At 46.8% G+C, this 128006-nt stretch overlaps 1 protein-coding gene across 1 annotated transcript; it reads right to left on the bottom strand.

Moving 5' to 3' along the window:
• Positions 1–35853: 35853 nt before the first annotated feature.
• Positions 35854–105117, bottom strand: LOC119402085 (metalloproteinase-like). Its single transcript, XM_049418274.1, has 14 exons — positions 104997–105117; positions 104380–104549; positions 93946–94038; positions 92298–92418; positions 90992–91060; positions 90779–90897; positions 90620–90691; positions 80195–80331; positions 65742–65794; positions 56717–56825; positions 48714–48884; positions 40891–41032; positions 40695–40823; positions 35854–35977 (listed from the first exon to the last, which is right to left on the bottom strand). Exons 1-14 carry the CDS (start codon positions 105115–105117, stop codon positions 35882–35884), a joined length of 1602 nt encoding a protein of 533 aa, XP_049274231.1. The 3' UTR covers positions 35854–35881.
• Positions 105118–128006: the final 22889 nt, after the last annotated feature.

Below are 128006 nucleotides of genomic sequence, written 5' to 3'. Positions count from 1 at the left end.
TAACGCTGTGTCGCGTGCTGATCTACCTCCGCTGTCACCGCTGATACTGTTTTGCCTACTGTAACTTCCAGGTTTGTAGCTTTTTCTTGCCCAGTTACACCAGATACATCGATGTTATTCATGCATTCACGTGCTTTTTGATCGCCGCATGCTTCTACAGCTACAATTTGCCTTTCTCGAGGTAGCTGCTTGTACCACAACCATCCTACTGCAAAATCTGTTTACGTGCTCGCTTACCCTTCTACTGAGCGAGACCGTTGGGTTAGTAGGACCCGCAAACATTCACTCATTTTTGGGAGCTCCTCGTTCCTTGCGCTCCTTCGCTAAACACCCTTCCATGTAAATGTCAACCACTGTCCGGCAAAGTATTCGATTTGTGCATCGACGCTGACTTTTCCTCAGAACAAAACGAACAAATGTCCGTACGCTCCAAGCAGACCATGAGGCGTACGGACAATGTTATGCACCACATCGCACCGGAACACACCCACCGCTTCCACAACGCCCCTATCGTGTTCCAGAGGAAGAATGGCGTGTTATGAACGACCAACTAGACGACATGCTGGCCCGCGGAGTTATACAACCATCACACAGTTCATAGTAGTCTCCGGTGGTCCTAAGATGATAAAGAGATGACTATTCCATTCTGTGCCGGTTATTCCGAGTCGATTCTGGGTCTATTTGATTCTCTATCGAAGGGAGGAAGAATATACAACTCTCGTTATGGCTGTGCTAGGACAACTAATTTGGTACGTCTCTTGCTGGTAATAAAGACCGGCACAACCTAAAGGGGTCCTCAACCACACTTCTAAGTAATCTTACAATGACCACACAATCGTAGTTGATTGTCTGCCAAATCGACTGCCGCTAAAATTCTCGAATCCATCAAGGAGTTACAGGGATTAGCGCTTTCCCTCTTAGCTGGACTTGACGCGCGCGCTGGAAGCTACAGAGGAATGCTTGATTAAGGGTAAAGAATTACGTCGGCGAGCGCCAATACCATGAGCGTGCGTGATGAAACGCGATCACCCTCTCCCCATGTGATTCGTGTGCGCGAGTGTGGCTATTGTGTAATCTTTGCACACTATATGGAGCACGGTGCCGGTACGGGGCGGCACCCCTTGAAAAGAAGCACATCTGATCTAAACGCCGCTGTTGATTGATGTCAGCAGCTGGCTAAGAGCCTGCTATCTGTTGTTCGACGTCACACAGCAGGCGCACCGCCCACCGAAGAGAGTGAGAATGGGCTTCCATGAGGGAGAGAGGTTAGGGCACAAGGCACTTCGGAGAGTACGCTTGAGAAAATGGTAACTTTACGCTCCCCGTCTGAGCTCTCCTCGCCGCGGGCGGCCACAAGATTTGGCTGAGCTGTTCATAGAAATGTCTTTTCCGCTCGATGTGTTTTCTCGCCAAGCGTGTGGAGTCGTTCTTGACGCCTTTAAGTACCTTGGATGATGTTTGGTCCTACCGTTTGGTGCACGGAGTATGGCGAGGAGGGCGCAAAGCGAGCGCCACCGCACGGAGAACACTGGTTCGCTGCCGAGGAACCACCGCGCAATGTGCTCCTTACCAAAGAGCAGCGCGAACTATTTGTACGCGGACTGTTTGTGCGCTCTGGTGAACACCTATTCCACGGGAAAATTATCAAGCGCATAACAATAAAATACATCTTGGTATTTAAAACAAAAAAGCACTTCGCCTTTGTCAAAAGCTTCACGTTGACTTTTACGGGTGCGTTTTATTCGCAGATGTTCACAACCGCAACTGACATACCCAATGGCCTCAATCTATTTACGACGTCATTCTGTGGGCATAACATGAAGACTGACGAAGACACTCTCGGAAAGTTCAATCATTGCTTTTTCTTCCCAGCCAAGAAAAAATGTCAGCTGACATTAGGCTGTGAAAAATGTATATACACAGCCAAGTGACAGACGCCCTCACGACCTTACTTATCTGTCCGGCACACGAAAGTTCATACGGACTATTGTTTGCTTGGAGCAAAGTTTAACATTCCCGACATCAACTGGTACAATAAGATATCTGTCTTCTCTTCTCACGCAACCTTATCTTGTGGCTTTGGCAATCTTTTAAACACCCACGGCCTCTTTCAGCTTCTCAGTGTCACCCGTATTTCTGCTCTGCAGATAGCATTCTCGACCTTACATTTACTAATTCATAGTGTATAATAGATTGCCTTATCCAAATACATGGCATAAGTGATCACGAATGTCTGGTCGAATACGCAATTGTCCATCGGCTGAATCTTTTACAATTCAATCCAGAAAAGTATATCGCTACAAAAGGGCCAACTGCGGCGGTAGAATGCAGGCCTTTCAAGACTTGCACAGCCACTGTTTGTACAGCCACTGTACAATATTTGCACAGCCACTGTATCACGAAAGGTTGCGGACTTAGTTGGCCTACATATTCCAAATAAGGTTCTTACCGGGAAAATCGTGATTCAACAACGACAGTAAATCTCCAATAAAAAGAGCGCATTTGCAGGCAATATGTCAAAGAAAATGAAGAATTTTTATGTTATGTGCTAGACAACGTAAGAAAAAAATTGAACTTTAACCCAAGGTGCCTAAGGAGGCGTTCTTTTTTTTCTTGCATCCAAAATTAGAAGCAAACCAAACTGAGTCTAAAATTTGTGATATCTAACCTCGAAGACGGTACTCGCACTGCGCCTCAAGAGCAGCCGGGTTACAGACAACCTGATCATAAATATATCACTGAGATAGCAGCAGACAGCTTTGGGACCCTCAAGCTGCAGCGAATTTTAGATACTAACTCAGATCCGGGCCCTGACGGCATACAAAACATAGTTCTGCGAGCTTGCGCCCCTGTGCAGGCCAAATATATAGCGTTATTGTATATTATGTGTTAACACGTCCTCCCCTCCCAAAGCATGAAAAATGGGCAATGTAGTTCGCATTCATATAAACTACAGACCAATATTTCTCACTAGTGCCAGTTGAAAAACTTTGAAACATATTGTTACGAGAAAACGTATATTTACAAATATATACAAGCAGAAATAGACGCTGAGACAATGGCGGACCGGAGCCTGTCCCTTCAGCACTTCGTCGTCGTCCCTCTTCCAGAGTGGGCCCCACTACTACCTTGTGCCACTGGCCCACTGCTACCATGTGACACTACCCCGCGGCGTAAAAGCGCCGACCCGCGCTGGTCACGGAAGTAGTGAGGTGGACGGCACATATGGTTTCAGTCTTACGACGTGCACAACAGTGGATGGCGTTGGCGTTGACTGCACGGAATCGGCGACTCGCTGTATTTCATACGTGAGGTCAGTGACCTTCCGCAGTACTGTGTATGGTCCGTCATAGCGAAATAGCAACTTTTCTGAGAGACCGATGCGACGACATGGGGTCCACAATAGGACAAGTGAACCGGGTTCGTAAGAGACATCTCGGTGTCGGCGATCATACAGGTCTTTTTGAGAGGCCTGAGATGCTGTGAGGCGCTCTCGGGCAATCTGTCGTGCTGTGTCGGCTCGGGCAATGGCATCGAGAACGTATGTGACAGGCGGGTTTGAGCCAGTGGGAAGCAGCGTGTCAAGAGGGAGGGACGGCTCACGTCCATACAGAAGATAAAACGGGCAATAACCTGTGGTGTCATGCCTGGAGGAGTTGTAAGCGAATGTGACGTAGGGTAACGTTGCGTCCCAGTCGCGGTGGTCGGCAGAAGCGTACATCGACAACATGTCGGTGAGAGTGCGGTTCAGGCGCTCCGTAAGCCCATTAGTTTGCGGGTGGTATGCCGTTGTGAACTTGTGGTTTATAGAACAGGAACGAACAATGTCCTGGATGACGCGGGACAAGAAGTATCGGCCTTGGTCGGTGAGAAGCTGGCGAGGAGCACCGTGATGCAAGATGATGTCATGCAGTAGAAAGTCGGCGACATCAGTTGCGCAGCTGGTGGGAAGAGCGCCGGTAATGGCGTAACGTGTGGCGTAGTCAGTCGCTACGGCGACCCACTTGTTCCCGGATGCAGAAGTGGGGAATGGTCCGAGGAGGTCGAGCCCGACGCGGTAGAATGGTTCGGCGGGGATGTCAATAGGCTGAAGGTGGCCGGCTGGAAGCATTGTTGGTCGTTTTGGACGTTGACATAGGTCGCAGCTGCTGACGTACTTTTGCACGGAGCGATAGAGGCCTGGCCAGAAGAAACGGCGCCGGACGCGATCGTAAGTGCGTGTAACTCCAAGGTGACCGGCGGTAGGTTCATCATGGAGCTGGCGAAGAACATTTGCCCGCAAGTGGGAAGGCACGACGAGAAGGCGTTCAGGGCCGTGGGGGCGCATATTGTGGCGGTATAGAACACCATCGTGAAGGCAGTACAAGTTTAGAGAACTGCTTGGAGTTCCGGAACTCAGACTGTCAATGATGGGACGTAAAACCGAGTCGCGGCGTTGCTCACAACCTATATCGAGGAAGTCTGATATTGAGAATACCCCAGACTCAGCGGGTCCCTCTGCGGTGTCGGGTGGATCCACTGGGTACCGTGACAGACAGTCGGCGTCCTGATGGAGTTGGCCGGATTTGTAAACCACCGAGAAGGTGTATTGTTGAAGGTGGAGAGACCAACGACCGAGGCGGCCCGTGGGATCTTTGAGCGAAGAGAGCCAGCACAGGGCGTGATGGTCAGTTACAACAGTAAAGCTGCGGCCGTACAGGTATGGGCGAAACTTAGCAATTGCCCAAACTAGAGCAAGGCACTCTCTTTCGGTGACTGAATAGTTCTTCTCCGCCGTGGACAACAGTCCGCTGGCGTAGGCGATGACGCAGTCTCGTTCGTATTGACGCTGAGCCAGAACAGCACCAATCCCATGGCCACTAGCGTCGGTGCGAACCTTTGTCGGGGCGGTGGGATCAAAGTGGGCTAATACTAGAGTAGTTGTGAAGGCTGTAACGAGCGCCGAAAACGCAGCAGCCTGAGGCGAACTCCAAGAAAAGCTGACGTCTTTCTTGAGTAGTTCTGTGAGAGGACGCGCAATATCGGCAATATTCCGGATGAAGCGGCGGAAATAGGAACACAACCCGAGAAAGCTGCGGACATCTTTAGCCGAACAGGGTACGGGAAATTGTGTCACTGCGCGAATTTTGTCGGGATCAGGCTGGGCGCCAGCTGCGTTAACGAGGTGACCCAGTACAGTTATTTCACGACGGCCAAAACGGCATTTGGAGGAGTTCAACTGTAGACCAGCGTTGCGGAATACCTCGAGAATAGTGGAGAGCCGCTCAAGATGGCTTGCGAATGTTGGTGAAAAAACGATGACATCGTCCAGGTAGCACAAGCATGTTGACCACTTGAAGCCGCGTAGAAGGGAATCCATCATCCACTCAAAGGTGGCGGGAGCATTGCAAAGCCCAAACGGCATGACCTTAAATTGGTACAGGCCATCTGGGGTTACAAATGCGGTTTTTTCTCGGTCTTGCGGATCAACAGTGATCTGCCAATAACCAGATCAAAGGTCAATGGATGAGAAGAACTTGGCGCCATGAAGGCAGTCGAGTGCGTCATCGATGCGTGGCAAGGGGTAAACGTCCTTCTTAGTCACCTTGCTGAGGTGCCTGTAGTCAACGCAAAATCGCCATGTATTGTCCTTCTTCTTTACAAGCACGACAGGAGATGCCCACGGACTAGCCGATTGTTCGACGACACGTTTGGCGAGCGTCTTTTCGACTTCTTTCTGGATGACAGCGCGTTCGGCAGCGGACACACGGTAAGGGCGCCGGTGAATTGGGTTGGCATCGCCGGTGTTGATGTGGTGGGTCACAACCGATGTCTGGCCTAAAGGGCGGTTGTCAAGATCGAAGATATCGGCATAGGATGTCAATAGACCACGCACGTCTTGTGCTTCAGTGGGCGGAAGATCGGGCGCTATCATTTTCTCAATGTCAGAGCGTGCAAGGTCGAGTGCAGTGAGCGAGTTGGCATGGTGACTAGGAACACCTGCTGATAACTGAGAGATATGGCAATCTTGCAGTGACGACACGACGCCGAGCGTAATACCTGCAGGCAGCCCAAGGCTGGTTAGACCGAAGTTCAAGAGAGGTAAACAAGTCTGGTTGCGGCATACTGTGACCACGGTGTGCGGTACGGCGACAGAATACTTCAAGACGACGTCGGTAATCGGTGAAACAACATATTCACCATCGCGCACAGGTGGATCAAGGATAAGCTGGACGTACGTCGCGGCTTGAGGCGGAAGGTGCACAAACTCCATCGCACATAAGCGACTGGGAGCGTCATGGTCAACGTAGGCGTCTAGAGGGAGTTCCAGCTGAAGAAGGCCCGTCGAGCAGTCGATAAGAGCGGAGTGCGTCGAAAGAAAGTCGAGACCGAGGATCACGTCATGTGGGCACTGCGCAAGCACGGTGAACAATACGGTGGTCTGACGGCCAGCAATACACACGCGAGAGGTGCACATACCAAGAACTGTAGATGTGCTCCCATCGGCAACTATTACTGCACACTGAACAGGAGACGTGAGCACTTTGCGCAGTTTTTCCCGGAGAGCAGCACTCATCACTGAAATCTGTGCACCAGTGTCTATTAGGGCTGTGACGGTAACGTTATCCACCAAGATTTCTAAAATGTTGCGGCGCGTAGGAATCGTCAACAGAGGATTTGAAGTCCGGGTCGTTGTTGCAGCCTCACCTCCGGGAGCTGCATGGACTAGTTTCCCGAGGTCGAGGGTTCAGGCCGTGTAGGGGACGTTGATCGACGAACAAGCGGCGATAGAGATCGACGGCCTTGGGGTGACGGGGATCGGCTGAACCTTCCGCTTGGAACATGGACATCAGTAGCCTGGAGATCGGAACGAGGAGAAAACCTGCGCGAGTTGCCTTCAAATCGACGCCATGTCCCGGTGTTCCAGGAAGTCGACGACCACCGATTGCGACAGTGGCGCGCAATGTGTCCTACGCGAGAGCAGTGAAAGCAGATTGGCCGATCATCAGTTGTCCTCCATTCATCAGGGTTTCGGTAGCGTGAAGGGTACACTGGGATCTGGTTTACGACGGCAGGAGTGCTCTCGGGGGTGCGAATAGAGCAAACAGGTGCTATGCCGAGATTCGCAATCTCTTGGCGTACGACTGCTTGTATGAGCGATACGGTGGACGCGTTAGCCTGTGGAACGTCAGCAGGAACCATTGCTTCCAGTTCACGGCGGACGATGCGGGTGACATTTTCGGACGACGTAGCCTGCGTGAGCGTGGGGGGGTCTTGGCAGGTCGATGTGGCTGCAGTATGAGGTAGTCGTACGAACTGGCGGCTGATGCGACGACTCTTGGCCTGCTCAAAACGCTGACATTCCTTGACCACCGCGTCGACGGTGGTGCAATCCTTCACGATCAGTAGATTGAACGCGTCGTCGGCAATCCCCTTCAAGATATGCGCAATCTTGTCAGCCTCCGTCATGTTCACGTCAGCCTTTCGACAAAGACCCAGTACGTCCTGTATGTAGCAGACGTAAGACTCTGTCGACGTCTGAACGCGGGACTCGAGATCTTTTCTTGCGGCCTGCTGGCGACCAAATGGCCTGCTGAACAACTCGATGAGCTTCGACTTGCAGGTGTCCCAGGTGGTTAATTCCGACTGGTGCGTCTCGTACCAAACGAGTGCGGTCTCCCTGAGGTAGAAGACCACGTTGGCGAGCATCAACGTGGGGTCCCACCTATAATACTCGCTGACGCGCTCGTACAATGCGACCCAGTCCTCCACATTCACCTTGTCTTTGTCAGTGCCCGAAAAGGTTCCTGGGTCTCGAGGACGCAGGAGAACCACATGGGGCTGCTGCTGTTGCTGCTGCTGCTGCTGCTGCGCCGGCGATCCTCGGTCAGTCATTGCAGGAAAAGGGAGGCGACGACCGCTCCGAAGTTCCGTGTTGGTTTTCCGAGAGGAATCGCAGGCAGGCAGGCTTACCCCGCACCTCCACCAATAATGTTACGAGAAAACGTATATTTACAAATATAAACAAGCAGAAATAGACGCTGAGACAATGGCGGACCGGAGCCTGTCCCTTCAGCACTTCGTCGTCGTCCCTCTCCTAGAGTGGGCCCCACTACTACCTTGTGCCACTGGCCCACTGCTACCATGTGACAATATATTCGAGTATTTTCCATCATGTTCAGCGAATAAATTTCGTTGTCAATTACCGACACGGCTTTAGGGCATGAGATTCCTGCAGCACAAAACTCGTTAAACTTAATTATGGTTTATGCAATTCGTTTAACCAGGGTTATGAATCCGATTATGCTTTACTGTGCCTTCAGAAGTGCTTCGATGAAGCCTCGCACGTTTGTTTACTGAATACAATCCATGCTTGGTTTACAAAAAAAAAATTCTTGCATGGCTCCACTGCTACCTCTGTCGACATCATCAGAAGATTGTGTTAAATGGAATGCAATCAGTGAAACGTCTTTCTTCTGGAGTCCCTGTTGGCACCATTGCTCTTCCTCATCTATAACAACGTTACATGCATCGGCATAACATGAGATAATAGATTTACACAGGTGACTCCATCCTATATAGCCATTAGCATTGATTCCGATAAAGGTGCCTTAAAAGGTGACCATAACAAAATGTACACTTGGTGCAACTAGTGGCCTATGTGCTTAAGCAGTGAAAAGTGCAAGTCACCAACGGTAGAAGCCAAAAGTGACTTCGAGCCTGCTACTACTTGAATGATCAACTCATTTCAAAGAAATGTGAAGCAAAACGTATAGGTGCAACCCTTTCACCCGACCTAACTTGGACCCGCTATATAAAAGTGGTAACATTGAAAGCTGTATGCACATTCAACGTTCGAAATTTTAGAAGTACCCTTCTAGAACTGAAGGAATGATTATGTTTATGAAACTTTAAGCACATTCTGAAATATGCCTGTATTGTACGGGACCCACATACCGAAAACCTTACTGACCGCCCACATTTGCTTAAACATCGCGTTGCTTGATTCGTGACCGGAAGTTTTATTATCTAGTAATATTACAGAAAAAAATACTCGCTCGGATGGAGAAATCTCTCAAGGCCGCAGAAGCTTGTCCGCATTACTTTCCTGCTTCATTTCTTTCTAGCGTATGTTCTTTTTCCTGTGTAAAATTTTGTCAGTTAATTTGTTTGCCCATCTTTGCATCACTGAAAGATTTCCCGTCTTATGCTGAGTCAGAAAGTGCTTTTTAAATGGGGCTTCACTAGAAGTTTCAGGAATGTATATTTAAGTACTCTCTTCGAGTAATTCGAAGGTTGCGGTATTAATCCCACTGATCGAGAGGGTTATTTTTCCCCGAAAGGGCAACTGCGTAAGCAGGCGTTCTGTGAGTGTTGTCAACACGGACCCGTGCCAACAGGCGTGCCTCCCCCCTGTTGGGAAACGGGTGTCTCAGCTTGCGACTGCTTCTGCGCAGAGCTGATGGAGCGATCAAGGCGACGGTGAGTTAAGGCAAATTTATATACATATATACAGAGGCGTTACATATTCGGCGCTGGGGCCGACAGCTTATTGGGCTCGCACAGCGGTGCGACGACGACCCGCGATTTTTTCGTTCGCTGTCTCGCTGTCTCTCTCTCTCTCCGCGCAGCTTCGTTTTTTTATAGCCCTGGGCGATCGCATGCATCAGCCAGGAGCGCGAAGCCTCCAATCAGGAACCGCCGTTGGTCGCTGGCTCGAACCGGATCCGCGGATGAGGGGGCTTGCCGCACGTTGCGGGAGAGATTTCCTTCGGTTGCGTCAGACGCAGCGCCGGAGTTGCCGGGGATTGCGTAAGGCTCCCGCCTCGTTGCATCAGCTGGTGTTGACGCTAGTTGCGTCAGACGCATCGCCGGAGTTACCGAGGATTGCGTAAGACTCCCGCCTCGTTGCATCAGCGGGTGTTGACGCTGGTTGCGTCAGACGTTTTACCAGCTTGAATGCCTTGTCGAAGCAAGGAAGTTTGGGTTGGGAGCCCTGGCATAACACCCCCATGCCTCGCCATGCGTGGCGTAACTGTGTCAGGGGAAAGGGGGATCCTAAAGGCTGAGCAGATGCTTGGTGCTTGGGCCTTTATTAAGCCCCCCCCCCCCGTGAGGCAACACACTTCTTTGGACCCTAGCTTCACGTAGACGGCACCATTGGGCTGACCCACCCAGGGAAAATCAGCAGTTACTTTTTCCTGTCCCTCTCTGTCACTTTTATTCTATCTCCTCCCTGCCTCCCATTTTCTTGTAATTTTCCTGGCAGCAAGGGTTAACCTTCTGTGGGTACCCAGTCTAGGTTATTTCATATTGCCTTACAGCAGCATTGTACAGTTGGCGTTGGTAGGATTTGCCCAACATTTCCAACCACGTCCCCTAGTAGGGCTCTGTGGTGGGCGACGGTGACCGCTGCCGAAACGCAAGGCACCTGCCATGCTAAGTGTATCCTCTCCTAAACCTGATCGAAACCTCTAAATGTTACGGGCCGAAGCAGGCATCAAACTTTTTGCCCGTGCGCACGAACATATTCTCAAATGCCATGCAGTGCATAGTGAACTGTTTGACAGAAAAGCCAGCATGGTCTCGCCATTTTCAGTAGCAAAAACCTTGACAGAAAAACTTGGATCAGGCTACAAGGACTCTAATATGGCTAGCAGCGACCTTCTCTCGAATCTCGAAGCTCCCGGATCTTACCATCTTTGGAAACATCGCTAACACATTCACTCCACATAAGTTCATGAAAACAATCGCCGGAGTTGTTTCTGACAATGACCTCCTGAACCTATCTGACACTGAGCTCTTGGACGGTTGAAAAAAACAAAACGTTGTAAACGTACAAAGAATAAAGATAAGGGACAATGCCGAAATTTCAACAAAGCACATAACACCTATATTTTGAAGAACTGCCAGAGTACATAGGAACAGGCTACACCAAACAACGAGTCCATTAATACATCGCAAAGGTGTTTTAAATGTCAAATATACGGTCACGGCTGATTTCATCGCAAAGGACAATCCCCATGTGTCAAATGAGTTTCGAAAGACCACATTTCTCAGAGCTGTAAATCTGCGTGTCATTGTGTCAGCTGCGGTGGTGACCATCCAGCAGATTCACGGTCTTGTGTTGCCTGGAATAGAGAGAAATACAATAGCTCACCGAAACTCCGAGAGCACATTTCTTTCGAGGAAGCGATGCAGAAGTGTTCGGCATTTAACGCCACGACTTATGTTGATGCGGCGCGTAAGGGGGAACGTCGTACGAGCCCCCGTCACTCTTCCGTCCTGCACAGAGAGGCATCGGCGGTGGCACCTGTCCCTATAGCGACCGTAGCTCTCTCTGCTCCACCAATTACGGACTATTCAAGGCAGAAATTTGGGCTAGTCGGTGATAGCTGAACTTGTGCATCCTAACAAGCGCCACGGAATAAGCACACAAGAAAGAGCCACGTAAACAGGATGGGCGCTAGACATCAGCTAAAGCTGTGCTGACGTAAAACGATGAAAATTTACAAAGATGCGCAGAAGCCACGCAGAGCTGCAGACGATGCTACTAAAGCAGGTACCTGCAATATCGCTTCCGATAAGTTTTATCCTTCGCAAGCAACGCCAGTGAAGGTGTACTCACACATTTATCTGCCTCTATACTGATGCAGCGTGCCTCAGAGATTTGGCGAGTTTGCGGAGCAGCAAATATATAATATCTGGCGTTTAACGTCCCAAAACCACGATATGATTATGAGAGACGCCGTAGTGGAGGGCTCCGGAAATTTCGACCACCTGGGGTTCTTTAACGTGCACCTAAATCTAAGTACACGGGCCTCAAACATTTTCGCCTCCATCGAAAATGCAGCCGCCGCGGCCGGGATTCGATCCCGCGACCATCGGGTCAGCAGTCGAGCGCCATAACTACTAGACGACCGTGGCGGGCTGTGGAGCAACAAAGCTACGCAATATACGGGTGCCCTTAAAGTCAGTCATGCAAGAACACCTGTGGCAGGACTTGCCAATTGACCCTCCCCCCCCCCACACCAGCAACACGTGGGCGCAATTGTTGCTGGTGGGGGGGGGGGGGGACAATGGCGGGGGGATATCCGTGGTGGGAGGATATCCACGTGTTGCTCGTGGGGGTGGACAATGGGGGGGGGGGAAGTGTTCTGGACGCGCACTTCGAACAGGTGTCGAGCTCGTCGCACTATTCCATGCCTTTGCTACGGTACAAATCAAGAACGAAAAAGCGGCAACTAGAATGCAAATGCACAAAATGCAAGGCTTACAACGAACCTCTCTGCTTAGCTGAGCTATAGGCATCGCTAAACTGTTGCAATTGATCCGGCCATGGCTCCCGCCGCGTAGTACATTATTAAATGGTGAAACACCTACTCTCTGAAACACACAAAGCTCTCCTCTCCCTCAACAATGCTGTATGATGTTCAAGCGAGATCGCCTCTGCCTCTAATGAAGTGATTATTATTCCCATTTTAAAACAGAGCAAGCACCCATCCTCAGTTCCCAGCTACAGGCCTATGACCATAGCAAGTTTTCTCTGCAAGGCATTCGGAAAGATGATGAACCGGCGGCGGCTACATTTCCTCGAAACAAACAAACTACTTGACCCGAACCAGTCCGGTATCTGAGAGGGTAGGTCCACCACTAATCGCTTGATACGTATCGAGGCACAAATTTGTGACGCTTTTGTCCATAAGCAATTATTTCCTTCTGTGTTCCTCGACATGAAAAAGGCCTATAATGCAACGTGGCGATTTGGAATTGTGAGGCAGTTCTCAACGTAGGCATACGCGGTAAAATGCTAAATATAACGCATAGCTATTTGTCGAATCGCACGTTTTGTGTTCGTGTTGGCCTTGTCCTATCACGACAGTTTGGCCAGAAACTGGAGCGCCACAGGATGACGTCCTAAAGTGAGCACATTTTATTGAAAAATATAATTTCTTGCGTATGTGTATCCCGCGTACTATGTTGTAATTCGCGTATGTGGGTGATGCGCAGATAGGCTATAAGTCTTAACACTCCCCTTGAGGGCTCTTTAAGGAAATAAAATGCAATGAAATGAAGTCTTCCAATTTTTCAATATGAGAGCGGCAAGTTTAGCATGGCTTGAAAATGTCTCTAAATGGGCTGGTTAGAACGGGTTTAAACTGAATCCACTAAAATGCACCTGCGTCTTATTCTTCAGTAGTAGAGGCCTTCGTCCCAACCCCGACGTTCACCTGCATGGTCAGCGCCTGTCTCTATAAACGGAGCATACATGTCAAGGCCTAATCCTAGATACGAAGCTATCCGTCATACTACACAATAATTAAATTAAAAAACAAGCGCATGAAAAGAATAAATATTCTAAAGATGTCGCGGCACTACATGGGGCAGTGACAAGAAGTGCCTGATGAATGTGTATAAAAGCCTAATGTGGACACGCCTCGATTACGGGGCCATAGATTATCAGCCTGCTGCACAAAGCCCCTCGAAGAGGCTTGTCCATGTTCCCCATCTAGGCATTAAAATTTCTACGGGTAATTTTCGAACGAGCCACGTAGAAAGCCGCTACGTTGAATCAATCAAGTGATCGCTCTACCCGCCGAGATTCTACATACATTTCGTATATTTTCTGTTCCGAACGTAACTAACGAACATCCCTCACACTCCACTGTGAATGATTTGCCCAGTTCAGCGCTCTTTCACAATCGTACTGCAATGATACGGCCCTGCTCACTTTGTGTGAGGAGCCTAGCTGTGGAAATGGATGTGCCACTTCTTGAACGTCGTTTGGTGGCTCCCGCTGTACATACCCCGCCATAGCAGTCGCAGGTCACAGACTGTGACGTATCCTTCATGGAAGTTACGAAGCACGCGCCTGCTGCACATATCCGTACGCACTTCCTCAAACTGTAGCTCTAACACACTTGCTCTGATTTTTTTACACATTTCAAGTGTCGCACTGGTGCATCTTACGCAGCAATCGGTCCACCTTTTGGGATGCCAGCGTTCTGCATCCTAAAACAAGCATCTTCACAGCAGAGACATATGTGGTACTTGCAGCCGTTAAATACAGTAAATAATAACAATTGTAAAGTGCAGTTATATGCACATATTATTTAATCGTGTTAAAGCGTTGAAAACTTAAAAAAAACGCGGCCGCTGCAGCGAGCGAAGTGACCTTTGTACGCTCTGTAACTTCAGCGCGGACATCACGGTGAAAGCACAAGACATAAAATCCCCACTGCTCCCTCCACGAGGCGCATGCAGGCGACCACGCCCCGTAGGGCGAAGTGCGCCTCGTCCCTCGCACACTGCCCGCCATCTCGCTGATGAGTAAGAAAGCACGCTGAAGTAAATGGTGTATATAAATAGCTCGCTGTTAGCATGCCGAAAGACGGTACTCTTCGTGGCATAGCCGTCTAACGCCACGCGCTGCGAAGCGAGAGGTGGGTTCGTTCGATTCCGCGCGTGGGAGAGTATTTCTGAATGATTTTTCTTTGCGGCTTTTATATATATATATATATATATATATATATATATATATATATATATATATATATATATATATATATATATATATATATATATATATATATATATATACGGTTCATGACGGCGGCGACGGCGACCGCAAACAAAACAGAAATAAAACAGAAATCCTGTCGTTGTCTCGCTCTACTCAGTCTTACGTTGGAATTACACGCTCAAACAGCATAACGCAGCATGTTGGGTGCCAGAACACCACGGGTTAGAAGGAAATGTGTTTTGGAGATAAGCTAGCTGCATCCGCATAAGCAAATGCTGCCGATAGACCCATATATGTCCTTGCACTAGACCTAAAACCCTTCTTAAGACTTAAGCTCACGGCTTACTGGCAGCGCCTACGGGACGCTGAAGCCCAAAATAAGTTATATGTTATCAGACCGTACCTTGGCAATTGGTTGTCGATATAAATCTCGACATGCACGAGTCGCAGACTTAGGATTTGACACACACATTCACCTTTTGTCTGGTAGTCATCAACCCAGCTGTAACACATGTGGTAAGCCCCTTACCCTGCCCCCCATACTTCTGGAATTCTGCAAAGTAGGCGCTTTTAGTAAGAAGCAATTTTCGTACCCATTCCGGCAACATATTCCCCTACATCCAGCGATGCTTGTTGTGAGGAAACCCGTTTTTAAGTAGGAGCTACTCATCGCATTTTGAAAAGGTATAAAGAATTTAACGTTTTTTTTTTTTCAGAGAGTTCGTAGCACGGACTCTGAAAAGCGGGTGCTGTGTTGGTAGTCGTAATAAAGAAAGCACCTGGCTTCCGGCCTTTTTCTTTCAAAAACCTCGAGGAGGCATTCGTGGTGTTTACCCTTTCTCCCTTGTTAGCATTAGGATCACCTGTCCTCCATTTAACACTGATATATCATTGTACGTTTCACTGCAATTATTAGATGCGAAGCATCTTTTAGCGGAGCTCAAACCGGTGGTGGTGTGCGGCGTGACCACCCTTACTAAGCATGCGCGAACCCTCTCCAGATACCTTCTCTCCACACACTTCTCCTCTCCCCCTTTCCGCCTCCTCCCTCCTTTTTTCTCCCTCTCTACTCCCCATCTCCCCTTTCCCTTCTCTACTACCCCTCTCCACTTTCCCTTACCACTTCCCCTCCCCCTCTACCCCTCTCCACTCCTACATTCCCTCTGAAACGCGGACTCGACATGCCGAAACGCTGCTTCGCATCGCCCCTCTCCTGCACAACGCCGCGATGAGCGCCAGCGTATGCGCGTCCCTTCCACCTCTCTCTCCTCTCCTACGCCCCCCCCCCTCGCGCACCTGACGACCGCGTTCCCCGCTCGCCCTGTGCGAACTAACGGCAAAGCTAGAGGGAACACACGACGCGCGTAGCGTTCCTCTTCGCGTTCCAAGACGCGAGGTCGGTAGCATGCCCAACGAAAGCCAACGGAACGCGATCGTGCAAGTGCTCCGGCTTCGCAACGCTTCATGGTCCCATTTAGCGGGAGATGGTGTAATTTTTTTGCGGTGCATATATGTTTTACGCTTCCGTATCAGGACTGTTTTAGACCACAATACAGCCGCGTTACATCGAATCATGCATGACAATCATTGGTCACAGGTAACGCCGGATAAAATGGCGTGGCGTTCTTTGGCCCAACCTGGCTCTTGCGCCACAAAAACACACTAATCATCAATCGTCCCTGTGGCGACCTACACATTGCTATGGGGAAGATGTGTTACGTTACAGACAGACAGACAGACCGACACATTTGCTGGGGAAGTATTCAAGAATGTATCGCATCGATACACATCAACATGTTATATAACACGATGTCTGCATCTGCACATGGTAAGAAACGGACAAGGAAATGCAACATGGGTAAATCTTCGAAGAGGTGCAGCAATAATGTAACCTGCCACAGTAACAGTGCCACTAAAGTGACAGATGAAAGATTATAGGCTTTACAGCCGCGGCCACGTCTTTAATGCAAGCATTCCCGCGTGAAGCGCGAGAAAGAAAAATTTTGATGGCGCACTTATTTGCATTTTAATGTGGTCTAAACGATAAGCATTCTTGCTTAGTCGATACGCTAGGCATATATGGCGATGCTGAGAGCAATAGCTACACTAGATCTTTGTACAAACGCGTCCACGACACAGAGCAGGACAGTTGTGCTGTAAAATGTTAATTTAGAATTACGATAGCTGACGTGACTTCGTGCTTAAAAGTACTGTGGGTTTCACATTTCACCATGCTCAAGAAACGATGCAGTGTGGCGTGTGTTCGAAAGTCTCAGATGTGGAACAGTGCCACAGAAAGAATCTCTCCGGTCTCGTAGAAACCAAAACGACAGTTTTCATGGAATGACGATACAAATAATGCAGGAGCTGCACATTGGATGCTTATACGCAGCATGGACATCAACTTTAGGGGTGGTACTCATTGCAGTCAACATTATATTGCTGAGTAAGCACGTGGGCTGCGGCGTGGCCTGGCCTGTATCAAGGTGGCCTATATGAATGACCTATATGACTCAATGACCAAGACAAGACGCGTGTGGAATGGTTTTGCTAATGGAAAGCTATTCTGCGCAGCACGTTAATGTGGTATAGCCTGTTTATACGTTCAGTGTTGCCACCCTGCAAAGCAGTACTTGAGGTTCGCGCGGCAACGCTGCTGCAACACCAGCCCAGCAGACTGGCAGGCGCAATATTCTGTCCGACAATCGCTTGTATGTCGATTGATCGCTGGAAAGAAATCGTGCTCTACGTTTTCAGCCTTCGTCACAACCACTCTTTCTTCTCATCGCTCCGCAGGTTGCTTACAAGATAGGACCCGCGAGGTTGCATCAAACGACGCACATCCGTGCCCTGAGCCCTTCGCGTCATCTCGGGGCAGTTAGTAAACAAGCTTCCGCGACGCGAAGCAGTTGAGGTAGTTCATGGATGCTGGCGCATCACCAAATGAAAAAAGAGCTCTATGAATAGCTTGCCATGTACATATTTGCGCATGTACGCGCCCGTGGTTGAGTTATCTATGGTGTCGCGCCAGGAAGCAAGTTGTGGGTGCTTGGATTCCAGGTCGCGTGCCTAAGACGATGTTGTCCTTAGGCTATAACGCTTTGTGATACATCACGGCGACGTCAGAAACTCGCAAGGAGCGTCTAGATAATGGCTATATTAATAAAGTACACCTTAATAATAATAATATATGGGGTTTAACGTGCCAAACCACGATATCATTATGAGAGACGCCGTAGTGGAGGACTCCGGAAATTTCGACCACTTGGTGTTCTTTTGCGTGCACCTAAATCTAAGTACATGGGCCTCAAACAATTTTGCCTCCATCGAAAGTGGAGCCGCCGCGGCTGGGATTCGATCTCGCGACCTTCGGGTCAGCAGTCGAGTGCCATAACCACTAGACAACCATGGCGGGGCTAAAGTACACCTTGAAACAAATTGTTTGAAAGAAATTGTTTGAAAACAAACGCCGTAGATCTAGCCATGCACTTTGCGCCTTATATCCATCAAGTTGGAAGGACCAGTGTGCAGTGCGTTCCCAAGCAGACCGTCAGGTGTAAATGCATTCTCTATGCAGCGCTTAAAGGCATAGACTAAGAAGGAACATTCACACAAGACGAGCGCTGACTCGCAACTGAAAAATTTATTTGAAAGATCATCCAAGAAAACAAGAAGAGCAATGAAAGAAAAGGAAGACCGTGTGCAAAAGCAAATAAGGGTGCAATATAGTCACTAACATAGAGCTGCATAAAGAATGTATTTGTACTAACTAGCCCAAGCTTCTATCCTGTCGCCAGATATAAGTCGCAAGCTCTATGAATGTCCGCCCCTCACCCCCCTTCACCAACACCCACACAACTCGACGCATACAGTAAACTAGAGCATAGGACTTTTGCAAGAAATAATAAGAAACTGAACACTGACAAGAATAGCTCCAGCTACCCTAGGTAAACACAACCTCGAGTACGCAATGACCCTGCCATGCTCATCAAACCGGTTAATAATAGTTGTGGATGAGCTCTGTGGCTCGAAAGCGCACGTAGTAGGGTACTGCGAAAGCAAGACGACACACGGCACTTTCACGGTACGGTACTTGCACGGCCGTTCAGTGTAATTTCACCGTGCGTGTTTGTGCCTTTAGTTGTTTGTTGTTCCTTTGCCTCTATGAAAAACACCCTTGGTAGTAGTCCCCTTAGTAGACACGTTTCAACATTCCCAAGGGCTGAGAATTTGATTTCTGCAACGTCTACCCTCTGGCATGCAATATTCTCTACTTCTCCTTAAAAACAAATGCGACAGAAACCTTATAGCCGTTTTCGCTTGCAAGGAAACTGTACAAAATGTATCGCTTTGAAAGAGCGATTCTGGGTGATCTGTTATGGTGCTCTGTGGACATATTTAGTGGAGCACAGAAGCAGCACACTAAGAAGCAGTCCCGGACGTTCTGAACATGCCGTGTGTAACCAAGTATATATAAACACTTCCGCTTTTAGGCTGTTCCTTGACTCACCACTACAACCTCATACTATGATTTACACAAAAATAAACACGTTTTACCACACCGCATCAAAGGTTATTTCCCTTTGTCAGCGTTAGGTTCGCAGTATAGGGTGCACATTTGTAGAAGGAGAACACAAAAATGAATCTTTCCTCTCATTCCCATAGAAAACATAGCATGCAGTATGAGTACCGCAGAAAGGTCGTTAAGATGTCGCGTGCTGGCGTGCCGACGCAGCGACAACAAGGCCGGCGTAGTCGGTAGGAGGCGAGCGCGTGGGCCATCAAATAAATCGTTTCGTTTTGGTAACGCATGTAGCAACATCCTTCCTCCTCTGCCTCTCCGCTACAGTGGTGTCACCGGACCATGGAACATTCCAGACAGACAGACAAAGAAGTTTATTTCGTTCTGAGAAGACGAATGCCCCGTCAGGGGGTAACGTCCGGGGGCCGCACCCACAATGGAGCCGGGAGGTTGAGACTCTCGGTGACCTCGCGGGCTCTCTTGATAGCTTTGAGGTGCTCTTCCTTGGTGGAGCTAATGAGAAGTCGGAGCCAGTCTTCCTCCGTGGAGGGAGAGCCTGAGCCACCGTGCAAGTCGTGGCACTGCCACAGCATGTGCTGAAGAGTGGACCTGGGGTGTCCACAACGCGGACAGCCCGGGCTGATGCCTTCTATTAATTAGTATTGTATAAACGGAGACGGATACGTCTCCGTCTGTTGCATTAGCGAGGTGATTGCCTGTGGTCTGTTTAGGTCTGGGTGTAGAAGCGGAAACTTGCGACGACCCAGTTGGTAGTGCTTACACACCTCGCTAAACGCGAGGAGAGGGTCCCGTTGCCACAGCCCTCCCTCGGCCTCCGAGTGCCCACTTTTGGCGCGGCGGGTGAGACCTCGTGCCAGGAAGTGTGCAAGTTCGTTGTCGTTAGGAATGGCTTCATGACCATCACTTCCCACGTTACCGGGGAACCAGATTAGGTTCTTTTTGCCTGTCCAAGGTGCAGCAGAGAGAACGCGAGCGGCTTCTTTGCATACCGAGCCTTTCATGAAGGCTCTGATGGCAGCTCCCAAGAATGTGAATATGGTGGAACGGTTCGTGGTGGCCATGGCGATGGCTACTGCGACTTGTTGGGCTTTATCGGCGTTCGTGTTTTTAATCGTTAGCGATGTCAGCAGCTGCCCCCGCAGCGACGTAGCCGCTGAAACAAAGTGATTTGAAGCTGCGTATTGTGCAGCGTCAACGAAGGCGACGTTGTCCTCAATGCGAGCCGCTCTGCCGAGAAGGGCCCTGGCCTTCGCTTTGCTTCTGCCGTAATTCTATTGGGGGTGCATGTTTCTGGGTATTTGAGATACCGAATACATTTCCCTAATTTTGACAAGAAGCGTGCAGTCCCTTTGTCTGGTGATGCTGGAACGGATACCAATATATGATAGTAACTGTCTGCCGGCCTCCGTGGAAGCCAGTCTTACAACTTGTGCCATCTGTTGCGTCTCTACTATTTCGCCAAAGGTGTTGTGAACGCAGAGTTCCAAGAGCCATTCGGTACTGGTGCTCTGTGAGAGACCCAGTACCTTTTTTATGCTTTTGCGAATGATTGATTCCAGTCGAGTCTCGTCCCTTCTGATCCGCCTATCCTCTGATCCGCCTATCACCATGGCGCGACTACCAGATGAAGCCGCGGTGCACTGCATCTTGTTACCGCCGCCATTCCCCGATTTTTGGCCAAGAAGTCCAGCTATATGGCTCATCAAGATGGAGGCTGGTTTCTACCTGCGTAACATCGTCTCGCAGCAGGACAAGTACACCATCACGGTAGCCATGCTTCCTCCTGCTCTGCGTTGCATTGTGCGTCCTCTTGAACCACAGTCACATGACCTACTTCGAGGTTTCTTGCTAGCACTACCCTAACCGGGAGTGTCACGTCACTTACTCCCTGCCGCGCTAACGTTGTTATCGAACCTCCGACTGTCCTGACCACGCTGCCCAAACAAGCCGACTCAAGTTGTCCGATTCTACCAGGTTTTGGTGCTGCGGCGTCAGTTCACAGGTAACCACGCAGTCATTGCACGACATAGTTTTCGACGCCGCGCCCAGGACAACACTGCGCACGTCATGTGCCACGACCGAATGTCGCCTGCCGCCATCTGTTTTGTCTACCACTACTGCCATCGCCGACGCCAGCGTTCATCTACCCGTGCAACTCAATCACTAGCACCGATATCATCATTTGATGTGCCAGCGCTAGCGGCCCCACGAGAACTCGCAGAAGCTACGGATACCTATCCGTAAAATGAACAAACAGGTCTGTCCTTAGACGCCGCCGGGCCACTCGAGCGTTCTCGACGCTCACAGCGTGCGCGCTCCAGCCAACGGGTGACACCTGCAACGCGTCTTTCGCGCTCCCAACCTGCTTCCCGTCCCAGCGCCGATGCTGCCGAGCTTCGAAGTTCATGCTCTTCAGTGGAACAAGCCAGTCGATACGTCTCTTGCGCCGCCGCTTCTCTTTACCAGAGTTTCTTGCTCAATTAGCAAGTAGCGTGTGACCTAAATGGAAACGTGAAGGCCATGTCATTTTCATGCAGACCACCAATTTCTCGAAATCGCAGCTACGCTACCTGTGTGGGAGCGCAAAGAAACAATCCCATAGCGACCGTATCCAGATGCACAACGAGGTACATTTGAAAGGACAGGCGACAGCTACCTCTCTCCCTCTCGAACGTACCGGCTTGAACAATTCACTCAGGATCTCAACCCGTCCTCTTCATTCTCAGCCCCGACCTACTGCACAAAACTGAGAACCCCTTCGCCACTCCGCTTTCTCGACCAGGACTGTTTAATAGGCACTTTTTGACTACTACTCCGTCTACACGGTGGGGACCATCTAATAAATCAGTTGGTTTTGGTAACGCATGTAGCAGCACCCTTCTTTCTCTACGTCTCCAGTACTAAGCTATGATTGCATATATGTACAAAACAAAAGCGGCATATGAAATGTTGCGATTGTTTATCGAGCCTATTATCTTCGTCGATTTCTTCATTACATTCCTACACCGTTCCACATATATGTACTGAATAGTGAAGTGAAATGTTGTGGATGCTAATGGCAGCATGGTGTTGAGCGCTTGAGCAGTAACACCCATGAACACCAAGTTGTATGACGTGAATCAATATATTGTTTTGTAGTACGCAAAATACGTGTACATATTTCTCGAATCATTGATATGCTTCTATCTCTCTCTCTCTCCACGGTGTGTGTGTGTGTGTGTGTGTGTGTGTGCGCGTGTGTGTGTGTGCCACGGCAGTTGAAAATGTTCTTTCCTTTCAAAAGCACATCAATATTTAAAAAAAATGAGCCCACAGATTTAACTTGTGTAGTAGAATATTACTGACAGCAAAACAAACGCCTATGTGTTGAAGAGTGACATGCATTAGCGCTGACCCAGGAAAAGCATTTTGCCATTGAACTGTGCAGCTGGCGTAGCAATGGTCATTGAAGGAAGTTTTCTCTTGGGATCCGCAGGCACAGAAAGCCTTTGAAACTATATGGGATCAGAAGCTCTACATCTCAGGAGCAAGCATTTGAACCGCACCTAAACCTAAAACTATAAATAAAACACAATATACTAAACTTAACCACTACGTTACCATTTCTTGGCTTGTAGTAAAAGCAAACGCAAAGTAATGACACTTCATTTTGATAACTTTAAAAGAACACAGGAAAAAATATTACCTCTATTACTGTTAGCGCCACCAACGCAGCACACGGCAGCCGTATAAGCATTCGCTTTAGCATTTTTTTCCTTTACATATGCCACACACTTTAAAGCTTTCTATCTACATGTTACTCACAGCCATGTATCAACCGCGCTATGGATATTAAGCATACCAGAACGACGCTACAAAGGAAACTTCTTCGACTGGTCGGTAACTAGCCAAAGTGCTAAACGGATGGAGAGAGAGGCACGAGACGAGCACTAACAACTAAACATTTATTGGACGAGGCAACAAGAATATACAAGCTGTTTCACGTAACTAGAAACAATTATTTAAAAATCTAATTCACTGCAGCTGAATTTAGCATAGAAGGATGCACATTTGGACGAGTTGGTGATGAGTCACTTCCTTAAGAATAGCGCTGAATTTTCAAAGAGGGCACCTTCTGCATGTTCGGTTACTAAGCATGCACTACGTTATTGTTCTCGTTTAAAATCCTGCGCTGTTCTTCACAAAACAATGACGTTCTTAATGGCTCCCTGTGACGACTGCCTCGCATTCCTATTTTCCTCTTCGCCGTTCCGTTCTAGAATATGACGCCTTTCTTTTGACGCACTGATATTTCTAACCATGACGTATCTAATAAATGTTGTTACACATCAACAGATATCACATGACTTTTAGATGCGAAGTATCTTAAGGCGGAGCTCAATCCGGTGGTGGTGGTGGTGGTGGTGTGCGGCGTGACCACCCTTATGCGCATGCGCATACCCTCTCCACACACCTCCTCTCCACTCACCATCTCCCCTTCCCCTCTCCACTTTCCCTCTCCCCCTGTCCCATACCACTCTCCCCTCCCCCTTTCCACTCTTCCTCTGAAACGCGGGCTAGACATGCCGAAATTCTCTCCTGCGCTACGCCGCGGTGAGCTCGAGCGCATGCGCGTCCCCTCCCCTTCTCTCTCCTCTCCTACGCTGCCCCCCTCTCGCCCGCCTGTCGACCGCGTTCCCCGCTCGCCCTGTGAGAATTAACGGCCAGGCTAGATGGAAGATACGGCGCGCGTAGCGTCCCTCTTCGGGTTCCACGACGCGAGGTCGGTAGCATGCCCAACGATCGCCAACGGAACGCGATCGTGCAAGTTCTCCGGCTTCGCATCGCCTCATGGTCCCCTTTAGCGGGAGATGGTGTAATTTTTATAACCTACAGGGCTCTAACCTTCGGATGAACTTATCTAGAACCACTACTAAACTTTTCTGCTAACATCAGCAGTTAAGTTCACAAATGTTGTACTTTGCATCGATGTTGTGCTATGTTTCAGTTTTCACACGAACGGAATTTTGTCCATTCAGCAGTGATCATCCAAGGAATGTTCTAACTCTTTGTCAGTTGGCGCACTTTTTACGGAATTTCCTTTCGTAAGCAGTATTAACCAATAGGGTTACTCAAAGGGCCATTTCGTTTCCATCGCGAGCAAACACCAAAGAAAAGACGTTACATTGACTCTTGTTTGGTAGTAACTCGTTATATTGAACTCATCAATAAAGGTTAGTATAAAGGATGTTTTAAAAAGTTGTACCAAAATCCTCCAAAAGTTACAGAAATGAGATATTTTCTCGCTGTCTTTACATATCTTTTTCTGTAGAGGCACACATCTTACCAAAAATATTGGCGGCTATAATTACAAAAATTCATTCACATTTAAGTTCAGGAGACAGGCGGTAGGCTCAAATGGTAGAAAAGTAGCGTTAACTCAGAACAGCCCCTTGGCGCTTTGAGATTTCAAAACAGGAGCCACTGGTCATTATTGCGGCTGATAAAATTCGTTAAAGGTGGTTGGCGAAGTCGAAATAGACGCACGCAGAGCGCAATTTGCATACACTTGAACTGGTCAAGATTGAGCGAGCGTCGATATATGAACCATCGATGTACTTCGCTTTGTGGGTCTGTGGGCTGCACTTGACATAATACTCAATTTTACGTAAGACACACGGGCGCCCTCACATTGGGCTGTTAAGGAAAGTTCACTTATTTTTGTATATCTTGACCTGAAATAATGAGGTCATGAAACGTCGAACCCAGCAACAAAACCGTTTCCATGTGTATTCGTCTGCAGCAACGCTCTTCGTTTTGTTTTTAAAGATACAAAACGGCAAGGTCAGCAGCCGAATATGGCGGCGCCGAACCCTATCCGCAATATAATCTATAGCACACACACCGCAAGTTGTTGCACTAGGGGTAGCACCACTGCAATCGTTCTCGCTAGCAGTGACGTCACGGCCGTCGTCTGTCGGTCGCGCTCATGAGCGCTTGGGTTTCGATTTGGCTGGTAAGCTTAGCCAAAGTTCAGCATTCCGCAATACTTAGCAACGGCCCTTTTTGTATATATCATAACTTCAATAAGCTCTTCCCAGGAAAGGCTTCAATTCTCTCATTCGGCCGGACCACCTTTATTCTTTATATAAAGGTTCATTATTTGAGTTGCTGCATATAGTGCTGAAATTACTGCCTTAAGTCATCTTATCAAGTCTGTCGCCACATTGTGGCGGCCGTACGTCGCTTCTTTCTCTTGTCCTCCTAAGAGATATAAAACCATCGACCGGCCTACGATTTCCTGTAGCGAGTTACGGGGAAATCCTTCCAATTTCTAAGATAACCGCTTACCCTCGGTCCCTCGCCTTAGGGTGATAGCTTGACCTTTTTTTATAACTAGGCAATGATCCCAACACGACACCCTGGGGCTTGTTCGGCGACGCAGTTCTTGCTTGGCAATAAAATGACAGCCGCCCTTCCATTCCAAGCTGTGAACACGAGCATTCCTAGCCTCGGCTAAGACGAACTCCCGACAAGCGGTGTACCAGAACATACATGTTTATTTTTGTCTATCACTAGCTGCGCGCGACGGTGCTCCGGCTAACAGAGACAATACCACAAATAATGTATCCCGTCATCGCCGTGGTACTTCAGCATCCCAACTTTCGGCCCAAGAATCTCCGAGCTTTCTTTACGTACGTAAGTAGAGGCCCTGTTCATATTCCAGCGCATCACTTCACAGACAGAAAGGTATCTGCACGTCGTCGCCGCGCTACCTTCTTAGATCACCGATGCTGTAGACGACATACTTGGCACAGCATACGACGACCTCGAACGGGTGGTCCTGTAGCGCCTCGAGTCATCGCAACATAACAGGTTTTTACAGACTCATTCTGAGCAAATATGTGACCAATGACCGTCCAAACTGCTGCACCAGATGCGACAGTGTCGATAGTGCATAAACACATTAAAGAGCAAGACTTGTTTAACGCTCAATCAAGACATGCCAGGTGACAGTTAACGAAGTGTACACTGTTTAAACGCCTACGGTATGCGGAAATGGTAACCATCGTACTGAAAGACTTGCTGGAAAAGTCCTCCAAAGTGGGAGTTTACGACATGTCAGCTCGCGCTAGCACCAAATACCACCGCTTAACCCGCATTTCAGGTCGCTTCACGTAGTCAGTGTTCAATGGCTAGAAAATAGTGAGATAAATTTATTTTGATGTAGACACTGTCGAAGGGTTCTTGCCGTCGCTGTCGGCGTCATGTTCGCTATAAAGTCCGAATCAATAACATGTTCTAGCCGCGGGGTAAAAGCGCGCGAACGGGGTCGATGGACGCGGCTGAAACAGGGATTAAACTGGCCGACCGTTTCCGTCTCACGGAGCGCGCTTGTGATGACATCTTCCCATGTGCGAGGCCTGCCGTCGGTCGCTCCTCAAGCAGAGAGGAAACGCCCCACCCATCCTTCCTCGGGTGAAGGAGCATGGACGCTGGAGGAATGGGGGAGTGGCTGCGTCGCTGGAACAGCAAATGTAAACTTTGAGCATATGGGCGCGCTTCAGAGCGCTTGTACGCACTGTCTCGGCACCAAACGGCCCGTACGTCATTCCAGTTTCTGTGCTCTCACCGCTTCGCCTTGAGAGAACACAGCTCGAAAACCGCTTCTCTCCCTAGAGTGGCCATATTACCTTACACCAGTGTTTTACAGGTGTGCTGTTAAATCCGCGCTCAAGCAGGTGAAGTATTGTCCATCAGACGAGTTTAAACTGCGGGAAGACAAAAGTAAGAACATGAAGACACGCATAGGCACGAACCGCGGGATTATAATATGTTCTTGACCTAGTTGATTGATACATTGAGCAGACAAGCTGAAACTGCGCGAAAAAGACAACACGTAAGAACACAGAAACAACTACTATGCTTACATTGCATAGTGCGCACGGTATAGTATAACAAGGGGTGGAAAAGGGAAGGGAGGGTGACGAGGAGGTAAATTTGGAGAGAAACTAATGCATAGTACACGAGGGCGAGACGAGGAGGGAGATGAGTTCGAGGTTGGACACATGCAGGTGGTCAAACGGACAGAAGGTTTCTCACTGCTAAACCATATCCATGTTCGCGTAGCTTTGAATCACTTTGCATTTCATCGCTCAGGCTTCCCCTCATCTCCGCTATGCATTGGTCTTTCCGATGTAAAGTCATTTAAAGCCACATATAATTGGAGTGTTACGCGAGACTGGATCGAAAAGAGTTAGCTGCTAGTTTCTCCTCGTATCACATCATAATTTGTTGCTGACGCATTCATTGCTTCGCCCTTGCGGCAAAACTGTGTTTTCTATAAGGCGGTAATAGTTCTCGGCCTTTCCTGAACTCAAGGTTCAAGACATCTAACACTGAAATTCTGCAGCAAATGTAGTATGTGGAGGTGAGTCACGTCGTGAGTCACGAGGAAGAGGTGAGTCACGAGGACGAGAGACAATGAAATGCACAACGCACGCGCTGGTACTGTGTCCCCATTGCTGACCTTCAGAATAAAGAGTACTGAAACGTAACACACATTATAGGGAGTCTTTCCACGCCGCCGCGACCGGGCGTTTTCTCTCGTTTCATCAATGAGCCCGGCGGCGCACTGGGAAAGCAAGCAAGACTTCTTGCACGCTGCCGACCCAAGAAATAGCTCAATGATATTAGGCAGTTTTAGAATATCGTACGCAAAGCTTTGCGTTAGCGTTTGTCGCCACTTCGCATGCGTCGTACGCTATCCGCTTGCGAAAAATAGGGAGCGTTAAACAGCGTACGCTAAGCTAGCATTCGCTGCGGTCGCCTGCTATTTCCATCACTTAATAGGATCCCGCAAGCGGCTAGCGTACGACACATGCGCAGTGACGTTAAAAGCTAACGCAAAGCTTTGCGCACGATATTCTAAAAAAAGTTCACTACTAGCGGGCGACCGCAACGACCGCTAACTTAGCGTACACCATTCTAAAGCCCTCTATTAGCACCCGCAAGGCAATTTTACAGCGAAACCTGTTATGAGATCATTTCACCGGCCGTTTTTGGTGCCGTAGTTGTCCACCGCTGCCGCCGCCGTCGGTGTCCGTAACCTCTATCGCTCGAAATAAGAAAAAAAAACGAAATAAGAAAAAAAATTCCAGGATGGAACGAGGTTCGAACCTGTGCCCTCTGCGTGGGAGCCCAGTATTCAACGTCTGAGCCATGCCGGTGCTTGAAACTGCCCTGCAAAAAGGTCCTATACAGGCTTCATGTCGGGAAGGAACCACATTAACATATGCAGTAAAGCGTAAATAAACACCAAGCGTCGCACAACGCCAATTCTGTAATCAGGCGTCACACAATGCGAATTGCTCAACGACAAGGTTGTTGAATGCTTTCAACCCATTACAAAGGGCTCCGCCATAATTCTTCATCGTCATCAGACACAGCATTGACAAAGTGCGCATAATGCTTTACATGCGTTTAGCAAATACCACAGCTCTTCGTAGAATGACGAAAAATGGCATAATGACTGCTTCCCTGCTTCTCAAAAATTACAATGATTTATAGCTTAGTGGGTTCCTCGCAAGTGCACTTGTATTAGTTGCCAAGGAAGCCCATAAGCGCATGATCCATTTCTTCGGGGTCTCAGTAAAGTTATTGGCCCCCCCTGACCTCTCTCTCCCACGTCAACGTATGTTATACAGCATGGCGGGAGAGCGACATAGCGACCGGGCGTCACCTAAGGCAAATTACATAACTGGTGGGCCGTTTAAAGCTTCCAACCCATTACAAAGGGTTGAGCCTTAATTCTTCATCGTCATCAGTCGTCGCGTCAACAAAGTGCACATAATGCTTACATACGTGTAGCTGGTGCCTCGCTTCTCCGCAGAATGACGGATAATGGCTTAGTAGGTGCTTCCGAACTTCACAAAAATTGTGATTTATGGCGTAGTGGGTACCTTGCTAGTGTACTTATATTAGTAGCCCCAAGAGAGCTTCCAACGGTGCTTTAGAAACGCCGCTCTTCCAGCTTTCGCTGTGACTGTGCTGCGGTTTCATCGCAGGCCTGGCGTTTTTTTTTCTTTTTCCGTTTGACCGCTGAGTAATAACTGAAAATGCTTCGTGCCTTACAAATAAACAAACCCCGTTATTTATGCAGTTGTAACTAGGTTCTGCATCGTTTTTAACGTCTGTCTTTTTGTAACGTGACCTCCATAATCAGTTGGGGCTGCGCGATAACGAAACAGATCTCGGAGACCACGCACGCGACGCCCGGACTTGGACGTGATGCTGACCTAACTCTGTGCATAGCTTCCACAGCGTTAATTGTACGAAACGAAGTATAAAACCCGCAGTGAGCGACTACGACAGTCGCTATATAGCAACGGCGCAACGTAGCAAGAATAAATTCTTTCATAAAGTCGTCGTGCACACCAGTTCGTTAAGCACATTCAATATATTACAGAAGAAACCGAAACGAGCCGAAAGCGAAACTGAGCTATTTTGAGGACGCAGCGGAGTGACACAACCTTCACATGCGGAGGCTTAACTTTCGCCGCTTAGCGCATGGCTTAGCGCACTTCACAAATTGTGCCATCAGTTGCGTAGCGTCCTCGTTCCCGGCTGTACTGAACAGGTTTCCTGCTGCCACTGCATGCTGTACGCGTTAAGCCTTCTTTTTTTTTTTTGCGGGGGCCATGTCTATCGTTCGGGCATCGGTTCGCAAACTTCGTGTCTGAAATTGTGCTGTGTTCGGAGTTAAGACTTCGGTATAATTCGACATTATGGAGCCCGCGTGCTGGTGGTGGTTGGTCACGTCAAGTTTGGTAATGTTAAAGGGACACTAAAGGCAAATATTAAGTGGACGTTGATTGTTGAAATAGCGGTCCAGAAACCTCGTAGTGCTACTTTTGTGCCAAGGAAGTGCTTATTTTGAAATAAAATCACGTTTTAGTGGTCCGCATCGCGTTAACGCACTTCAAATCACCCGCCTGAAATCAGACTTTCATACGTCACTGCTGCCGTGCCCAACGTTGTCCGCCATTACTGCGTGGCGGCGTGCACTGGTGGTGTGCACCATTCGGGCAGCCGGCAACATCACATGCATACGGCATTTTGTCCAACTTTCTGTCAGAGCGACTTTCACGAGCGTGCAAAACACACGCGACAGTACGCGATACCGAAACTACCACTGAGGCGCGACCACGAGAACGAAGCAGGGCGCCGGGCAAAGCGCAGTTCGGCGAAAACGGAACTTTTGAATCACGCGCGCCGTTCCCCATGGCAACACCAAGAGGTTCTTTTTTCCCTGAATCAAACAGAAACGAACAAGCAGCATTATTACGTCTCCTGATGCACGGAAGATTCCTTTTTATTGCAGCTAGTTTTATTACTAGTGATTAATTGCAGTCAGACGCTCATACGTCATCGGGATCACTTCCAAAATGTCCCACTCGTGGCGCTCATTGTGGGATACATTTAGCTTAATTTCTCGGTAAGTGGGGCACTGCTTTTTTTTTCATTTATTTACCCTAAGGGCCCGAAGTCGGCATTAGATAGGGGGGTGTAACAATTCATATGAACAACCAAAAAGTGTAAATAGAAAAACAAACAAAATAATAGAAGAACATCCTGTAGACAAAATTTGCTAGTAGTACGCACAGCAATTCCTATGTTATACAGAAAAATAAACCTACATAATATGTAAACAAAAGAAAAGAACAAAAGAGCATCCTGAAGAGAAAGTTTGCTAGTAGTACGCACAGCATTTCCTACGTTATACAAAAAATAAAACTTACATCATATGACTTGCATATTAAGGGATCGTAACAATATGGCAAGGAACTGTTTAGAGATTTTTAAGTTTTTGTTGCTCCAACGCCTCATTTAGAGCGACCTTGAATGCAGAGTGGTCAGTTATTCCGGCTATATTACTTGGGAGACTATTCTATTCTGAAATGGCTAGGTGCAGGCATGAAAACCGTAATAGGTTAGTTCGTGCAAAATGTTGTTGAACCTTAAATTTGTGATTGATGCGTGGAAAAATCTTTTTGGCGGGTAAGATGTGAGCTTGAGAGAATGTACTTGGTTGGTGGAAAAGCTGATGGAAAAAGGTTAACAGGCATATTTTCCTTCTAGTCTGCAATGGAATGAGACCGAGGTCACGCTTTATTTTTGTGATGCTTAATTGCTGCGAATAATTACCTGTAATAAAGCGTGCTGCCTTGTTCTGCAAAGATTCTGATTTGTTAATAAGATACGTCTGGTGCGCGTTCCATATAAATGAGGCGTACTCAAGTTCCGGGCGAAGTATGGTAGTGTATGCAAGAAGTTTAGTGCTACTGTCAGCCTGACGAAGCGTACGACGAAGGAAGCCAAGCGATTTACATGCTGCAGAAACAGCAAAATCTACGTGATTTTGCCAAGACAAATTTGGAGAAAGATGAATACCTAGATATTTAAACGAATGTGTACTTTCTAAGGCTTCACCATTAAGAATGTAAGTATGCTCTGTAATTTCTGCAGAGGTGGTAAATCTCATAAGCTTAGTTTTAGTAGTATTGGCGCTCATTTCCCACTGAAAGCACCATCTTTCAATCGCATACAAGTCTTCTTGTAACTTGGCACAGTCATCCTTACACCTTATCTGTCGGTACAAAACGCAGTCATCTGCTTATAGCCGGATTTGCGAGTGTATACCTTGATGAATGTCATTTATATAAATGAGAAATAGAGTGGGTCCTAAAACAGAACCCTGAGGAACTCCGGAGATAACAGGTTGAAATGATGAACGGACACTGTCAATCACAACGGCTTGCCGTCGGTTACTTAAATATTCTTTGACCCAGTTTACTACTTTTGCGTTAATATTAATCAGCTTCATCTTATATATTAAGCGGTTATGGGACACACGGTCAAATGCTTTGGTGAAATCAATAAAAATGGCATCGGTTTGTATAAGTTCGTGAAGGTAGAGGTTTATGTCTGTAGTTAGTTCAAATAGCTGAGTCCGCATGATAGGCCACGCTGAAAACCATGCTGATTGTGGAAAAGAATGGAATTGTTAGTAATGTACTGCATGATTTGAGAAGATAAGACATGTTCAAGTAGTTTACACACAACAGACGTTAAAGATATGGGTCTGTAATTGGTTAGTTTGTTTTTGTCACCACTTTTATATATTGGTATCACGTGTGCTAATTTCCAGTCGTCTGGAATTTCGCCAGTGCTAAGAGACTGCTGGAACAATAGTGTCAGTATAAGAGCAGAATTGTGTTCCGTCATTTTTAGTAGCTTAGTACAAATACCGTCAGGACCTGGACTAGAAAATGATTTTAAACGCTCGATAGCTTTAACAATACCATCACAGGTCACAGTAACAGATTCCATAACCGTTGAAATATCAGAAAACGTTTGTGACATGTTGAGGGGTTTTTCTTCATTAAATACACTACTAAAAAAGTCACTAAAGCGATCAGCAACATCACTTGCATCAATTTCACCACCAGACTCAGCGTCAAACAATGGTAATTCTTTAGGGGTAGGAGGAGAAATGACATTCCAAAATTTCTTCGGATCTGTTTTTAAAAATTGCGACATATTCTGGTTGAAAAACTTATATTTTGCAGCCTCAATCTGTTGTGCACATTCGTTAGAGAACGACAAGTATTGTGTTCTAGCTTCAACGGATTTTGTGCGCGTTGCTTTTCGAAACAAGCGCTTCTTTTTATTCAAGGATCGCTTAATCTCTCTGGTAAACCACGGCTTGTCGCCTGTGTCATAGATCCATCTTTTTGGAATGTATCTCTCCCGTAGCCTTAACAGTTCATCACGAAAACGGATCCAGTTATCATGCAACGAGCAAGTTTCATATGTTTCCAAAAATGATAAATAAAATTCAAACAGCTCCAATTTGAAGCCTTCGGCATCCGCTCTAAAATAATCATAAATCTCTTTTCTTTTTCGCAGTTTCTTCACAGTTTGCGTATTAAAGGTGCAATGTAGAATGCGATGGTCACTGATATGCTCTAGAATATCTACGGTTACACGTTCAGGATGTGTTGTTAGAAACAGGTCAATAATTGCATCGCCTCGTGTGGGTGTTTGAATAATTTGAAATAACTGAAAATATTCTAAAAGGTCGATGAAATCTGCACATTCGCCCGTGTGACGCGTGCCTGGTGCGGTCAAAGTAGACCACTCTATACCTGGAAAGTTAAAATCACCGGCTAAATTGACAGGAGAGTTATTATATGTGGATTGGACGGAGCCTAGGACACACTGCAGTTCCTCAAAGAAATTTTCTAGAAACTCGGGCGGCCTATAGCATGCTCCAATAACCAGAGTTAAAGCTGGCAAATAAAATGCAACCCAAACAATTTCAAGAATATTATCAGTAGTTATAACTTCCACCTTGATATGCTTTCTTATGGCTATTATGACACCGCCACCCTTTCTTTCCACGCGGTCTTTGCGAAAGATACTAAACAATATTGAAATTTGTAATTCGCAGTTGTTAACTTCGGGGGTTAACCATGTTTCGGTGCCGATTATAACGTCTGCATTACATGCGTGTATGAAGGAAGCCAGGTGATCTTGTTTGCTAAGAATGCTACGAAAGTTGGCCGAAATTATGGAAACATTAGGTGTTCCCGTGTCTTTTTGTCCATTGCGACTGCGTCAAGCGTTATCTTTTCGTTGCGTGCATTCCACGACGTTTTCCGCAGAATGTTGGTACCGGTATGTTTTCCTGCCTATCTTTAGTTTATCGAAAGATAGCTTGAACCATTCGCCGGGTTGACAATTCGCCCGACCAAAGTCGCGAAGCTGCTTGCGCGCGAACTGCACTCGAGGTGAAAAATCTTCATATATCCAAACCTTTAATGATTTCAAGTTTTTCAGCTTGTAGGAATTAGCCAGAATACTGACCTTTGTCTTGTAGTTAAGAAATTTTACTATTACTGATCGGTGCTGCCCTTGCCTGCGAGATCCAATCCGATGCGCACGTTCAATGTCATGAGCTCCTCGTTGAAGCGTTGCCGCCACAGGCAATGCCGAAATACGCGACATCCTCGTGGGCCCGCCTGGTGAGACTCCATGTACGGCATTCAAACAGGCTCTTCTTCACCTACTCGTTCCGCCTAAGCATCGGCGCATTCAGCAACTTCTGTGCAACAAGAGCTCGGGGACCGACGTCCCACACAGTTTCTACGTCATCTGCAACACTTGCTTGGGGACTAGCCGGACGGCTCGGAAACACCCATACTACGTGACTTGTTTCTACAGCGTCTTCCACCTACCGTGCGAATGGCTCTTGCCCCAGCTCAGGATAAGACTCTGGCGGAGCTGGCAGAAATAACCGATGACATGATGGACGTTGCTCCGGCAGTCATAAACGCTGCCCACACCTCTCCGATTCCGAAGCAGATTCCCTTCGAGAAACGGTAAAAGATCTCGCAGCTGAAGTCGCCAAATTGCGTCTGCAATTGCTGAGCATTCGCGACTTAAATGACCAGCCTCGTCCACACCGACCATCTCTCACGTCGCCTGCTCAGCAACGGCCCACTACTAGTTTATGTCCCAAGTGTATCGTGCCAGAAGAAGAAGAAAAGTATGCCACATATTCATTGCTTCACCCTTGCGGTGAAACTGTGACTATCTTTAAAAAATGCGAGCTAGAAATTCGATTCGGAACCCTCTAGCACTCACGAGCTCGAAAGGGCAGGGTCTTTTAAGGGGTATTTACCGCAGAGTGATTACAAGCCCGTATGTGCTGGTGGGAGGAATTACGACACAGTTCTTCTGAATAAAGACCCATGGAAAAAGTATACCTGCGGAAAAATTTCAATGTGGTCTCACTGTTCACGTGCTCTTTAACATACGCGAAGCACGGTAAATTACATATTGTTTCATATATCTATTTCTAGTGATTCCAGATCTTTTAGCCGCACACGTATAGTTATTACTAAGCATTGTTTTCATTACATGCCGTGCGACGCTTGAAACGAGCTATCAGCAGAGTTTCTGGAACAGGCGACGTCCGGCGATGAATCGCCGCCACACTTTCACGCTGCCAATCGGCCTAGACGTCACGAGCATCTGTGGAGAGCGTGTTTCGCTGTCGAGCCGACTTGCACAACAGAAGCTGCGTTGGCGCCGTGCATGGCGTCATGGCTTACTCAGCATGCATGCGCGAGCGCTGTTTATTCAGCGGAATAATTCTTGGTCCGTGGTTGTAACTTTGGCGGCCCTGAGACCAAGGTGCACATGTTCTGAGGCGCCGGCGGTGCAACTGCCGGTGATTGACGCCCTCGAAGCCGAGACTCTGGTACAGTTTGGCGCAATTTTCGTCGATATTATCAGGATGGCGCAGTAAATACAATTTGGCGTATTTTGGCGCAGTTGGCGCAGGAGTGGAATCACTGCGTAAGCACAAAACAGCAAGCGGGGCTTGTTTCGCGTTGCTATTGAACGCAACGGCGTTAACCGCACCTAACATCAAGCTACGCACCGGGAAGGAAACAGGAACAATACGCTCGACATGGCCACATTGGCGCTGCACGTTCGGAGAGTGGTTGTGCCCCTAACTGAACGCACTAGGCCTATTCTTACTTTTAACTGTTGGCACCATTTCTGTTGCTCTTTGATTATTTACATACCACGCGAGCCTACTGTTACGCCAAGACGATGTTGAGAACCGATATATAGGGCTAGTGAATACTATGGCTAACAATGAAACACATGTACAACAAACATATGGTGAAAATTTCTGTATTTCATAAAAAGTTATACTGACCAGGCCGCCCCTATATACAGCCTCTCTGGTCACGCACAACGGAAGGGTGGAATGGACCTTAAGGTTTTTTATTTACGTTCATTGTACGTTCATTGTAAGGGTTTTGCGGGCGTTTTACCCTCAAGTCTCGGCGACAGACTCCATTTATACATATCTGCGGGTAAGATACGAATGTCAATCAGAAACAATCTGTACATGAAAGCCATATTAAGTGAGAAACACTGGTTGCACATATAAGAACTAGCTGGCAACTACTGTGTTCCACATATGAAGTAGGGTGCTTAAATCACGGCTGTGTTTCCCTTGTCGTAGTAAACCCGCACATCGAGCGGTAATTGTTGTACATTCGTGCATGGCTGTAGAACTCATGGTGCCCAAAATATTGAGAAGCAATACATGGTAATAGGTCTAAAGCTCACATTCAGACATTTGAGTTTAAGCATCTATTGTTATTGCGATAGAAATTTTATGGAGCCTACCGGCGGGTTTTTGCTGTCGCCGTCACCGTCAGGCTTCGTATAAAGTCCTAATCGATAACATCGCCCCGCGCATATTATGTTCTACCCTCGAGTAAAAGCATGCAAGCGCTGGGGACAAATGGGGCTGAAGTAGAGATGAAACGAGCCGGCCATCTCCGTCGCATGAACGGCGCAATGACATCCCCCGCCTACGAGGCCTGCAATCGATGACCCAAGAGAAAAAACGCCCCGGCCGTCTTTCGCCAGGAGAGTGCGCGTTGGTGGAGGTGGGAGGAGGGGAGCGGGGACTGCGTCGCTCGAGCAGCAACATCCCATTTCACTCATCTGTGCGCAGACGCGATGCTTCGTGAACTTGCTTTGTGCTCAATGTTTCGAGTTTAAAGGACTGAAAGCACGAAAACTGGCTTAGTCCCTCGAACTGCCGTATTCTCTTAACCAGCGTTTTGCCGAGTTACGCGAGATGGAATCCGAAAGAGTCAGCTGCTAGCCTTAGTTCTTATATTGCTCCTGTTTATTGCTACCACATTGAATGGTGCGCCCTGCGGCGAATCTGTTATTTTTAAAAAGCCGATATATTTAAGCTCGGAGAGATAGAAACTCGGTAGGTATGCGCCGCAGTAAGCGGGTATGTGAGAGGCCCCAGCATAGCATCACCACGCATTGTATAGTAAAGCAAGGGGGTGGAAAGGGGAAATGATGGCAAGAGGAATGATGTGAATGGGAGGCGGAAAGAATGAATAATAATAATAATAATAATAATAATAATTGTTGGGGTTTAACGTCTCCAAATCACGATATGATCACGCAGTGTAAGGCTTCGGAAATTTGACCACCTGAGGTTCTTTAACATGCCACTAAAACTAAGTACACGGGCTTTAATATTTTCGCCGCCATCGTAATTGTGGCCACCACGGCCAGGATTCAATACTCCAACCTCCGGGTCAGCAGTCGAGTACCATAACCGCGACTGTCGTGGTGGGTTAGGAGGAAGGAAATGAGGAGGGGAGAAGCTAAAGCATGAAAAAGTCTGATGTATAATTTAGCAAGGAAATGGGAAAGGGAAGTGAGGGTCAAGCGGACTGATGTTTCGCTGAGGAAAAGGGAAAGGGGGAAGACAACGTGGCGTCCAGGGGGTAAACCACATCATAAACATGTACAGTATAGTATAGCAAGAGGTTAGAATGAGAAGCAAAGGTGAGAAGGAATGATGGGAGGATAGGATGAACTAAAGGAGAAAAGAGGGTAACGTAAAATGAGATAATGTAAGCACGAAAGAAAGAAAGAAGTCAATCTGCGCTCGCCAGGTGCAGGCGCTTGCTTATCAGCTCCGCTCTTAGATTTCCCAGGCTTAGAATTTTTTATGTTTATATTAAAACAGCGTGTAGAACAACGGCGTCAAGTAACAGCCGAGCGGCGCTACTGGAAGCAAAGCTTGGGAATACATATTGACCCCAGCACTTTTGAGCTGCCGCCAGTAATGTTTCAGTTAATGTCTTGTAAATATAATAGCGGCTGTAATTGCTTAAGTAATAACCTAGTTATAAAAACGTCAATCAGGAGTCTATGAATTCTTAAAAGGCATGTGACTGACCTATTTACAACAATGTACTAAATGCGCGCTAACTTTCTTTCTGGCTGGAGAAGAAAACGCGATAAATATTATATATACACATGACTACACTGCACATGCATCGCGAAGCAATGCATTGAAGGAGTCCAAATGTGAAGTATTTAGACTTGAAGAGATAGTGAAGAAAGAAAAGCTTGGTAGCGACCCAAAACCTTTTTAGGTGTCTGGTAGGAAACTCGCCCGTAGGCGTTCGTGTGCCCTGGTGCATGTCTTAGTGGCTGAAGAGACAACTGAGGCCTCACGCGTTCGACGCCAGTGAGAACTACCTCTATTCTAGTTCACTGCACCACAGCAGATCCAGTAGGGAAATTGGTGACGTTAGCGTGCTAACGGACACAGTCTGACAAATAGGAGCAGCGCGCGCACGGACACCACACTAAAGTCGAAGAAGGGTAGTGGAATGATTGTGCGGCCACAGCAACGGGGTAGGTAAGCCGTTGATGTTACCCGCGGTCACAGACGTTACATTGGTCTCGATGGTCGCGGCACCAGGTGGGGAGCAGTGATGAGGGTACACGCGACACAAAATAATGAAGGCGGCTTACACTGCTGCGAAAAGCGTGTAATGACCGTTGCGATGCATGTATACATAGAGTATGTGCCCAGTGCTTCAGCCCAAAGCCCGAGCGCCACCAGTTCGACTCCCTTGAGCCCACTACTCCTCTTCTAGTTCACTGCACCAAGGCACGCCAAGAGGAGCAACTGGTGCCGTAAGCAGCCTCGTGCTTTTATAGGGTGTAGAATAGGAGGAAGGGCCAGGCACGCCACGCATTGCAAGCGCCGAGCAAGTGCACCCTACGCGAGCGTTCTCCTGTGACCTACTACCGGCCTCAAATGAAACTCGAACAGCGGCAAGCATTCGCAAGGGTATAGTGCCCGCCGTCCAGTTATCACCATATACAGGCGAGGATATGTGCTGTGCTCCCAAACCGGATGCGCGCGCCTGTCAATGGTGGTGACTGGAGGGCGCCCACTATACCATTGCGAATACTTCCGCTGTTCGAGTTTCATTTGAGGCCGGTAGTACACTGGGCGAAGGCTTTGAAACCCGACGCACAGCTGGTGCGACGGGAGGATCGGGATGGCGAGTACTACGAGGAGGATCTGACGTCAAAACACCAGATATTCACGGCCTATTAGCACATTTTGAGTGATGTCGTATGTTACTGTCCCCGCTATCATACACCACCCTGAACTTATAAGCTATTCCATCCCTTTCATGTACATTATTGCATTCGTGTACCCTGGTGTACTCCTTGGGTAAACTTTGGAGCGAAGATGACTTTCAAGAGCTAGTTTTTTCATCGTTAGACACAGTAATAATGAGAACTAACAGACAATAATTCGAAGGAAAGTATAGCGGTTCAATTCTAGGTTTAAATGCACATATTTTAGGTTCAAATGCACATATATGCTCCATAAAGTGGACTGGAGGTTGTCGCCGCCGTAGCTCAGTGGTAGAGCATCGCACGCGTTATTCGAATGTTGCAGGTTCGGTCCCAGCGGGCGGCAAGTTATCCTTTCATCTACTTTACTTTCTTCTCATTTATATCCTAATTACTACAAAGCACATTCCCTACACTTTCCTTGGTATTATTATCTGTAAGGTCTCATTAATTGCGTGAACTTTGTGTTTCGCACGATGCTGAAGCCACGTATAAAGGGGATCATGGCTGAAATGCCGGCGAGGTATAGGCGTGATGATCTGCACAAATAATGCATGTCGTCGGCCGAAGTTTGAGGAGTCTCGAACCACACGTTAGTTGGTTCTTGTGCTATATAGAAGCCCCATTTCGCATAGACAGAAGAAACGGAAGGACGCAAGTTTTGAACTGTGCCCACGACTATGTGCTGCATCGTCTGCGGTGCTCCAAGGCGGTACCTGCATATTTCTGCCAAACCGGCATCTTCAGTGGAGGAGGGGGTTGCTGAATATTGTAAACTAGCTCTGCACCTCTCCTGTTCTTTTAGAAGTGGAGAACGCTATTCGCAAGATGCCATTTCTGCAGCTCTGAAACAAATGAAAGGGTGAATCCCCTTTTGAATTGGTTCAGGTTGCGCAGGGAAACGAACGGACCTATATCTCATGCTGACACAAAAGGTGCGTAGGCACGCCCAGGTTCGCAATTTTTATTTTAATCGAGGAAACAAGCGTTGGGATATGAGTAAAGCAGATTGAAAGTACGTGAATGGCTTTTAAGTGTGGTCGAAGGGTGGGCATAACGCAGGCTGCTCTTATATCTAGGGCACACCGGTCGCCTCAATGACGTCTCTGAAGTTTACCATTGAGGCGCAGATTGTCGTTTCTATGACGGCAAGAGAAGGCAATAACGCTCAGCGGAATGATGTGCCGGTGCATCACCATGCATTGAGACTTCTGAGTCCACACACGCCCCTCTAGATGCTGCAGCGTATTCACAATGGCAGCTCAATGCTTTAGCACTGTGAACCGCTAAAGTATCAGTGGCAGTGCGTAAACATGGGACTCAATCTTTGAGCACGCCGCGCTGCCAACCGACGTGGCATGTTGGAGAAGGCGTGAGGAAGTTAGCTGCAAATACACAGCTCATACCCGGCGTGTTACAACAGTCGATACACTTTCTCGCTTCACACCTTCACAGTGGAACAGCATTAACATCGACTGTCATCATCACACGCGTTTTGTGTAATTCTTGTGTTTCTGCTGAAAGGAAGGTGTTCCCACGTAAGCTTTCAACTTAGCACAGCATACACAACAAGAAAGACATAGAAACTTGTCGTACAGCCTTCGGTGTTTCCGAGCAAGTAGTGCCGTCTAGGAATAGAAGATCCCACTGGCCGTCAGACGCAGGCCCGTAATCTTCTCCAGGGACTAAGCAGTAACCTCTGCAGCTCCTCCGGCTGCTTCCTCTCTACAACGAAAACAAATCATAAGAGCGCTTCATATCATCCAAAAACCAAGGATGAATTCAAACTAACATCGATGAAGTGTGTTCTGCTAAGCTGGGGGTACATTATTCGGCACTGCTGATTTAGGTCCACAAATTCTCCTGGCAGTTCGTAACGAGTTATTGGAAATGTTACTGATATGTTTATGTGCAAGCAAGCTGCCTCAAAAGACCTGAAAGAGAAAATATTGTTACGTTAGTAAATAAGGCAGTGTTTCAAATGAACATTTAGTGCGGTATTTGCTTTAATAGTACTTCATATTTAACAGCAGCCCTCAGATATGATATTGATACGGGCTATGGCACACCGGCAAAGGACAGAATTTACATGATGTATTTACAAGCAGAGCCCGATCACTCATGAAAATAGCCGGCGAGCGCACACTCCGCAAACTTCACTTTCTTTCTCAACGAACTCTCTCTTAGATTTTCCTTTCATAAGCACAACATTGCCCCCGGTAGCCGAAGCACCATCTGGGTGTCATTATATATCCCTAGTGATCGTAGAGTTGCGCGATTTGAGCTGGAAACGTGCAAAATGTTCCTCGACGTCACAGCGGATGACATTTCGGGACATGCCGGAACATCGTGCATGATATCAGTCATGAGCCAAACTGCCCGGTATAGATTGTTTAAGGGGAAACGTGTTTGTACACGAGACCGCAACTAAAGCATAGCGTGCGCAACTGGTGAAAAGTGAACGTGGCGGTTATACTGGCACTTGCGCTCCTTTTAATTTTGTAAACGGGACAGTCATAGGTTGCAAGCTGTCGCGCGTGGTCAACGTGAGCACTGTTAGCACTAGCCTGCTCACTCGTCAAGGTCGCAGAGAAAGGTTACACGGTGTATACAGGAAGAGTTGGTTCCACCAGATATAAAGTGTGGAACGGTGAAGAGCTGGCAGTGTTAATACGGAAGAATTGTAGGTGATCGTAAAAATGCCAGATTAGGTTACCACTATCTGCGTTTGGTGGGAACTTATTATTCAAACGTGTTTGTCAAGGTCTTGTTGATTTTCCTGGTCTCTCCATTGGTTTACGAGTGGTGCGAAGTAGTAAGCTGCGGAATAGAGCTCACGCGTATTACGTTATTTCGCATCTTTTACAAAAACGTCCTGAAAAACACCTAGGTCAATAAGCACTCGGCGTGGACGATCGTGCATCACAACGACATCATGCAGGTGAAAACTTGCTAAATCGCCAGCATAACTAGTGAACATTCTGAGAGTAATAACGTATGTGGTAACACAGTAGGGACAGCAGCGCACTTCTTTCACGACCTAAACCGTCGGTCGTGATGTTATATCAATCGTGAGGTCAGATATGTGATGAGTCCACAGGCGGAACATTCTGCACAACCCCGCGGTCGAAGGGAAGGCCAACCGCGCGAAAAAAACAGAAAAAACTGACACAAGAAAACAGTAAAAAGGAACAGGAAGAATGCTGGTCCCTTTCTATTCAGGAGCAGGAAGGATGTGCAGATATGATGCAGCATCCTTCTTCTTTCTTCTCTGTTTTCTTGTATAGGTTTTTCCTGTTTGTTGTGCTGCTTGGATTCCCTTTACCAAAAACTATGTATGAACTTGCCCAACAAGCCACCATTTGAATCCAGTGGGTAGAGTGTGCCATTCTTCAAAAAGTCAATGAGAGGTTGAATAATAAACACAATATTTTGGACGAAGCGATGAATGTAGTTTAGGCCGTAAAGCTGCAAGCTCCTGTGGAAGAATTCGCCACATAAATTTTTGAACGGCACACATTCTGTCATGATAACTTGACGAGATGACCGAGGTTTATATTTCCCGGCTGCCCAAAGCACATTCATATGAGTTGAGCTGCTGCCTAGAATGAGGTGAAAGAAGAAACGTACCGAAGGACAAGAAGATTAGCCAGTTCTCAAGATGACTCGCTAGCCTGTGCTGGAGAAAGAGGTAATGGAGATAGAAGATGATAGAAAAGAGATGTTACAAATCAAAGAAAGAAGAGCTTTTAGGCCAGCTAGAGTCAGATTATGTATCGCGTAAAGAAGGGGATACGCCATCTTTAAGCAAAGGTTCAAATTTGAGGCGAAAATGTCTGAGGCCCGTGTACTTAGATTTAGGTGCACGTTAAAGAACCCCAGGTGGTCGAAATTTCCGGAGCCCTCCACTACGGCGTCTCTCATAATCATATCGTGGTTTTGGGACGTTAAACCCCAGATATTATTAAGGTTCAAATTTCACCGAGCAAAATTAATGCGAACCAATTTATTTAGTCAGGTATGCCAATGACAGGTAACTCTGGTTGGCCATAATAGTGAGAACTGTGTGATGTATGGTGACGTCATACAGAAGTAGGTAGCTGGGAAGCAGTGTTATTGGGCAATTTCCAGCATTTGTGGACGCGGAAGACCACTGTTGCGTATACATCATGGAATTGCATGACAGTCGAACAAAATTGCTTGGCCGATTTCGTTCGATTTTGCTATGTAGGACATGTGGTTGGCAGCCACCGCGGTATCACCAGTGTCCGAAGCAATAGGCACCTCAATGTTGTGAGTGCTGGCGATGTAGGTTACAGCCGAGTGTACTAAGAGAAAATAAACACTCAGGATTATGTGGGAAGCAAAATCGGCAATGAAGGGGAAGAATCAGGGTCCCAATTCAGGCTCTGACAGTGGTTGGACAGCGACGCTGTATCAAACACCACGCATGGTGATCGGGGGGGGGGGGGAGGGGTAAGCTTTAGTATTGCTTTAGTGTAATGCTTGTAGTAATCACTCTGGTCACCGTGGTAGACCGTGATTGGTTCCGCGACCATTTTAAGCAACACAAATTTGTTCCTTTCATCGAGCATTAGATCCACGGTGTTCTTCTGGTGTCCTTAATTGCCTGTGGTCTCCCCATGGCAGTATAAGCGGGAAACACACGCAGGGTGAAAGAAGGGCCGTTTGACGTCATTAGAAGCCCTCGTGTAAAGTTCAAAGCACCTGCATCCTAATCTTTTGCGAAAACACGTGGGAGGGTGCTCCCACTGATCACAGGTGCCTTATCAACCAGCATGTGGTTTTGATGCTTGTTTTGTGATGTTCTTTATTGAAACGAATATTGGGTTCTATGCTGTAAGCCAGATTGCAAAGAAAGATATGCCGTTTGCCGTCAATTGTAAAAGGGCCCCTAAGCCACCCAGAGGTCGGCGTTGCAGTTGCGCACGAGTCTACAACAAACGCATTCCTCGGCTCGTCTGTCTACCTCTCCGAACTCCCTTTCTTGGTATCCGAGGTGAAAACGCAAGGAGCGCGCGCATCTGCTAGCAGAGGAATACGTGAGTGCGAGCGCCTGTTTGTGGTTTAGGGGCCTTTCGTTTGTGCCCACGGACACGAAAGCGTTGCAGAGTAGAGGTATACAGCTTCTCTGTAAAACTTGAACTACGGTTGATTTTTGCCTCAAGTGTAGAACGCGATGGCTTCCCGGGCCCCTTCTTAATTGCTAGCCTGCATTGGGTTCTCGGTGGACGCCTTAACCCTGCTGCAAGGAAACAAACGTCTGTGCGCGTAAGATTTGCTATTTGAACTATTCTAGAATACCTGCTGCAAATACAGTTGCGAAGTGCCGATTACGCCGTAATTCTTACTTTTGCGCACAGGCGAAGTACTCAGTGCGCGTCCGTAAGCTGTCACACGCACCGGCGCTGCTGCACACTTTGTTGATTTTGTTGCTGACAATGATTAATAATTATGCCTTAGCGCTTTGTAATGGGTGGACCTTCAAAGCACCCACTCATTGCGCAATTCACATAATTTGACGCATGGCGCGATTCTATGCCTCTGTCACGCATTATAACATTAGTTAAGGAGATTCCTCTGACTACGTGACATTCACAGTGCTAATTTTTCCCAGCAACTTCAAGCAATTGAGTGACTTTTCCATTTACACACTGGAACGGCGGTAAGGAAAAACACCTCATCATTGCAGTATACCATTCTGGCTAAATTTCCATATGCTCGTATACACATTAGCTGAGTGGCCATACAAACGATGTGTGCTGGTGAAGAAACTACTGGCCCTGCGTTTCTCTTCAACGTGCGTGTCTTCCACAGGCTATGTATTTCAGTAAGCAGAAAGGCAACCTACTTCATGCAATCTTCTAGAGATGTAGACCACCCACCGACATCAAGGGCAGCAGAACTTGTCGCTCTTCGCGCTGTGCTTTGTGTAGTCAGCCGGGAACAGCCTCAATGATGGTCAATCTTCAGCGATTCGAAGGCAGCCAAATCTTTGCTATGAGCCGTGCGACACGGACCATACGAGCAGTTGATCTTCGAGGTTTTGTATCTCCTCTATCTTTCGTTAGAGAAAGGACACAACGTGATATTTCAGTGGCTGCTAAATCACTGCGGCATGATACGCAATAAACATGCGGACCATGCTCCTCGATCAGTTCTTCAAGGCGACAGGCTCGAAACAATACCCATATCAAGGACTGATGCTTCCAGCCAACTTCGAGTGGCCGCACAAGAATTCACTTCCTCCACTTCGAATGCAGCAAGCAGACTGCACAACCACCACAAACACTGCGAGACCACTTTACGTTTTCAAACAGCAACTGGGCTACGCCGAAATGGCGCCACTCGGCTTTGCCGTTTATGGCTAAGAGCGGATTACACGAATTCACTCTCCTTTCGAATCGAAATGGCTGAGAACCCGTTTTCTGACAGCTGTGTTAGCGAGGAGACACTACAGCACATGTTGAGCGACTGTTTTCGCTACAATGCGCAGAGAAAATCACTCGCAGTCGCTCTTGATCGCATATATCCCAGACCTATGGCGACAGAAACCATTCTGGAATGTCGACCTGAGAGGTCATCGCGGGTGAAGGCGACGAAGGCAGTGCTCAACGTCTCGAACACATCAGACTTGCACCAGCGGTTATAGACTAACGGCGTTATCATGAATGTTAGTTGTGTGTGACTGTGCGTGCGTGCTCTCCATCTTTCTCTCTTTATCTCTAAAGTTCCCCCATATATTGCCTAGGTGTAGGGTAGCATATCGGTTCTTCTAGACTGGTTAATATCCCTGCCTTTCCTCTCTGTCCTGTTCCTTCATTCCTTCCTATAGATGACTGCGAATTCTTTACTGGTATGTGCTCGTCATTGTGTCGTGATACAAGCGGAATGAACATATTAGTTCTCTTTCTGTACTTAAGTGCTTCCAAGTGCCACGTCTCTGTAGAATAAATACCATGAAAAAAAAAGAATGGTGTGGCTCTGTGTTACAACACCTGCTTGCGGCGCAGAAAGCCTGGGCTTGATTCTCACTTGAACGGATGACCTATATTGATTTTATTACATGCGAAGAATCTTATGAGCGAGCTTGATCCGGTAGCGTCCGCGCTCCACTGCGTATGCGCGTCACCTCCCCCTCTCTCTCCTCTCCTACGCTCCCCCTTCTCGCGCGCCTCATTCTCTCCTGCGCAACGCCGCGATGAGCGCCAGCGCATGCGCGTCCCTTCTCCCTCTCTCTCCTCTCCTACGCTCCCCCCCCCTCGCGCGCCTCAGCAGCAGCGACGCCTCCGGCGTCTTGACGTGGCACGAGTGGCCGGTGGCCGCCTCTGCTTCTGTGGCTCTAGACGCGGGGCGCTCGTGCTCTCCTTCCCTTGCTGAATAATCCGACGACGACACCAATGACATGGACTGCAGACAGGCAGACGCACATGATCTTGCTACTTTGCGAGAGTCGAATACCTCGGACGCCGGCAGTTTCACGCAGCGGGAGCTGCATGGAGACTGGAAGACAGTGCTGATTCTACGCCAGAGGAAGGCACAGGCTCGACAACGCAAGAAAATAAAATTACGCCATCTCCCCGCTCAAGATAACAATACCCCCGCTGCATCGCATCCACACATGGTTCCCTTTAGAGGAACATGATGTAAATTTCTTGCATCTTTATCGATGTTTCGTTCACAGACAAGCCACGGCGTTAAAACGAAACCAGCGAGGCGCCCGGCATTTGACACGTGTTGTAAACTTCCTCATGACAAGGAGAAGATTTGAAGGCATATTCATCGGACTAGCTTCAAGTATAGAAGCTGTCGTTTGTAGTCTTTGGGGCTATAGTGCGCAGAAATAGACATCAAAGATAATCGACTGAGGTGGGACAAACGACTCACGACGCCGGGCCAACAGCGATATGCCTTAGCGAATGTTCACGATAGGAGCACTAGCTCCTATATCTTAATGTTGAGCTGAAAATGATGCGGTATTCGCAAACGCACGAGAATGGGCCCTACTGGGTGTCGGTGACGTGGTTGACTATTGGTTGCGGAAGGATGTACCTAACACGGCAGAAACATTAAAATGCTGGCCTGCTGTCGGCGTACACCACACAGACATGTTGTAAAAATTGAAGAGAAAGGGCTCTTAGGGACGAGGGAGACGGTATGAAGGGCGTTTTAATATGGGGGCGTGGGCCGATAAACGCACATGGTTGCAACCCATACTCTCACATTCCGACGGGACAGCTGACCTCAATCTACCTGCCTTCGCGATTCTGAACGGTGTAAAGTCTGCGTGTCGCAGAGAAGCATGGTGAGTAGGTGGCCACTTTCCCGCGAATGATTATGCGCATTGCTTATTCAGAGCTGGTAGGTTGATGAAGATATCCGTCACAAGTGAACGTTGAGACTATGTTTTACAGTCGCACGATGGCGTGTGTAAACCGGTGGCTCTCAGGTGGCTTGAAGCGGCGCGTGTCTTTCGTGGTGGCTCAGAAGTAAATGCGTTACCAAAGACGAGCATGTTGAAAGCGTATTCTGATATTGTTTAAAACGTGGGCTAGTTGGTCGGTTGCTCAGAACTTGTCATCACTTTGGGTGGAAAGAGTTAGTACGTCTACACGTAAAAGACATGTGGTTGTGTGCGACCTCCAACGCGGGTTGGAAGAGCCTTTTTGCGGAAACGTTGCAGCTGAAGGGGTCGCTGAACAGCCCGTTAATTTCTATTGTCTGATAGTTGCCATACTTGGTATTTCAGCTTAGTGGCTATCAAAACCACCAAGCTAAAATGAATGTGATGCCACTCAAAGCAAATTTGATTACGAGCATAGCACTTGCTACGCCCCTGTTATCCGCTCTAACGCATTCACAAAGGTTCACACGGTCGTCGGCGTCGCTGATGCGTAGGCCAGATAGCTGAAGAGGATTGTGACGTGAAACGCAACTGCGGCAGCTTCAAAGCTAGCACCTTGAGCTTATAAGGCATCATCTTCGCAAGGTATTGTTGGATGTTCAATTTGACTACCGCTGCTAAGATTCTTGGCGTGGTGCGAATGGTGACTGCAAGCCTCCGCGTGTTCTGAAGCACTGCGAGAGAGAATATTTACCTCCTTTATTTACAAAATCAGCATGTTCGGTCATTAAAAAGGAGACCGCCTCGCACTCAGCCCACTTCATCATCTCCAACCTATTGGTTACCCATTAATTTTAGGCCATATTTCATTGTATCCCGATCACGCATGTGCACGAAATTCTTGTGTGACCTCTGTATTATTTTATTTTATCGTGTATCCGAAGACAATGTGGCTTCTTATGTCGATCTCTTCAACTCAGTTTGCCCTGAACACGCTTTAAACATCAGAAAGAATAATTGAATAAACGCACGCTGATGTGTTTTATTCCCTAGTGAATAGGTAATTATGGTGTCTCGGATGCGTAACTACGCATTGTGCTAATAATCAATCGACATTATAATCGTAAAACATTAACATTTTTACTTCAATTAAATATTTTAGTGGCTAAGTATACGGAAAGAGAAATGCGCACCCTCAAACAGACGTTCATTATGTAAGCTGCATAGGACTACCCTTTCTATGTACCTACCAGGACATTCGTTGAATATCATACTTGCAACAATGAGAAAACTGCATGCTTCTTATGTCTTCTTGCAAATAACTCATAATGTATCCATCGCCCCATGGACACTGTGTACTGTCCGGTATAAATGCCTTTACCACACCTGGAGCAGTCGTACCATCGTGCGAACAACCCAACCTGCGCATCGTAGAGTACAAAAGACACATGTAATGTAAACAGTTGTCTTTTCACACTGAGTAGCAAAGGGCCGCACAGACGAGAACAAACAGCAACATAAGGCGATTCTTCATGTGCATACATTCGACCTGATTTACATACTGAAAGCAAAGCCTAGAATCAGTTGAATTATGTGCATTTTAATTTGAACGAAAATCAGCATATGGTTACCACTAATGAGACCATCAACAGCATATTCTTTATTATCAGGGACCGTCCGAAAGGCGTTTTTATGTGCAGAGCGCTTTTTAGGGGCACGGGCTGTCGTATGCTGTCATCTCACGTGGTTGCTTGGCGTCACGGGGGCAAAACCATTTGTAGGATACGCATGGCGATAGCCATGTCCATTTGTACCATTACTATGTATATTAGGGTATAGAAAGCGGTTAGAATAGGAAGTTCGGACGAGGAGAAGGGTAAGCAAGAAGAGAGAAGGTATAGCGTAGCATTCCCATTCATGGTGTCACGCTGGCAAAACGATGTACAGTATAACATGTATGCTTAGGTATGGTAAAGGCACAGGAAAGGACAGTGAGGGTGAGGAGGATAAAAATATTAAGGGGAGGAGTTAAAACATAGCATAGGTGTCTATAGTACAGTAAAGCAAGGGGGTAGGCAAGAGGAGTAAGGGTGAGGACGAGAGATGTGACTGTGAAAAGAGAAAGGAGGAGGGGAGTGGGTAAAGCATAGCATAGCCTTGTATAGTATAGTATGGCAAGGGGTGGGAAAGGGAAGAGTAGAGAAGTAATACGTGGTGAGACGATGGGAAAACATTGTAGAAGGTAAAGCATAGCATAGCCATCTACAGTATGGTGTAGCAACCGGTGAGAAAGACAAGTGGGCGTGAGGAGAAGGGGAACATGGGGGGAGAGGTTAAAGCACAGCATAGACATGCTATGCTTTCGTATAGAATAGCAAAGGGTGAGAAAGACAAGTGGGCGTGAGGAGAAGGGGAACATGGGGGGAGAGGTTAAGGCACAGCATAGCCATGCTATGCTTTCGTATAGAATAGCAAAGGGTGGGAAAGAGAAGTGGGCGTGAGGAGAAGGGGAACATGGGGGAGAGGTTAAAGCACAGCATAGCCATGCTATGCTTTCGTATAGAATAGCAAAGGGTGAGAAAGACAAGTGGTCGTGAGGAGAAGGGGAACATGGGGGAGAGGTTAAAGCACAGCATAGCCATGCTATGCTTTCGTATAGAATAGCAAAGGGTGGGAAAGAGAAGTGGGCGTGAGGAGAAGGGAAACATGGGGGGAGAGGTTAAAGCACAGCATAGCTATGCTATGCTTTCGTATAGAATAGCAAAGGGTGAGAAAGACAAGTGGGCGTGAGGAGAAGGGGAACATGGGGGGAGAGGTTAAAGCACAGCATAGCCATGCTATGCTTTCGTATAGAATAGCAAAGGGTGAGAAAGACAAGTGGACGTGAGGAGAAGGGGCACATGGGGGGAGAGGTTAAAGCACAGCATAGCCATGCTATGCTTTCGTATAGAATAGCAAAGGGTGGGAAAGAGAAGTGGGCGTGAGGAGAAGGGGAACATGGGGGGAGAGGTTAAAGCACAGCATAGCCATGCTATGCTTTCGTATAGAATAGCTAAGGGTGGGAAAGACAAGTGGGCGTGAGGAGAAGGGGAACATGGGGGAGAGGTTAACGCACAGCCTAGCCATGCTATGCTTTCGTATAGAATAGCAAAGGGTGGGAAAGAGAAGTGGGCGTGAGGAGAAGGGGAACATGGGGGAGAGGTTAAAGCACAGCATAGCTATGCTATGCTTTCGTATAGAATAGCAAAGGGTGGGAAAGAGAAGTGGGCGTGAGGAGAAGGGGAACATGGGGGGAGAGGTTAACGCACAGCCTAGCCATGCTATGCTTTCGTATAGAATAGCAAAGGGTGGGAAAGAGAAGTGGGCGTGAGGAGAAGGGGAACATGGGGGGAGAGGTTAAAGCACAGCATAGCTATGCTATGCTTTCGTATAGAATAGCAAAGGGTGGGAAAGAGAAGTGGGCGTGAGGAGAAGGGGAACATGGGGGGAGAGGTAAAGCACAGCATAGCCATGCTATGCTTTCGTATAGAATAGCAAAGGGTGAGAAAGACAAGTGGTCGTGAGGAGAAGGGGAACATGGGGGAGAGGTTAAAGCACAGCATAGCCATGCTTTGCTTTCGTATAGAATAGCAAAGGGTGGGAAAGAGAAGTGGGCGTGAGGAGAAGGGGAACATGGGGGGAGAGGTTAAAGCACAGCATAGCCATGCTATGCTTTCGTATAGAATAGCTAAGGGTGGGAAAGACAAGTGGGCGTGAGGAGAAGGGGAACATGGGGGAGAGGTTAACGCACAGCCTAGCCATGCTATGCTTTCGTATAGAATAGCAAAGGGTGGGAAAGAGAAGTGGGCGTGAGGAGAAGGGGAACATGGGGGGAGAGGTTAAAGCACAGCATAGCTATGCTATGCTTTCGTATAGAATAGCAAAGGGTGGGAAAGAGAAGTGGGCGTGAGGAGAAGGGGAACATGGGGGGAGAGGTTAAAGCACAGCATAGCCATGCTATGCTTTCGTATAGAATAGCAAAGGGTGAGAAATACAAGTGGGCGTGAGGAGAAGGGGAACATGGGGGAGAGGTTAAAGCACAGCATAGCTATGCTATGCTTTCGTATAGAATAGCAAAGGGTGAGAAATACAAGTGGGCGTGAGGAGAAGGGGAACATGGGGGGAGAGGTTAAAGCACAGCATAGCCATGCTATGCTTTCGTATAGAATAGCAAAGGGTGAGAAAGACAAGTGGGCGTGAGGAGAAGGGGAACATGGGGGGAGAGGTTAAAGCACAGCATAGCCATGCTATGCTTTCGTATAGAATAGCAAAGGGTGGGAAAGAGAAGTGGACGTGAGGAGAAGGGGAACATGGGGGGAGAGGTTAAAGCACAGCATAGCCATGCTATGCTTTCGTATAGAATAGCTAAGGGTGGGAAAGACAAGTGGGCGTGAGGAGAAGGGGAACATGGGGGAGAGGTTAAAGCACAGCATAGCTATGCTATGCTTTCGTATAGAATAGCAAAGGGTGGGAAAGAGAAGTGGGCGTGAGGAGAAGGGGAACATGGGGGGAGAGGTTAACGCACAGCCTAGCCATGCTATGCTTTCGTATAGAATAGCAAAGGGTGGGAAAGAGAAGTGGGCGTGAGGAGAAGGGGAACATGGGGGGAGAGGTTAAAGCACAGCATAGCCATGCTATGCTTTCGTATAGAATAGCAAAGGGTGGGAAAGAGAAGTGGAAAGCTTGAGTTGAGAAGGCCACCAGCTCCGCTGTTAATCAGTCTTCACATCACTCTTGCGTAGCTGTCCCAAATGTCTTCTCAGGGATCATCTGGGGCCTGGATTATTCATTTAAGCGTATTGCTCTCAAGCGAATAATGGCCGATAGGCAAGGTGAAGGCGCCTCTTTTGAGATCAGAAATAACGTTATAGGCGAGTTCTGCAGCTAGAAGAAGTCGTGAACTTATATTCTCTAGACGTTTCTTAGACAACGGGTTCCCATGCAAAGCGCACCTACATCCCGAAAAACCGTACCATCTCCCTCAGACTTACCGAACTGACGCGAATGTGCACGTCAAAAACTGGTGAGTTTTTTTGTTTTTTTTATTTGACAAAACATTTTTTCGGGATATATGTAAAAAACTCAAAATTTACTAAAAAATTAAAAGGAGCTAGAAAAAAAATCGCCACATACCACACTCGTGATAATCGGTTTCATGCGAAGCAGTCAGCGAGTACTACTATGCTGCATTTATTTTTTTATTTGCGCCAAGCGGTACGATGTCGATAAACGTGTTTCAGTAAGTGTAGTAGTCTGTGTGCACATCGTGGGCTTACGAGGCACGTCGACAACACTGGCGTTTAGAAGGTAACTTATGATCTGACGTAACATCAGCACTCACGTAAGAGCAGATATGTCAGTATTATCGAAACGAACTGCGCTTTATGGCGCGATGGTGTGAATATCGTACGTAACATTCGTTACGGTATTCATCCGGGGTCGAGCGACGCTTGATTATAACTTGCTGTATTATAGGAATACAAGTGTAATGTTTATTAGACTGCTAAAAAAGTGGAGCCAACAATGGAACCACAGCTGTTAACCTGACGTGACGCCTGCACCTAGGAACACATATGTAGCGTTGTTGCTTTGTTATAAAATTAGGTAGCCAGTGCACTTTAACCACAATCGACGTTGCACCGATATTACGCTTGCAAAGGATGTTTTCTCCGAGCAGTTTCCTAGCCTGGCGTGTCTCTGCGGTAGAATACCTGACTGCCTGAATACCACACCCTTGATGCAAAGGATTCTACCACTACACCTTCCCTCTGTCTTTTTTGACACAGTTGCCCCAACATGTTGCACGTCTTTAAAAAAGAGTATGCCCGGATGCTTCGCATGAGCGTAGGTAGCTTTTCAAATTAATATTATTTGTAGCGTAACAAAGAATTTTGTTTGGTAAAGTGTCATTTCGCGATTATTTCCACTGGATGATTCTGTTCCACGCTTACTTGAAGAAACGCTCGATTTGAAGAATATCCAGGTTTGCGGGCAACATGGAGCACAGTCAGAGCGAAAGCAGGAAAAGCGGCCTTTCTAGAGCCCATTGTAAACTCGCGTGGGGTAACTAAGGCAAAATAAACATGCAATGTACGCACTATGCCATTAGTCACCTTAATTTTCATGAAGTAGAAAAACATCCACAATACTGTTACTTGTCATTCTGCAGAGAAGCGATGCACCCGCTACACATTTGAAAGGCATTATGGGCACTTTGTGGAAGCTGTGGCTGATGACAATGAGGAATAATGGCGAAACCTTTTGTACTGAAATGGAAGCATTCAACGACCCCCTCCCCCCCATTGCGCAATTCGTATTGTGTGACTCCTCGTTAGTACGGCACTCTTTTACCACGCCATGTTACAAGCGGTGACGCAGTTCTTTGCCAGACATGACGCCTGCATAGGATCTTTTTGCGAAGAATTTCGAGCTGGCCTGGCTCTGTGGTAGTGTACTCGTCTGCCACGCAGAGGAACCAGGTTCGAGTCCCATCTGATACTGGGTGTTCTGATGTACTGGGGGTACTGGATGTCTTCGCTCGATAGTGGTTACGGACACCGGCAGCGGCGGCGGACAACTACGGCGCCAAAATCAGCTGTTGTGATTTCATAACTGCTTTCGCTGCAAAATCAAAGTATTAACTTAGAAGCTTTTCTTTGACCACACATTGACCGCTTAAGTCTCGGCGCTTTCGCGGTCGTCTCCTTAACTTGACACATACCAAAATTGGCATTGGCGTGGGAACCTGTTCATCGTGTATGACGAACATGATGAACAGGTTATTAGATGAATAGCGTGAGACACTTGCCGCGTAAGTCATGAAGCCCTTTCTTTCAGTCACGTGTGGCACATAGCCGTATACCACGGCCCATGGAATGCGGGTATGAGGCACTGGTGATTCATAGTTCCTTTCAATCCAGGAAAAGCGATAATAACATATTTTTTTTAAATTTTGCGTGGTCCTCTTATAAATTGCTTGTCGCAGAATGTGGGCCAGACGTCGGCAGAGCTGTTGGTGATGGAAATATATGAGGGACGGAAAGATAGAAAATCATGGTTAGAGCCGCTCTCAAACTCAGGCATTCTACGTGGCAGCCAAGTGGAAGCTGCTTGAAAAGCTGCTTACGAAAAAACATGTAATGGTGTCATATCGCAGCAACGTCCACTGTGGATGCAGCATTCCCAATCGACGTTTGCAAGAACGTAATAAACATTACATGTCTATGACTCGTCAAGCTGTGTTCAACGATTGCTCAACCCGGAAGAGTACGGCAAAAACCGCTTCTTAGGATGTGCACATCATCGTAGCGCAGGGTGCAATTCACTTTGATAACACTAACATCTGTGCTCTAAGGTGAATACCAACGTCACGTGAGGCCATAGGATACCCTTTGGGCGTCAGTGTAGTCGACGTGCGTGGTATGCCCACGATGAACCCTTCTGTAGCCTGGGGGGAAATGGGAGGCTAGAAGCTGCCCCTTCCAAAAAAATTGTTGCTTCCTCAAATAGGTACTTTCCTCAAAATAGGTGCTCATCTCAAATAGTTAAGGCCTTCAGCAAATACTCCCCTCCCCCCCCCCCACTACACAACCCCGAAAAAAATTCCTCGCTACGAGCCTGCCCACGATATGTCCATAACAACTCAAAATGCACAAAGCAGTCGGTCCAACCCGCAATGGTTCACTCAAAGCAATGAACCAAATGGTATAGGCCACTATATTTCCCTACTCCTTCGCATGACATCGAGTCCCGCAATTCCCGGGATCTGCCAAATTTTGCCTATCATCTTGTGAAGTGTTGTATTTGCTATTTGTTAGTATGCTTGAGCAACGAGTACCAGCAAGGCATTGTTTCTTTGTATCCACAGTTTTGAAAACATGTTTGAAGCATCAGTATCAAGAATACGAGCTGGTAATGTTTTAGTGGTAGAAACTCCAGCCAGGTAGTCACTGGCTTATGACAAGCGATATGCACGTCAGAAAGACTCAAGTCAGCTTAAGTAAAAATAACAAGCAGTAAATGACCAAGTGGACATTCGCAACGTACAATGCGGTAACTATTCAAACCTCTTTCGCATCAGTCATATTATTCACGAATGCTTTATGGAGGGCTTCATGCTAGGTATGCAGAAACTTGTTATGGAAGCTTAGGCTGTTCTTGAGACACCGATTACAGTGCATAAAATAGAAAGCTGTTTTAAAGGTATAACAGGTTCGAAGCACTCATACACCGGTGGCTTGCTAGTTGTCTTGCGCATCACGTTATTTATTTCTTAGAATAATAATAATAATACTAATAATAATAATAATAATAATAATAATAATAATAATAATAGTATCTGTGGTGTAACGTCCCAAAACCACGATATGATTATGAGGACGCCGCATTGGAGGCCTCCGGAAATTTCGACAGCCTGGGGTTCTTAACGTGCACCTTAATATAAGTACACGGGCCTCAAGCATTTTCACCTCCATACAGAGGCACCACATAGTGTTCAAACCGCAGACTGTCTAATTTATGCACACTGGGTTATTAACAGGTATGAACAAAAGAAGCTGCCACATTCTTTGAAGAGGCTGCGTATTGTACTGACTGCCAAAACTAATGAGGCTAGCAAACTGCGCGGAGTGATCAATATTGTATTTATAGCAGTCACGGTTCTCACTTTGGAAATGCGTGGTCTGACGCATGTGCACATTGGCTTTGCCAGAATAAAACATTAGCAGGTAGCGCTTTGATACTGTACTCCCTGTGTAGTTTTCTGATATGCTGAGTGTAAAACTGTAAAACACCACAACATAATCATAAAGGAAGGTTGGACAAACATAAATTGAGTATCTGCCCGCTAGCATAAAAACAAAGGAAACCCTACTAGATGGTTATACAACTATTGCTCTGTAAAATAAGGAGCTGCTTGCTGTAATGAATCTACTGACCATCTGACGGAATGTGTCCTTTCATTGGAATAATTATTTTTATACATTACAAAGAGAGGCTATTATAGCTTTTGTTATTGAAGAATCACTGATAACTGCTTCTCGAAATAAGAAAGACGTCCTTGCCTGATACAAAAAAACCTGAATCACCTATTAGTAACAATTTGTGAAAACTTTATAGCGCATTACAATGCTTTGATTATACGTATGACTTATTCAAGCACATCTATATTTTATAAAGTAAAATGAAATAAACCATTTTTAATGAAAGAACTTACGTATGAGCAATTTCGTGGGTCATAACGCGAATTCCTTGGTAACTGTACGCTTGGTCCTCACCGAGCTGTTGCCGGTTTGTAGTACAAGCAGACGCGACAAAGGCGTAGCCTGCATGCAGAAAAACAGGAGAAGTTGAAACCAGCACCACAATGTCACGTTGCATATTACACGCAATAAACTGAGTATTTTAGTCTTTTCAGGCACTGTCACGATATAAAAAAGAACACTAGAAACATCAGAACCTCTATTCACGAAGCATTTCACGCACTTATTCGGTTTCGCCCACTAATGTGAATTGTCGGTGATAGCGTAGGCCTGGACATGTTGGTAATCCATTTTACTCATTTATCACACTCTTAAACAAGACAGAGGACATAAGGACGACACGGACACGTGTGGTGTGTTTGTGTCGTTCTTCTGTCCTCTGTAATTTTTAACAATGCGCTAAAATAGCAAAAAAAATGTCGGTGATTTGCTAGCGAACAATTGTTTTGCTTTAAAGATCTATAGGAAATTTCACCTTCAGCAGGTAATCTAAGCCAATATTTGTCTTTGTAGCGCTGCTCCCCTACCCTGAATATACAATTCTCAGTGCGGAGCATTTAGGTGTCCGGGCTGTAGTATGATGTCGCATGCTATCATCATGTCATGTTGCTTGGCGTAACGCAGGTAAAACCACGTATAGCATAGCCATGTGTAGCAAGGGGACGTCAAAGGGAAGTGAGGCTGAAGAGAAGCGATGCGAGGGTGAGGAGGAGAAAAAGGGAGAAACGAGGGGTGAAGATGAAGTGAATATGCGATCACCGTATGCTGTCATGTTACTTCGCTGCTTGGCGTCACGCTTGCAAAAGCGCGTATAGCACAGCCATGTGTAGCGGTATTGCGGGATAGGGAAGTGAGGATGAGGAGGAGTGATATGAGGACGAGGACGATGAAAAGAAACGAGGGGTATACCATAGCCTTGTATGGTGTTAGGTAGCCAAAATCATGTAAAGCATAGCCATGTGTAGCCATGCAAGGGGCGGAAAATGAAACTGAAAATAGAAAATGAAAATAAAAAGGATAGAAAGGGGGAAGGGAATAGAGCACTGCACGGGCCGGGATTCTCGGCCCGGCCCGGGTCCGGGACTCGTTCAAATTTACCCGCCCGAGCCCGGCCCGGCGTCTCAAAGCGAGACCCGGGCCCGGCCCGAACCCGACAAAAAATTTCGCCTACCCGGCCCGGCCCGGCCCCACCACAGATAGGGCCCGACAGGAGCCCGAGCCAATAATCTAGGTGGTGCAGCCCGAAGATAGAATCGGCCGCAAGGGTGTTTTAAGTGGAAAATATTGAAAATAGCGGACATACTGGGTACGATAAACGTTTGTTCGGCAGTGGTATACTGTACCTAGTTTTCTAGGACTACAATCGGGATCATCAAGAGCGTTTTCTAGCAGACATTGCAGGAAGAAAAGTGATTTGCAGCATGATTCCCGTTTTGATAAGGATGGCAATAAAAACAGAGGGGACAGAGAACGGAACGCTATCTTCCCTTTGTTTTATAGCGCTCTCTTTATTTGAAATTTAAATGGACATGAAAGTGAAACAATTAATCGGCTTAGATGGATAGATTGTGCTCTGAGAAGTCTAATGTCGTTAGTTTTACCAACGCAGGTGCACTAATAAAGGAGAAAATCAAGGTCAGGGTTTCATTTGTAAATTTTCTGCCAAAATCTCCACTCGGCGCCGTTCTTGTGCAGATGACTGACGGACTGGAAAGGGTCATCAGTTTTGCTAGCCAGTCGCTATCAAAGACGAAAACCAACTATTCTACAACAAAAACGGTGTACCTCGCCATCATCTAGGCTAAATCAAAGTTTCGCCCTTACATTTACGGCAGGCCCTTAGAGTTGTGAGCGACCACCACGCGTTGTATTGGCTACCTAACTTGAAAGATTCTCCGGGACGCCTGGCACGGTAGGACGTGAGACTTCAAGAATTCGACATTACCATTGTTCACAAGCCCGGAAGAAAACACTGCGACGCCGACAGCCTGTCTCGTGCCCCATCTATGCACCGCCGCAGCATGACCAGGATGATGACTGCTTCTTGAGAACCATAAATGCCGACGACTCCGATGAACGACAACGAGCCGTTCCGGAACTCAGGGGACTTATGAGAAACCTCGAGGGCGGCACTGCCGTTGCGCCGAAGGTATTTAGGCGAGCAGTGGCGTCGCTTTTTAGGGGCGAAGCTCCTTATGCCGTGGGTCTGTCCGTCCTCCGTTTGTTTGTAGCGTTGTAGTAGCCACCTCTAGCTCGTGAGAAGCGCGCGTTCTGGTATGCAGTAGAAGAAGCAGACGACGTTGACGAGTGAGACTCTCGTGCGTGTTCGCCTTTGTGGCATTCTTTCTTCTTTACTGCGCGCCTTCTAGTAGGCAGTAGAAGAAGAAGACGACGTTGACGAGTGACACTCTCGTGCGTGTTCGCCTGTGTGGCGTCCTTTAATCTTTACTACGTCTGGTGTTTTCAACGACACCCGAAGACAACATTTCAGAAGTAACGCGCCATGAGGCTCCCTCTTGGCACGCTTTCCCTTTAGCTCAGGGTGGCCAGATGGAAGACAAGGCTGCGGAACGGAGGGCACGGAAGGCGGCGGCAGCGCGCTCGCAGACAGAATCCTGAGGTGAGAGCCCGCGAGGCCGAAGCTGCACGTCGACGCCGCGAGACAGATTCCGCCGTTCGAGCCCGCAAAGCCGAAGCTGCTCGACAAGCTGCACGGCTGCGGCACGAAGACCCCGCCGTTCGAGCCCGCGAGGCCGAAGCTGCTCGACAAGCTGCACGGCTGCGGCACGAAGACCCCGCCGTTCGAGCCCGCGAGGCCGAAGCTGCACGGCTGCGGCGCGGATCGGATCTTTAAAATGTGAAGGACCGTGAAGAGGCGAGAAAGCGCGCGTACCGGCAGGCAGAGCCCGAGGCTGTGCGAGCACGCGAAGTGGCTGCAAAACGCATCAGGCGGGCTCTGCCCGAAGGCGCCGACGCGCGCTTCCAGCGGGACTTCCTTGATAACAGTTTCGGCCATAGTTGCGGTGTGTGCAACAAATTGTGGTTCTCAAACAATTTAGTCACAATATCTTCCATCAAGAAGGACAACGCTCGCGCCGATATGCCATCGCCGTGCTGCAGCACCAGTTCGCTTCGCCCCACTCATCATCATTCACCACGTGGATATGCTGTGGTTTTTTGTGAAACGGCGTTCTCCAAAAGAACTTCTCGGCACTTCGAGCCAAGTACCTTTCCGTGGTGCCTTCAGCATTGCGGCCAGAACTCCTCCAGGCCCTGCACGACGACCCGATGGCAGGACACCTGGGTGTCTCCCGCATGCTCTCAAGAATACAATAAACTACTGCTGGCAGCGCCTAGCCGCCCACGTCGCTCGTTACGAAAGACTTGCCGAGATTGGCAGGGACGGAAGACACCGCCGACTAGGCCGGCCGGACTTCTACAGCCCGTGGAGCCACCTCGCCAGCCATTCCAGCAAATCGGGATGGATTTACTGGGGCCGTTCAACATCTTGACTTCCGGAAACAAATGGATCATCGAGGCTACCGACTACCTCACCCGCTACGCCGAGACAAGGGCCCTGCCCGCAGGCAGTACGTCCGAGGTGGCCAAGTTCATTGAAAACATCGTCCTGCGTCATGGCGCCCCAGAGGTCCTCATCTCCCACAGAAGTACGTCATTTACTGCTGACCTAACTCACTCAATATTGAGATACAGCCAAACGAACCACCGCCGGACCACAGCGTACCACACACAGACTAATGGCCTGACCACGTGGCTAAACAAGACCATCGCCGACATCCTGGCCGTAGGTCAACGTCGAACACGAAACGTGGGATGGCATCCTTTTACGTGACCTTCGCATTCAATACGGCCATGCAATAAACGGCGCAAATGACGCCGTATAAGTTGGTCTAGGGGAAGAACCCTGCAACGACGCTCGACGCCATGTTACCCAAGGTCACCGACAAAGAAAACGTCGACGACACCGTCTACTTTCAGCACGCCGAAGAAGCCATCCAACTCGCCCGCCTGCGGATCCAGCGCCAGCAAAAGACCGACGACTGTCGTTACAACCTTAGACGACGACACGTAGAATGCCAGCCTGGCGACCGTGTCTGGGTATGGACGTCAATACGCTTACGCGGGCTTAGCCAGAAGCTCCTTCGACGATACTTCGGACCATGCAGGGTACTTCGACGTCTCGGCGAACTCGACTACGAGGTTATCCCCGACGGCATGACGAACTCTCAGCGGGGCCATGCACGCCCAGAGGTCGTGCATGTGGTGCACCTGAGGCCTTTCTGTGCACGTTAAGGAACTTGTGGACTCCAGTTTTTGCTTGATTTAATATGTTTCTTTTGTATTGCATGCTTGTTTTCATTTTTATGTTGTTAAGGCCCGCCACGGTGGCCTAGTGGTTATGGCACTCGACTGCTGACCCGAAGGTCGCGGGGTCGAGTCCCGGACGCAGCGGCTGCATTTTCGATGGAGGCGAAAATATTTGAAGCCCGTGTACTTAGATTTAGGTGCACGTTAAAGCACCGCAGGTGGTCGAAATTTCCGGAGCTGTCCACTACGGCGTCTCCCATAATCATATCGTCGTTTTGGGACGTTAAAGCCCACATAAAAATGTCCTGCTTTAAGCATCGGGGCGATCCGCCACGCGTGTTATTTTGATTTATTCGGGCTTCACCCTCAAAGACTCTTTGCAACGCTCCGCGCAGACCGCACCACGATGCTTCAGAAGCTTCACGATTGTTTAGATGAGTCCGTTAAGAATGCGCGTAGAACGCGGATAGTCTAGTTTCCGTGAGAGATTACGCGGCCACCAGCGATTACGCTGGAATATTCGATAGCACACGCATAAAAGCCGACACGCTTCAGCGCTTGTCAGATTATCGAGACCCGAAGCTCTGTTCGTCGTTGTCAGTACACCGTGTGTATTGTAGTTTGCCTTTCCATTTCCCAGCCACAAGTTCGGCCAAATAAAGAGTTTCATCATGGACCCGCACTGACTGCTTCCTTCGTCAACGTCACGACCCCGTGCCAATAAACACGGTTATGCTAAAAAACGTTGCATACCGTATCCAAGACAAAAATAGACAATATTCACATAACTATGTGACGTGAAAATAAAGGAAAGCGTAAACGCACTAGCAAGGCTAAAAATGCTACTAACTTCAAGAAAAATGTTCAATGCCTTTGTAGCGCACTTCTCCATTTTCGTTTGTGGTTTGCTATATGATAAACACACTGAGCTGTACGAAGATTTATTATTCAAGATAAATGCTTTTTTTTGAAAATTAATAAATAATGCCACGCGCTTCTTTTTCTAGCATCAATAAGCAGTACCCCCTGCATTTTCTGAAACAGAGGTGTTCAAGTAATTGTACACTCCAGAAACCTCGTGACGAATATCACCAGCCTGTTCGAAAGGAAATGCTCCTATCGTTATCATAATTCTGAAGAACTGTATAACAATCCTCATCACGACAGTGGCACTATCTGTTGCGACAAATGTTTAATGTTCTTGTAGCACACTCGGCTGAAGGTTCATCAGTGCAAAAATTTCGGCTGCGTAGTACATTGCGAATTTCAATCGCTGTGCGTTCTTTGTAAATACTGCGCTGTCGTTGGTACTTGGACAAAGTCGTGCACCATCACGATCAGGTTGTTATTAGGCTGTTACGTGCTAACAGCGCGGGTATTTTGCAATTGATCAGGAGGCATCATAGGTGCAATAAACAGATATAATACCCTGCCCTGAACTGATAGCCACCATCATTTGCTAATGAGCTGTAGTTTCATACCACGGTCAACTAGCATTTATATTAAAATCACCCTGTGCATTACATACAGACGTTGAAGTATCAACCAGCTTTGTACATTCTTACAGTGCTAGGAAGCAAGGAAAATGTCCAGGCCCTAGGCAGGACACAACGTCGGGCCGATAATTGCTTTACGGCGGCTACGCGAGGCCCAATATTGCCGACTCAATCACGGCTCATTGTAATCACGGCCAGTAATGGCTCACTGCAGTGAGCCATTACTGGCCGAGCCATTGAATTTCGCTGGCAATACTGGGTCGCTTTTGTCGCCCTTCATCGGATATTGGGTTTTCACTGGCAATATTGTGCCTGCTTTGCCGCCGTCCCACCGATATCGGCTGTGTCAATAGATTTCATCGGCAAATACTGGGCCGGTTTTGCCGTTCTTCAGAATATGTCGGCTGAGCCGTTGGCTTTCATCGGGTAATATTGGGCCACTTTTGCCTTCTTCAGCCGACGTTGGCTCTCAGCGGCTAATATTGTGCCCAAAAAATTGGCGAAATTCGCACTAAGCCAAGCAAGGCTTGAAACAGCGAAACCTAAATATTCTGAAGACAAATGAGGTTGCATCTAGCTTGCTTCTGGTCCTTAGCTGGGTAATGCAGGTTCTTTCTAGGTTGCTTCTACGTCATTCCTAGGGTTTAGCTAGGTGATGCTAGCTAGTTTTAGGGGCGAAGCTCCTTAAGGCGGCACCCGTTCGTCCCTCGTAGTAGTCGTAGTAGTCGTAGTGCGTAACCAGTCTTACGCTTCGACCTCCAAGGTGGTGCCGGTGGGAGATTTTTCCTGTGCGTTGTTGAACAATAAAAAATTCGCAGCGTGCGCGTTAACTAAAAGCCGTCTTCTGTCTCTCATTCCCCATTAGCAGCCATTGCCATGTTCCAGTAGGAAACGTTAGTAGAAGTAGAAGTGTAAGTGTTAGCTAAAAGCCGACTTCTTCTGTCTCTCATTCCCATTAGCAGCCATTGTTTACCTCCAAGGTAGTGCCTGGTGAGATTTCTCCTGTGCGTGATTAAACAATAAAAATTTTGTTCAAAACGCCGTTGATTGATGAAATAAACCAACGAAAGACGCCAGATGTTTTGTAAAAGCAGAACGAAAGAACGCCAGATGTTTCTAAAGCAAAACGAAAAGACGCCAGCTGCTTAACGAAAGACGCGAGATGTTTTCTAAAGCAATGGTTTTCTAAACAATGAAAATTCACAGCGTACATGTAAAATTAAAGTGAGCTGCAAGTCGTCATAACTCATCGAACCTTTAGTATAAACGCGCCCGATCTCACGTCGGTGATGATGTACTGGGCAGAATTCACGGAAGATTCACGGTTTACCGACGAACCTCCGCAGCTTCGCCCACTCATCATCATTCACTCCGTGGATATGCTGTGATTTTTATGTTGATTCTCAGCGCAGAGAAGTTCAAGTTAAACCACAGACAATCAGACACCCGACAAAGATGTCCAAATTCCAGAGACAGAAACTCGCACTGAAACCAAGCGTTCGCATCTCTCGTAGACCTACGGCCACGTCGTCGTTGGCATCGGCCTTCCATCGCTTCGGTGTTTTCTCGCAGCCGCCGTTGCCTTTCCCGTTATCCAGTATTCTCTCGTTGAACGTACTCGGGGTCTTCGGCTCGCCGCCGTCGCTTCCCAGCCAAATTGTTGGGCTAAATGTGGTCTTATTCATTTTTAGTGGACCAGTGGTGAGTAGTAGGATGTACCAAATTTCTGTGGCACATCGCCGTTTATTATAATGATAATTTTGCCTTCGTCATTTTTATGGACCAGTGGGAAGTAGTGGAATAACCCAATTTCTGCCGCACCTACCCATTTATGATGACGATAGTTTTCAGTTCGTCGGACAAGAAACGATTGTCAAAACAGCTTCGCTGTTAAAACATGTCCATTTATTGCTGGCAATGAAAACTGAATTTTATATCTTGGCTGACAGCGATGATTACCATCTCAATCTGTATCCCCCTGATCACGAAACTTACCTGAAGAAGTGGTCTTCACGTGCCTTCTAGTACCTTATTCTAAGAAAATCACGAAGCTTGATTTCAATCGCCCGGTATAGGTCGATATTATGTTTACGAATGTAATGAAATATGTTAAGACACAAATGGACAGTATATTATGCGATGCAATAATTGGGGTAGCATCTTGTACCTGCATCTCAGATACATCTTGCCCGAGTATTTTGTATTGCGTTGCGATACAATTTCAAAGGTATCTCTGCCCATCCCTGACAAGACACCACTCTCTGTTTCGTGCAAGAAACATATTTTTTTTAATATCGTGGCAAGTCAAGGCGAGTTTTGATCACTGTCAAAACCACGGTGTTACGCGGGTGTAAAATTTTAAACAGTAGACAGGAGGAATTCAGACTTCACGCATGGCCCTTCATTGCAAGAAAATCAATCAGTTCGCTACTACGTCAATGCGCCAGACCTAACCAACACGAAAACTAACGTTGACAAACTATGAATCGTTCCTCAGTATTCTATCGCTTCTCTGCATTAGCCAGAGCAACGCTATTTTTACTAAGCCAGGGCAGAACGTTCATATAAAGCACTACTAAGCGTTCATTTTTTACAGGCCGGTTCACACACTTGCATTTACAGACGGCCACGCAAGTGTACTTTTCTTTGAATTGCTGCTATAAATGTTCAATGAATGAGACATATTTTCTTCTTCGAACTTCAATGAATTATTTCTTTGCGTGAGTCCCTATTGTCTATAGATTCCTGTTCAGTAACCCGCAGTGGGAAGATTTACTTATTTAACGAGCCAGGAAAGCAAAATTCTGATTGCAGTAGTCAAAGGCGGAGGGCATGTGGCAAGGGGAGGGTAATGATTTCACCGCATAAAGGGGTTTACAGCGACAGCGCTTGATTGTTCCTACTGCTTTAATTGCAAAAACAAGAACTGTCACTTTTAACCTCATGTGTGGCATTCTAGGTACAGGAATCTCACCTGTCGGTAACAATTAACAATAAGTCACCATGAAACCGCACTCTAGAGGCCACACGCTCATTATTATTGTCGAGACAGAAGGACCACAGCCCGATTTCCTGGTCAGAATGTAGTGTGCAGTGCGCAATATATTGGTGGAAAAAAGATAAGTATTCCCGCAAAATTAAGATATTTTCTCACCCTGAAGTTCCTCCCTTGTTGTTCCGTCTGAATACACGGCAATCATGTCAAAGCTAAGGAAGTAAAGTTCACATTAAGCAAACCGAAAGTTTTTAAAACACACAGCAAAGTTATCATGTTGCACTACATACTAAAAGTGTGCTCTATATTGCAGATGTTCTAAGTGAGCTAACCAAAGCAGGGAAACAAATATGCCCCTGCAGAAAAGTTTGGCAATAAGTACAACGGCAATTTGGGTGCATGAATGAGCCACACAAACAAATCGTCTTGATTGTATCAGTGAAAAAATGATGGCTGATCCCTCCGTGATGGGAATCGGTATAACACGAAAGTGAAACGTGTCGTCACAAAGTAGTTGATTGTTTGCAGGCCATTCGTATATGGGAGCTTGTACAATGTCTACGGCTTGTCAGATATAGGAGCGCCTGATGCGGACGCAATCACGTTGACGCCTAGTGGCACACCTCCGTACCCACGTCTAATGCCCATGATCATGATTTAACCCTTGCGGTAGCTGAAGTTCTCAACATATACATTGGCACTGCGTATGGTGAACCCGGCGCAAAGATGGCATCAACAAGCACATAATAAACACTGATACTCTATATACACTCTTTCTTAAGCGTCGTGAAACGCGCAGAGAAACGCTACGCGCGTGGTGTATTCCGTCTAGCGTGGCCGCTAATTCTCTCAGGGCGAGCGGAAAATGCGGTGCGACCGTGCGACAGCCCAGCGAGCGTCGGAGAGCTATTTTACGATATGGATGGATGCTACAGCGAGGCTTGGGCTAAAGAAGCCTCCGCGCGGTATGTTAAAGCGTTGACAAAATAAACGCGCCGAAAAGGACGGTCGTATACTCGCGGACAACTTTTCTTGGCAATGAAGCGAAGGCTACAGAGCCACAATGCACGTATCCAACCGCTAATGAATGTAGTCCCACAATTGCGTCCGTATTTTCTGCATGAGATATATATAATACTCCTTCATTTTCAACATGCAACTTTTTGAGACGGAACGCAGGCACACAAGCGGGATATTTCTACTTCTTTTACTTTATACATTGTCACTTTGCGTTTTTGCGTGCGTGGAAGCCTCCCGCCTTTTACCCGTACCTCGGACACTAAGCAGCGCTTGCGTCGAAATGCAACGCTAGCCATCACTTTCCACGGCGTTACGAGACGCGCGCCAAACCGGTCTACTTCGCGTACCAGTACATGTGCAGACGCTCCGCCTCCGTAGCTTTCCCTTCATTGCCAAGAAACGTTGTCCGCGAGCATAGAAACGGCGCATTTTTTTTTTGTTTTTTTTTAGCCTGGTGGCACACATTTCACCGCCCCGTTATAAAGGGGACGCTCATAGCATCCATCCAGCCATTCTAAGAGCACTCTGAGAGGAAAGTGTGAAAGATAAAATGCGCGTTCATTTATCCTCCGTTACGTGTTTCGCGGTAGCTCACTCTGTTTCTGGACACCGACGCGTTCAGACGCAGCATGTCGTGCTCCGTAGGAGCGGTTGAAGCGGCCGAGTCGGACCGCGGTAACAGGAACGCTGCAATGGAAAATGACGAGTACCGTTTGATTCTGCCTAATCTGCCCAGTGGACGCTCTGTTTTAAACACTGTTTTCATGCATGGTGATGTTCGAGCAAGGCCATTTCGAGTGGAAGACTTCAGAGACACGTTGGACCACCTACGCCTGCTCCCTGAAGTAGTCGCCTTGGGTGCCTACCAGATGAACCACGTTTGGGCAGTAACCTTCAGAAGCGACGAAGGGACCAAAAGACTTCTTGCAAGCAGCGACGTTAAAGTGAAAGGTCGACGTTGTGTCGTCATCGACCCGACAAGTAAGGATCTCCGTATCAAAGTGCACTGGCTCCTGTACAACACAGCAGATGAAGACGTGAGGGCGGCGTTCCTGCCCTACGGCCGTGTCACAGACATTACTCGTGAGCGATGGCGTGTGAACGGAGTTACGGATAAAGGCTCAACAACGAGAACCGTTACTCTGAAGCTTAAAAGTGGCATTAACATCGAGGATATTCCCCATCAATTGCGAGTTGCTGGTGAACAAGCCCTTGTGGTTGTCCCGGGAAGAGCTCCACTGTGCCTGCGATGTGGAAATACTGGCCATATTCGTCGAGATTGTCGTGTACCGCGGTGCGGACAGTGCCGACGCTACGGTCACGAGGACGCGGTCTGCGCCCGAACGTACGCAAGTGTTACGGCACCTGCGAGGACATCGGCGAGTGAAGACACTGCGGAGCTCATCATGGACGAGGCCGATGCCGAGGAGGCCGCTGGTAGCACGCCGAGGCCTGCAAGCACAGAAGACACGGAGGGACGCGCGGCTAGCGTCTCCCTTACTTCCCAAGCAGGAAAAGAGCTTATGGTAATGGACATTGCGTAAACCTCGGCGCTGGTGGCAGCGACGCCGACAGCAGAAGCAAGTAAGGGGATGGAGGACGTGACCGGAGAGAATTTGCAAGTGGATGAGTTGGCGATGCAAGCTTCCAGCGGCACAACAGGCAAACAGGCGCGGGAAGACATGGGAGACAACGGCGTTGCAGGAGACGCTGGCGTCGAAGAGCCACCATCGAAAGCACTACCACCGCGTCGATCGGCGTTGCGCCCGCGGCCTAATATCCCGCCGGACAGGCGTCCGGCGGCGTCGTCGTCTTCGTAGCATCGAGGGCGCGCCTACGGAGGGGGAACGAGGCGTGCGGCTGGCAGGCTCAGCTGCACTGAGTGGCGGAGGTGAGCATCGTGCTCCCAATCTCAGTCGACCGTATACCATGGCTACGGAAAGCTTTCTCCGTTTTGCTTCACTTAACGTGCGGGGTCTCGCTAGCAGAAAGAAACAGAATCAACTGTATCGATTAGTTGTAGAGCGAGATCTCGACGTTATAGCTGTACAGGAAACCAAAGTTGAAGGAGAACAAGAGACTGGGAGCATGGTGCGGCCTTTTAGTTCACGGTTCAGTGTTTGTATAAGTCATGCCATTGGTTCCTCAGCCGGTTGTGCTTTATTTGTCCGCCAGATACAGGGGTTGGTCGTTGAATCTGTTACATCTAGTTTATCAGGGAGGTTAGTAGTATGTGATTTCAGGCACTTGTCATCTAAATGGCGTGTAATTACTGTGTATGCACCTAATGTTCAATCCGAAAGATGTGATTTCTTCCAATCTCTAGATGGATATTGCGATACCGACAGGCAGCTCGTAATAATGGGAGACTTTAACTGTGTGCTTTCTGCACATGACAAGACCAGCAATGCACCGTATAGGGATCCGAGTACGGCAGCCCTTAGCGATATTATAGACCGATATAGCCTTGAAGATGTGGCCGAATGTCTGGATGCGGGGCAAAACATTCATTTTACGCACTTTCAGAATTCCAGTCACGCTCGTCTGGACAGAGCTTATGTAACGGCGAGTATAATACCAATGTGCTACAAATACGTAGTCGAACCAGTCTTTTTTACGGATCACTGCCTAATCTGCTTTAATATCCGTTGTGGCGGCGCTAGACAAAGTAAGTTTTCCTGGGACCTTTGGAAGCTGAACTCACAGCTACTGGAGGATGACATTTTTAAAGAAAAGGTACTAGAACATGTCGGCAAAATTAACAAAACCAGCGAAAGAACGATCGGTGCTCAGTGGGAATACTGTAAAAGTGATATTAAGATGATGGCAATGGAAAGAGCCTGTGCAATAAAACGAGAGAAGAGAAAGGAGGAAGAATTGCTAAAACATAATTTTACTGCATTGCTAGAAGAAGAAGCAAAATCACCAGGAACATTCTCGGAAGATATTCGCAAGGCTAGGCATAAGCTGGAAGTTTTTGACATTGAGCGTTATAAAGGGGCTATAATCCGAGCTCGTGCAGAAAAATTGTTGGTTGGTGAAGCACCAACAAAACGGTCACTGGGTGAAGAGAAGAGATATGCCCGCAAAAATACCATAGAGGAAATACATCATAATGGTGTCGTTTACACAGATAATAAGGGAATAGAAAACGTTTTTTCTAACTACTATCGAGATCTGTTTAAGCAATCGGAGGTTGACATAGGAATGTTTAGGGAGAAATTCTTACCTTTGATGTCAAAAGTGCCCGAAAGTCTTGTTGTAGGGTTGGAACTGCCCATTACAAATTTGGAAGTTGAAAGAGCTATTGAGCGGCTAAACCCAGGAAAGTCACCTGGACCAGATGGGTTGAGCGCAGCCTTTTACAAAACGTTTAAGTCCGATTTGTCCCCAATTTTGACATGTCTCTTCAATGAAGCTTACAAGTATAAGATGTTGCCTCCCACCTTTCTGACGGCGCACACTATTCTAATCCCCAAAACAGATGATAAAACTAAACTCCGCTTTATAAAATCGTATCGCCCCATTAGCCTAACAAATGTAGATTACAAGATCTTCATGAAAATATTAGCTAAGCGATTACAAGGTGTAATAAAGGAAATAGTAGGTCCACACCAGACGTGTGGAATCAAAGGACGCACAATTGCGACCAATATACATAAGGCCAGATCTGTTCTGGAGTGCTGCGATGCGACTGAGACATGTGTAGCAATGCTTCAGTTGGATTTAGAGAAAGCTTTTGATCTTGTGTCACATGATATCCTGATGAGTGTCTTGGATTTTGTAAACGTAGGCTGCATTATCAAAGAGGGAGTGGCTATGGCATATAAGGGCTGTACAACGCAACTCATTGTTAATAAGGTGGTGGGGGCGCGCATTAACTTGCAGCGCTCCGTGCGTCAGGGTTGCCCTCTTTCACCATTGTTGTTCAGTTTGTTTTTAGAGCCTTTCTGTGTGAGTGTGATGAACAGCAGTGCCATCCGCGGATTCAAACTGCATGAGAATGAAGTACGATTACTTGCATATGCTGATGATGTGGCAGTTTTTTGTTCAGATTGCGAGAGTGTTAACGAAGTAGTCTATATTGCGAAACAGTTTTGTACGGCTAGTGGAAGTTCGGTAAACTGGGAAAAGTGCTTGGGATGTTGGCATGGGGATTGGCCTTCCACTCCAGTCGTTTTTGCCAACATGCCATGGGTGAATCAGCCTGCGAAATATTTGGGTGTACCACTAGAATTTTATCGTGACAGTGAGCCGTACTGGCGGCGGCAAGCCACTGAAATGCGTGAAAAAGTGGATAATGTTAGAGGATGGGACTTTTCTATTTTCACGCGGGCCACCATATGTAATCTTTTCTTTGTCTCTAAACTCTGGTACACATTACAGGTTTTACATTGCTCGCGTATAAACGTGCAAAAGCTGCACCGTGTGTTTGCAGTATTTATATGGGGATCAGTGTGGGAACGGTCTAGTCGCACTAATCTTTTTCGTCGGGTTCGGTTCGGTGGTCTTAGTCTGTCACATTTGTTTTTAAGACAGGTCGTTAGTCGTTTATGTTTCTGCGAGACACAAGAGACCCGTTTCTACGTGCAGTTATTCAGCTGAGGCTTGGAAGAGTTTTACCGTCACTCGTTGTCAGCTCGGACTATGTGCATGGGGCGCTTTATGGTTATCTAAAAGAAGTAGTTGGTGCATGCAATTTTTTATTGGCACGTTTCTCTAGCGAATATCTAGCGGGAGTAAAACGAAAAAGGTTGTATAGAGACCTTCTCGACATTGTTTTACCGGTACCACTTTACAGGAGTTTGTACCCTGCTGGACGTGGCAAAAATGTACTGGCCCGAGTAAAAAAAATGGCTGTCCCATCTAGTTCAAAATCATTTTTCTTTAAGCTCCATACAGGGACTCTAGAAGTTAAAACGTGGATGCATGAAAGGGGACTGTTTGTACCGTGGGGAACGCACTGTTTTCTCTGTTGTAAACCTGAAACCATCGAACATGTCTTTCTGGATTGTTGGGAAGGGGTGTTCTTCTGGGACATACTGCAGAGAACTATAAAAAAAGATTTACCGATTGATGCCTACGGGATCAGGTTTTTACCAGTTAATGAAGAAGACGATGGAGCGCCTTATGATACTGTTATGTTGCTCGGCCTTCACAGTATTTGGAAAAAGTACATGGCAGTCCGCCATGCCGACATCAATACACTGCCCATTCGTGAATATTTCCGCCAAATGATCACGAAGTTTATTGAAGAGTGTAAAACTAAAGACCCAATTCCAGAGTGGCTCGAACATCTTGAGCCACTTATCCGTATAAAGGAATTCTAGTCACTATGTAACCATTCCGGTCTTTACCTCTGTATGTACTGTTTATGCACTGTAATATTATTGTATTAGGTGCAAAAGTAAGTAATAAAGAAAAAAAAATTTCGCGGTAGCTCAGTCGGCTAAACGCCCGCCAGCCATCGTCGCGGACCGAGAGGTGATGAGTTCGACTCCTGACAACGGAACTTTTTCTTATAGTTTATTATTTGCCATCGGATGGCGTTCATTTTGCTGGCGTACTTCCGTGACGGAAATGCGTCATGAAAGTCTTCGTGGACCCCGGAATAAAACACTTTCGTGTTAAAAATGAGCATGAGCTGTGCTGACATAACAGCTGGGGCAAAGACCGATATAATGCCACAGTGCTGACATGAAACCTCAAGCAAGCTTTTCTTCGCATCATGTTTTGAGGCACCACAAACAAGACAAATTTTTGGCATTTTTCAAGCACGCACGGCGCACCTGAGTCGGTGCTCCTGTAGTGGGATGTTTTTATTTTTCTGGTCCTCTACATTTTAAGTGCCTCTACCGACAACACGCGACTCATCGATAAACGCTCAATTCGCACTAGTTCAAGTAATTTTCCTTTAAATTTTCGGCCACAACAGGCATTTGGCTTGGAGCTGCTTTGGTAATCGCCAGGCTACCTTTACCGTCTCAGTTTTACAGTTATGGCATGTGTCAGGTTTTTTCAAACAAACCACTCCGTGGACGCCCTATTCATCTTCATGTAGATAGATAGATAGATAGATAGATAGATAGATAGATAGATAGATAGATAGATAGATAGATAGATAGATAGATAGATAGATAGATAGATAGATAGATAGATAGATAGATAGATAGATAGATGAAAGAGCGGTTGCGTTTTGTTGCCGTAGAAGTATACGAATGAGAGATGGCACTTCAAGAAGCCTTCGTTTATTTAGTCAGTGTTTCGGTCTCAGCCTCACCTGTGACCATGATGAATCTCATGCTCTGACCAAAACGTTGACAAAATAAACGAAGCCGTCTTGATGTGCAACTTCTCATAAATATATATATATATATATATATATATATATATATATATATATATATATATATATATACGAGAAGTCGCACTTCAAGAAGGCCTCGTTTATTTTGACCGCTCTGACCAAAACGTTGACAAAATAAACGAAGCCTTCTTGAAGTGCAACTTCTCATATATATATATATATATATATATATATATATATAAACAATAAAGTGCTAACAAAGGACCCGGAAGTAAAAGCTGAAAAAAAATCAAGCACGTAGGAAAAATTGTTCAGTGAACTGAACAATTTTTCCTACGTGCTTGACTTTTTTCAACTATATATATATATATATATATATATATATATATATATATATATATATATATATATATATATATATATATATATATGGAACATTATAAGGGGTCTCCTTCCCCAGCTTCTTCTTCGGCTCCTTTTCTAAAAGAACACTGCCCGTGCTGAGAGTCCGTGCTCTGCTTAATTGTCACCATTGCGCTTCGTCGCCGAGTGCTGTCAAATAACCACCTCTACAAATTGGTGGAGAGCGCGCTGTTTCACAAGTTCGGACCCCAATCGATGTCCCTGGATCTTCGATCCCGTGCCCTGCCTTCTACCACGTCTCAAAACGCCGCCCAGCAAACGCCTCCTCCAACACCAACCTCATGTCCCCGTGTGCCTCGTATCCGCGACCCACCTCGCTTCTCTGGCGCGAACGGTACCGACGGGGAGAACTGGCTCGCAATTTACGAGCGCGTGAGCATCCCCGAAAAATGGAACGAGGCAGGAAAACTGACCAACCTGGTTTCTACCTCGCGGGTGTCAACAGCCTGTGGTACAGCAACCACGCATCTGATTTTACGATATAGTCCGACTTCAAGTCCGCCATTATCAACGTGTTTCGCCGCCCTGCCGTTCGTAAGCTGCAAGCCGAACAGCGTTTACGTGAACGAGCTCAGTAGGCCGGTGAATCCTTCACAAGCTACATCGAAAACATTCTCGACTTGTGCAAGAATGCCGATGCCACCATATCGGCATCTGAAAAGATCAGGCATGGTATGTAAAGCGTCGACGACGATTAACTTCCCCCTGCTGCTCGTCAAAACCCCCGCACAGTGGCAGAGGTCATAACGCTATGCCAAAGCTGTGCGGTGTGATGTGCATCGACCGCTGCCGGCGAGGTCGATGAGTAATCACTCCATCACGCGCGAGGCAATCACGCGCCAGTTGTCTCTCCTGGACTTTGCTCACCCGCAGAACGTTCAGCAGCCGTCAACAACACTTCTGCTTCCCCTCCGCCGCGCGACTGAGCAGGTAATTACGGAAGTCATGACTGAGTACCAACAGCAACCACCGGCTCCCGCACCACTGAGTTACGCTCAAATTGTCGCAAGGACTTCCCCAGCAATCCCTGCGGCTGCTCCGCTCAGTTACGCCGAAGCCGCCGCTAGACCCCAGTCCTTCGAAGTAGGTGTGCCGGCTACCTACACCGACGTCAACCATAGGCTCCGAGTGCAGCCCACCATGCAGTCATGCAAGCTGCTGTCCCGTCAGTCGCGTCCTCCGAGATGGTTGGGCCCTGCTTAGCGAACCGATGGCTCACATCTGACAACCGCCCCATATACTTTGCATGCGGTTACGCCGGACACGTGGCGCGTTATTGCAATCGCGTCAGCGGCTTAGAGTCGCGTCGGCCGTCACCCGCCAGCTGAGCCACCCATATTACAACCAACCTCCGCCTCTGTCAGGGCCGTAATGCCAAGCTCCATCTACTCGGTGCTTCGTCGCTCACTGTCGCCGATGCGGCCACGTCCGGTCACACGCGACCAGGAAAACTAGGTGTCGCAGTCTACGAGGGAAGGGCTGCGACGCTGTCAAACTGTGAAAGCCCTAAGCGAAGCCCATCGACCGTGATGGACCTGTTTGTGGACGGCGTTCGCGCTTCTGCCCTTGTCGACACTGCAGCCGCCGTATCCGTTATGCACGCAAAACGTAGCCGTTTACTACGAAAAGTGACAACGCCAATATCTGGAATGTCCTTCCCTACAGCCAACGCCCAAAGTATTCATCCTAGAGTAGTTGGCACCGCTCGCGTCGTCATTCAGGACGTTCTGTACGAGGTCCAATTTATGGTAATTTCTGCGTGCTCTCACGACGTCATCCTGGGATGTGAGTTTCTCTGCCGCCACGACCCCGAAATTGATTGCTAAGCAGCCGAAATAGAACTTCCACCGTTCTCATATTTGACGCCGGCAAACAGTCTATCGGCTTCGAGCAAGATATTCATCAAGTACGATACCAAAGTTCCTCCAAACGCGTAAACGGCTCTGTCAATTTACTGCGCCAGTCTCTCCGACACGGTTGCACTCCTCACGCCATCGGACTGCGTTTGCTCTAGGAAAGGCTTGCTGGTGCCTTTCGCCACCGTGTAAATCACTCAGGGCAGCACTGCCATGTTAACACGGAAGTGTTTTATGCCGGGGTACACCAAGATTTCAGTGACGTATTTCCGTCACGGAAATGACGTCGAAAAAAACTTACACGATCAAATGACAAAAAAAAGTTCCGTCAACAGGCATCGAACCAACGACCGCTCGGTCCACAACAACCGATGCCGGGCACGCTATCCGCTGCGCCACGGTCACGGACTCTACAGGCTTTCCAAACGCGCCTTTTATATCTACCACTCTCCCGTTCGGCGGGGCGGTGTTGCCCTGTGGGAGCGGTAAAGTAAAGTAATTCGTCATTACTGTGGCCTCTACGATTACTACCTGCAACGGGTTACACGTCCGTCCCATTCGGCGCGTTTTCAATAGAATTGCAATTTTGTCAATGCCTTAACACACTGCGAGGTGGCGATCTTAGCTCAAGCGTCGTAAAAGTGTCGGCCTCGCTCATAGCATCACGCTAATCCAAACCGAAAATAGCTCTGCGACGCGCGCCTGCCTCACCTGGCTGTTAGACCGCGTTGCCCGCTCACGCGCTCGCCCCGAGAAAAATTGCGACCGGGCTACCGGGGCAGCACGACGCGCTTTGCGTTTCCCTCTAGTCCGGCCGTGGTGTTCAATCACATTTTACCATGCCGCGGGATGACGACCAAGTTCTCCATCCAATATGCGACGCTCTTCTGGCTATCACACATCGTTCTCTGATTACGCTTTCACCGTTAACTACTACAGCTACCACAAGGTTTTGTGTAATCATTTAACATGGACGTTAGTCGTCGGGATGGAGATGTACCACCAATATTCAAAGTGGGCGTATCCACGTTAAACTGTGCTATAGCTGCCAGACATCAATATACATTGTGCAAACTCTCTTATATCAATGTGCAGTGAAGATTCGGTTACTTCTGTAAGGGCACGCTTTACTTTCGTGTTATTTTTATTACCAGCCCATCCCCGCACATTGTTACGTTGGTGCGAAAGGAATGTCTGGGCAGAGTGGAATTCCTCAAAGACGCACAAGTATTGGACGAACCCGATTACACGCACTGCCCCAATTCCATTATGCTCAGTGCTGTCTTCACGTCTAATTAGTCACTCGCTGATATATTTGGTTCCTCCATTGCTGACAACTTTACGTCCTGGTGCTGCGATCCCAGCTGCTGTGCATGTTGGACAAATTTCGATCTTCTTTCCATGTTGTACACACTTCTCTGGGCCGCACGCCTGCTGTCACGCATCGAACGGACACTCGCACCCAAGCGCCACTGCGGCAATGTCCATATAACGTATCTCCCGTAGAACGTCGGTCAATTAGTGAGTCAGTCAAGAACATGCTTCTACGCGACCTTATTCGAGCCTCCGACAGCCCTGGATGTCTCATGTTGTTCTAGTTCTGAATAAGGACGGTTCTGTGTGGTTCTTCGCGCACTACCGACGGCTCAAGAAGATCACTCGTAAGGACGTGTATCCACTACCGCGAATAGACAACACGATTGACTTCAGCAGAATTCTTTTAATCTCTCGATTTCCGCTCAGGGCACTGCCGAGTACCCATGGCTGATGACGCTCGACCGAAGACAGCCCTTGCCGTGCCCGACGGCTTGTATGAATTTTAACGTCATGCCATTTGGACTGTGCAATGCGCCTGCGACCTTCCAGCGCATGATGGATACCATTCTGTGCAACTTGAAATGGCACACGTGCTTGTGCTACCTCCATGACGTCCTCATGTTTGCTCCGGACTTGTCCACGCATCTTCAGCGCATGCGGCAGGTTCTGACACGTGTGAGCAACACAGGCTAACGACTGAATCTAAAAAGTGCCGAATTGCAGCACGACCGCCGGCAATCCTAGGCTACATCGTATCCAAGGACGGAATCCTGCACGATCCACCCGTGCTTCGGGCCCTGGCTGAGTTTCCAAAAACTACGTGCATCAAAGAACTGTGCAGTTTCGTAGGACCTGTGTTCCTACTTTTGACGCTTCATTCAAAACTTCGCCACCATCATATCGCCGTTGACGAAGCTCTTTGGAATTAACGGGTCGTTAAATTCTTGGAATTGTTTAATGTTTTAATGGAAACGCGAAAATCGGGGTAAAGCAATGCGTAATGTTGCTGTGTTTGGGGGACAAGCAATTAAACTGTCTTATCAAGAACTTCATGCACGGATGCGTCACGGAGTCGCGAAAGCTTCGCTTCAGAGTGTGCGGGCACGATGGCTCCATTTTTTCGCAATAAACGGTCTACTCGAGGCTCGCATCGCGCGAGTAGGAAGAAAGAGCAATCAACTTTATAAAATTCCTAATTTCTGAACAACACAGGCAGAATTTTCTGTGGCAGGTGCAAATGGTTGTGCGCTTCTCAGGTGACGCAGTAGCCCATGTAGTGCAATGGTCCCCTTACGCACTGAACGTCACAGTTTGACGTCTCTAAGAAAAACGATTGTGGAGCTACCTACAAAATAAGCAGTAAAAAAATAAGGTGGCTTCCCATTAGTGGTGCCAAGCCAGAAGGAAGTGCACAGATGCGAACTATTGGGGATAGCGAGCGGGCCGAAGGAAAAGCGCACCTGTCACTACACAGTGGCAGCTCCGAGGGGAAATCATCCACCAGACTTGAAGACTTGATGAATTCGCTCTCGCGCTGCCAATTGCTAGCTTTCTGCTTAGCTCAATTGGTAGAGCGACCGCCCCGGATAGGCGTTGGTCTCGGGTTCGATCGCCGGACCAGGACGAATTTTTTGGCAACTAAGAGGCTTTATTTCAGAGAAATCCGCATGGATTTCCTTGTGGCTTCGTGCTACAAACGGGTGGTTGTCTGTTTTCCCTTTCTTAACCCTTCCGCCACCTTGCGCGATTCCGCAGAACTGATTTTCTCAGCTAACTTTCGCATTGCAATCAGCTGGCAACGTCACTTGCGGCAGCGGCAACAACGTTCGACGTGCGGGAATGATGCATGTCTAGCAATACGGACTATTTTCGCACGTATGCCAAGCGTTTGTCACCCTTAGCCATGACGAAGGTGCAGCAGGAGCGGCGGCTAGTACGGATTGATTAAGGACGAAAGGGCGGCCTGCACGGCCTCCGCACTGCTCAGGCTTCCCATGAGGTGCGTACACGTAAGAGTTGCGGACGCTGGCTGCTATTTAAGCGCAATGGAAAGTTAGTGATCTCGTCAGTATTGACTCTGCAGAGATAGGCTATTTTACGAGAGCTAGACACTTAAGCGAAGGCACAGTAAAGTTGGGAGGAACGTTGTCACACGAGAATTCTTTGATTTGTCTAAGCAATGGGGACTTTCGGCGAAAATCATCAATACTAGATAAAGATAATTTTTATGTTAGTACGGTAAGGCGGGGCGAAATGAGACGCGGGGCAAAACGCAACATTTTGATTTTGCCGCCCTCTATAGCTAATACCTAAAGTACATTTTCTTTGTTTCTCCATTTCAGCGGTAGGTGCCGGTAGTTTTCGACGTTTTATGTGTAAAAGGTGATGATTGCTCACAGCGATCCAGCGGGAAAAATTGCACGGTTGACGTCAGTGTGTTCGTGACCCACCAAAAAGAGGAGAAATTCTGCTCGGTCAAATATTCGGATCCGTGCATGAAGCTACTCCGGTGCCAGTACAACAACGTAAGCATTTATCTTTTTAGTTTATACTACTATCTACATGCCACCAAAAGTTTAGTTCATTTAGTGCAGTGGGCCAAAGGACAAATTTTTATTATTCCGGGCATGTGAACGGGGCAAAACGCGACACAAATGCATTGAATTGCCTTAGAGAGTGCCTTATTAAGTCAGCCATTTATTTACGCTCATTATCTATTATACTTTATTGTTTAGGATGGTGCGAACGTACAAGAGAATATCATCTAGAGTTTCCTGGGAGAAAGACGACATGAAAAAAGCACTGAATGCTTTTCAGGAGCCTTGAATCAACACAGTGCCGAGTTCTGTCTGGATTCAATGCGTGGAGTGCAAAGATTGGGCTCACGAAGACTGCGTGGGGGCCCACGGAGTGAATTTGAAGTACTTCTACTGCAAGAACTGAAAGAAAAATATTTTTCACCCTGTCTCGTTTTACCTCACGCAGCGTCTCGTTTTGCCCCGCAGGTTGGGCTAAAATGAGACATCTGGCGCATTTTTCGTTTCTTTTTAAAATAGACTTTTGAACAGTCTTAACATGGCCATATTTATGTAGCACATACCTTGTACCAAAAACAAAGCTCCTGTATTGACATTTTATGGTAAATAGGGAAGTAAAAAAAAATATTCACTATTTTCAAATTTTTGTCTCATTTTGCCCCGCCTTACCCTAGGTAATTCGGAGAGACGTCGCATCATTTTCATAGTCATCATTAGCATGTCCTTAGGTATAGAATGATGATCATAGCTCAGTAAGTACTTATGTTTACCATAAATAACAATGTGATCGAATAAAAGCTAACTAAAAGAATAATAAGCCAAAAGAATACTAAGCTAGAATAAAAGAACAAGAACCACGCTGATAAATATTTTCTTTTTCCCGGCAGAATAAAATAGAATAACGAAACAGTTTGTAGTCCCTCCTTATAAAAAGAACGTGACTTGACTCATTATTCTGTGGTTACTGTTACTGAAGACTAGTTTTAGCCTTGTTTGCTCGAAAAGAGGTAATACGAGAAACACCACGCAATGTATTCTTAACGAAGTCTTTAGTTATGACATGGCATTTTTATATCTAACTCCGCGAGAATACAAGTTGTTTTTTCATTACAATTGCTTCCGGTTTCCTGTTACTTCAATTTCTCTACTTACCCTGTTACAAAGTATACCATATCAAACGCTCCATACGTTTCGTTCTTTTTACTTATAAACTTCACAAGTCCTTGGAGGGATTTGTACGCATCGATGCCCTTCCCGTAGTACACATAATACTCGTGCTCCTGTTTCCACTAAAAGAAAAATAAACTGTTCAACTGTTGATGCATTCATGCTTACCTATCGATTTTTGCAAGAACATCTAATGCACGCTGCTATGCGAATGCTGTTTCACTGTATGTACGTAATTAACTGACTCGTTTCAAAAGCAACTCCGTCGTTCGCAATGTGCAACAACCAACAGTGTGAGCTACGACGCTGCCATAAAACGGCGTAGTTCGTCGAAGAGTCTATTCGCTCATTGGTTACCTGTGAGGACATTTAAAATGTGTAGAGTAAGCACTTTCTGTGAATTCATTCACGTGTAGCCCGGTGAAGAACATTAACTTCCTTACTGCGCGACAAGTTAAGGAGAGGGTGCACATGGTGGGATCACTACACTCATTAGCTAGGAATTCATGCTTCGTCCATTCAGTTGAATATCTAAAACACGCAGTGACTGAACGAACAAGAGGACTGCTCGCTGATGACGATACATGGTGCTTTATGGCGGAAGAGCCAGTGAAAGCCAGACGAAGTGGGCCAGGTTATGATATAGGATGCGATCAACGGTGGCGTTTAGTGGCTATATAAGGGCATAAAACTCTCCGCACTAAATGCGCGTAAAATCATAGAAATAATAAAATCGTTAGAGTAACGTCAAACGTGCGTGATGAAAAGTATTACAAGTGATCATTGTATTATAATATAGTAGTGCGGCATTAGCGCGAACTCCTCGTCAACGCCCTTGAGTCCAATGGTCGGGAGACCGGTGCTTTATAAATGTAACTGCTGCAGCAGCAACCACTGCTGGGAGGCAGCGCTACGGATTGCCTAGGAATATAATTTTAAAAGTAATGGCATGATTTAGAAGGTGCCCATACTGTTTCATGTTTCAAAAGAGGCTCGTTACTTTTGCACATTCAAGATTGAAGTGAAACCTGCTGCCCGTCGGGAAGAAAATGTCCCTTCCTACTGGCTTACAGTTCAGGGCATTCTAAGAGAATGGCTCTTGGTAGGGTAGGAAAAAATGTCCCTTCCTACTGGTTCCATTTTAGGACATTGTAATAGAATGTGGTGAACCGTGCGTGGTTCGCCACATCTACTACAGCTGGGTCGATCGCCATCGCACAATATATGCGCACGTGTGATGTATGTGTATTCTATTCGAAGCCGACAGTGTTAAATCCGTGCGGCGTATTTTAGATGTGTATGGCCAATTACCGAGGTATGAATTCATCAGATGTAACTTATTACTTACTTCCATATCCCATAACCGCCGCTAGTAATTTCACGGCCTTTTTTCTCAACAAGGGCTTTGAGTTCATTACAAGGACACATATAGAATATCTGGGAACGTGTGCATAGACTGATGTGGCAAGCTCATCAACCAGTAAGTAGCCATCTACATCATGGTGCCGGGGCACCAAGCACATTACTCCATGATGTTTCGATGTGTCAACGGCGCTCAGGAGTGTGTACAGCTAGTCAATGACAGGATTTCTGTAATTTTCAGAGTTGATAAAGTTTTACGGCGCTTAGGAATTTAGTGTATATGACTGCATTTCTTCTTCCTACTTCTTCAATGTGTTGTGTAAGCCTCTGCTGTGAAAATGCTTGTATTCGGGTGCAGAACACTGCCATCCAAAAGATGTTTCGACAGCAGCGTAATACGGGCCAGCAGAAGACACACATCTGTGAAAAAAATTCTGCGCTCGAGTATTTGTGCTGCAGTTCATGAAAGTACGTCTGAATGTGTAGACGGGTGCATGCATTATGACGTCTACGAAAGTTTTTTCACAATATAAAACCTGCCATTGCTCCGGTGGGGCCTCTACAGCGGGGGCCATTTGGCGGTGTTCGAGCAGTGGGACACCTGTGTCATCATCCAGTGCTCGTACACGCACCGATAAGGGCTCTGTCACTGTGTGTCGGTTGTGAAAGAGCTGCTCGAGTATACACAATAATTTTACCGTTTCATTTCATTAGGCCACGTTTATGCACCTAGCAGGTTTTCTAGCGAACCACGAACGGTTCGCCTTTAAAACGGGGCAGTTAACGTACTGCTCATAAATTACCCTACATCACAAAGAAAAGTCGTAATTTGCGAGATTTTCGTTAAGCAAACTTACAGGTCCCGATACTCAGGTAATATTCCTGCAAGTTTCTGCGTAGTGCATTCCAGACAAATTTGACTACGCGCCGTCAGTTTAAACGCGACAGCGTTAAGGAGACCGTTTTGCAGAAAATTGGATATAATCGGCAACGACGTTGTGGAAGAGCGTGAATGCAAACAATAAAACTGAGTTCTGATACACTCTACTGCTTTCGTATCTCTTAGTGTCACGCCTGCCATTTTTCGAACCATCGCATGCTGTGTGGATGCAAATGACTGTCTTGTGGCAGCTCATGCGTGAACCGTTAAGCTTTTTCCACGCTCTCAAAAGACTTATAAAACGTGATACACATTGCCACGAGCGGTCACACCATTTGGAGTGACTAAAATGCTAGAAAATGCTTCACACATCTAAAAACTCTGCGACAAAAACCGTAGTCGACGTTTCTATCATGTACCTCGTCAATACATTGAATAAAGATGTTACAACCGACTGGAGCTACACATCACCCATTCTAAATGCCTTGGCGCTGTACATAGAGCCAGCATTCAAAGAAATAAATGTGCTACTCAAGTAAAATTCAAGCAGCTTCAAGAAATTGATCGAACTTTTTTTTGTTCACTACTTCACTAATTAGGAAACTTCTTTTTCTTCTCTAAGTTCAGTGTCACTGACAATCTTTCCTCGCCTGCTGTCAGTCTTCAGCCGTGGCTGTCACTTCCCGTGCATTGCCGCCAAACACTGTGGCGAAGGCGCCTTGCACATCAAAATTCGCGTGAAATGGGGACCCAGCTTGAGCGGCGGATTTTCTGAATTTCTCGCAAAGGTTACACGTGACAAAATTTCGTACTATAAGTAAACCGCGCCCCGTATCACGTTGTTCCGAACGGGCCGGGGAAAGTGTGCAGTGTGTTCTTTTCTTCATCAATTGTCTCTAGAGGCCTAACTTTTCTAAAAAGTGAGCAGCGCTTCTCCAGTCGTGGAAATGGGGGCAAGCGAAGCTTGTCGTGGGCGTGCATGACAAACTGCTTTTTATTTCTTTCCTTATAGGTAGCAGACACTCAGGAACGCTGTTTTTGGGCGGAGTCGGTGTGGCCATTTACATGTTCTTTCCAGCATTCTTCAGCCAGTAGAACGGCCCATCAAAAGGACCATCAAGTGGTCACGGAAACGCAGTTTAGGAAATTAGGTTTTTCGAATTCGGAGTTTTACTTAAATGTGCAATTCTTGATATCCACCTCACGTGTTGACACGCAGATCGCATTTAGTCCGCGAACATGAAATATTGCAGTGAAGCGCCAACAGCCAGTGTACAGCTTCTCAATTGTTTTTAACACGAAAGTGTTTTATTTCGGGGTCCACCCAGACTTTCATGACATATTTCCGTCACGGAAATACGCCAGCAAACTGCACGCGATCAGATAACAAACAAAAATAATACGAAAACGTTCCCTAAGCAGGAGCCGAATCCACGACATCTTGGTCCGCGACGATAGGCGCCGGACGCTCTAACCACTACGCCACGACCACACACGCAGGAGATTTCACGACCGCACCTTTTATCGCTCGCACTTTCCTCTCCCGGTGCTCTTGGTTAGCGTCGTGTTTCCGCTGTCTGGTAGCGGTAGAATCAAGTACTGCGTGGCATCCGCGAATACCTCCGGCAACGCGCCATTGCATCGTTGCTGCTGCCGTTCCATTGGGCGCGTCTCCAAAATAGGTCTAATGTTGTCGACGCCCTACGCCACGAGGTAGTGACAAGCCCAAGCTCTCGCTCATAGTATCCATCCATAATAAAAATAGTTGTGCGAGACTCGCGTGGCTGTCATACCGCGTTCTCCGCTCGAACCGTGAGAAATCACGGCCAGACTAGAAGGGAGACCCGTCGAGTGTTTAGCGCGGCCGTGGTGTGTTTATTCTGTTAACTCTAACATTCTGCGAATAAAGACTATATTCAGAAGCTCAGCGTCGAATAACCGACGCTCTTCTGGCTGTCACACCGTATTCCTAATTACGCTCTCGCCATGCTGTATGGAACGGCCTGACCAACACTAGCGACGACGCGTTACCGGAGCCAATGTCTGAGGCCACGATTAATGCATCAGAACACTATCGAGCACCGAATGCGATCGGCTCGGTAGACTCTGCGCGGCGGAGGTTTTCGCTGCAATATTGTAGAAATGTCGGGTCGGTGAAATGCGGCGTCTGTGGTGATTCGATTTGGTGACGATGCAGTTACGCGTATGCCTTCCGCGTCAGCGTGTGACACCTCCTCGCCAGCGTAGGGCTGCTTCTAAATAGACTAACGCTGTTTCTCCGCCGGCAACAGCTTCCAGTGCAATGGCACCGACTTCTATAGACCGCACACCCTGCCGCTTCTCTCCTCAAATGATGAGGCTTTGAAAACCTGTATGTTGAGTTACAGTTCGTTATGTGCACGTTGAAAACATCTTTCAGGTGTATATCTAGGTGTATGTTAACTACTACAGCTACCACAAAAGTTTTATTTTGTTCATGGACGTTAGTCGTCGCAATGGAGATGTGCCACCAGGCGTTAACGTGGGTGCGTCGACATCGGGCGATGCTATACCTTCCAAACACCAATCCACATTGTGCAAGCCCTCGTATATCAATGTATAATAAACACTCAGCTTCTTCTGCGAGGACACGTTTCACTTTCGTGTTACACCAGTTCCTATGACGGATGGATCAAAATGCATTTTTTTACATCGTCGGTAGAACGCTTCAGTTTTAAATCACTTTGGGAAGCATAGCGCGTGGCCTAGTGTTCAAGGCATTCGCTTTCGGACCACAGGGACCCAGGTTCAAACCGCAACCCCGGAAAGGAAATTTATTATGGGCGGAGAACATTAGCCACCCGGCTTGTCGTATGCTATTGTGTGCTGTCATTGTACACCCTAAGGCAACCGAAAGAGGAGTAACGGAGCTCAATAGGCGCGTGCGATGAACGGATGGACCTTTGAATGAGCAACCGCAGATGGATGCGCGCCGTGTGCGAACCAGTTTTCTGTAAAGGGACCAACCGCGTGGGAGGTGCAGGTCATGCGCAGAGATAAGTTCCGTGTGCAAACCGTTGTTAAGGGTTTCCTCCTCGCTCTTGGGTCAGTCTTCCCACTTGTGTTCGCGGTGGCGTGTTCGCGGTTGTGTCGACGATCTACGAACTACGCCGCGGTGCCTTAGATATACCCGTACGCGATAATCAGCGTCTGGTGCTGCTTTTACATTTCGCCGCACCATAAAGCCTGTAGTTGGTCTCGACACGTCGAGCCGTCGCGCTGTATATCTCCGCCGTAATCACGGTACTCCGTCGCCACCGGCTGGCAATGGTGGCCGAGGAGACAGTTAGCCTATAGCATCCATGATTTCAAGCTGACTCTGGGCAGAAATCGGCACTGGATTCTTTCACAAGTAAGTGATCATTCCTAATTCTACCGTACTTGTCGCGTGCGCGCCACGCATCCCGCTTGCCTGCAATGGGCGCGATCGTGTTGTAAACCCCACGCACGAAATGCGCCGCTAAGGCTGGCTTGGTCGTCAGCTCAGCTGTGCTTTGTCAACGCCGGGAAACTGGCCGCCATTGCCGTCGGCCCCGGACGCTCGCTCATCGAGCTCTCGGCTTCTCGGTTGCTTGTCGGCATCTCGGTTGCTCGCAAGCAGCTCACCGCCGTTCGTGGCGCCAGCCCCACATTTGCTTGCTGGACTGCCGCTCGCTCGAAAGAACTTTGTGGAATTTTGACGCTATTACCAGCGGCTACACGGTCGCTCGCTCGCTGTACTGCCGCACGGTCGAGGACTTTTGTGAAAATTGGTCTCCATTACCGTCGGCATCCTCGTTGCTGACTCGCAAGCAGCTCGGCGCCGTTCATGGCAGCGGCCTCGCCTTTCTCGTTATTCTGCTCGAGGTTTGCTGGTGGCAGCGACGGCGGACGGCCTTGCTCGAGCTGTACAACGCCAATCGTAGAAAACTGGCCGACTCATTGGCGGCACCTCGGCCGGATGGTGTGGCTGCCGCACTTGAGCTGTTGCGCTATCTGGCTCGAAATGCGTCTTTGTTGATAACGTACATCACAGAGAAATTATTTGCATGCCATAATTTAGACGCGTGTTCTTATTTCATCTTGCACGTATTTGCCATATGCGTGCGTGTTCATCCTTTCAGTCACGTGTGACTCACTATTTGTAATCTTTTTGTGCGTTGCAGGATGCACCTGTTGTCCACAAGGTCCAGAATGCTGTGTGCGCTGGCGCGTGCAATGCCAGTAATCTACCGCTTCCGTTAAAGCAGCTTCACAAAAAGGACTGTACGAGATATGACAACGCGCCTGGACCTGTATTTTACATTTCACATTGATTTCAATGAATGAAAGCAGCAACTTCCTAACTAAAGAGAAAAATAAGCCGTTTCATTGTCTAACTATTGTATTTCGTTGTCGTATTGACTGCGAAAGGAGTGATACAGGATGACTAAATATTTTTTTGCCTGTTTTTTTTTTCCGCGACATTTGTTGCTCACCGCGGAAATAAACACGCGAGAAAAGTATTAGGTCTTGCGGAGAGTAACTACAGAAAATCGTCCCGGGGAACTAACGGACCACTTGAACTGTTGATAAAAACTTCATCCGAATGGACTATTTGAGTGGACCAGCCGCTCGCCCGGCAAAGTGCAATTGCGGGGACTAACGGTTGCCCGGTAAGGTGCAAATTTGAGGACTAAATGAGGTGATCTGTGGGGACTAACAGTTAGCTGCGTGGGAACTAACTGTTAGACCCGGTGTCGTTAGTCCTTAAAGAGAATAATGGCTGTGGCAGCCTCATTAGCCCTCAAAAGGACAAAACACAAGCTCTTTTAACACCCTTTGGTCTTAGAGTGCACACTGTCCTAGGTTGGCGTAACGTAGGCAAAACTACGAGTGCCATAGCCATCTCTAGCATATTGAGCGCGCGCTCGCCCCAAGGAGAAGTCTTCTTCCTTTTTGTACTTTGAGCACATTGGTGATGACAAGGTGAGCGCGCGCTCGCGCCAAGGATGTCTTCTTCACCTTGTTCTTCCAGTGCCTTGATGATGATAAGTGCGGAGCACTTCAAGGGCCAGGGCTGTCATATGCTGTTCTCGCTTGGCGTAACGCAGAAAGAGCAAGCGAGCGAGAAATAGAAAGAGAAAGAAAGAGAAAAAATAGAAAGAAAAACAGAAAGAGCAAGATACAAAAAGAAATTGATAAAGAGAGAGGAAGAAAGAAATAGAAATATCGAAAAAAGACAGAAAATAACCGAAAAAGAGAAAAAGAAAGAGAGGAGGAAAGAAAGACAGAACCAAAAGAAACAAAGAAGGCTGTCCAGCTCCGCACTTCCTTCAGGCTCGGCACCCCTAGTGTGAACCTGCCTTAACTTTTTTTTATCTATTATTTTTTTAGTGCGCGCGCCAGTTGTGAGTGAGGAGGGTTGTTCGGAACACCGTCAGCTACACATGTGGCTCAATCCAAGCTTTACTTGAAATATTCACTGTTTTGTCGCAAGGATGAAGAAGTGAATGTGATGCAACAAATGGGAATGTTATACGAAGTAAGTGTAGCCGCTAACTTCTTCAGGACCTAATCTGGCGTAACTGAACAAGGCGGTGGCGTAAGGAAGCGCTGCTGCTGCTGTCAGTGAAGCGATCTTCGTGCTGTCTATCGCTTTAAAGGAAAATAAGCGATGAGAGCAGAGACATAAAAGGCATAAGCCGTCTAATCAGCACTGTCCTCGGAACGCGCGTGACCTCGCTCGTTTTATCAAAGTTTACACTTGCTGCCGGAGCGACGCAGGCCCCTCTCCGGCATAGCTCCATGCGCGTTTGCTGCAACGGAGGCGGCGATGCGCGTTTTAACTGTTAGAGCCGCGACCGGTGGCAACCATCCCACGCTTTCACTCGGACAGAGAGCATACGATAGGCGGGCCGAAGTTATCCATTTCTATTTCATACGGAACATGAGGCGATGCCGATGGCGACGGCTGAAAAGCCCCTAGAGTCTCCATGTATTGCTATCGCAATAAAATAGCTCAACGGGTAATGTCATTGGAGCCAATATGCCCCGTTCAAGGTTTTTTTTTAATATATTTTTAAGCCTCCATCCTCCCCTGAACTTCTGTCCAATGCGTATTCGTTGCTTATGCAACAAGCGTGTTCTCCCACAAACACTTGTTATTATTCTGTAGAAGGCGTGAGACAACCAAGCTGGTTCAGGCAGAAACCCGGCAAGCACGAACCACACGAACGTCAACGTCTTCGTTCACGCTGGCACAGAGCTGACACCGATGTGCTACGGTACACTTAATAGATGTGATGGGAGGTTGGTACTCTCTCTCTCTGCCCTGTGTGATGTCCTTCTTGCACATCACCTTCCTTTGAATGTATTCTCTATGCAGCTCTATGTATTCCTAATGGAAAAAGCGTCACGTTCCATTCCCGATGAAACTCTTGTGGAAGTTGTTGAAGAACGATTCTGAATAATGCAGTTTTTTTTATTTCCATTGGCGCGTAATCACGTTGTTGATGCGAAGTTTAATGTTATGGTACAAATAAGTGAAAGACTGAACGGCATATCGATGTCGTAAAACATCCATAGCGCACGCAGGCTTGTTGAAGCCGTTAGGTATCATCATCGCCATAACTACTACCAGTAGGATCCCTATACCAGTACACAGGGCCTACAGATGGGGCTCAGTTCACAAATACTACTTAGCAAAACATCGTCGCACATGACCTGTGAGGCTAAACCTTGATAGATTTCCGTTGCTGTGAAATTGTTATTTTCTCTAGACCAGTGGCACTGTCGCAGTTAGAACAGTCTTGAAAGATCTAAGAAGTGGTTAACTGGAAATTCGCCCATACGTCCTCTCGGTTTGTACGTGCTGCTTCAAAGTTAATATTGTATTACGATATTAAGTTAAAAGGCTCCTTGTTGCGTAGAAGCGATGAAAGGCTGATTGGTTGTCTTGCTGTATGAGCTAATTGCCATCAACATATGTAATGATATATAACGATCATTCCCAGAGCAACTACGACGGTCTTACAGTATTTGATACAGCGCATGTCGCCATTGTGATGGGTTTGGAAAAGAGGCGGGAAAATTTTGTTATGTTGCGTCTGCGTCTGCCCATTCTGGTCTCTAAAAGTTCGGAAGGACCCATTGCTCTGCCGTAGTAGAGTACATGTGGTAGTCTCAATCGTCAACTATTTTCCTAGACGCACAGAGAATTCTTGGCAGAACTGTAGGACAATTCTAGGGGCAACTGTCCCATAAAAGAGTACATGGTACCCTGAGTCGCTCACCTATTGTTCAGCAAAGAAAAAAATACGTAGGGACGGGAATGCAGCAAAGAGCTCGCAGGGTCCCTTATACATTCACCTAAAACGACTCGAAGGCGAAAGCTTTATATGCATCATCAAACACGAAAATTGACCGCGGGCAATTTTAATCATCATCAGTTGATGGCATCATCAGTTGAAATATTCACCACTTAAGAGCGTCAGCTTATGGGGTCAGCATATCGTCCAAATTTGCGACGGGACCATCACGTTATCACATTAAATTGTCGATTCCTCAAAGGTGGCCCGATCACGGAGCCAAGGCGAAACCTGGCGGGGTGCAGAAAGCTTGCAAAGCTTCCGATCCTGAAGGCAGTGCAGAACCCCGTATGTGCTGAAAGCTTTCGGTACGGCTGGGGCCGGGGGAGGATCAATACCTAGACTTAGATAAAAAAAGATGGTTTTCATTTTCGAGTAGTCATCGCCGGATGAAAAACAAGATGGTTTTCATCTTCGAGTAGTCATCGCCGGATGAAAATGAAGATGGTGTTCATCTTCGAGAAGTCATCGCCGAATGCATAAGAGACTGTGTCAGTTCTTTTTTCTTCTCAGTGGACGTATTGATCCCGCCCCCTACGAGAGCTTTCTGCCTAACATTTTACCTAGGAGAAGGTTCGGAGATTAGGCTACATGCCGGAGGCGAAAATACCTTCATAAATCTCGTTCGCGATTGCCCTAATTTCAGCGAGAGCTGGTTGCCGCACTGTTTATCCTTCGATTACACTAATCGATGCAATGAATGATTGACGACCGAAAGCCGGCTATTCGAAAAAAATGTATTAAGCAGCAGCTATGTCAATACTTGCCCCAGTTCGTGTACAAAAGTATAAACATACTCACGTGAGAGAGTTCTATGCCTCGCAGCACGATATGCACCCTTGGGTTAGAGAGCGCACTGTACCGTATTCTCACCTGATAAGTGCAACAGAAAATATTGTATTTGCAACAAGTTTGTCTAAAGAAAATTCTTCTTCGAGTTAACGAATGAAGGCCACTTACAACTTGCATGGTTATCATTAAGTAAACGGTCAAGTTCATTCGTCCGTTGAACTGTAACTGGAACCTTGAGTCACATACCAGAAATACTTCCGGGAAAATGTCTGAGGCGTGGTACTTCGCTGAAAAAGTTATTGTGACAAACTTGAGAAACGTTGACAAACTTTATTGTGAGTTTCGAGAGTGAACATTTTTTCTACCTGTTGTGGTACTTACAGGAATCAAAACCAGTTCTATGGTTTGCGGCACGCTCAGAAATCGCAATTTTATCTTCTATATGTTTACCTGTAATTCAAAAATAATATGACCACTGTGAATTTACTGAAATGCCGGAAAACGCGCAGACATTAATATCACTTTTATTCCACATGGCGCTCCATTTAACTTATTAAGGCAGCTAAATAACGATAAACTGCGCAAACCCACTCGAGGAACACAGACTCTAGGTGTTTTTGCCACAAATTAACCCTCCTAATGCGGTCAACAATAAGCGGGGTGTTTCAGCTAACTTGCGCCTAGGATTATCAAGAACAACATTTGCGCTAAGCGTGTCGACTTGGCCCACTACTGTTCTAAGCCTTACGCAGCACGTCAGGGCACTTTTTCCAATAAGCCAAGGTCCATAATTAAGAAGGATTGCTTAATTACCCGTTTAGGTAGCAACTCTAGCGAACGTTTTTCAGTGAAAAACTTCTACACTTGTTCTCTAACGCCGGAATATTTCATCCATGATAAGGTAACTGTTCACCCTATGAGCCCGGTAATGAAGAAAGATTGCTTACCTACATTGAAAATAGTAAGTTTATCGAAAAATATTCAATAGAAAAGTTCCAACGTTTGCACAGCAACTTCGCCTTCCTTCATTCATAATTAGATAGCTGCTCTGTTCAATTCTTGACAGCTTTTTTTTTGATACGCTCGAATTTAAAAACATACTTGGCGCAAATTAGCTGAAACACCCCATTTCTACATATCCAAAACCCAAGGACCAATCGTGATAGAGCTAGTGGGAGAAATGAAATATTTTGGTCTCTTTGAATAATTGAACTTGCATATGCATATTCAAAGTACACATAAGACAGCATTCTGGTTATAGACTGGTTATCATGAGGAGACATGCCGTGGCTAGTTAATATTTCGAAATCGCGTATCCGTTCAAAGGTAAGCCGGCATGGTCACCCATACTGGATCATCAATCAATCAATCAATCAATCAATCAATCGATGGATGAGTTGTGGATGCCGGTATTTGCTTAAATTCTCGGAATCGTGCGAGCGTAACAACTTTCTTGTATGTACTGGGTTAGAATTTTACTGGGTTAGAAATATACTGTGTATTTGTTCGATGTGTGCTGTTGCGTGAGCTGTTTGGTTTACAAAGCCATCGACACAAGGCAACCACACACAATGCAATAAAACCTGCAGCTGAGTCTGCAAAAAAGGATGTCTAAGTGAAATCTTGAGCCTCGCTTTTCTTCCCAAATCCAAGCTATTTTTGCTTTGAACAATAGGCATGCACGCACCATAGACTACAACCGAATCGTTGTCTTCAATATTTTCGATGAGATGCGCTTGAAGTCCATGCTCAGAGCGCTCGCCAGTTTCAAGGGGTCTGATCTTCAAGTTAGGTCCAACGACGCCTTCCTGCAAGTTAGCATTTACTCTGTAATCAAATTCACAACACATGAGGACTTCTTGTCTACAAAAATTCAGGCTCCCAAAGAGGCACAGTTGTTTTTCAAACACTTTCAAGCTTTTGAGAGGTATTACCTTTAAAAAACTATCATACGAATCAAGGTTGTATTGCAGATATTGCAGAACTTTTACACTGAAGGTGTTGCACAAAAACAAGAAGCAATGAGTTCATTGATATGACAATATCAATGACCTGCTACCTTTACGTTTGTAAGAAAGGTAGGCCGTTTTCACTGACTACATACTAGCCGGTTACATGACACAGAAATCACGAACGTCTTTGTAAGCGAATGCGGTAAAAATGCGGGTAAGGAAATTCACTACCTGCCTTTTAAAACCTTGACTTCTTCACAAAATGCAGGTACGAATCTTTCGGAACCTAGATTCTCATATATTATTCCTACCATGTATGCGTCCCGCGAGGCATCACAGAACAAGTATTCCATTATAATTGAGAAAATAACAGTAGCTCCATATTTTACGTGGGTCACCACAATTATAGCCTCATACACCACGACTAGAATAGACAGAAGCATTTACTGATTTCTACGCCCATATCCTCATGTCCCATTAGGCTGCAAAAGTCGGTAAAGATTACCGGTCAGTCGCGTGAACTGTAGTGGTTGCGACTTACTTTGTTAAGAGCAGAAAGCGGTAAGAATAGCACAATTAAAAATTGGTGGGAAATAACTGAGACAATCTGATGCACTTGCTGTATATTCTGGTCACATGTTTCTAAAATATAGTGCTAGTAATCATTTTTAGCGAATGCGAGCTTCTAAAATTGAACAAGGTTAAGTTTCGCCTACGCGGTGCGTCCCCGTGTTACTTTTCTAAAGAACAAAATTTACGTTGCAAATTGCAAATTTATTAGTGCTTATTGTTACATCTCGCCATCCAATGGCGCTATCAATTTTCTGTTAAAATACCAATTTCTTTTTATTGATAATATGTACTTATAATGAACACTCATTTATGAGGTATCTGCACAAAAGCTGTCTTCATTAGATTGTATTGCGAAAATTAACGTGTGTATAATACAGTATTACGTCATCCTTATGCATTTTTTAAAAGTTGTGATTACTGATTCACTTAGAGGTTTGATATTGCGTAGCATATGACAAGTCAAGTACTATTTCTAGTAGTTTTGATTTATCAAGGCAAATATTAACTTGAATTTGATATTCTTTTTATCGACTGTCTTAAAAATTTATCGGAATCACATGCACATACCTACGAAGTATTTTTGTTCTATTATATAGTGTGAAGTTTCAGCTGTAGGGGCTGAAATTATTCAAACTTCCTTTATACCGTGGTTTGAGGCACTTGGAGTGAAAGCTACACTCGGTTGCAATGATACTTTGTCTGAATTATGCCAATGTTGTTTCGTAAAACTCAAACTTCGGCTATCACAGGTTCTAACACGTCTATTTCGCCGTCTAGAAGGAAATACAGAAGCATGGAGTGCGTCCATACCACTTGCACCATCCCGCCTTCTTCGGAAAGTACCACTGCAGCATATTGTCGTTCGTCATGATACAAGTTTTTCTGCAAATCTCGCACGTCGAACTGAAAATAATAAAATTATTGTTTTGCGCAATCAGTAAGCCTAAGAATAACGGCTCTATTAAGTCATGACCTAAAAACTACCTTGTAAAATTTTCGCAAGCAACTGCAGGGGCATCACTACAGGTTTGACAGCACATTTACTGCGAATACGTAGCAGAAAGCTCCAAGCTACAACGAATCCAGAGCCCACAGATAACACTAAAAGACACGTGGATTCGTTCTTTTATGGCAATGGCAATTATATGGACACTCCGGGCGCATATTTACCGCTGGTGGCGATCGCTGCTCAAGCAGAGATGAATTGTGCTGGCTGTCTCCATAGCGCGAAAGGCCCATAGAAGGGTGCCAGAGACGAGAGGGGGTGTATGAATATCGCCGACAGTAGCTCCGCACTTTCGCTGGCCAGGCGTGGTCGCTTGCTGTATCTTGCGCCTTATATTACATCGATCAGCAGATGGCTCATATATTTGTACGTGCTCTGTTGTCATTGCCATGTTCACGTTGAAGCAACAGACAGCACCAAGCTGTGTATGACTTCGCTCGCTGCAACGACCGTAAGGAAATTGCGTGATGAAATGGCGTAACGCAACTGCTCCAGCATTTTAAATGCGAAGCATTTCTTAGCGAACCTCAGGCACTTTGGGCGTTTCTATCTACGTATCTATCTATCTGTCTATCTATCTATCTAGCCGCCTACGTCTGGGCGCTCTCCTGGTCGTTTCCATAACTTGTAATATACCAAAATTGGCATAGCTGGGCATCAGTGCATGGCGAACACGATTCACTAGTCGTGACATGAATAACGCGAAATACCTGTCGCGTACGTCATGAAACCCTTTCTCTCAGTCACGTGTAGCACATACCCGCATATCAGAGTTCATGTTGTGCGGGTATGTGCCACAGATGATACAATGTCTCAGCCAACACAGTAACCGCCAACACACACACTGACACGCAAATAAAGTAATAATAACAATAATTGTCGGGGTTTTATGGCCCAAAACCATGATATAATTATGTGAGACGCCGCAGCGAAGGGCTCCGGAATTCGGACCATCTGGTATTCTTTAACATGCACCGAGATCGCACAGCACACGGGCATCTAGCATTTTGCCGCCATCGAAGTGCGACCGCCACGACCGGGATCGAACCCGCGACCTTCCGGTCAGCAGCCGAGCACCGTAACCGCTACACCACCGCGGCGGAGGCTAGAAAGTGAAGAAGCTGCAGACAGAACGCCCCTGGAAGACGCTCAACCACCATGCACTCGTTCACGTGGTACGCAACGTGGACGACGTCGATTACGCAAAAATCGGGGTCAGTGGTTCCTACAGTAAACCTGAGGAGTGAACAAGGCCTCTCATCATTACCGCTGACTTGAACATGGATTTATCAAGACCCAACAACGCGTGGTCTTTATACAGCGTGAAGGAGGGCTCGAACGTGGACAGGGTATCAAAAGCCCTCGCTGCCACGTCCAGGACAGGAGGCGTCATATATCATTTCATCGTAAGAGGTATCCAGGATTTCCACTAGCTGTGTTATACCTCGCACTAAGACACCTCGTAGCCGCGATCACGAACGGATCTGATTAACAAGTCCGGTCCACCTGCTGGTTCTCACTGATCACCGTGATGATGACCTTGTTCAAGAACTGTTATGAACCCCTTCTACGCATACACACGGGTTCGTGAAACATGCGTGCAGTCTCCGTCATAACGGACAAGTAATAGCAAAACAACTGTAACGCAACTGTAATAAAGCTGCAACTGTGAATGTAACGTACGTGCAGTGCGCCTGCGCGTGCCACTCGGCTGTGTGTATATCCAGGGGAACTTTCCTGAATGAAGCTCAGTTGCGAGTAACGCCTGTCCTGCGCATTTGTGTTTCTTCTTTGTGCTGTTCGGATTCGCGCTATCCAATATTGATTAATATAAGCACTACATATCAGCTTACTGCGTCTGCTGCTGGTAACACCCATGTCGCTGTTGGCATCGTTACGCAACTGTAAACAACTGGTTATATAATACATATGCGACTCTTCATCATATGACTGTGGGTATACCACTTTCTACCGTCATTCCGTAACGTTTCGCTCAATATCAAAAATTACGCCACAGTCACCATCCCGCGCATGCTTCGCATAACATCGATCCCCACGGTACGTGGGATCTGCCCAATTTTTGTTGAGTTACGCCAGGTCGTATGCTAAAGGACAGAGAGCTGGTAGCCTTACTTAATATAACATTCGAATTTTTTGCTATCGCATACATTGCTTCGCAATCCACCTTTTCACGATGCCTCGGCGCATGCGCCCTTCTCCTAGCGGCAAAGTCGCGAGACGCCTCGTAATCTCGGAGGCTTTGTTTTTACGATTCGAGTTATCCAGGCCCCTACAAAAACGGCAGATGGCAGCAGAAAAAAAAAAAATTTAAAGGCGGATTGCGGAAATACTGAGAATTTTATCCCGAGCTTGTGCTTTGCCCTCCGCGAATACCTGAAATATATTGTGTCACAGCTGCTACGCTTGTCTGTCACACGATATCGAGAAAACCGCGCAAACGGACCGTTTCAAGACGATATTGACAAGCTGCTTTTGAACAGATACATCCAGCAAAACATAGTAGATCACCTTCGCATTGTGCATGTCAAGCATTTTTGGGTCGCACCAATGTCACTTTTCGATCACGCAGTCTGCATTTTCACAAAATGCGGACTCCCCAGCTCGAAGTAACTAGAAATATCGCAAGTGGGACAAGATCAAGACAATATCGAAATAACCTGAAAGTGCAATTTCTGAAAGCAATAAGGTAGAGCTGCCCGCAGCTAGCATTCACTACTCGTGGTGGTTGGAATTCGTAAATATTTTGCATGCTAGCAACAATCTTAATGAGCCATTCATATATACAGACGAGATCGTTCTACGCTCTGTTCTTTGCTGAAGACGCGTTATATTTAGCGCACATTTGCACGCCCTCGTAATTGCTTCAACGTTTGACAACCCTCGCACCAATCGTTGTGGCGCAAGTTGTGGCGCACCAATCTTTCGGAGTTTAGAGAAGAAGAAGAAGAAGTAGAATTTTATTTCAGGCAAAACGCAAAAAAAAGGTACAATTTGCCTAGGGGACCGGCGAAAAGGCATAAAAGCCTGACAAAGCGCCTGCCCCCTGTAAACCCAAAACCCCTCAAAATGACAGAGTGCTCAGTGTAAAGTAAAAAGTCAATAAAAAGTAAGCATAAATGAGTTTCTACACGCAAAACATGTGTGTACAGGAAAACACATATGAGCGAAAATTTGCCCAGCAATGAAATCAATAAAGCATATATGTGTCTGACAAATCAAACAAACCGCAGAGGACATAAACAAACGCTAATGTAAGACATGTAAAATACTTAAAGAAACTTGAAATTTCAATACAGAAGGTTTCAAAAATCAAAAGGCAACAGGATCAATAAGCAATAAATGTGACAATAAATTAAACACAGTTTAGATAACATAACCAAATGTTAGTGTGATTTACACAAAGAAAATACCTCAAGGAGTGTGAAACAAAGATGATGAAGGTGATTATATTTGTGTAGATAGGAAGTGTTCCTGTATCTTCTTTTTAAAAATGCCATATGAGAATGTATTGTCAATTAGAGAAGCTACAATCGGTTGTTCGTTCAGGAAATGCGAAATTTGATACAATAGTTTTTCTGTGCCGTAATTCGTACGTGGTTTCTCATATGTATACACCCTATGCCGTAGGTAATGACTGTGATCTCTCGGGAGGTGCCTCTGATAAAACCCTGAGCGGTCAGTTCGTACCTGTTTATAAATAAGCATTGCCAGCTTTTGTTTCATGACGTTGGTTACCGTAAGTATTTTATGTTCCTTAAAGAGAGGCGCGGTATGATGCCTGAATGAAACCCCTGATATTAGTCGTATAGCTCTTTTTTGCAAGATGTGAATTTTATCAGTGTTTGCTTTAGTCGTATTTCCCCATACAAGAAGACAATAATGGAGATGTGAGTGAACAATGGAGTAATATAGTTGTTTTTTTTAACCACAGAGGAAGGAGTTGTCGCAATTTTCAGATTATACTCGTCGATCTGGATATCTTGGTACGAACGTGGTTGGTGTGTAAGGACCAGTCTAAGTGTTCTTGAAAAAGTATCCCAAGAAATTTATGCGCTGTGACACGTTCAATTTTCTGCCCTTCAAATGTTAGTGTAGGCTCGCTTGCAATAGGCTTATTGCGTGGGCGGAATAGAACATATTTTGTTTTTTGGTATTTAGTTCTAATATATTACATTTCAGCCAGTCAGAAAGGTGTGTCAGCCATAGGTTTGCTTCTTGCTCAAAGTGATTGAGGGAATTACCGGCGAAGAATATATTGGTGTCGTCCGCGTAGAGAACATCGGGTGTTAGCGGTATGTTAGGTAGATCATTGATATGAATCAAGAAAGCAAAGGCCCTAAGATTGATCCTTGCGGAACGCCACAAATGATATTACCTAGTTAGACTTAGTGTCGCCGAGACTGGTGTACTGTTGCCGATTACTTAGATAACTTTTTATAAGTTCTAGAGCCTTTCCTCTAATTCCATATGAAGGAAGTTTCCGTAATAAAATATGGTGCTTAACCGAATCAAACGCTTTCTTGAAGTCCAGAAAAATCCCTATGGTAAGTAATTTATGTTCAAAATTGTCAAGTATTTTTTCTTTAATATCCAGTAGCGCTGGTTCAGTAGATTTTTTCTTTTGGAAGCCATACTGTTGTTGTATTATTATCACATTTCTTGCAATAAGTAATTAGAAAGTCGTAGGTTGATAATTTGCTGAAAACTTTAGAGAATATAGGTAATAATGAGACAGGCCTATAGTTATTAAGGTCATTTTTATTACCACCTTTAAAGATGACAGATACTTTCGCAATCTTTAGCTCATCAGGAAAAATACCTGAACTAAGAATTGTGTTAGCGATATGTGAAAGCGGCTTACTTATGGTAGGTGCAACTGCTTTAATAGGCTGGGGTTTTATGTCATCTACTCCACATGCACAATTATTTTTTTAATTTTTGCAACAGTTTGTATATTTCAGATTCGGATGTGGGAAACATGAAAACAGAGGATGAAATGTTGCTAGTTACATATGTATGATTGCTTATCTCCTTGACAGTGGTCCCACAGTCGCCAACTCTAAGGAAGTGTTCATTGAACCTATTTGCAAGTGGCGCACCTGAGCATGGTTCACCGTCTATCACGAGCTCCGAAATAACTGATTTATCGTCTTTGCACATAAGGTCATTGACCTTTTTCCAGACCTTTTTGGAGTCATTCGATATACCAGCAAACATATTTTCGTAGTACGCGAAACGCGCTTGTTAAATATCAGCGCCAAGTTTATTTCTAATTTTTTTGTGTGTAGCTAATGCATCTAAGTTTTTTTGTTCTGATAAATACACTAAACAGCTTATCACGCTCTTTTATTCTTTTTAAAAGGTGGGAGTCTATGCATGGTTTCCTAGACCGACGGGGTTTTCTAATCGTTGTCGTAGGAAAGGCAATGTCATAGAGACCTTTGATAGTGTTTAGAAAGACGTGGTATGAAACAACGGGATCTTTGATCTCTGTCACAGAGTTCCAATTTGTACCTTCTACTAACTGTTGAAAAATCGCAATCTTATCCTCAGATATTATTCTGCATTCAATTTTTGTATTCTGAATAGTTTGGTTATGTCTGGACAAGTATGGCGTGAAGAAAATAAAGAAAGGCAAGTGGTCGCTTAAGTCTGCTATCAGTACACCTGCATCGCATTCACGTGGCTGATAGTTTGTAAAACATAAGTCGAGTAGCGTTTCAGATATGTCTGTAATTCTTGTTGGCATGTTAATTACATTTTGATATCCAAAAGAGAAGAAAATATCAACGAGGTTTTGCCTGTTTGATGTTGTTGCCAATAAGTCGATATTAAAGTCACCGCAGAAAATTGCAGGAAATCCAGATTGACAACAATATTCTAGAACACTTTCAAGATAACTAAGAAACACGGTAACAGAACCAGAAGGGGGTCTGTACATGAGGACAATAATTGTGCCCATGCATTTCATCATTAGACATTCATAGTCAAGATCAATATGGGAATATTCCAAAGTATTTTCATAATGGAGGGAGTTTTTAATATAAATCGCCAGACCACCTCCTCTTCTGTTCTCTCGCGATATTTGAATACATTTGTATCCAGGGAAATGTACATCAGGGTTATCTCCAGAAAACCAGGTTCAGTGAATGTTAAGATATCGAAATTATGTTCCAGTGCATCGAAAAAAAGGCTTACAGATTCTTGTTTGTGCCTTAGACTACGCGCATTTAGATTTAACAAGGACAGGTGTTTGACGTTTCGTGTAGCTTTTAATTGCCGAAAAGAAAAGGCATCATAATAGTTTTGCGACTGTGTGAAAGAAGCCACGAATTAGGTCGGCCAGAAAAAAGGGAACTTTTATGAGTTATCGCAGCCCTTCCACACCTTCAGCTGTTCTTATTCTAACAATTTGATGTCGCGGGCTTCGTCGCATGAACATCTTCCCATTCTTAACCCAAAAAAACTGATAATGCAGTTCGCGGGCTTTACACCTTATCAGCCAGAACAGCATTTTGTTCTGGGCAGTTAAGTTTTCATTGAAAAAGATCGTAGATTTTGATTTCCTTAGTTCTTGTCGCTGTTTGAGCCAGACATCTCGCGTCAGTCGAGATCTGAAGCGTACCAATATAGGGGCGGGCTTATCAGCCTCGTCTTGCCCTGCTCTTTTCGGAAGCCTGTGAGCAGCTTCTACATCCGATTCTGACAGCCTAGGCAGCTTCAAGTCGTTTGCCAGTATGTTCAGTTTTTCGAGAACATTTTCATTCATTTGTTGCGGAAGCCCGTGAATTTCAAGGTTTAGTCGTCTGCCGTATTGGTCTAGATCGTTCATTTCTTGCTTGAGTGTGTCAATTTTCTGCTCTTCCGTGCGTTCTTCAAACTTTTTCACTCGTGTCTTTCGGCAGTCTATATCTGCACCTTGTTTTTTCAATTGTGCTATTACTTCATCGTACTTGTCGGACATTGCTTGTACGGACTTTTCAATGGTATCAACGGTGGCAATAATGCCTTCAAGTGCGTCCACTTTCTCTTTGATTGTGAGCAGTATGTTCGGTTTACCATGTATTTCAGCAATTTCATTAGCAAGGTCTATTTCACGATCCACCTTTTCTTTTGCAGTACTCGGGCCACCTCGAACATTCGAGGTTCTGCAAGTCGGACATTTCCAATAAGTTCTGGCCTCAGACGATTTCTTTTTGTATGCGCTTTCTGTAACGCTTGAGCATGGACCAAGATGATACTCATAATTGCACTCCGAACATGATAAGTACATACTATCAGTTGGGATAGACTTGTGACAGGCAACGCAGTTTTTTGCCATTTCACTCAGCAGCAGCGGCAACCAGGTCTCTCGCTAACGTTTAAAACAGTGTAAAAGAATAAGATCGGGCACCAACCTGCAAGTTGGAAGACGTTCACGTTAGGGATACCGCGAACAGGCCATTCGGTGCCACTGCTGCTGAGCGTGTGTGCTATTGCGCTCGATGTTCACTGCTTTTGAAGATGGTCCTTGATGACGTAGGTCAGCACGTGGTCCTTTGGGCGTCGCATGTTCATTCGTATCTTGCTACAGTGAGGCTGCTGCGCGTCTATTCCTGCAGGAGCCTTGCGGTGCGCTCTTCCTCCTCGGAATCCGGTGGACTAGCCTTGCTTCGTTGATCCCGCAGCGCGGTAGTCAGTTGAAGGTGGTTGTCGTCAGTCTCGGCCGATGTCGCTCCCCGCTGTCTTCCTCAGTTCAGCCATGCAGATCCTGCTCGACTGCGCCAGTTAGGTTCTTCTCGTTTGTTCCACTCGCCTCGCTGGTTGCGCGACATTTGCTGCTGCCGCCAAGGAAGCCGAAGACGAGAACTTTTCATCTGCTCCGTGAGCTTGGCCAAACTAAAGATATTATCAACTTCTGTGTGCTCAAGCATAGGCGGGCGCACGGGGGGGGGGGGGGGGCGGGGGGGGTGGGGGGTGCGGCCGCCCCCCCCCGAATAACCTAAGAGGGGGGCGCAAAATCTGCTCCACACATGGACCCCCCTAGTCACCTAAGAGGGGTGCTCAAAATCTGCCTCGTACATTGACTTACAACCTTTGCCCCGCCCCCCCCCCCCCTGATGGGGAACCCTGCGCACGCCTATGTGCTCAAGCACTTGTGTAATCCATACGCACGAGGATGCCGTCCCATAGCTAAGCAATGCGTTTTCAAGGCCGAAAGTTGTCCTCCCATAAATGACGGTTGTTTGACTTGGCTGTCTATGTTGCGAAAATTCTGCAAAAATTGGTCATATTTGTTTTGCATAACACTTCCAACACTGCGACAAAAAATTACTAACATTACGCACCGTCTCAATAGAAAGCTTTTGTTAAAAAAAGAGGTTACCTTGAAGCTGTGTATTCCACACTCTTACAACACGAACGCATTATAACTAGAAGGCCACACACCAACTTATTTGGGGACTCCTATGTTCCCGACGTTTAATTTCTTATTTCTTTTATTTGATGCAGAAGTGAAGTGGTGCATGCGTATAGAAGTACGAAACGCAAAAATAAAAATGCTGATGGTTCTGATTTCTCCAGTAATGTTTACCTGCATTGATATGCTACAATGTTTCACGACTTTATGTGAAAATAACCTGATTGCGATTGTTGAAACGTCGTATCGAGCAAATAGTTTTTTGACGTAAGTGTTGATTGCTCACTATATGAGCCTTCGAAAAGCATTGGCTGATCAAAGGCTCTGAATGTGATCTGGCTGTAGATGAAAGAAAACTGCCTCAGACTTAGCTTGACGCGAATGTAGTCATCGCCATCGTCATCATTACGTAAAAGTTAAGGTTCCCCTTTGAAGCAAACAGATTATGAAGCCTACAAAAGCATAGCGAGCGTCATTTCGAGTAATAATTGAAGCGTGCTAGTATGATTTCGAGGAAAATAAAAACACACAAACAGCTTGCCTCCAGCGGTGATCGAACCCACACTTTTCGTGAGATGTCAAGTCAGGAGACCACTTCTTACATGACGTCATCCGGCAAAAAAGAATGTTCTGCATTTATCCCTCTAACTATGAGTAGTTACGGCTAAAATGTTTCAGGCCACACACGCACAGCAATACCATGAAAGTAGACGAGGGAACGGCCGCCGCCATAGATCAGTTGATGAAGCATCGCACACGTAAGTGAAAATTTCTGATTCGGTCCCCTTTGGCGGGAAGTTGTTATTTCCTCAACCTTTATCTCCAGGCCTTCATCTCGTAATTGAAGCATTTCAGTATAAAACTAAAAATAACACCATTTGCGTTTTCTTTCTCTTTGTATGTCGCCTTTCTCTATCGTGATTCTATTGCTCTTGTGGGTAAGCAGCGTAGCGTGGATCTTTGGTAGATTGCAAAGCGCTCTTTTGCAACGTAACGCTTCCAGGACTGCTGATGTAGAAATTGAGTCGAATGCGCCTGTGTAGTTTCTGAAAGCATTATAAAGAGGTTTGGTGCGTTCAGCAGCTTTCTCTATCCCCTGATTCATGACCCGCAGTACAGACAACGGGCAGTGAAGTAACACAACGGAATAGATACAAACAGCAGCGAGTTAGATACAGCGGTGAAATTAATAAGTTCGCAGGGAAAAAAATGGAATGAGAGCGCGCGAAGGATGCCAAACAGAGATATTTTTGGAGAAGCCTTCGTTCACCAGCGGACGTAAGAATAGGCCGAGAATCATGATGGCTATGACGATGCTTTAATTGGCCTCCTTATGTGCTGGCGTCATATAGTAGCTTTGCGGACTGCACATCACTTAAGCTTCACGCCTAGAACGCGGAAGCGAGTCTATGCGGGCTCGTGAGCAACCAGTTAGCGCGCAAATGTTAGGGCGCTGCATGCACCTGTTTTCCCGCTCACTTTCTTAACGTCAACCCCGAAGCATAACTCACAATAGCTCAGAAAGATATTTCTCAAGTGAACCAAATTGTTATTATTGCAGCATCCACACCGTGGAAAACACACCGCACGCTTCTATTTGTTCAAACTGACGAACTGTGCATTGCAGGCTTTGTTTCAGGTCTGCGTGCGGTAACTCCAATATTTGCTTTCATAACCTTTGTCCTGCGCTGACGAACAGTACAATCGCGTATTTCAATAAACTGTACTGCTTAGAATTTCCATCTCTCTTATACTAAAACAACTCTGCATTTGTCTATGCTTTTTCTACAAACGAACAATTGTAATATTTGTTACTCACGTATTGGTGCTCTGGAATTCCGTTGCGGTATGTGCGGACAAAAAAATTTTCGTGCAGTATCGAGCCGGGCTCCAGGTTGAGAGTTATATCATCGTTTACTTTTAGAACTCTCGTGTTTTCATCACGTCCATCGAAGATTTTGGGATACACAACAGCTCGATATTTCGGCACTGTGGATGATTAAAAAACTCATGAGTTGACTCATCACTCAGAGCTCCAGTCATATTCTGTATCTCTTGAAGATTCCTGACTAATTTTCATATTTCAAAGAGCATGAAACACTACCGTACAGAACTAGGAGAGAAAAGACCCGCCCACCTGAGTGTACTGGTTTCTTTAAATGCGGAGCACCTTAGGGGACCGGATTAGCGTACATCCATCTCGTGTGGCGTGATCACGCTCAGAGTAAAGTGCTCATTACAGGCCGTAACAAGGCTGGCATTGCTAAAACCCGAGTTAAAGTTAACGACGAAGGTCTAAAATATTAAAATTCAAAGAATTTACCCATGTCGCTTGCCTTCATGTTGGACACCTTGGTCAAAGCATCCCTGTTCCTATAGCCAGTTATGTTATCGCAGCGTCGAGGCAACGTACGCTATAGCGGTCGACGTCCGCACTGCTGTAGTATAGCCGTATGCCACGAGGCCACTTAGCGGTGGCTTCTCCGCGTGTCACGAAGCGGCTCTCAGTCAATGTGACGTCGTCCTCGGTCAGCATGGGGCCATCGTTCAGCCTCATTGATATGAAGAGAAGACTGTGTCATTCTGGCGGATCACGCGGACGAGTGGATGGCAGTCGAGCGTCTTCCAGGGGTGTTCTGTCTTCAGCTCCCTCACTAGCCTTGCGTTTCAATGTGTATATTCGCCGTTAATGTATTGATTGAGACTGTGAATCACCTGTGGCGTATACCCCCATAACATGAACTTTGGTACTAGGATATGTGGCACACGTGATTGAAGGAAAGCATTTCATGACGTACGCGACAGGCGTTGTGAGTTATTCATGTCATGACCAGTCAATCGCGTTCGTTATATACTGACCCCTGGTATGCGAATTTTGGTATATTACAAGTTATGAAGGTGACCAGGTGAACGCTGAGACGTAGGCGGCTAGATAGATAGATAGATAGATAGATAGATAGATAGATAGATAGATAGATAGATAGATAGATAGATAGATAGATAGATAGATAGATAGATAGATAGATAGATAGATAGATAGAAACGGCCAAAATGCCTGAGGTTCCCAAACAAAGTCTTAGCATTTAATAGGGAAGAAGTGATCACATTAATTAACACAAATCGCTAAAACGCTTCGGAAACATGGGACTGACTCCGGCGGGGCGCAAAAGGGGGCGCCACCGCCTCGACGAGCGAGCGAGTGCCCCGCTTCCTGCGCAGCGCCGAAGCAGAGGCTGCACAGGTGGAGGCTCAACTGCAGTAACAAGCAGGAAGTCAATGAAGCGCAGCAAAAAGTAGCGCACATGTTGCACACCGAGTTTGTGAATCTGCCTAACAAGATTCTACTCGTGCCGGGGAAACCCTACACGCTTACCTCAAACATAGGCGTCATTGACGCTTTGGTAAACGCAGAAGTGGGAACTCAACGAACGGGAATCGCTGGGCCCCCGTGCGATACACTTCCTCAAGTTTCCCAGTAGTACAGGTGCCATGCGTTGTTCAATTACTTTTTTTTTACTTTTACACCCTGGGGATCGAAGTCGAATGAACCAACTAGCCCGCATTGAAATGTTTTACTCTTCGTTTCCTTGTGACCTCTGAAGTTTTATAAGTGAGTAAATGTGCCTATTTTGATACTCCATTATTCTAACAACACATATCAAGTTCTTTATTGTAACAATATATAAAGTTTACATTATTGGGTGTTATGAAAACTTGAAAATTCTGGAGTGTTGTCTTATTTAGAAATGCTACAGGGAAACTGACATCCGACGAGATGCCGCATCTTCTCACCAATTGTTATTGAAGGTGAAAGGTTTTAGGAATTTCCGAGTGGTTACCTCGGGCAAATTCTGGTATCAAGAAAGAGAATTACGCTTCTGTAGTGATCGGGCGATTCCTTCCAAGCTTGCGGTCTGTATATATATTTGCGGTCAGTATACAATTCATTCGTGGGGCATCAGGACAAGGCCTTGTTCATCAAGAAGCTCGAAAGAGAATGCGACAGTCCCTTTTTGCTGTTGACCTGTGTGCCTGGCAATGACAATGTCGTCAACGTAGACGAAAATGAATAGGAATGCGCGTATAACCTCGTTCATAAAACTTTGAAACGCTCGCGCAACATTCTTCAAGCCCTATGGCGATGAAACTGAAATAGTCAAATGGGGTAGTCATTGATATGCTCACGATGTCACTGGGTTCGACAGGAAATAAATATTAAGCGTTTATCAAATCCATCTGGCTGTATATTTCGGTTGTAGCGAGACGAGCGCCTAAGTCATCTTGGGAGGGAAAAGGGATATTGAGTGACGGCGTAAAGGCTTACAAAGGACCGCCATGCTGTCTATCACCACTGTCCCATTTTTTGGTGGCAGATGAGGAAGTGTAGACCAATTCAAGGAGGAAAAACGGACAACGCCGACATGGGGCTCGTATTCGAGTCCTTGGGGTGCGGCTTCCAACCTCTTCCCAGCGACACGGGAGCTCAAGGTGGACCAGTGGAGGAGATGCAATGCATAATGTGTTTGACGAACAAGCTGATCATTTCGATGTGAGTTGCCGGTATTCAGCAACTCCTTGTCAAAAATTAAGATCCGCCAAAATGTACAGATGCCAGATGAGGTAACGGTAGACTGCAGGCCACGTACAGCGAGGGATGCAACGTTATCCTTTAGGCCCCAACCGCAAACGCTCACATCCAGGTTGAAATAGCTGATGAAGTCCTTCAACGTATGGCGAAGCTGATGTCGGTGATCACGAACACCAACATGTGGGGGCCCATGAGAGAGGCACTATTAATCGTAGGATATAGGACTCTACGACAGTGCCAGTGTTTATGACATTGTTCACTGCTTAAATCGCGGGTATGGACTTCCTGGGTGGCAATTATCAGCCGTGGCGTGAACGAGTTTCGCTCTGGTAAGGACGTGGATGCGGGTACCGTTATGCGGTAGACCAGAAGAGAAAGACCGCTTGAACTGGAGGCGACGTGCAAGGCTGGCCGTTGAGTGCCCCGTCTTCGAGCGCAGCGACTGGCTTGGTCGCGAATACGATAGTGCACATACACTGCTGCTTGACCGGCCTCTGGACTCTCTCCGAAACTGTAAAGACGAATGGTTTGCGCCGAATTTAGTGGTGGGCGTGGCCGCAAGTGGTCAGGTTTTTATATGCAGTGTTGCAGTGGCCGAGAACCACAGAAGGTTGACCAATTGGGTAGGAATTCACAATGTTATAATTATCATTAAGTGACCGGTTTGTCATCCACTCGGTAGTGTTAATCACCTGGCTTGAAGCTATCGCAGTGGAGATTGGTACTTGAGTCAAAGGCTACCAGTTGTAGAGATGATCGGCTAGTTTCACTAGCCGCTCGAGACACAGCATAAGAGCCTGCTAGTACAATGTTTGCAGACTGGGAAAGGCGTTGCAAGAACAGTTCGAGCAAAAGAAAGAGTGTGCGCTGGCTGAGAGAGGGCCCACCAAGCATATACACATACGGTGCAGCAGTTCCGACAATCGTTGGTAAGTGAACTCCTCTCGGAATAGGAACTGCTGGAGCTTGCGTTGCCATTTCTCGAAGCACTGGATGAACATACGATGGGGGTTAATGTATGGCGTGGCAGAAGGTGTACCCGCAAGCAACTCGCCTACGGGTAAGGTGAGGTGCGCAAAGGTGAGCGCAGTGACGATATGCAGGCAGCTTGGTCTCCGTAAAATTATTCGCCGCTGTTTGAAACGGAATTCTGCTTGCGTAAACCAAACCCGGGGGCTGAGAGGCCAAACGTTCGGTAACAAAAGCTTTACGACAATGACAGGAGACGTTGTCATGGCGTTGTTTTTAACAGTAGTAGTAGCAGCGGTACCTGATGGCACAGCTACTGCTCTAGAAAACCTCTGTCATCACTTGTAAGCTTGGTTTAGCAGAGGCGAAAAGTGCGCTTGTTGACCACTCTAGAGCAGAGGGCAGCCCAACGTTTTTTTTTCCTTTTACAAGTAAACGTATTTCTCTCATTTGCGACTAGAAAGGCACTAAAATTTCGGCGCCGTAACCGCAAAATACAGCAACGAGAGTTGATACACAGCAACCATGAAATCGGAAGAAGCAGTTCACTAAGAATCCCTTAAATTGTCAAAAGAACCGAAGCCTGCCGCAGTAGCAGCGACGGGTATTTTTCTCTTAGGTGAGAGACAAAGGAACGACGGCCGGCTGCCACAAGGTCAGCGGTGACGGTAACCATGGGAACCATCGTTGTCTTCCAAACAGAATGAGCGCTGGAACGCACTTAGTGTTCAAATATGAAAGAGTGCTCAAGATACACTGCCGTCTTCCTAGTACCTGGTCATTTCTGCAAGAGCACTGCACGGGCCCAGCTCAACCCGAAACGCGAGCCTGGTCACCCTTCGTGCCGGCCCGTCCGAAGCGTTCGTCTGCGGGCGGGCCTAGCCGGGGCCTGTTGCCATGGATCTTGATGGGGCTACGCCAGTCTTAATAATAATCATGAGGGCAAAAAACAACTGATAACCATCATCAAAAATTTTATTCTAGCGTGTCCAAGTGCAGCATGCACACGTGAGCGTGGGTTAAGCATGTGAACACCACGCTCGGGCCGGGCTTAGTAACAAAGGCAGCGCAGAGCCCAAACCAGGCTTGGCCATGTATAACCTTGCCCCGGGCGGGCTTCCCATTACGTGCTCAGACCTGCCTCGAGCTTTAGAAAGTGGGCCCAGGCCTGCCCTGGCCAGTACAGTGCTCTAATGTAGGCCAAGTCAGAATTTCGTTGCAGGATATTCCAACGACTTTTAGGCCTTAAAATGGGCCTGAGAGAAAGAGAAATGTATTTCGGAAGGGCAGAGAGGTTAACCAGAAAACAAATATCTTGTTTGAAGTTTTTAGATAAGCTGGCGGACGAAACCATACTTGAAAAGAAATTCCGGTATTTGCTTTGGACCTACATGACCCAGATATTCGCACGTGCTCCAGCTATCACGCTAGTACCAAGTGAACATTGTTTAGTTATAATTCCTCATGCTCAAAAATCTTTAACATGTCATATACAGAGCTTCTAACAAGAAGTACTGGCGGAAAATTCCCCCGGAAAAGGAAAACCAGTGTCCAGGAAGATGAAAAGACATTATAACACGGGAGATATTCAGAGTATATAATACGCTCGAAGTCTATAACTGCTGAGAGACATGATTATACGAGTACACTCAACAGGCTGCCAACATTTCCCAACATTGTATACCATAACTTCGCACTCCCAAGACGTGAACTCGGGGCATAAACCCTTAATAGCGCACAACGTTTTCCAGTATTTTTAAGAGAGTGCCTACAGTGCAGGCTGCAATGACTTTAGTGTATGCAAAATATCCGGGAATGCCGTCGCATGGTCGTTTTGTACAAGAAAGCTATTTAGGCAATGAGCTGTCTCTTTTCCAACATAATAGAAATAGTTAGAGAAATATAAATTTTCTTAGGTGTGCATGATCTTGGTTATGCATCCTATGTGTCTGCACACGGGAGCGAGGCACTTTTTCAGTATATATTGGCTTGCTCCTAATTATTACCGATGATTTCAGTTGAATGACAAGGAAGGCAACATTTTCTAATCTGTTGCGCAAGTTCCGGCAAACTAACCTGTAAAGCTTATTGAAGTTCACAGAATATAGGTTTGTATCTTTGCTCGTTTTATTTACCTACAGCGGTGTCGTCCTTCTCTAGTACACTCGGTACTGTATAAATCTGTAAAAAGTCAGGAAAGCTGCACCCACGCTGAGCGGCCTGGCAGCATCCGATAACTAACAGCTGTGCACTTCTCAATAACATAAACGATTCCATGCATTAAGCTCAAACCTCAAAATGGGAGCTTATACAGCTTCGATAACGTTTCGCAAAAATAAATGCTGACCTTGCATAAATCTGCGTTCTGCAAAAGAAAAGAAAGGCTCGGAATGACGTTGAATCTATCGCTTTTGCAATTCTACGATCTAGCTTAGTTTGACAGCTATCAAGGCATTTCGGTATAAAGTGCAGACGTCATAGGCTTCTGACTCCACAGTAGAAACTTTGCGTGCGCTTACCTTTCGACATCCGCCACCAACATGAACAAATGCTAAAGTGTGCGACAAAGTCGTTTTACTCTGAAAATAAACTCGGCGGACTGTTGAGCCGCATTCACGCAGTCGGCAGCGCATTCTCGACGCACCCATGAATCTGAACAAGGTCTTTATATGTCGAGGCTATTTTCCTGAGAAAGGGGTGAAGCCAAGCAGACCAATTGCTAAGCACTGTTGAATAGTACCTGCAGCATAGCCGTAGCGTACTACTGGCGAGTCAGCACTGGTGTTGTCGTCCGCTTTTCTTTTACTTCGGCGTTTAGCGCTGTCCTTTGCCAAATGTGCCATTAACAGACACAGCTGTGTGCGCAGTGATCTTCCTCGTAGGATGGCGTTAGGGAATCATTGGCTCACGCCTGTCTACGTGTTTGCTCGATGAGCCGACGCTGCTGCCGCGACTCTCAACTGACAAACGCAGTCGAACAGAGCGAATTCGGGGGTGAAGGAATGGGGAGGGTTACCTCGGTGAGTGTGGACTTTCCCAGCTGCAGCGAAATACGGTGGGCTTCGCTCCACAACCAAGGCAATATAAGGGATATTTTGTGGGTCGGAAAAAGTGAAACGTGAAAAGAGAGGAGAATAAATCGGTCTGCAGCTGCCGCCATCCCACAGCCACTCACGGCTTCCTATCAGTTAAGAGAAGCGTATGGCGGGTGAAGTAACCCCGGTTTTATTTCTAATGTAGCGTTTCAGTGTAGTTCAATGGTTGTGTTGGGGCATCTTCTGGGTCGGACAACTCTTCGAAAGGGGGGTGTAATGTGGGGTGTAATGATGTCAGAATAAGGTGTGTGTGTGTGTGGTGCCGCCATTTCTTTCGATGTATTCCTGCAGGCGGTCGGCAAATTACTGACCACTCTGATGGATCGGGAAGATGGAATCCGTCGGCTGCACTGAATATTACGGCGAAAGCTATGCTTGATCCGGGCTCTACATGACATGCATATCATGATTGTCATGTTACCAACTGTCATGTATGTCCGTCGTACAATGGCATCATGCAATACCAATTTTGGTGTATATCAAGCCAGCAAAACGGCTGCGACCGCACCATGAGCGTGACATGTACATTATGCCCTAGACAGCATTCATGTCATGATTTTCATGTTACCTCCTGCCATTTATATTCGTCATACAGTTACGTCACCAAATACCTGTTTTAGGGTACACCAAGCTAGCAAACCGGCCGCGATCGCACCATTAGTGTGACATGTAAATCATGCTGCACATGAAATGCATGTCATGATTGTCATGTTACCACCTCTCATTTATGCTCGTCGTACAGTCACGTGATGCAATACATATTGTCACGTGGTCGTGACGACGAAGACAGCAGTCAGCACGTTCGAGATGAAACTGTTTATTTGGCCGAACTTGTGGCCGGGAAACTGTAAGTCAATCTACAGCAACACACTGATAGCGGCGGACAGAGCGTCGACCGTCGATCAACTGACAAGCGGTCAAGCGCGTCGGCTTTTATACAGGCGCTATGGAACTTTCCAGCAATATCGCTGGTGGCGGCGTTATCTCTCGACAAAGCTGGAACATTCGCGTGCGGCACGCAATCTTAACAAAACGATCTACTAAAATCGTGAAGCTTCTCGAACACTGCTTCACGGCCAGCGTCGAGCGTTGATAACCGTCCTTGCTGGTCAAACTCGAACACATCAAAATAAAAGAAGCGGGCGTGGCATTGCCCCCCTCTGAAAAAGCATCGTCCCGATGCTTGCAACAGAACATGCAAAGGAAAAAACAAGTGCATGCACAAATAAATTACAATAACAAAGGAAAAAGTAGAGTTCTCAGGTTCGCTAACGCGCAAAAAACGGCTTAAGGCGCACGACATGGACGACTTCAGGTCGTGCGCGGCGTCGCTGGGAGTTCGTAATGCCGTCCGGGACGACCTCGTAGTCAAGAGCGCCGTGACGTCGAAGCACCTTGTATGGGCCGAAGTATCGCCGAAGAAGTTTTTCACTGAGCCCACGTCGGCGTATCGGCGTCCAGACCCACACACGGTCACCGGGTTGGTACTCCATGTGGCGTCGTCGAAGATTATAGTGACGGCTGTCGACCTCTGCTGGTTCTTGATGCGCAGGCGGGCGAGCTGTCGAGCTTCTTCGGCGCGTTGCAAATAGGCGGCAACGTCGAGATCGTCTTCGTCGGTGGCGGTTGGTAGCATTGCGTCGAGCGTTGTTGCCGGGCTCCTTCCGTAGACCAGCTTGTACGGCGTCATTTGCGTCGTTTCTTGCATGGCCGTGTTGTATGCGAAGGTCACATACGGAAGGATGGCATCCCACGTCTTGTGTTCGACGTCGACATACATGGCCAGCATGTCGGCGATGGTCTTGTTTAGCCGCTCGGTGAGGCCATTGGTCTGTGGGTGGTACGCTGTGGTCCGGCGGTGGCTTGTTTGGCTGTATCTCAGTATTGCCTGAGTTAGGTCAGCAGTAAACGCCGTACCTCTGTCGGTGATGAGGACCTCTGGGGCGCCATGACGCAGGAGGATGTTCTCAACGAAGAACTTTGCTACCTCGGCGGCACTGCCTTTGGGCAAGGCCTTCGTCTCCGCGTAGCGGGTGAGGTAGTCAGTCGCTACGACGATCCACTTGTTGCCGGAAGTCGACGTCGGGAACGGCCCCAGTAGGTCCATCCCGATTTGCTGGAACGGCCGGTGAGGTGGTTCGATTGGCTGCATAAGTCCCGCTGGCCTAGTCGGTGGTGTCTTCCGTCGCTGGCAATCTCGGCAAGTCTTGACATAGTGGGCGACGTCGGCAGCAAGGCGTGGCCAGTAGTACTTTTCCTGTATTCTGGCGAGGGTGCGGGAAACACCGAGGTGTCCAGCCGTCGGGTCGTCGTGTAGGGCCTGGAGGACTTCTGGTCGCAATGATGAGGGCACGACAAGAAGGTAGTCCGTTCGAAGTGGCGAGAAGTTCTTTTTCAGGAGAACGCCGTTCCGTAAGAAAAACGACGACAGTCCTCGCTTGAATACCTTCGGAACAACGGCGGTCTTGCACTCGAGGTACTCCATAAGGCCCCCCAGTTCCGCGTCGGCTCGTTGCCTTTCGGCGAAGTCGTCGGCACTTATAGTTCCGAGGAAGCAGTCATCGTCGTCGTCTTGCGGCGGCGCGTCGACGGGGGCACGAGAGAGGCAGTCGGCGTCAGAGTGTTTTCGTCCGGACTTGTACACGACGGTAATGTCGAATTCTTGAAGCCTCAAACTCCATCGTGCGAGACGACCTGAAGGGTCCTTCAAGTTAGCTAGCCAGCATAAGGCGTGATGGTCACTGACAACTTTGAAGGGCCTGCCATAGAGGTAGGGGCGAAACTTTGACGTAGCCCAGATGATGGCAAGGCATTCCCTTTCTGTTGTGGAATAGTTGGCTTCTGCCTTGGATAGTGACCGGCTAGCATAACTGATAACCCTTTCAAGCCCGTCAGTCTTTTGCACAAGAACGGCACCGAGTCCTACGCTGCTAGCGTCGGTGTGTATTTCAGTGTCGGCGCAATCGTCGAAATGCGCAAGTATGGGTGGCGTCTGCAGGCGTCGTTTAAGTTCCTCAAATGCTTGCACTTGCTCCGTTTCCCACCTGAATTCCACGTTAGTCTTCGTGAGAAGCGTCAGTGGTTCGGCGATGCGTGAAAAGTTTTTGACGAAGCGTCTGTAATAGGCGCATAAGCCGAGAAATCGGCGCACGGCCTTCTTGTCGGTGGGAGGCGCGAAGTCGGCGATGGCTGCTGTTTTCCGCGGGTCTGGGCGCACTCCAGACTTGCTGATCACATGGCCCAGAAACAAGAGCTCGTTGTACGCGAATCGGCACTTTTCTGGCTTCAGGGTCAGTCCAGAGGCCTTTATTGCTTGAAGTACTGCCTCGAGCCGCGGAGATGCTCGTCGAAGGTCGAGGAAAACACGACGACGTCGTCCAAATACACAAGGCACGTCTGCCACTTCAATCCGGCCAGTACAGTGTCCATGATGCGCTGGAACGTCGCAGGTGCCGAGCAAAGACCGAAAGGCATGACCTTGAACTCAAAGAGGCCGTCGGGTGTTATAAAAGCCGTCTTTTCTCGGTCTCTCTCGTCTACTTCGATCTGCCAATAGCCGGTCTTGAGGTCCATCGATGAAAAGTACGTCGCGTTGTGAAGTCGATCCAGGGTGTCGTCTATCCGTGGGAGGGGGTACACGTCCTTCTTCGTGATTTTGTTCAGGCGCCGATAATCAACGCAGAAGCGCAGTGTCCCGTCCTTCTTCCTCACTAACACCACGGGTGACGCCCACGGACTCTTGGACGGCTGGATGATGTTGTCGCGTAGCATCTCGTCGACTTGTTTCTTTATCGCGTCGCGCTCTCGAGTCGAAACTCTGTAGGGGCTCTGACGGAGTGGTCGAGAATCTTCTTCTGTTATAATGCGGTGCTTAACAAGGTGCGTTTGTCGTACCCGCGATGACGACGAGAAACAGTCCTTGTATTGCAGGAGCAGGGTTTTGAGCTGGTCTTGTTTGACCTTCGCAAGGCTCGGGTTGACGTCAAAATCCGGTTCGGGACCTCTATTCGTCGAAGCAGGTTCGGCAGCATCGAAGAGGGCGAAAGCATCGCTGGCGGCTACACATTCGTCAATGTAGGCAACCGTCGTACCAATGTTGAGGTGCCTATATTCGTGGCTGAAGTTTGTCAGCACTACCTTTGCTTTACCGTCACGCAGTTCGGCTATACCTCTTGCGACGCAAATTTGACGGTTCAGGAGTAGTTGCTGATCGCCCTCGATGACGCCTTCAAGGTTCGCAGGTTTTTCGGTGCCGACGGAAATAATGACGCTGGAGCGGGGCGGAACGGTCACCTGCTCTTCTATCACATTCAATGCATGGTTCCCTGGCGTCGCGTGGGGCGGGAGCGCTTTGTCTGAGGTTAGCGTTATCGACTCAGATCTCAGGTCGATGACGGCGCCGTGGTCACTTAGGAAGTCCATTCCAAGTATCACATCCCTAGAGCAATTTTGTAGGATTACAAAGCTCGCAGGATAAGTCCGGTTATTGATGGTGACTCTCGCCGTGCAGACACCAATCGGCGTTATCAGGTGGCCTCCAGCTGTCCGGATTTCGGGTCCACTCCAAGCGGTCTTTACTTTCTTCAGCTTGGTGGCGAACGGTCCACTGAAGACAGAATAGTCGGCTCCGGTGTCGACGAGAGCTGTGACGCTGTGGCCGTCGATAAGAACGTCGAGGTCGCTAGTTCGTCGTCTCGCGTTGCAGTTAGGTCGTGGCGTGGGGTCACGGCTACGTCGGTTTGTTCCGCTGCTTCCCCGTTGCGTCGTCAGGTCTACTTCGGTCCGCGAGGTTTCATCGGCAGGACTTCGTCTGCTTCGCGTCGTGTTCTGCAGGTCTCCTCGCGTTGTCGTCGTCGGCGGCCGCGGAGGATCTTCGGCATTTCGTCGTGCAGCAACCGCACCTCCATCGGTTGCTGCCCTTAGTTTTCCGGATACGGGCTAGGCGACCGGCCCCGGTTTGGGCCAGTGTACTGCCGGCGGTGCGGTGACATGTAGCGGCCGGGCGACGGCGAGCGGGAAGGTCGTCGTTCTTGCCACTGTGTTCCGGTGAGGAAGTCGTCGATGTCGCGAGGCCGTTCGCCTGGCTGGGGGCGCGGCGCGTTGACGGCGAATCCGCGTAGCCCCATCTGACGGTACTGGCAGCGGCGGTAGGTATGGCCGGCCTCCCCGCAGTGGTAGCAGAGCGGGCGGTTGTCAGGGGCGCGCCAAACGTCGGTCTTCCTTGGGGCATAGCGCGGGGCATAGCGCCGGGCGACAGGAGGACGGTAGGGCGTTGGTGGTGGTGGCGGCGGCGGCGTCTGGCGGCCGAACTGCTGCGGCGGCGCGGCGTCATGACGTGGACGAGGAGCGGGGGCGTTGCGTCGGGCTGCTGCAGCATAGTTCATTGCTTGCAGCTGCGGCTGCGCTGCATCGGGGGTGCCCAGCGACTGCTGGATTTCCTCGCGGACCATGTCGGCGATCGAATCCACTTGAGGCTGCGCTGAAGGCAACAGCTTGCGCAGCTCCTCCCGCACTATCGCTCTGATGGTTTCCCGTAGGTCGTCGGTGCCTAGCGAGTGCGCTTCTGTGTAGCCTGTCGACAGGGTTGAGCGGTTGTATTGCTTCGTCCTAATCTCGAGGGATTTTTCAATTGTTGTAGCCTCCTTTAGGAATTCGATGACAGTTTTCGGTGGGTTCCGCACCAATCCTGCAAAGAGGTCTTGTTTCACTCCCGCATAAGGAAGCGGACCTTTTTTTCCTCAGGCATCGCAGCATCAGCCAGGCGGAAAAGTCGCGTCATCTCTTCCGTGTAGATGGTGACCGTCTCATTCGGTAGCTGTGCTCTTGTCTCCAGCAAAGCAGCGGCCTTTTCCTTGCGGACGATGCTCGCGAAGGTATTAAGGAACGTCGTCCGAAAGAGGTCCCAGGATTGAAGGCTCGATTCATGGTTTTCGAACCACGTCTTCGCGGCGTCTTCTAAGTAGAAGTAGACGTGGCGCAGCTTCTCTTCAGTGTCCCAGTGGTTGAAGGCGGCGACTCGCTCGTACGTCTCCAGCCAGCTCTCCGGGTCTTCAAACGACGATCCACGGAAAGTCGGTGGTTCCCTTGGCTGTTGCATCACTACCGTTGTAGGTGGCAGGGGGTCTGTCATCGTCTCGGCGGTCGATGTGACGGTCTTCGGCTGCCTGGTGTTTTCGGGAAGGAGCCCGTACTCTGGTTGTAGTCCCTTCTGCCGGCGGCTGGTTCGAGGATCCGGGTTGTCCTTAGCGTCGTCGTCTTCTCGGCTTGGGCTTGGGTCAGCGCCCCGCGGTGGCGTCCGGATCATGAAGCAGCACCTCCACCAGATGTCACGTGGTCGTGACGACGAAGACAGCAGTCAGCACGTTCGAGATGAAACTGTTTATTTGGCCGAACTTGTGGCCGGGAAACTGTAAGTCAATCTACAGCAACACACTGATAGCGGCGGACAGAGCGTCGACCGTCGATCAACTGACAAGCGGTCAAGCGCGTCGGCTTTTATACAGGCGCTATGGAACTTTCCAGCAATATCGCTGGTGGCGGCGTTATCTCTCGACAAAGCTGGAACATTCGCGTGCGGCACGCAATCTTAACAAAACGATCTACTAAAATCGTGAAGCTTCTCGAACACTGCTTCACGGCCAGCGTCGAGCGTTGATAACCGTCCTTGCTGGTCAAACTCGAACACATCAAAATAAAAGAAGAAGCGGGCGTGGCAATATTTTGGTGTTTATCAAGCTAGCGAAACGGCCGCGAGCGCACCATGAGCGTGGCATGTAAATCAGGTTCTACATGACCTTCATATCATGATTTACATGAAACCACCTGTGATTTATGTCCGCCACACAGAAATGCTTTGTCGTACCAATTTTGGTATATATCCATATATTTAAACAGTCGCGAGCACCCCGAGACCATGAAATGCAAATCATGCTGTACATGACGTGCGTGTCATGATTTGCACGATAGTGCTTATCACTTATGTTTGTCAGACTATCTTGTCACGCCATACCAATTTTGGTATATATCTAGTTAGCGAAACGGCCGCAGGAGCAACAAAGCCGTGGCATGTAAATCATGTCGTTCATGACATGCATGTCATAATTTTCGTGTAATCGCCTGTCATTTATGTTTGCCATACAGTCATGTTGTGCCATACCAATTTTGGTATACATCCCATTAGCGAAACGGCCAGGAGAGCGCAAAGTCGTCGGCGGCTAGATAGATAGATAGATAGATAGATAGATAGATAGATAGATAGATAGATAGATAGATAGATAGATAGATAGATAGATAGATAGATAGATAGATACGCCCAAAATTGGAGAAGTTCGCTAACAAATGCTTTGAATTGACTGACCTGTGACAACCCGCCTGGTGTATCTTCTCCAATAAGAGCAAATGCAGTCATGACCGCTGCGTCAAGCCCTAACGCAAGAGCGCTGCGTTTGTTTCAACTGTTTTATAAAAACGCTTCGCGTATTAATTTCTATCCAGGCGCTGGTCTATGTGTAAATGGTATTTGTGTTGCTTGTGCATTTTTATGTCAGATTATATATTTGTGTGCCGTGCCAGTCGCGTCCCCTTCCTTGCTGCTTTAACAAGCATCTCTGACACCACTCAATAATCCCTGCTCCCCGGATCTACCTCGTGACATCATTATTCCTTCCCTCGATCATATTGTGCCTATATGACTGTTCGCTTGTAAAAGTGGTTTCGTTCATTTCTTACTTTGACTTTCTTACTTTGACTTTTAAAGTGCATATCCTTTCATCAAACTTTCACCTGAATTTATTAGGAATGCCAAAGACACATTTGTACGCACACATGTGTGACGTAGCTTGAGATACATCGTGTTATGTACATACGTCGCTACTAAACATCGAAACAAAACAATAAACAAGCGTCCATTGTTCTGTTGCGCCAAGCGCTGCAACACAACTAGCGCATAGCACCACCCTTGCTTCCTTTATGTTTGTCTGCTTAGTGAACTTCAGCTTCCTGTCTTCTAGTACTTTTCATGTTCGCTGTGCGCGTTCATTGTGCCACTATTGAAACCTCTGCAATCGTGTTCATGTCGATAAGGCAGGTCTTACTTGGTGGTGACTGGCATATGCTCATTTTTACAGCTACCGCTATTGCACTCATAGTTCCAAACATCATCGGTGTTAAAACCGCTCACTGTACCGCCGTTCATTTGATCTCCACTTTCTCTCTCCTTGTCAATATTTATTCACCTCTCGGTCATCGATGCTCTTTTTTTTATGCCCGATGCCTAAGTAACTTCGTAGCTAGCCCTTTATTTGTCTATAGATACAATACAGTAAACGCACGTTAATTCCGATTTCACAGGAGCGGAAGAAATCTCCGAATTAACCGTCAAAACATCATAAAGTCGGAAAACATCAAAATGGCAATAAACATTAAACAAATTACTGTTACGTCAGTACACTTTCATTTTCTTGATAAATACGTAAATTCTGTACTTATTGTGCATAAGAGCAGTGTAGAAGCCGCAATTTTTGTCAACCTGCGACTTCGTTTACAATGTGGCCACGGTGGACTACCATGTTTAATTAGCCCGAAACGTGCTGTGCACACCTTCCTTATTACGTATACCGCCGCCACGACCACAGGTAAAATGGACGGCTACTGATAGTTCGTCCATAGCAATATAGCAAACGAGTTTTATGCCTGCAGGCCGACCACGGCTGAAAGCACTTCACCTATAGCAGCTCCGCCATGTTTGACCTTTGTGACACTGCGCGCGCATTGCGTCAAGGTAAAACGCTGTTCTCGCTGTTTTGTGTCACCCATATGAGGCGCTACGCGCTCGGCGAGCTCTGAGGATCGTCCGAATTAACGAGGTTGCGGCCAAATATGACCACATTAACGACAGTTTGATGCCATTAAACAATGGATATGCTGGCCGGGACCAGAGAACACGGCTGAATTATCCGATTTTTTTAATTAACGAGGGTCCAATTAACGAGTTTAACTGTGTCACAAAAGATCGCCACTGTGGATTTGTTCTATGCTCTTTTTCGAAAAAAGATATTCCTGTTTTTTTTTCACACTGCAGTTTGTACTGTCCAAATATATTCGAGAAGGCTTTTCGTGTGGCTCATGTTAATCATCAGAACGCAACATGTATTCTTGAGGCGTTCCTACACTAATCCCTTCGTCATTACCCTTAATATTGCTGCTGCTCAATTCTGCCTCTCTCATTTCATTCAGCTGCTACGCAAGCAAATTTTCATGGATATTGATTTCGTCTTTTGTCAGAGACTTCAATCCCAGCTTAAATTATTGCTCCAGCAGTGATCGTGCTTTTTAATCTTCAATGAGTACAATATAGAGGTCTTTACTAAGCGTCTGTTCGCAGATTCGGTCAAACACTTACTGCAGTTCTTCTTCAGCTATCTAGAAGCCTCCTCTGAGCAAAATTGAATCCCGCGCGGCTCGCCAATTGTCACAGGTTCCGGCAGATCGGAGAAAGACAAGGACAAGGTGCATGTACAACACATTTAGCGTTCTCTTCTCTAATCCTACCACATGCACAAAACACTGTACACAGTACATTGTTTTTGAAAGTTTTGTTACAAATTCATGACTACAAAACAATGATAAAGTCTCAAAAGTTGCAAGTGTGTCGATGCAATACTTCTGAGGACATGTCACATGGCTTGCCATGGCGCTGGGAGTACTATCATCACTTACACCGATATCATCTATAGTGCCCGGTCTCTGAGGTGCAGCCGATCCTAGTTCAGTGGGGCTCAATCATTCTGACCTCTTAGGCTTACGTATCGTAGTCACAAGAGCTTGGACATGACATCGCAATGACGGCATTGTCTCTTCGTTGCTGTTGTGGCTCGTAGTTTTGCCCGCTCAACTCATGGATTGTGCCGCGGAATCTGGGGCACGCACTTTACCGAAGTGCAGCCGAGTGTAGATTCGCCGCATTTATTGGAGCAAAAGATTTTGCACGCATTGAAAGCGTTGCTCATTCCCAACGCACGTCGATACCCGTGTTAAACTTTCTAAAATACACTAGCTCAAATGGGCGTCTCGAAAAATGTCTGATAAGAAGATTACTGCACCTATTGTGACTATAGCTCTCATGAACACTATGGACTTGATGTGTATTCCGTAACTCAATATGCTATTAGCAAACTCACATCCCAGCATATGCTTTTATTCATTCTAACATGAAGATCCATGATGAGCGAACTCAATATTCTCGAACGAATAGACATTGATAAACCAGAGATAAGCACTCGGGCATTTAATTGTACGCGATGCGAAATTTGAGGCAACGACATCACTTTGGATGTCTCCTTAGAGACGCTGTTTCATTAAAATAGTCTGGTTCAATGATGTTGTGGTTTGTATTGTGCAAGTCATGCATCTGTCAGGACCTGCGTACACCACTTTGTATTCTTTCATACCCATTCGAAGTAGCAGGAGTAGCAATAAAGACATGCACCCACGTAGATTTCTTCGCAACCCATAAAAAAACCTTTAGTGTTACTGAATAAATGATCTTGAGAGGGTAGCCTTGCAGCTCATCAGCCCAGGAAGCCATAAGAGTCCTGCGGAAATACTTGAAAACAACTCACTTGCAGCGTTCGTCTGTAGCTATGCTGCATATGAATGTGGATTGTAAACCATCTAGACTTATGCTTTCTGTCTCTTTCATTCTCTTCTATTTTACTCCCCATCGTACGAGGTAGCCAAACTGCGCAATAGCCAATTGACCAGCTACATTTTCTTCATTCACCCGTTCGCTCTCCCTTTGATGTCCCGCTACAGTAGTTGCTGATGAGCTACTCGACTTGCGCTGTCTTATAGATCACGCTTGCATGCGGGCTCACAAAAATATTACCCGCATTACTTAGACATCACATATTCCATTCATGTTCGTGGTGCTGTTTTTTGAGGGCGCATATGTAACACAGTGACTCTTCTTCAGTATTTCTTGGCTGCTTTGCGGTCATAACACCGAGTGTGTAAAAACTTTACACCTTACACGACACGTTCTATTTATTGACGCCCCTTCAACGAAACGCTTGTGCGGCGACATGATCCTACATGTTCTAGTAGGTGGACATGCATGCCTTTTTCTTGAACAGAGCATTGTGCACTACACAGCTTCGAGACAATCGGCTGACTGAATAACATTGTTTGTTAAGTGTTGCAACATATTTGCTGTATGTTTTTATCAATTGCGCATTGGCTTATTATTTCTTTTTTTGGTGATACTTATGACGAGTAGCATGACGGTCACGTAATAAGTATTCATTCAAGACCATCCCTACTCTCTCTGACTTTAGCACGCAAGGTCATCAACCTACTCTTCCTGCTACTCGATATTCTACTGCACAAAGCGTGAACATGGTTTTTCTCGAATCCGGAGGCAAATTTAATGCTAACGTTTCTTCTCTTTCATCACTGGACACTTTCCTGTAGCGATCGCGTCGAGGGTACATCAGCATTTTTCATGATTTCATCCTCAAGCATATATGATTAAATTTTTGATAGAGTGTGTACCACCTTTCATGGTGGTTGCTCGCCTTCGGCAATTATGCAGCATTCCGTGCGACATTCCAATAAGCGAATGAAGAGGGTCCCTTAAACAAGGGCGTTCATGCACTAACGTCGAATAGCATTACGGTTTCACCGAATGCTAACTTCAGTAGCAAGGGACTGTAATCTGCTTGGTCATCTCAGCATGTAATCCAGTTGGCTTCAACTTGATTAGTAATTGTGCTTCTTAACGCGAATATGCCCTATTTATTCTCATCCTTTAGAGTTACTCTATTTCTCATTTGTAGGGTATGTTTTGTTTGCGATAGACAAAGCGTTGCTGGTCATTGTTGCCTTGTGTTTCTATTTTGCGCTTTTTGTAGTTGGTGCAATTTCCCGTAGACCACTTTTTTGCTCTTCCTAGAGCAGCATCTCATCCGTTGACCCTGCTCTTTCGTTTTTCTACTATACAGTTTTTTTTATATCCATTTCTATTCTGTCCAACCTCAGCAAAGGAACGCATTGAAACCCTCTGTCAGGCAATAGCAACCTACTTCCAATTTTTTTCTCCGTATATGTAGCTGCGTCTATACAAAACGATTCCAATATAATGTTCGCTATCGAGTATGTAGCTGATCCCCCAGCTGGTTTGCGACATGCGTACGGACAGATATTTCGCGGTCTCTTTTCGTGGAAGATGTCGACTCAAAGTGAACTCAAAGTATCATTGTCGACAGTGACATCCCTAGTTTCTCCACAGATTGGACTTTCATCTTGCTTTAGTCAGCGCAAAAATTCTATAGGTCGATTCCACGAAATATAAAAATAAGTTGCATACTTGGTGTTTCTGATTTTCCTGATGATTTTGTATATTGTGCACGTATGACTGCATAGCACGAAATCGCAATTCGTTTTAAAAAAAACTTTTTTTCAACGCAGGAAAATTCGACATTCGTGGCCGGTTCACAACGACCATTATACGAAGAGTGCGTTTTCGTAAATTCGCAACCACGCTGGCAGGTACTGAACCTATATATTACAAGTATCCTTCTCTTTAGGCAAATAGAACGGGAAAGGAAATAGTTCTCATCATTTAATGAATTCTTGAGCAAATTATGTATTTTAGAAATTCACGAAAAACGCTGCGTTTTTGAAAATTAGTCAGATTTGGGACGCTTTGGCTACTTCGGCGACAACCTTAGCTTGTTCATATTTGCAGTATGAATAGCCCTTTATAAGATAATGAACATCTGCATTTGTAATTCTCCAGTAATTTTCAAAGTAATAAATTTTAATGCTCGAAACATGAAATCCTCTAAAGTGCTCCTCGATTTAAAAATCTGTAATAAAGAAACATCCATCCAATTTTATTCAAGTCACCCAAAATGTGCTCTAAGGACTGGAGAATGATATTAGGAAAAAACATGCTGCATCATTTTTATTGAAACAAAAGTAGAAAATGTCAAACATTGTGTCTACAGAGCGTGGTCGCTACTGCGTAAAGGACATCCCTTGTGTCAATAAAATACAGTAACACGTCTTTTTTCTTCTCTGAGCTTCGCTGAACAACAGTAATGATGTATTTCGGTAAGTGGGAACTGTTGTTAAAAAACATATTGTTTCAAATAATGCATTTGCGTGGTTTGCGACTTCACGCCAGTGTTGAACATTCCTCAGTCCATAGTAAGCACTTTCAGTTGTACTTTTTTTCTTCATCTATTTCGGTTGAATATTTATATCTTGCATGCTAAAGAACGCATTCTCTCCATGCGTCTATTATGATTTCATTATGTGCCAGGATTGAGAGGTTGGTGTAAAAGGCAAGGTCTTTTCAGGAATGGAAAGGAACTTCTGGAGAGTGGTCGCCCAAAGGTTTGCTTTTTGTGGGCCGAAATGCGCACATTGTGAAACTGTATGCGATCAATGCAGAGTTTTAAAAACGCCAGGCCTGCGCTAAAACCGCAGCACAGTCACAGCGAAAGCTGGAAGAGCGGCGTTTCTAGAGCCCGTTAAGCTCTCTTGGGCTACAATACAAGTACACTAGAAAGGTACCCACTACGCCATAAATCACAATTTTTGTGAAGTTTGGAAGCACCTACTAAGCCATTATTCGTCATTCTGCGGAGAAGCGAGGCACCAGCTACACGTCTGTAAGGCATTATGTGCACTTTGTTCACGCGACGACTGATGACGATGAAGAATTATGGCTCAGCCCTTTGTAATGGGTTGGAATCTTTAAACGGCCCACCAGTTATGTAATTTGCATTGGGTGACGCCCGGTCGCTATTTCCCTCTCCCGTCATGCTGTATAACATACGTTGACGTGGGAAAGAGACGGGTGGGGGGGGGGAGCGAAGAACTTTACTGAGACCCCGAGGAAATGGATCATACGCTTATGGGCTTCCTTGGCAACCAATACAAGTGCCCTTGCGAGGAACCCACTACGCTATAAATCATTGTAATTTTTGAGAAGTAGGCCAGCAGGCACTCTGCCAATTTTTGTCATTCTACGGAGAGCGTTGGTACCTGCTAAACCCATGTAAGGCATTATGCGCACTTTGTTGATGCTGTGCCTGATGATGAAGAATTATGGCAGGGTCCTTTGTAATGGGTTGGAAGCATTCAACAACCTGCTCGTTGCGCAATTCGCATTGTGTGACGCCTGGTTACAGAATTCGCGTTGTGCTACGCTTGGTGCTTATTTTACTCTTCTACCACGCTATATTGCATATGCTAATGTGGTTCCTTCCCGACATGAAGCCTGTATAGGACCTTTTAGCAAAGCAGTTTAAAGCACCGGTATGGCTCTGAGGTTGGGTCCCACGCAGAGGACCCAGGTTCGAACCTCGTTCCATCCTGGAATTTTTTTCTTATTTAGTTTTTTTTCTTATTTCGAGCGATACTGGTTACGGACACCGGCGGCGGCGGCGGCGGACAACTACGGCGCCAAAAACGGCCGTGAAATGATCTCATAACAGCTTTCGCTGTAAAAATCACAGCACATCCACGGAGTGAATGATGATGAGTGGGCGAAGCTGCGGAGGTTCATCAGGTAAACCGTGAATCTTCCGTGAATTTCTGCCCAGTACATCATCACCGCCGTGAGATCGGGCGCGTTTATACTAAAGGTTCCGATGAGAGTTTATGACGACTTGCAGCTCACTTTAATTTGACATGTACGCTGGAATTTTCACTGTTTAGAAAACCATTGCTTTAGAAAACATCTGGCGTCTTTCGTTAAGCAAGCTGGCGTCTTTTCGTTTTGCTTTAGAAAACATCTGGCGTTCTTTCGTTTTGCTTTTAGAAAACACCTGGCGTCTTCCGTTGGTTATTTCATCAATCAACGGTGTTCTGAACAAAATTTTATTGTTTAATCACGCACAGGAGAAATCTCACCAGGCACTACTTTGGAGGTAAACAATGGCTGCTAATGGGAATGAGAGACAGAAGAAGTCGGCTTTTAGCTAACACTTACACTTCTACTCTACTAACGTTTCCTACTGGAACATGCCAATGGCTGCTAATGGGGAATGAGAGACAGAAGAATTCGGCTTTAGTTAACGCGCACGCTGCGAATTTTTATTTTTCAACAACGCACAGAAAAAATCTCCCACCGGCACCACCTTGGAGGTCAAGATCTGGTACTAGCGTTACGACTGGTTACGCACTACGACTACGAGGACGAACGGGTGCCGCTTAAGGAGCTTCGCCCCTAAAAGAATCGATTACGTGAAGATCGGTGGCAGCAGTTCTGGGCCACGGACAAAACCCGTTAGTTTGCGGCTGGCAATCTGGTTTGCATTGCCAAACGAGTGCCATGAACGGACGCCCTTCCACGCGGGTGTTGATGCGTACCCATTCCTTTTTAGGGGGCGAAGCTCCTTTTAAAGCGGCCACCCGTTTCGTCCCTCGCTAGTCGAAGTTAGGGGCCGTTGCAAAGGGGCTGGTTGATGGGTCGGTAGTGGGATGCTTTGCAAAGACGACGGAGCGTGGGCAGTTTGCAAAGGTGGTTACGCCGGACAACAGAGGACGTAACAAGGTTAGACTAAGAGGACCTTCGCCCCCTCAAATGTGTCATTTTGTAACCAACGCAATCAACATCCCTAGCATTTTCTCGTGCCAGAGCGACAATCCTGGCAAACCATGTGTGTGGCTGTTTGTTCCGTTAGGGTTGCATTGCGGTACTCCCCGTTCACCACTGTCGCCATTTGAGATATCTCACTTTCTTAGAATGCACGATCAGCTACACGAATTTCGCGTTAGCTTCGTTGCTTTTAATATAGGCGCATTTATTCAAAAAATAACCCCGAGGAATGAAAATGCCCCTGCTGCCCGTCCACGAGGAATATAAGTAGTGTCGCAAGTGCATTTCATTAGAACGATCTTTTTCTTTACAAAACAGTTCCCACTCATCCAAAATGCATCATTACTATTATTTAGCGAAGCTCAGAGAAGAAAAAAGACGTGTTACTATATTTTCTTGTCACAAGAGATGTCCTTTACGCAGCAGCGACCACGCTCTGTGAACACTATGTTTGACATTTTCTACTTTTGTTTAAATAAAAATGATGCCATATGCTTTTTTCATATCATCCTCCGTCTTTTGAGAACATTTTGGGCGACGTTGAACAAAAACGAGATAGGTTTTTCTATTATAGATTTTAATCGAGTGTGCACTTTAGCCTTTTCATATTTCGATCATTTAAAGTTTATTACTTTGAAAATTATTAGAGAAATACAAATACAGATGTTCAATATTCACATAAAGTCTTATTCATACTGCAAATATGAACAAGCTGAAATGTTCACCGAAGTTAGCCATAGCATCCCACATTTGACTAATTTTCAAAACCGCAGCGTATTTCGTGAATTTAAAATACAAAATTGCTCAGAATTCCATGAACGGGTAAGAGCTATTTCACCTTTACTACTATTTGTACAAAAAAGAAAGATATTTGCAATATATAGCTTCAGTGGCTGTCGGCATGGTTGCGAATTTGCGGAAAACGCACTCGTCGTATAATGGTCGTCGTCAACCGGCGACGCTTGTCAGATTTTCCTCTGTTGAAAATTTTTATTGAAAACAAATTGCGATTTTGTGCTATGCAGTCATAGGTGCACACCATACAATAATATGAGGGAAATCGGAAACATCAAGTATGCAGCTTTTTTTATCTTCCGTTAGAATCGACCTTTTGGTAACCTGAAAGTAGTTCTTTACTGCAAAGTGGTGTCAGGAAACATTTCCTCACCATAATTTCGAAAAAC

The sequence above is a fragment of the Rhipicephalus sanguineus genome, chromosome 8 (genome assembly GCF_013339695.2).
Source record: "Rhipicephalus sanguineus isolate Rsan-2018 chromosome 8, BIME_Rsan_1.4, whole genome shotgun sequence".
NCBI classification, from domain to species: Eukaryota; Metazoa; Arthropoda; class Arachnida; order Ixodida; family Ixodidae; genus Rhipicephalus; species Rhipicephalus sanguineus.
This window is presented reverse-complemented; position numbering and strand designations above follow the sequence as displayed.

Bases quoted from the DNA above. Each gene is read 5' to 3' on its own strand.
- LOC119402085 (XM_049418274.1), bottom strand. From the start codon at position 105,117: ATGAGGCTGAACGATGGCCCCATGCTGACCGAGGACGACGTCACATTG. The intron at 94,039-104,379 runs GTGAGTAACAAA...TATTATTTTCAG, and splicing joins GAATTCCAGAGCACCAATAC to TTCGACGTGCGAGATTTGCA. The intron at 35,978-40,694 runs GTACGACAAGTT...TCTTACCCGCAG, and splicing joins GCTCGGAAACACCGAAGGCT to ATATGTATAAATGGAGTCTG.